This window comes from Colias philodice, chromosome 7, assembly GCF_061535455.1.
Source record: "Colias philodice isolate Cphi_HAF_F1 chromosome 7, ilColPhil1 Martin Lab GWU primary, whole genome shotgun sequence".
Classification (NCBI taxonomy): Eukaryota; Metazoa; Arthropoda; class Insecta; order Lepidoptera; family Pieridae; genus Colias; species Colias philodice.
In genome coordinates, this window is record NC_143092.1 from 10649484 (window position 1) to 10777748 (window position 128265).

The 128265-nt window shown below is 32.6% G+C and overlaps 3 protein-coding genes and 4 non-coding genes across 7 annotated transcripts; 5 read left to right on the forward strand and 2 right to left on the reverse strand.

Moving 5' to 3' along the window:
- Positions 1-4328: 4328 nt before the first annotated feature.
- Positions 4329-118694, forward strand: LOC149487337 (dopamine D2-like receptor). Its single transcript, XM_089697653.1, has 8 exons — positions 4329-4874; positions 110875-110984; positions 112928-113180; positions 113791-113975; positions 114305-114415; positions 115444-115656; positions 116192-116400; positions 117229-118694. Exons 1-8 carry the CDS (start codon positions 4416-4418, stop codon positions 117441-117443), a joined length of 1755 nt encoding a protein of 584 aa, XP_089553779.1. The 5' UTR covers positions 4329-4415; the 3' UTR covers positions 117444-118694.
- TRNAP-AGG (transfer RNA proline (anticodon AGG)) lies at positions 24920-24991 on the reverse strand. Its single transcript has one exon. It is a non-coding gene; the product is annotated as a tRNA-Pro (tRNA).
- Positions 29522-29593, forward strand: TRNAP-AGG (transfer RNA proline (anticodon AGG)). The gene has a single exon. It is a non-coding gene; the product is annotated as a tRNA-Pro (tRNA).
- TRNAP-AGG (transfer RNA proline (anticodon AGG)) lies at positions 31347-31418 on the reverse strand. Its single transcript has one exon. It is a non-coding gene; the product is annotated as a tRNA-Pro (tRNA).
- On the forward strand, positions 39240-39311 carry TRNAP-AGG (transfer RNA proline (anticodon AGG)). Its single transcript has one exon. It is a non-coding gene; the product is annotated as a tRNA-Pro (tRNA).
- Positions 40563-42033, forward strand: LOC149487342 (uncharacterized). Its single transcript, XM_089697671.1, has 2 exons — positions 40563-40990; positions 41952-42033. Exons 1-2 carry the CDS (start codon positions 40603-40605, stop codon positions 41993-41995), a joined length of 432 nt encoding a protein of 143 aa, XP_089553797.1. The 5' UTR covers positions 40563-40602; the 3' UTR covers positions 41996-42033.
- Positions 78365-100362, forward strand: fs(1)Ya (female sterile (1) Young arrest). The gene is made up of 6 exons (XM_089697651.1): positions 78365-78500; positions 93316-93991; positions 94298-94488; positions 96173-96356; positions 97909-98442; positions 100101-100362. Exons 1-6 carry the CDS (start codon positions 78477-78479, stop codon positions 100343-100345), a joined length of 1854 nt encoding a protein of 617 aa, XP_089553777.1. The 5' UTR covers positions 78365-78476; the 3' UTR covers positions 100346-100362.
- Positions 118695-128265: the final 9571 nt, after the last annotated feature.

Sequence of the window (128265 nt, forward strand, 5' to 3'; positions counted from 1 at the left end):
ACCCATGTTGTTATATTTAAAAAGATTGACCACCAATTTGATTTGATAGTAACCGATACATACTTCAAACATGAAAATGAACTTACCTTACCAATAATACCAATGTCCATTAACATCGTATCGTTACAATTTATGTAAAGTCTAAAAGCAGAGCTACACTATATTTCTTTTTCCTTACTTAGTCAAACTTTCAAAAAATCATCCTAATTTATCGTCCAACAAACTTTATCAATAAAACACCACCCGGAACAAAAAACGTCCAGGAGCCCAAACATAACTCATAAGTCAGGAATATTACCACAGTCATAGGCCATAACTTCTTAAAACCGAGAAAAGCACTGTCAGCGTCAAATCCATCAACATTCAATGGGGGGGGTATTACCATAATGTCATTTATCATTCCCAAACTCGAACCTTGATTTGCATAATGGCTACCATAGTTCAGATATCGATTGTATTCCGATTGACTTTTTATCGCATGCTCTGGATATTTCCTGGTTTTATAATAGCCACCTTTCATTATGAAGGAAAACGGAGGTTTGTGTGGTCGTTATATAAAATTTATTTGAGTCAGAAAACTCCGTGACTTCCTAACATTATAAATGATATTAAAGTTTTTGTGTGTATGCCTCAAATTATTAATTAATTAAAAGTAAAATCAAAAGGAAATTACTTGTAAGCTGTTAAATACAACTAATATTTTTCCGTACAACAATTTAAATTGAAAGAGTTGGGCTGTTGTCGCTTTTCAATTAAATCTGATTCCTTGATACCTTGACTTCCTCTGTTACAGTACAGTGAAGCAAATTAAAGTTGATTTAAAACGTCTCTTTTAATAACAATTATACAACGATTATCCTATGTTGAATCAATTCTAAAAATACACATTCAAATGAACAGAAATTTCCATATACTTCGTAATAAACAACATACTTAAGGCAGTAATTGTATCCTTCTAAACTTCCCAAACACAAAATCAAATGCAAAATCTAATTCCACGCAATGTTACATAAAACGTAACAAATGATTTCAAATTAACGTCAGTAATTATAGTAATACACTGGGGTAGATCCCTTTAAAAATAATAAAAAGTGCAAAAAAATCGCAGTCGGATGAAACCCATTAGAAAAGGAGGGGAATATGATGAAAATTAAAGGAAAAATAAATTACGGTCAATCCGAGTTCGGGAAGTGGGAGGGGGGAGCTTTTAAGAGAAAAAAATGGTTTCTCTCGATTTCCGACAAAACTACAAGTCCTACGGAAAAAAGTTCAATGGCAAAGTTGTAGGTAATAAAAAAATCTACAACTTTTGTATTGACAATTTTTTCACATAACCTCAAAATTTAGGTGAAAAATTCAAAAAACCAAGTTTTAGGTTTTTTATTTTTAACTACTTCAAAATTTATTTTTTTTCTACGACATTTGGTAGAAACTTGCTTTATTATGTCCCAAATACACTGTAATTTATTTGATTGAAAATATTTATTTTTTCGCCTTATTTTGAATTAATACCAAAAAAACAACCTAATTTTCAATCGAAAAGTCACCCGTCAAAATATCAGCTTTTTTCAAAAACTTTGGGAGCCTTTTATTCATCAAAATCTCTACTTTTATATGGTGTAAAAAAATAAACCTTACCATAGTAAATGTTCTCAGGAAATGCTTACAAACAGTGTCATAATTAGCTTTTACTAAATCAGGCACACTTCTCGAACTCTATATCTTCTCATGTATCGGCTTTTCGGTAATATTTCAAAAGATAAACAATTATCTGTTCTAAGTATAATATTTTACAGCATAATCAAAAGCAAAATGATGTCTATAAAAACATTTCAGGTAGTTTGAGAAGTGTGCCTGATTTAGTAAAAGCTCATTTTCACAGTGTTTGTATGCATTTTCTGAGAACATTTACTATGGTAATGTTTATTTTTTTTTACACCATATGAAAGTAGAGATTTCAATGAATAAAAGGCTCCCCAAGTTTTTGAAAAAAGCTGATATTTTGACGGGTGACTTTTCGATTGAAAATTAGGTTGTTTTTTTGGTATTAATTCAAAATAAGGCGAAAAAATAAATATTTTCAGTCAAATAAATTACAGTGTATTTAGGACATAATAAAGCAAGTTTCCACCAAATTTCGTAGAAAAAAAATAAATTTTGAAGTAGATAAAAATAAAAAACCAAAAACTTGGTTTTTTGAATTTTTCACCTAAATTTTGAGGTTATGTGAAAAAATTGTAAATACAAAAGTTGTAGATCTTTTTATTATCTACAACTTTGCCATTGAACTTTTTTCCGTAGGACTTGTAGTTTTGTCGGAAATCAAGAGAAACCATTTTTTTCTCTTAAAAGCTCCCCCCTCCCTTTTCCCGAACTCGGATTGACCGTAATTTATTTTTCCTTTAATTTTCATCATATTCCCCTCCTTTTCTAATGGGTTTCATCCGACTGCGATTTTTTTTTGTTTCAAAAATTATCTACTCTAGTCTATAAAGCCTTAAGAAGTTTAATTTGCACTAATTAAAAAGGCGTCAGCTCGTCAATTAAGTAAAAACTGCCAATTTCCAAGCGTGAACCATTAAGGTAATTAATTGCCAATTATAACATCATCCTGCCCGTGATCAAAGTCATGAGGCTTATGGCACTTTCCATCAATCACTTTAACGACAGATCCACAGTTCCTCGTTGCGTATAGCAAAATATTGTTACAATTTGAAAGCGAAATAATTGGTTAGCTAGACTTTGAAACTTCTACTCTTGAGTGTCACGTAGCTGTGTCGGTGTCCTGAATTCGATCCTTCGAGTCTTAGTAGATTAAACACGTAAAGACAATTTGATCAGTCACTTCACACTCTATTTTATTGCAAAGAGATACGGACTTTAACATTTTGAATCCACTATTCTAAGGAAATGTATATTTTTCAACAAATAATAGTAGTCTCTTGAAAAATTGCCATGTTCTAATCCTGCCCTAAAATTATATTTGTAACATAAACTCATACTATAAAAAAATTAACCAGATATCGCAATTATACGTCCAGAATCCATTCATCCATCCATCCAGATTACTTTCATATCACTTCTAGATTACAAAATACCCTGAAACTAAAACCAATTTTCCTCCAAAAGATTCGCCAACAAACCACAAAGTCTGACAAAACCAATTAAAATGATTTGAAGCCATCAATTTTATTTCAACAACCACCTGTCGAATCGACGACATTCATCTTGAAGACATTAATCATTCCTCATAATGTACGTCCATCTTCGACTTCGCAACGTCAATTTAAATGATTGATATTATAATGTAGGCAGATACGGGTGTATTATGGTTTTTTTGTAAGAAAATGAAAAATATATCTTCACATAACTATATAATTATATATACTTCTGTAGGTGTCCTGTGAAGGTTTATTTTTGTAAGTTCAATACAAATTCGGCCTGAAATAAGTTGGGTAAACGTAGATTTTTCTTTACCAACAAATTGAAACATCGACTTTAAAGTTTAATTTAATTAAAAATATACAGGAAATAAATATAGTTTCTAATAAAGTAGTATGTTTCTAAAACTATATTATTGTATGAATAAATAATAATTGAAGTTTTCCTAATCAAATACAATAATTATTATAGACATTTAGTAAGGTTTAATGATTCCAACGTAAGTAAATGTTATTTATACGAAATCACATTTACTGTAATAATATTAATTTCGGAATGTTTTGTGATATAAATGCAATAAAGATATCCCATTTTCTCGGAAAACACAATAATTCCTCTCATGAAGTATGTTTTCATTGTATTTCTATAATAGAATAACCGCACATTGTGGGTAAGAATATTTCTGCTGCCGAAATTATTACACAAAATGTTTTATTTTTGTAATTAAGATATATTATTGAAGATAGGAGAATAGTGAAAAATAATAAGAGCAAATGCAGTTAGCTGTTAATTATATTATGATAAATAATAATTGAATATAAACTTGCTTGACTATTTTTTTGTAGAAGTAGATCGAAAAGAGCGCCTCACACTTAGATGATTTTGTATCGACTCTACCACTAATTTTTATAAAAAGAGCACAATCTCTGTAGCCAATTTCACATGTTATAATACTAATTGTAACATTACTTCTATGAAAGTTTATATGACGAATTCTATGAAGGCTCTTCAATATCCGCTCATCTGTATTCGAATAATTTTAATAAAAAGAAAATATCCATAGTTACTGTGTAAGTTACGATTAATAAACATTGACCCTCATCTAACAGAACACAAAAATTGAATTATTACCAAATCTAGTTCGAGCTCACGGTTTCTTTTTTGTTACAGGCTCACCAAAAGACTGAAAAGCAATAAGAGTTATGGACACACGACGATACAATTACAAAGCAAACATAACATAATGTGAAGAGATGACCACTCCTCACTCGACGAGCCCGCACCTATACCCGTCTAAGCGACCGCCTGACACCGGAAAAATACCCAACCATGCCAACAAGACGAAAGATCCCAGCGAGCTTATGATGCTGGTAGACGATTTTAGCGACTATTTCTATGGCAATACGAGTCACGAATTCAGCGGGCACAATGAAACTCTAGAAGTCCTGAACGATGTGTATTCGAACTGCACTTTCAATGGGACATTTAATATCTCGTGTTTCGGGAAGGTGGATGTGGTCCCGCAGTACAATCTGTGGGCGTTGTTGCTATTGATTTTTCCGTTTTTTACACTGTTCGGTAATGTGCTAGTGATAATGAGTGTGGTGCGCGAACGAACACTACAAACTGTGACCAATTATTTTATAGTGAGTCTGGCGGTAGCTGACCTGTTAGTGGCGGTCGTGGTGATGCCGTTTGGAGTTTATTATTTGGTAAGTTATGCGTAAGATTTAGATTCAGGATTTTATGTATGCAGGACTGCAGTAAGGGCGAGAGTAGCTGTTAACTATTTCGTTAATATATATGAATAATGAAGTGTTACAGAAAAATTAGGATAGATAAAAAAAAATATAAGTCGTGAACTACATACATTGATCGTTAGCGACTTAACACTTGCCAACACTGTTAATGCTATGGTTACTTGCAGTCACTAAGGATTACAGGTATACAACTAAAAACATTTATTTGTTCAAGAGGTCAATGTTTTTTGAAGATTGCTTTTAAAATACCTCAAAAGCTACCTTTACCACAGATAAAAATACACTTTCCCAGAACAAACAAGCCGTGTTTCGTTTCATTACATCCCTTCGAAGGCGAAATTAGATCTAAGGGTCTTTCCTTTTGTCCATACGAACTCAAAGGTTCGAGAGTTTATCGTGAAGGGCTCTCGAAGCCCAACTTTTGCTCTTAACTCTTTAGTATTACCGCTAAAGATTGATTTATTAGCCATTTAAATGGGTAATTACCTGTTTAAACGGTCAAGTCTTTTTTCAAGGAAGATTCTTTGATCAGAAATACTTTTAAGCTAAATTGAAACAAAAAATACACTGTATTTAATCATTTTTTTTATTATAAATTTTATTACAGCACTCGCTCCACACGTGACTTCTCCTGCGTGGTGTCAAAATAAAAACTACATAATAGAATTATATTATCTGTAGTTATACGTTACCAGACGAGTGTCAATGTGTGGGTTTTCAAGCGTAGAGCACCCTCTAAGGCGCGGGACATATACAAGCGGCGCGGCGCGCATCGGGCGCACCGCGGGCGCACTGCCGGCGCGCTGTTGGCGTCCGAAAATGATATTTATATAGAGTGGTTAAATGCATTTTCTTCATGCATAATTTAGTAAAATTATGTTTTTTGTGCTAAAAGAGATTAACATTAATTTGAAAGTAACGATTTTGTTTTGATAATTCCTTGTAAGTAAATAGCGAGGATAACCCCACGATTGCAAATATATCTTTGTTGGAAATGTTGGAATTTACTTGGAAAATTTTATAGTACTTTTAAAGTAATTTTAAAGTAGTACTGGTGTAATGATGGAAGAAAAGAAGGTTAAAATAACACAAAATTTATATTGTACTAGCGGTCCGCCCCGGCTTCGCCCGTGGTACATATTTCGCAATAAAAGGTAGCCTATGTTCTTTCTCAGGGTCTAAAGATTATCTGTGCCAAATTTCCAGTACCTAGTTTATGCGTGAAAACCATACATACATACATACATACATACATACATACATACATACATACATACATACATACATACATACATACATACATACATACATACATACATACATACATACATACATACATACATACAAACCTTTCCTCTTTATAATATTAGTATAGATAAAATATGGTTTTCAAACACAGGTTTACATTTAAACCATATAAATCTTATCATTAAAATCTCAGTTCAAAAGTATTTACAGTACTGATCATTCCACTATATTATTACAATTACAAATAAATAAAAAACACAATCAAAATCAGGATTGTCTTTATTTCTGACATTGTAAATACATGGGAACTTTCATTATGCTCTTCTTCATTTTCACTTTCCCTACTGCCATCACCTGTGTAAATCATTTCATCGATTAATTCAATTCACCTTTAAAAACAAAACGAAGAAGGGTATGTAATAGCAGCTCTATATAATTCCACACAGAGAGAACACATTTTTGACTGACAGACTACCGTCTCCTACCACCCGATTTGTTTTTGATTGTGTATGACCGTGAATTGACCTCTATTTGGATGCGATGGGGGAAGCGCGCCTGCGGTACGCCCGCGGCGCAACCGTGGCGTGCCGCCTCGTCGCCTTTCCAAAATTCTTTCATACAAAATGTATAAGAAGGACGTGGTGCAAAACAGATTCAAGAGGTGCGCTTATGGCACGCCCGCGCCCGCGCCGCTTGTGTTTGACCCGCGCCTAAAGAAGCGTTCAATCTTTGGCTGTATCTTAGCTAACCATCATACCATCTGGGCAGATTGTGGTGAAGCGCTTCCATATTACTACATAGTATAAAACAAACTCACTTTATAAGTCCCTATGTTTTTTTTATCGTTAAAGCGGGCAAACGAGCAGGCGGGTCACCTGATGGAAAGTGATGCCCGCCGTCCATAAGCATTCGCGATGTTGTTTTACATCTATATTAGGTCACCGCGAATGTGTATGCTTATATCTATAAAACTACGCAACGGATTTTGATGCGGTTTTTCTGTGATTCAAGGGAAAACTTATAGTAAATAATGTATTAGGTTTTAGACAGTTATAGATAAAGCGGGCGAAGCTGCGTGCGGAAAGCTAGCTTACAATAAAACTAGCCCTTTTGCTTGGAAAAACGCTACATTTGCTTCACGCGCCGCGCTGTCTCACTGTAAGCGCTTAATGGCGTTGCATTCAGGACAATCTTATCGTAATATCTTTTAAACTGTCCGTCCAAATTACTTAGTGTTAAGACATAGTTCATCTTGATAAAATGATTAATAAACAAGTTTATTATTTTTTATGAGAATTGAATAAATGTTACCTATAATATTATGATGTGCATTATTAATGAGTATCCAATTTATTGGCTAGCTATTTTGGATTTCGTCGTAATAAATTTGAATAAAATAAAGATGCTAATTTAGAAAACTTTTTAACCATTACAGAAAATAATAATTTCCCCCCTTAATAAGCAAACTTTACTCTTCCTAACGAAATCGTAAGTATAGTAAGTATAATATCGAAAGTATCGAACAAATGTTTCGTCATGTAATACCAACACAAGAATACTAAAAGTAACTTTGCAATGTAAATGTGTTCAAATCGCTCAGAATATTAAAGCTATAAAGAATTCACAGAGCACTTTGAAATATGAAATATAGTGGGAACGTGACACGCTATAATTTACTTCATCACTATCATTCACGATTTAAAAGCGTTCAGAAATGTATGGCTTTCTAAAGGACATTTAGTTGGATTATCTTTGTAAATAAGGTTGGAGTGTCTGCTCCTTGTGTTTTATTTTAAGTTTTCATTTTCATTTATATGAAAATATAGACAGTTAATGTATGAATAACATCTTTGTACGCTTTCAGGCTGATTCAGTTCGGCTTGTTAGAAGAACAAGTCATGTCTAAATAAGTGCTATTTTCAAATGACTTAAAGTGACCAACAACTTAAGGACGTTTTATAACTTCCAATATAAATAGAACGCATCGAAATATGATTACTATGAAATATAACTTTCTCCTTGAAACTGTAATAAAGCTCCTTGTTCCTCTATATAATTAATTACTTATGTTAAAGAAAGCATTAACCACACATTTGTTAGATGGATATTATTTCTACTGTACTATAAATAGGAATCCATAAAGATGATGAAAAAATAATCGGTAAAGGTCAACCATTAATACTGGTTATTTTTATATCATGCATGACACGTGTACTCTACGATATTGTTTTTGACAGGATATGGTAGTTTAAGAGTTATATTACGTTTCAATCATGAATTTATGGGACTTATCTCTATTAATATTATAAACACTATGCTATAGATGTATTTTTTTAGGTGATTTAAGAATTGATAATTTTTAAAGAATAGAAATTAACGATCATCAGGCGGGATTCGAACCCGCGTCATTCGCTTTGCCGGGGCGATCTCATCTAAGCAATCGAATTTCTTCTACTCTTTCAGTTTTTTTTAAAGAATTCCTAATGAATTTCAGCATGAAGGTCTCGTGCAAGTGGGTGGGGCTGGACATAAACTATTCTCTGAAACGGAAATACCTAAAAGGGTTGAAATACAGTATAATTATAGTGAAATAACACCTATTCTTAGGTATTCCTTCAATTTGCGGCTGATATATACGATAGCGAAAGCGAGCGAAGTGGGCAGATAATATTATGTAGTTTCCAACACAATTGTCCTAGATTTAATTTCTGCACATCGTAAATTCGTTTAAAATTGAATTTCCTACGTACATTTCAAGTGAAACTTCGGTAGGCGCGTTAGAGTAAAATTTCAAGGTTGCGCCATGGCAATACCGTCTCCGAGTAAGGCGACCATTTTGGTATCTTTGAATCTTGCCAAAGAAGTTTCACTTCTGACACATGTGCTCGGCACACACGCTCTTTTTATGTTTTATGATCTTTGAAACCAAAATCACCTAATCAACCATCTAGGTACCACTTATAAATGACCGATCCATGCCTTAAACACAAGGATATATTAAGTTTGAATTTTACGACGCTAGAAGATGTTTATTCTCAAGAGATCTCCTATATTTTGGCGCGCGGCCAACTTTCCGATTTCTTTTGGCAGATGCTCACCAGGTAGACCCTTTCTGGGATCATTTGAGAGATCAATGGCCCTAGAAATTGGTTTTGATTTTTACGTGCTTGTCATTGTCTTTTAGGTATCTGTTTAATGTAGATTTCTATGGTATTCCGTTTTGGTTGTTTATTCATGTCTGTTTCTTTTAGGGAATATTTGTATCTTTTTTAACGCTATCGTTTGATTATTTGTGTTTCCAATTTAGGAAATTAAACAGGACTATTTGTATATCGATATAAAATATGTTCCTCTTTGTGCTCACTGATTAACACGATATAATATAAAAATACTAGCGGTCCGCCCTGGCTTCGCCCGTGGTACATATGAAAAATAGATGTTGGCCGATTCTCAGACTTACCCGATATGCACAGAAAATTTCATGAGAATCGGTCCACCCGTTTCGGAGGAGTATGCAGACTAACATTGTGACACGAGAATTTTATATATAAAAAATATTTGACTTCTACACACATAAAGTAGTTTATGAAATAATTTGAATTTTTCATATAATATGTATTATAAATGTTCATGAATAATATTATTTTCTTTAAATATTCTTTTGATATTACTATCATGACTCGCGTATCATTACACAATTTGACGAAGGCCGTTGTAATTTTGATGGATGGTGATGTGCTTTGCGTACAAGAAAGTCAAATTAAAATCAAAGTAAGGTGATTTTTCATTATTCATTGAAATGGAATATTCTGCAATTTCATACGTAGATACATATTCCACATATACCTATCAATTAAAGATCCTTTATTTATGATGTTTTTATTATAGTACTAGCGGTCCGCCCCGGCTTCGCCCGTGGTACATAATATTTACGTTTTCTCTACATAAGAACCATCCTCGTACTTCAAGGAATATAATAAAAAAAGAATTATCGAAATCGGTTCAGCCGTTCTCGAGTTATGCGCTTACCAACACATTTTGCGATTCATTTTTATATATAAGATCATATTTTCAAAGTCTTATGTAACATTCTCCCTTCTGGTCTTGATGTACACTACATATTGAAATCACTAAATATGTAATAACTAAAAATAATAGTATAATAAAAATAAACCAAGACTCGGTCGACCAAATGTGGCAGAAGTAATAAAATAAGTCAATATAATATGTACTTATAACTAACCTAGCCTAAACTCTGGTATGAAAAAAACAGACTGTATAAATATAACAGAGAACATGCTGTATAAACCAAATCGAATAACTTTGAACACTCAGCATTATTTCTAACAAACATCGATTGATTCAAAAAAATCGCCCACCAAAAAATTGGCAAAATTACCCATAAAAATCCGCTCCACTGCGAAAATAAGACATTAGCAATAAAATTGTTGGCTGTATACAATTTTTGTATTGACTTCCACGCGTGGAGGGTTTTACAACCAAAGGCAAGGAAGAATCATAAACTTTTAATAGACACATCAATTTCCAGACACCATAAAATATTTCTAATAAAAATATATTTGTCGAATCCTCGAGCCTTTGAAGTTTTTTCGCGCGGTTTGCACATTGAAAAATGAAAATGTTTATGTTCAACATTTACATACGCCTGTCGAGCGGTTTACCTATTCCTTGTATTTGCGTATTTTTCTTTTTATTATTTCTGAGAGTAACAAGACGTTATAATATAACCTTCCTCAATGCTCAAGTTTTTTAATTGATCAGAAGTTTTACACAAAATCAGTGTCGACTTATTTTTATTTGACTAGAATTTTTTATGAAAAATTAGTTGAATTTACGTGATCAACACATTTAAACTTACAAATTACCCTTCAGCATTATTAAATTAGTAGAAGTATACACATACAAACAATATTTTAAGATCGGTTTTCTATTTCACTACATAGTATAAAACAAAGTCGCTTTCTCTGTCTCTATGTCCTTATATATGCTTAAATCTTTAAAACTACGCAACGGATTTTGATGCGGGTTTTTTAATAGATAGAGTGATTCAAGAGGAAGGTTTTAGTATATAATTTATTTTGTTTTAGACAAAGCGGGCGAAGTCGCGGGCGGAAAGCTAGTATTATATAACTTATACACGTACACGTATAACCACGTACAAGCAAACAATCTAAACATGCGAACACCACACAATTTTCAGCCTTCATACAAAATTAAAATAATCCATACAAATAGCACGCATGTTATTTTGAATTGCAAAAATTTTATACGCGATTCGAGTTAATGGGCATATTTTGCCAGCTGTTTGGGAATATTAATTTATTGGGGTCGAACCTCGGTCTAAAATATGGCTTCCAGTGGTTTGTTTAATCGACGTTATTTTAAACCACATGCTAGGGTCGGGACTGAATCTATACATATAATAAAATCGTAGGAAAGTCAAAACTGTACATTGAATATTTTTTTAAAAGAATACATAATCCATGATCTATAATCGATATAGAAGCCAAAAATATAGTTTTTAGAATTTTTGTCTGTTTGTCTGTTTGTCTGTTTGTCTGTTTGTCTGTATGTTTGACCGAGCTAATCTCGAAAAGTACTGCATAGATTTACTTCAAATTTTGCATGAATATTCCTAAGAGGTCGGGTGAGGATAGTTTAAACATATTATCATGATATCACCTTCGGGGGAGGAGCTGTGAGCCTTTATTTTTCTTACATATTCCGTGTACTACGATAGCGTACAATCTAAAGACTCATGTTTAAATGTTGGTTTCGAGTAAGCCATGCTATTATCTAGCTTTACAAAATAAAAACTATGTCATTTACGTAATTTGGGCAGAGAAACAGTTAAATGAATCTTAGCAGTATAAAGACAAATTTGAAACAGCGCCATCTATGAAGTGTTAGAAAAATCAAACACACGTTAACTATTGGAAATTAATAATCATATGACGCATATATAAATGTTGTTTGACAATATCTAGATTGACACTATAAAAATTATGCCAATTGCCATTTAAGTAACTTGGGAAGAGAAACATAGTTTAAAGAATGTAAGTTGTATAATGTTAATTTTGTAACAGCGCCATCTATGAGATTTCGTAAAAATCAAATCAATTTAGATGTTAACACTACTGAATACACAATTGGAAATTAATATGTAATTTAAATATAATTATGTTATTTATTTAACTCTTTAGCCCATATCTTCCCTTCCCTATAAGGTATATTTCGTGTAAATAATAAATATACTACATTTTTTTAAAGTGAGGGTAGATGTTTATTATTTTAAGTAAAACTAGACACCATTATCTACAGTTAATCTAATATTGATTGCGTTCATTAGTTACAATTTTAGAAATCTTCGTATTTTATAAATTTACTAGCTTACCGCCCGCGGGTTCGTCCCCTTTGTTTAAAACCTAATAAATTATATACTAAAACCTTCCTCTTGAATCAGGCTATCTATTAAAAAAACCGCATCAAAATCCGTTGCGAAGTTTTAAAGATTTAAGCATACAAAGGGACATAGGGACAGAGAAAGCGACTTTTTTTATACTATGTAGTGATATTTATAAAGCAATTGAATGCCATAAAACCAAAAATATCAAATGCAATCTTCGTGTTTTGTGAAATTTCACCATCATGCGTTCCCACAAAAAGTAAGTTGTTACTTATCTTATAGGTATTTATTTTTTATAATGATAGCAATTCATGTTTTTTGTTGGTAGGTATTATATTACACTTTTAGAATGAAATAATAAAATGATGAATTCTTTTATTATTTTGAGGTGCATTGGGAACAGTAGTTTTTGATAAAATTTTATTTGTAAGTAGCTTTTTTTATAGATTTACAGTTAACTTTAGATTTTGTTATTTACAGATTCAATGCTCATAAAATTATATCGCCTTTGGAAGACGATTTCTGCTGATATTTTTACAACACCACTTGAAAATTGATGATTTGATGGTAAAGATAGTAGCAGCGAGGATTAAGTGGAAATTAGTAATCATCCGCTTCGTCAATTTTTGACTGAAGTTAATGTCCAACGTCCAATGGTTCAATCATTGGAAGTATCTCGGGAAATTTTGGAGGATATTTTTCAGGAAGGAGAGGAGGGGCAGCCAATCATATATCAAACGACTACGTTTTAGTACCGAAAAAAATGTTATTCCAAATGAAACGTTTATTTTGCACTCATAACTGTACAAGTAATGTTTTTATTTTGACTTTGCGGTTATCTGATTATAATATTTATCGTTATGGCTATCGAGGTACCGACCGTACTGGGATCAGAGTACATGATACAGTTCATCATCCAGGATTGCTAAGAGCATTTTAACACTGAAAAAGATGTTTTCTTTGAATCGTAGTTGCTTCATTTATTTATTTTTAATCATTTTAAATAATATGTTTTATATTTTATAAATATAATATCATTTTCATTATTTAAGTAGATAAAATAAATTATGTAACGGTTTTATAAGAAAACACAGTATATTTATTAGGCGACGGTGATTTCTTCCAAGCAAAAGATATTCATCAGCTCAATAAAATTGAATAGTATGTTGTTAGTTATTCTTTAGATTCACAATTGTAATGAGCATTTCCGCAAGCAAGTTGTATCGTAGTTTAGATATATCATAGTTTTGACATATTAAAGTTCCAACAAAACCCTCAAATTTTTGAGCAGGGTTGAGCAAGATAATTTGAAAAATGTGCCGTGTTAAGTATCATAGAAAAGTTTAGTTTGTTGGTAATTATTATTTCTTCTTCATTTACATGTTGTTAGTAAAAATAAACTTTGACTAACAGTCAAAGTATATTTTAACTAATACTACTTAATATCTATTATACCTACTTATGTTCAGTATTTATCTGTATTATTCATCATCATCAGCCCATATACGTTCCCACTGCTGGGACACGGGCCTCCTATGAGGGTACAGGCCATAATCCACCACGCTGGCCAAGTGCGTGTTGGCGGATGACACATGTCATCGAACTTTTTAATTCTTCGACATGTCGGTTTCCTCACGATGTTTTCCTTCACCGTTCGAGCAGTGGTGATGTTACAACATGCGCAGATAAATTGAAAAATCAATTTATTTCCTGCGCGCTCGCCTGGTCTCGAACCACGGACTTATCGATTCGAAGTCCGAGGTCTCACCACTGAGCCACCACTGCTTATCTGTATTATTATTGCTTGGTAATTAATATGTTTTCATGTCGTATACCTAATTATAAACATAAGTTTGATGTGTAATTAGCTGGATTTATTTTTACACACTCACAGACTTATATTTTATGTTAAAAGAGTGTTAATAGTGTAAATCATGATATTTTTTCACAATTAATAATAATCCTTTTTTCTTAATATGTTTTCATGTCGTATACCTAATTATAAACATAAGTTTGATGTGTAATTAGCTGGATTTATTTTTACACACTCACAGACTTATATTTTATGTTAAAAGAGTGTTAATAGTGTAAATCATGATATTTTTTCACAATTAATAATAATCCTTTTTTCTAATGGTGTTGGCATTAAATTAAACCGCGCTGTCGTTTCGTTCACAAAAAGAGATGTTATGAGGAGCATATTCGGTCCTCATATTATCATAAAAAATCTGTGCGAAAACAATAAACACGTGTGAGGCCCTCACGGCAGATCGGGGCAGTCTGACGCGAAGTGGGGACAGCGTTGTCACTGTATCGCTCTTGCCACGCTGTTCACCAGACTTATTCGATAGTTCAGTTTTGTGTTAAGACCGCTGTGACAACCAACCCGTGAGACAACCAAACCCGGTCTCCCCTACTATCCCGTGAGACCGAAACCTTCACTGAGAGGGTATGACGTCTCACAGCTGATCGCAAACGGCATATTGTACTATCCCGTGAGACCGAAACCCTCACTGAGAGGGAATTACGTCTCACTACTGATCACGACAGTCATATTTTATCTCGAGAATCTGAAACTTTACTCAATATGAAGACCGTTTGACAAATGATAGGGTGCATCATAATATTATTCGATCTCTTGAAGATGAACATGAGTATAAGCAATGACTAGAGTAGGGACGCGAATATTACAATTATATGAGACAAGAACGATTAATAAGTTTGTTTAATGAAAGATTAAGAATTGAAACTATTCGGTCTCTGGAAACGGACGAATAGCGAGAGGGCCGTCTTACTGCAGACAGATTTCGTCATAGTCTTAATGACTTGAGGTAAACAATCTACGAATTCGGTGGTGTGGTCTGACAAATATAAAAGTGGGTTTGCTTATAACCTCACAATTGATTACAGATCATCTTCTGTAAAGGCGTAGTATGTTCTTTTTGTAATGCTTTATAGTGTAGTAAGGAGTCGGCTTTCATTTGAAGATACACCGGAACCTTTGAAATCACTACTTTTAGAGGAACATACTGTGCAATGTAAACTGTTATTAGACAATATTCGCTCTTATAGTAGCGCGTTTCAAATGATCCTTTGGTGCTCAATAATTATCAGAAGGTCCGTTCATGCTTACTTTTAAGATACAAGGTCAAGTTTACCATTTGATAGGATCCCTTTTGCCTGTAGGCCAACCTAAGTTTGTTTAAATACCTATATTTTGTATTCGACTACAACGAATAGTGGAATACAAGAAATCAATATTTCTCAAATTTAAAACTGAACTCATTTCACAATTTTAGAACAGGTTAATTCGTATGTATGCAGTTTTAAATCGACATTAGAAGCTTTTCCTCAAGATGGTGATATCGGCACTCAGGAACTCCCTGGACGTGTTATAACGCCCAGGCCACAGTATTACAAATTTTTCTTAAAATAGAGCAACGAATGTATTTTCGCATAGCAACGGAGGGGAACTCGCGGGGGGTCAAGGGACGCGTCACGCGGGCCACTTACCACAAACATGCTTAGTTTGTGGTACCGAGCGCGAAAGAAAGTCATCGTGTTTTTAGTAAAGTTACTATGTTAACTAACGTAATTTAATACTTAAGTACATAATATTCTATAATGGTGTGCTCAAACTGTTAATCTACATTTAATTTAGATTATTATATTTTGATACTAAGTAATGTAGAATTTAAATCACATTCATTCATGTTTTCTTCAGATTTTAAGATTTTCTTATCAGAGTGTTCAATTTTAATGTAAGTAGTTAAATTTTATAAGAGACAATAATTAAGAACATTCAAAAATAAAGTGTCACGTATTTTTTTTAAACGACGAATGACGAAAAACGACCTAATCGTGGACGAAGTCGCGGGCAACAGCTAGTTTACTATAATTTCTTTGTTCCCTTTGTTTATCGGGAGTTTTGATTGCTTCATGTTTGGACACTGTGTCTGTGTTTTAGTAAGTTTTATAATTAGAATGTTCTAAGATGATTTGAAGCTTTATTAGTGAATGATGGTAATTGTGTCTTCGTCTTTGGCTTTTCCTGGTGCCATTATGAGTAGTTAACATTTGTATTTCTTGAATAGTGCTTTATGTTAGTAGTACTGATCCGATCATCAAAATTCTCTGAAAATTACCCTTCAAAAACATATGATATTGAATAATCACACGTTAGATGAAGTAGTTTCCAAAGGTTTCCACGTACAAAAGGTCTTACTATGACTATAAGTGCATTTCATGCATCATAGAAAGTAACACCTGAATGCCATTATTCAACATATCTACAGAAATTTAAATCTCTTGAATAAATTATCCTATATTTCATATCAGTTGCAGGTGATGAATTGAAAAATCATTCTTATAAAATTCACATTTATTCTTATAAGGGCCGATTTTTCTATCCTTGGTTAAAACTTATTCGTCGAATAATGTATAAAACTACCATTTTAAAAACGTATTCTAATTGCCCGTATTTGACAGTTAACGTGACATCTTAATATTATCGTGTAATAGCCAATAGGTACTTTATTGGACGGATAAGTTTTAACCAAGCATTGAAAAATCGGCCCTTATTCTTATAAAACTTCAGTCTATAGATTCCTTGACAAAACAGCTGAGCAATCAATACCTTGAGTGTTTTAAAAACTAATAAGTGCGAACTCTCCTGTTTTTATCAACAATTTTAATTGGATTTTATCCTTGCCTCTCAAGAAAACTTTATAAAATCATGTTTTTTTTAATTTAGGTACGTTTTGTGCTTTCATAATATTAGGTAAAACATAATATTAGGTACAGCTATCTATATGCTTATATTATAATATAAACTGTTCACCCTGACTTCATCCAGATTGAGTCTCTACAATACTCTGTAGGTATTAATTTTCAAAATTTATTTATTTGAGTTTTTGAGTTAAACCATGATTACTGCGAAAACAAAATTAAATCTTTAAAATACGCATTATTTAATGTTAACAAAATACGTATAAAAATCTATCACAATTTTATAACGTGTAAAATTTTGAATAATTTTGCGGCTCTACATTTTTAAAATCGACACTTAAATAATAAAAAAGTGTTAAATTTAATTTAAATCTATCACGTTGATAATGACTCTCGCCAATGGCGCATTTAAAATATATTAAAATATCTTAAAAGCAACGAAATTGTATGGCCCATTGAAATTTCAGAATAGTGGATATATCTAGGTTACGCTATAATATTGAATTTTAAAGAAAGTAAGATATATTCGTATTAACTCGGTCATCTTCTTCTGGATTGTGAAATAAAGGAAATTGAGATTTCCTCACATCTATATTATTGATAATTATAATTGTATGTTTTTAGGCGCCATACTTATGAAATACAGAAATTTTCTATATAGTAGTGATTCCTTCAAACAACATACATCAATATTTTAAAGTCTTAAAAACTATTGTTGGCCATACTGCTATGTGCGTATACCTACATTACCATAAGTAAATTAATATCTATGGTGAAAATAATCAGATATTTATTTAATTTAATTACAATAATTGTATGGTTCTTTATTTATGTGCGATGTAGTAAAATCTTAAGAAACTTGATCTTATTAACGTAAAAAAGGATATTAAGTACTTAACAGTGATGCTTATCCAACTTTACCAGCACTCACAAAACAAAAATATTTAAACCACAGCACAGTTCACATAAAATAAAAAATAAAATTTAAAGCAAACACACACTTGACCAGCTATATAATTCAGTCGGACACCGACCCTAATACGCTAACTCATTTTCTTTACACTCTTTTCATTAGGTAATTGTCGTAAAAGAAAAAAACACAATAAACTGTATTTCAAAAGACGCCTGTTCTTTTATTGTTTGCCCTTAGCATAACGGAGGCAATGGTCTCTTTCTAGCATGAAAATAGAGGTTTAAGTTTTGAAATAGGAGCGTGTTATATTGTTAAATATCTATACTAATATTATAAAGAGGAAAGGTTTGTAATTATGTATGTATGTATGTATGTATGGTTTTCACGCATAAACTACTGGACCGATTTTGATGAAATTTGGCACAGTCAATCTTTAGACCCTGAGAAAGAACATAGGCTACCTTTTATTGCGAAATATGTACCACGGGCGAAGCCGGGGTGGACCGCTAGTAATAAATAAACGAGTTAAGATACTTTTCTACTGTAAAGTGATTTTTTACAGGATTTAATAATAAATTATTAAATAATAATACTAGAGTTATTTTACATTTAAAATCTTTAATGATACGAAAATTGTCTCTAACACCAACTAAAATTCAACATTGATTTCTAAGATACTGAACGAAAGAACGTTCGCCTAAATCAATTTTGATAATACTGTACAACATGTATAGGCGCAAATGAAACTGATTTCTAGCGCGGCGGCTCATGCCGTGATGATGCGTCGCCACGCTATAATATGACGGTATATCTGCATAATATTAGTTAAAAAAATAAAAAAAAGACGGTTTGCACTCCGTGAGTGCCGGCAGAAGTGAAAACTTGATTATTAACGTTCAGCATGTTTGATATTTTGGAATGGTATCCGTCTTACGCATGGAATATAAGGGTTAAAAAAAAATCCGTCTTACGCTTTTTCGATCAGGCCACGTGTCCTGACGCGAGTTTAAGATTTTATACCCAACGCCGCTAAAGAAGTTTTCACTTCAAAAAAATGGATGTTTCAGATCTGCCAGGCGCGTAACGGCTAACATTTTTTTGATCTTAAATCTAAAACAATTACTTCTATTCAATTGGCGTTCATTCATAAACTGAACCGCCTACAGATTATCAGATTCAACCCTTGCCTTGTACCACGCACCAAAGCGTTGTCACTCCAGTCTCCAACTCTGCACCGAATGGAAATGGCCAGCACTTTATGGCTCCTGGCACGTCTTCACGTTACTCCTTTATTGTGCGAGTGGCCCAGTTTTGTTTTAAACAGTTAATTAAGTAATGTATCGTTTGATATTGTTTTAATATGTTTCTCTAGTGTGGAGATTAATATTACTATAGAAATATTTGTCATCATTATGTATAGAAATTATTCATTCAAGTAACAAATTTAGTACTCACATTTAATAAAAATAACAAAACACATAAATTATTTTGTAAATATAACGCATAATAACGCATAATGAAAGAATTTTAGTACCTACTTACCTTATAAGTGTATCAGATAAATAACAAATACACGTATTATTATTTCGTAATTATGGAATAATTTTCAGCCACCGGAATCGAACCCATATTTTAGCGAAATGGTTAATGCAAACATTATTCTATTTTTAATGGGATTGTAGGATACCGGTAGTTTTATTATTTATCTACTAGCTAAGTGCTAACTTCGTTTATCCGACTGTAAGATAAACTAAGAACCAATCAGTTTATGGTTTGCAATCACTTAGTGAAGCCTCTGGGCTCTATTGCACGCCTCATAAGCGAAGCGTTGAGGTGGGTACTACTGTCACTTCGCGCAAAACATCTGATTTTTCAAACTTAAAATGTCTTTATGTATCATACATTGCACTTGTAAGATAATACATACACACACATATTAAGAAAAAACACTATTTTTAACGTTCATGATATTTTTGATGTCATTTTTGTTATTTAAACTAGTTAAAAAACAGTTTAAAAAAGTTCTGTCTTGGACGTCCGTGTGTCTGTATGTGCGGATCCTTTTTCTTGTTAACACGATAGCGACCGAAATACTTTACTAATCGAGTCTTTTTTTTTCTCTTACGCTTGAGTATGCTCAGGAATAGAACCCTTTCATTTTTCAGGGTCTGATTCGATGTGGTTTAATTGTTATTAAATAAACAAAAATAATAATTAATAAATAATTATTAAAAAAAAATTATGAGGCGTGCACTTTTGGATTTTCCAAATTATTTAGAGTATACGTTACAATCCTACAAACCGAGTAAATTAAAAATTTAAATATTTGAAAAACCTTTAGTAGACAAAGTTATGGATATTATGGCTAACTAAAAATATAATCAAAATTAAGAATTCTCACCTTATCAGTTGACTATTTCCACAGAACTTTCAGAACCATTCTCACAGGCAGAATTTACTCTACAATATTAAAACATCCCTCGCTTTGTTGAACTTAGAAATATTAATTTCAATATAATATCAACGACCAATTATTATTGTAGTATTTATTTGAAATAGTCAATTATGTGAAAAAAGGCATAAGTACATTCTTATTCTTACAATATTGACGCGACAAATTCCTTAAAATCAGCTTTCTGAAATCTGCAATTTCCTCTTGTAAAAAAACTTCACGAAAATTTTTCATCAAATTAACATATCCAAAAAATAAAAATGCCGCATCTATGCATATCTAATTCGTTGTATTCCTTTTATATTTCAAGAGATGTGAAACGACTTAACAAATAGCCTTCTTCTTAGAGCGATAAGAAAAAGCTGTCTAAAGAGAAAAGAAATGCATTAAACTTATTAAAGCATTCGCAGGCAGGCTTCCTATCCGGAGGAAAATCGTTCCATTGAGTTGGGAAGGAACGGATGTGCTGGTATATTGTGGTATTTATTGGTTTTGTATTTGTATTCCTATTAGCACGAGTTGTGTGAATCTAAATAACTGACATTAAAATCGTTATTTATACGTTCTAGGATTGTACGCCCAAAATTGGATACATTCTAACAATTTTCAGTTGCATTTTGCTGCAAGAATCGTGATGAGACAAATTACTAGTTTGCTTTGGAGCACAAAACAATATAATGTGTTTACTATCGTCACAATCTTTTCATGAAAGACTTCAAAATTCATATGCGATATCGTCACTGTGTCTTAACATAGATATCTAATAATATACTTATAGATGATGTAAAATAATTACACGTTACTCATTTTTTGTACATGTATGGTACAATTACGTACCTACATAGTAAAATAATACTAATTGAAATGTAACATTAGTACACTACTATCCTAATAGGAGTGTCAATTTGTTTGGCATTTATGGATAAAGGCTAGATTTTCGTCTAATCGTAGATGATGGACGGTTCTCGTAATATTGAGATCGAATTACTGTTCTGTTACAAAAAACAACGCAAAATGTGGAATATTCGATTACGAACGAATGTTGTAAGAATTCTTTAGATGTTAAAATAATGCTTGTTATTATTTTAGATTATAAAAGTTTTATATAGGTAGGTAGTATACTAGCATATGCCCGTTGCTTCGCCTACATAAGTAAATTAATACCAACCTTATCACTTTCTATATCCAGATACAAAAACATAACATAAAAACACTCCGTACTGACGTGAAAGAATGACAAACAAACAAACTTTCACATTATAAGTACGGACATAATACAGAGTTTTTATCTCACTGCCCTGCTATAAAGTCTGAAGTACGGATAATCCCATTTGAAAGCAACTACAGGAGTTTCTTTACGCCTCTCAATATTTTCCGAACCAGTGATTCCTAATTGTCATATAAATAGGACGATTCAAAGAGAAGTCTAGTTGAATGAATAAATATTTGAGTTCTATTAAAAGTTATTTATTATTATAGGAATATTTTTTATTGATAGCTCTATTAAAACTTATATCTTGCTCAGGAATAATGAATCTTTCTAATGGTACTAGATCATATATTAGTATCTTCAAATTGGTTGAGATTATTTGAATATTCGTAATTAAATATGTACCTAATTCAATCTTTCCTGTTTGTAATATTACTAGTAGACTCGGCTCTACCGAGGTACAAGTATAAAATGAATAAAATGTATGCTAATGGAAAAATTTAAATATAGCTTAAGTCAGGAATAATGCAGCTTCTTGTTTGTGAAAACATTTATTTTTAGAAGTCGTTTCAGTAATTTTAAACTTTTGGTTCTGAATGTTTATAACATTCAAAATACATTTTTAGTAGATGTAGTATTATTTTATCTGTGCTATTACACATCATTATAGAGGTAGAACTCTTACAATCCATAGTATACATTCATAACCCATATTTACATACATTTTTCGCACATTACCGTTGCTATAGCAACCTATAGATTGGCCAATGTCCGGTCGGGCAACCGCGGTATGCTGCGGTCGAATGGTCTGGCGGTGACGTCACACGTAAACATTACCCGCCAAAACGACATGTTTCGTGGCTTTTGTAATGTCACGTTAGCACACGTTAGTCGGTACATGGCATTCGATTGTAAAATATGAATGTGAAACAGTGGAAATTTTGAAGTGAAAACTTCTTTAGCGGCGTTGAGCACTTTTTCTGTAATGGGTATAAAATCTTAAACTCGCGTCAGGACACGTGACCTGATCGAAAAAGCGTAAGACGGATACCATTCCGAAATATCAAACATGCTCAACGTTAATAATCAAGTTTTCACTTCTGCCGGCACTCCCGGAGTGCAACCCGTCTTTTTTAATTTTTGGAAATATTAGTCAATGGCCCAGAATCGTATCCAATTAATATATATCTAATCAAAATGAAAAAGCACATTTTCTTTTTATTTACTTACCTTATCTATAAAATGTATTCGTATATATTAGTCGTATTAGCTGTGTCGTGTGCCTAAGGGCCGATTTTTCAATGCTTGGATAAAACTTTTTCGTCGAATAATGTATAAAACTACCATTTTTAAAACGTATTCTAATTGCCCGTATTTGACAGTTTACGTGACATTTTAATATTATTATCGTGTAATACTTTATTGGACGGATAAGTTTTATCCAAGCATTGAAAAATCGGCCCTAAGTAGTGTCAACTTAACACTCAAGAACGAAAGAACGGATTTTAATAATTTTTGGTGTACCTATTGGATTTTTCTCCGCTTGGAATAAGTTAATAACTATCAGAAATCCTTTCCTAAAAAGGTGTACTTACCGAGCGCTAGTTACAAATATAAAACTAGTTACAAATATAAAATTGAAATAAAAACAAATACAATGCTTTGAAGCACTAAAATACAGTATAGAGCTAGTAGAGTCAGATAAAAATTAAAAGTATTGTATACATTGAGATAATATTACTACGTATGGAGGAAATACCACGAACAAAATCTGTGCGCCATTTTTTTGCTCTAACTAAGTTTTAAAAATTATTATCTAGTTATCCGTCATTTGCACTTTTCCGTATTATTTGTGCAATATCGTAAACACACGAAGGCATATTTGATGCGTTTCACAACAAATAAAAAATGAGCGTGCAGTTACGCCATATGGCATAGGTTGAGCGGAACATAAGTGATGTAGGCGGTGTCGTCTCCATATGTATATCTCAATGATTGTATAATATTTCAAAGATATTGAGGTCAACCTAACACAGTATAATTTATACCAGATAATCAAACTAAATCATAATATTAATTTGCATGAATGCAACTAATTAGAGATGGCTGATACAAGTGTGACCAATATTATTCAAATACATTACCCATAGCATGGAAAGATTACATATTAAGTAACTATAATTTGATATACCTATGTATATTATTAATATTGATGAGTTGGTGATTACGGCCTGTTTATTTTATAAGAGACTAGCTATCCGCCCGCGGCTTCGCCCGCTTTGTCCAAAATATAATAAATTATATACTAAAACCTCCCCTGAGAACCACTCTATCTATTAAAAAAAACCGCATCAAAATCCGTTTCGTAGTTTTAAACATTTAAGCATACATAGGGACATAGGGACAATGAAAGCGACTTTATTTTATACTATGTAGTAATGATGAAAGGTTTATTTATTAAGATTTATAAAAAAACTAATGCGATTTTTACCATCTTTTATTACCTACCTAGTTAGCATGCTTGACCGAAAAACATAGGCTAAATACAAATTTTATCCCGGTTCAACTCGGGTGAAGCCGGGACAAGCAATTAGTTTTCACACATCTAAAATAAATATATTATACACATATAAGTAATCTGTAAACACATTCACACTAAGTAACACTTAAATAGTATCAAATCTATTTCTACCACAATCCATGTGGTTAGCAAATATACAACATAATGCGAGCAAAGCCGCGGGATACAATATAAACACGATTAAACATTTATTGGTTTGCGGTAAACAAGTTTATATACATCTGGCAATCCTTCGTGGTGTTTGTTTATCCCATCAAAACATGGATCTTTTTCTTCTTTTAAAGGAAAAATCGCTGGGAATATGTCTACAGAAATAGAAATTCAATTAAAAATATTATAAAGAGGAAAGATTTGTCTGTAAGTATGTTTTACCGCGGATACCTCGCGGCACAGCTAGTTCAATTATAATATTAAACGGCTAAAAATAAAAAATCTTCTGGGCTCGTCCGGGATTTGAACCCGGGACCTCTCGCACCCTAAGCGAAAATCATACCCCTAGACCAACGAGCCGGTTGACAAATTCGTTAAAAAAGCACACAATTAGAATAATAACATTATAATATTATTAGAATTTTTCATACATAATACGTACTAGCAAGAACCCGCGGCATCACAAGTGCTAATCCAAATTATAATATAGGTATCTCTACTAGCGGTCCGCCCCGGCTTCGCTCGTGGTACATATGAAAAATAGATGTTGGCCGATTCTCAGACTTCCCCGATATGCACAGAAAATTTCATGAGAATCGGTCCACCAGTTTAGGAGGAGTATGCAGACTAACATTGTGACACGAGAATTTTATATATAAGATTCTCTGTTAAAATGTCAGAGATCCGTATAGGTGAAAGAGTAACAATCAATACATTATTTACCTACTTTATTCAAACACGTAAGTAATTTTACACTATTATAGAATAAGTGGCGTTCTACCTTTGCTAAAATTTATCAATATCAGTTCAGTAATTTTGTTGTGAAAGCATAGGCTCACATTCAGAGTTACAATGAGTAAAAACAAGTAAGTTATATAAATAGGTAAACATAAGTAATATAAATCTTCTTATATATAAAAATGAATCGCAAAATGTGTTGGTAAGTGCATAACTCGAGAACGGCTGAACCGATTTCGATAATATGGATGTATTCCTTGAAGTACGAGGATGGTTCTTATGTAGAGAAAACGTAAACATGTACCACGGGCGAAGCCGGGGCGGACCGCTAGTTTTATATAGAAATGAAATGAAAAGGTAAATTACGAATTACCTTGAATCCTTCACATATGGCAAAAGGCGTATAATTATGAATTCCCTTTTAAAGATAATTCCATATTCTCTTTGTTTCAAATATAAGTAAAGGTAACGACTAAAACTGTTGATTTAGAAATTAACGTCGCTAAGTACTATTATATTAATTATCTCTATTAATAATATTAAAGAATTAGTATTTTAAGAATTTTAAGGAATGTCTCTAGAGAATGAAGAAGTTTAGTAAATATGTATTAGTTTAGTACCGGTAGTGTCCTATTTATCTATAACTAGATCATCCAGTTAAGTTATTAGGTACCTTTTTGTATACTTATGTTTCTCACCGTTTAAACCTTACGAGGACTGTGAAAACAATTCAAAACCAAAGCTACATCGATCCAGCCGTTCTCGAGTTTTAGCGAGACAAATGAACAGCAACTGATTTATAATATTTAGATGTCGATTGTATACTATCTTACATAATGGTATTATGGAGACAACAATGTTACACACACACACGTAACAAAAAAATTGGTTGTCTGTAAACTCGGGTTACTGACGATAGTTGAACGTGACAACGTTCGATTGTGCTTCTTTGTCGCTGGTTCCGCGCTCTCGCTTGCACTTCAAGCCTCACATGGAACGCCTCAGAGCGAGGTAACGCCGCATGAGTCATGTTTTTTCGTGCGTGCAGCCGGCTCTATCGAATTATAAGACGTTGTCACGTCAATAAATAGATCTTAGCCACATCTTAGCTATGACTGTATGTACTTTAAAAATACAACAATCACTTCACCAATTTTATTACAATTTCAATGGGATATTGCGAAAGTAATATTATAAATAAACTTATACATAAAACAGCATCATTTATAATTATAATATTTAATAGAATAGTAACATAACATATGGATAAAATTCTTTGTTTCCAAAATTGATGAAAATTAATGAAATACAATATTACGATTCCAATTATAATACGTTTTCATATTGGAAGGTGTTAATCGAGATCAAATACAAATTGTATTTATTTATTTTAATTACGAGCTCATTAAATACCGTAATTCGTATTTATCATTTATTTCCTTTTAATATTTGTGCCAATTAATTCTTAATGAACAAAGTTTGGTGAAAATAAATACCTGGAATTCGAAATACGTGTGAAATAACAAAGAATACATTATTAATGATTGGAGAGACATACATAATGAAATAAAACTTTTGATATTTATAATTTAATATACATTATATTGGCATGCAAGGTTGTGTTATATAAGTTCTGTAGGATAGGTATAAAGATAAAAAGATCTTGGTCTTCAGCTACCTACATACCAAATTTCATTGTAATCGATTCAGTAGTATTTGCATGAAAGAGTAACAAACATCCATCCTCACAAACGCATTTATAATATTAGTAGGATTATCTACCGTTATTTCTCAAATGCTTTAGGCAAAACTAAGATTTACCTTCTGCTGCAATCTAGTAAAATCTCCTAATCGTTTTACAAGTTTAAGATGCCTTTACTGTCAAGTTGTCAGAAACTAACATGGTAAAGCAGATTACCGTTTTAACTTTGTGGTCAAACCTAGCTTTAGCTAAGAAGCTGCATTGCCTGAAGCTAGGCTTTATCCATTAAATGAAGGCAAATAGTAATCCTTGATGCAACTGTTCCCTTTTGAATCAAAAGTGTGGGTAATTTAATTTATACAGATAATGAACACGGTCAAGTGAAACGAAAATTCGTTTGGAGAGTGTAAATAATAAATCGGGATATAAATCCATGTCTCTATATTATAGTATGAAACAAAGTTGCTGTCGCTGTCTGTCCGACCGTGTATGCTACAATCTTTAAAAGAGCGCAATGTATTTTGATGCGGTTTTTCCAATATAGAAATATAGTAGCTATCGAGGAACATTAAAGTATACAATTTGTTAAATTTTAGTCCAAACGGGCGAAGCCGCGGCCGCGTGCGGAAAGCTAGTCTATATGAACGCGGAAGTTTCTAAGAATTTAAAAATATTTGATGCTCTTTCTCCTGAAAGCTACTGAACGGATTTTGATGATAGTTCTTAGTGATGTAGCTTACACATCTATCAGAATAACACACAAGCTATAGAAATACTAACTTTTTCGAGTTAGTTGCGGGTAAAACCGCGCGGCAAAGACAGTTCTTTATAATATTTGCACAGCAGTTGTAGTAATTCATTGTAATGTTAAATAATGAACTATATTAGTCATTAAAAGGTACAATTTAATGTAAACCTCGTTATGACGTGAATAAAATTCAAATATTTATTCATCAGTATTTAATTTGAATTCATAAAAGAGAACTCGGTGTTGTTGCACATTCGAGTACCTAAATAAGTTGAATTAAATTTCATTAATTTATACATACAATTATATTAATCATTACTTAAATATGATTCTTTCCAAACAATTAGACACATGCAGTTTGTTATGATATAGCAATTTGCATAAACTGATTCTTTTTCATTTTTCATTTTTATATATAAGTAGTAAACGATCAAATTTTCTTCTTATCTGACCGTATAAAGGCGATTTAACCGACTTTGATACTTATCGATACACAAATCTAGCGTCTATTATAACAGCAAATAAAATTTTGATAAAATACCTGTAATCATAATCTAATCACTCCCTATAATAAATCCTAATAAATACAAATCCAAATTCAGAACACTCTGTATAGTACATTCGCGAACAAAAGCCTAATATTATAAGGCGCAAAGGTCAAGCTCTCATAAAGGAAGCTCTTACTATAAATCGTTCCACACTTGATTACACCTCTGCACCTGACGTTTCGTACTTTCGCCTTTACCGGATTGTAATGATTTTCGAAATCATTTTTCACGCGACTGTACTATACAGCATGATTTTATTTTATTTTATGCGCAATAAATGTTGAAATTGTGCGATATGAAAATAATTTTTAACGCCACTTTTTATTGAAAATGAACGAGATGCAATAGAGTCTATAATTTTCAACTGCAGGTCAATTTTTGATAGTTTAACTCATAGACTCAAAATAAAAATATGTTATAAAAAATATTTTAATGGCCACTTCTTGTTGAAAATTAAGAAGTTCCAAGCTGAGTAACGTATTTACACTTAAAAATCATAATTTTGGATATTTAGGGCTGATTTTTCAATGCTTGGATAAAACTTATCCGTCCAATAAAGTATTACGCGATAATATTAAAATGTCACGTAAACTGTCAAATACGGGCAATTAGAATACGTTTTTATAAAATGGAAGTTTTATACATTACTAGCGGTCCGCCCCGGCTTCGCCCGTGGTACATATTTCGCAATAAAAAGTAGCTTATGTCCTTTCTCGGGTATCAAAATATCTCCATACCAAATTTCATGCAAATTGGTTCAGTAGTTTAGGCGTGATTGAGTAACAGACAGACAGACAGAGTTACTTTCGCATTTATAATATTAGTATGGATTCGACGAATAAGTTTTAACTTTTAACCAAGGATTGAAAAATCAGCCCTAAGTTAAAGAGTTTATTTATATATATAATAAATTATTTAATACATAATGTAGGTATTAAAGCAATGCCAAAAATGTAGAGTCGAACTATAACAGAATTAATTGTTATTAATTTTTGTAACAACAAAAATTACTAGTATGTGCGCTTAAATTAAATCCGTATCACATACGATTTAAGATAAATGTTTGTGTGTGTCAAGTGAAAGGTAGTTGTGATTTGTGACGTAGATATAACAATATTTTTAATTGATTCTTTTATTTCAATATGTCGTCAAGCGGCTCGTTGGTCTAGGGGTATGATTTTCGCTTAGGGTGCGAGAGGTCCCGGGTTCAAATCCCGGACGAGCCCGGATATCCTTTTTATTGTTAATAATAATATGTTCTTTTGATATATTAGTTCACAGCTAACGACAACGTAGATATATTTTCTATTTTTCAATTTGATTTTTGAAATATATTTATGGTCATCTCTTATCAAGTAAAGAGGGTATCTGTTTATCCGTTTATGAAAATAAATAAGATAAACCATGGATATTGGATAAACCCTTTAATGACGTTTATTTAATCATCTTACTGACCTTTCTTTTCAACAAAGAACCTTGCCTTGTTTATACAAAGTATAGAAAGAATTTCAAAATATCATCCGGGCTCGTCCGGGATTTGAACCCGGGACCTCTCGCACCCGCGAAAATCATACCCCTAGACCAACGAGCCGGTTGGTATAAAAAACAAATTTAACTATACCAAAGTTAACTATAACATACCTACTTTACTTTCACTTCTCGATAGTTCCAAAAGTAGGTTAGTATGTCTTTATATTGTTAACTATTGAATACATAATATATCACGGTTAAAAATATGTGTATGTTATGTTTCTATATGTACCTACCTACTAGTTGTACCTAAGCATATATTTATCTAAGTGCTTAGGTATTTTTAATTCGAAATATAAGATGGCTCTATTTTTAGAGCTCTACGTCTTCACACACACTCTATTGGGATTATTGTGCATAAAGCTGTTTAAATACTATAGTATTCATTCATATTAATTATTATATATTAGTTTCTATCTAAACCTGGCCTTGCATCTCTATTTTTCAGGCATATAATTACAACATGACAAACGATTTCCTTTTCCACCAAAAACTTTTGAAAGCTCACATCAGTAAGCTATTTAGTTTCTTTCCGATAAGTTGTGCTTAGAGAAAAATTTAGATTAACATTTTTTTTAATAAAAAAGAGCGTGTGTGCCGAGCACACGAGTCAGAAGTGGAACTTCTTTAGCAAGATTCATAAATACCAAACTCGTCGTCATCATCGTATATAACCAATAGCCTTCCTCGATAAATGGGCTATCTAACACCGAAAGAATTTTTCAAATCGGACCAGTAGTTCCTAAGATTAGCGCGCTTAAACAAACAAACTCTTCAGCTTTATAATATTAAGGAATAGATTAATGTGTATCGGTAACTTAATGTTCTTTCTTTCTAAAGAAATTTCACTTCAAAAACTTTACATCAACATTTTTTTAATATAATAAATCATACAGCCACCTGAAAACCACCTTTCTCCAATACAATATTTAGACATGCCATCAACCCTCACAAGCTAAATAGATTACAACTACTGTCCTTAAAGTTTAACATAAGAGCCGTTCCCGAGGCGTGTTCCCAAAATTGATTTTACCCGGGAACTTGGGCATTTTCAAATCTGCCGACCTCTTAACTCTGTAACTCAGGGTGACTCCTGTTTAGGGAACTGTCAAAAGTGCTTATGTGTGGCCTACGTGTGCTGTATATTGTATTAAATATGTGTGAAGTGAAATGATTGTATTTATTTGCGTGATCTAATAGTATTTGTAAAGGAATAACGATAAAAAGTATGACTTCGAATAATTTTTCAAGAAATTTGCTTTATGGATGTAGGCGTATGTGTATGCGTAGATTATTATTTATTATCAAAAGTTACTAATATAAATTACAAGTGTAGCAATAAAATTGAAAAACAACATAAAAACTGCGACAAAGAACATAAAACTAATTTATTCTACTTCATAATGTTAACAAGTTGTCCTGATATAAAAAATGATAAAAGGGATATCCGGGCTCGTCCGGGATTTGAACCCGGGACCTCTCGCACCCTAAGCGAAAATCATACCCCTAGACCAACGAGCCGGTTGACGAAAGTTTTAAAAAATCTCAAATAAATTTATCTGCTTCCACTACTATCGCTACATAATAATATTGAGACCTACAAAAAGTTACGAAACAATGGCATATAAGGTATGTAAATTTATATTATTATGAAAGTAACTTATATTGTACAGATTATTATGTGAGTTTGTTTGTACCAAGATAGCTCCAACACTACTGCACCAATTGTCCACCAAATATCCTAAAATAAACAATCACAGAAAATTTACATTGCTTCTGAGTGACTTACATTTTTAACTAGGTAACTATAATATTATTTTTTTAATTGGACCTTAACAATGAAAATTTATTTCTCACGTAATGAAAACACAATAAAGACTTCTTATTGATTTATGGTTATTGGTATAATATTTCATGAATAGGGTCTTGTTACCGTAAAATTAATTATGCACTCCCGAACGAATATTAAAAAGACGGTAGAGTGCGTTATTTTATCGAAATCGATATTTGAGAATATACACTTAATTTATAATTACAGAGATATTAATATAAATCATATTCTTTTAATTACCTATATTATATCTTTATAAGTAATGTAGTATTTTTTGGCATATCACAGTGTAGTATTTTATCGATATCGATTAATCGCTACACAGATGACACTCACTTTCTAAGTTTTGTCACAGATTATATACTATGATTTCTCAGTCATGTTATTAAATAACAATGCATTGTTACACCCCTTGTAGTGTGGTTATTAAAAGCACGTTGCTAACGAGATGTTAACTAGCTCATCAAACCGTCGCGGTTCGCCTGCGATTAGCGCGTTATCGTGTACACTGACACTCGCTAGTGATGTGCTGACTGCTGGGATGTCGATAGTTTGTGAATTTCTAAGCTATGTTATTGTGGAATTGAAGCGGTTAGTTGCAAATGCATTTGAATGGAATCTTGTAAAGATATTAAATTAAATCGTTGCTGCCTTTTAAATTTCTTTTTACCACTCATGAGGTATATTGACATGAATTATTTTCATTTAATCTTTAAAATTTCGTATTAATTGAAGTATTAAAAATAATGTTTATACCAAAATATATTATTCTATTCTCATATTATCAATTTGCATTATATTATATAGGAATGTTGATCATTGGAATAGGTGTAATAATATGAGATGTAGGCAATTGATTTATTTTAATATTTTGGGAATTTACTAATATGGACGATCAATTAATTTATAATTTGAAAATAATTAAGTATTGGAATAAATTAACTTGTTTAATAATGATTTGTTGGAAATGCTAGTTCCAAGAGGCTGCTCTATCAAAGTAGAATTCACAGAAATATATTCACAAACACATAATTTCGGGGACATCATATTGACTTATCCAGTTTCCACGTTATACGTAGGATTTAATTAGATGGCTTTGCGTATTAATGCGTAAAATGATAATTATTTTTATTGTAGGTATATTATTATTTTTTGTTGAAATAGATAACATAAGATTCGTACCTGTTCATCTGAAAGTATTTTTTTTAAACCAGTTGATTTAATTTTTTTATTTTATTCAGTTTAAATAAATTCAAACTCAAACTCAATGAGCAATAGTCACTCACAAACATTTAAGAATTTTCTTAGCTTATTTAACAATGTACGTAATTATATTTTATTCAATGAAATGAATATGGGAAAAATAAAACAAGAATGATTTAACCCGGCGTCATTGAGGTTGGGTCAAAATGACCCGGCTTGTTTATAATTTACAATATCTTTGTAATTACGTGCACGATTGTGCTGTTCTTTGTAGTAGCTGGAGCTAATAATGTACATTAAACGTTTTGGAAGTGAAATCCTTTCGACGTCGAGTGTACTGGGAGCTACACGCGTGTATTTTCGAAAAAGGTAAATATGACCCATCCTCACAATTGATGTAACAATTTCGCGCCATGGCTAAGTTATCGATTTTTACTGTTGTGTATGATTTCTTGGTGTCTGCAAACATTTTTTTTGCTTGTTTCTGTGAATTTAATGTTTTTGTTTGTCCAACAGGTACTTATTATAAAATAGGTACTATAAACGGATAGAATAGAAAATATCACGTATCATGGTGGGTTAGACTCTTGTCTGACTCAGACTTACCTTATTATGATGATGAAGTAGAAGAAGAGGATCATGTTAGAGTGCAGAGTGTGTTTCAAGCGGAGAAAAGCGAAAACCCGAATTCAATACCTTTTACAATAAAACTAAATATGGGGTTGACGTCGCTGATGAACTTTGCGCCTCATATGATGTGAGTCGTAACTCCAAAAGGTGACCCCTGACAATTTTTATGCCATGTTGGACACACATGAATTAATGCACTTATTACGTCGCATAAATAAAAACAAACCAAACGATAAGCGACGTAATTTTTTGAAAAACTTAGGTCTTGCTCTGGTCTTAGAACATTTTAAAATTCGCCAGGAATTGATCGATAGCAATGACAAATGGGCAAAAGAATCAGAGAATTTATTGGTGGATCATCAGAGGAGCCACCTGCAAAAGATGTTAAGTGTGTCTGGAAATAAAAATAGTAAAACAAAACATTTTTGTCAAGCTTGCCCTAAATTTATTTGTCCTGAACGCATCATGGCTTTCTGTATTGATTTCATTTACAACGAAGATTCTAATTAGCTTTGTTAAAGTTTTTTTCTAATATATTAGACTTAAGTTTATAAAAATGCTATTTGTAACCAAAATTACTGGTTATTAGCGTAGGAATGACTTGAAAACGTAAGAGGTCTATATTTTGTTCCTATTTTTATGAGTTTATGTCAAAGTTGATTAAAGTGAATAAAACGTTGGTTAATTATTATTTTTATTTTATATTATCAAAACCAGAATACCTATAACCTATAATAATAACACAGAATACTAATTTTCTTAAAAAGTTAAAAAATAACAACTATAAAATATATGGGTAATATTGACCCACCTCAACGTTCGCGTATCTGTTTTCTACCACAATGACGCCGGGTTAAAAGAAGAAATAAATTCAGCAACCATGACAAACATTCTGAAAAAGATGTGACAAAAAATGTTCAAATAAATGTTTAAGTTTATCGATAGTTCACGTCACAGCACTATGTTGTACGCAATCTAAAATAACGATCACCTATTAAGACGTGGGGAAAAAGGGCTCGTATCTAATGAGTGCTAGAGGCTTGAATACTAGGTTTTTTGTGTCGCTATTTCTCTTACCTTCTTACGGCACCATTTTCTTCAATTTATTTTCCTGTGGGTATTCTTCATAACACGTAATGAGAACATAATTTTAGGTTGCCGTTTTTGTTCGTTGTAAAGATGGAATGACTGTTATTTACTGCTTTTTAATGTTACAACATTCTAGTATTTTATTTTTGAGAGAGGTAGGTTTTTATAAGAATTTAGATCATAATTTCATTAATTATTATTAACTGCATTAGTAAAGCGGATGGGTAAATAAACATTTAATTTTATTATTAAATTATTAAATTTTAGGTTCTAGGTCATATTAGTTTTGATGGATCTACCAATAGAGCTTTAGATATAAGGACAGAGTTTTCTTAATTAAATTCTATTTCCATACTAAAATATAAAATATCTAATATACATATTATATACTAGAGGTCCGCCCCGGTTTCGCCCGTGGTACATATTTCGCAATAAAAGGTAGCTTTCTCGGGTATCAAAATATCTCCATACCAAATTTCATGCAAATTGGTTCAGTAGTTTAGGCGTGATTGAGTAACAGACAGACAGAGTTACTTTCGCATTTATAATATTAGTATGGATTATGTGTATACTGTGTAGGTTTGTTTATTTCATTATCACATTAATAGCGCTGTTTGGAACTAGTTAGCTTTGAAACGCCTGAAGCGAGGCCACCATAAGCCTGAGCTTTCGCTTGTCTCTGATAAGGATGAACTGATTTCAGTGTTTAAAGCCTTTTTAATAGAGTTTGTTCATTTATCACTGTGTTCCATCGTCTGTGTGTGTGTGTATGCATAAATAGATTAAAACTATGCAACGCATTTTGATGCGGTTATTTTTTGCAATAGATAGGAAGGTTCTCGAGAAAGGTTTTAGTATATAATTTACTAGGTTTTAATCAAAGCGGGCAAAGCCGTGGGCGAAAACCTATTTATGTAATGAATTGGCATGGCAACCCGTTATACAAAAAAGTATAACAACATAAAAAGGGTTTCAAAACAATGTCCAATAGTACACAAGTGTTGAAAGTTGGTCCGTGCGGGCAACACCAACTTTGTTTTGTTATTAGTTATATCCCATATAGATAGATAGTTTATATCGTAAGGGTGCTTTTCCACTAATGATGTGCGAGGATGTGTAGCGAGGAATGTGTTTGTAGAGAACCAATCATATCGCTTCATTTAGTTTGAAGATTAAAGCGTTAAGCGTTTGAAACGATACCTATACTATTGGTTATTTAAAAACACATTCCTCGCAATTGATAGAAAAGCACCCTTAATAGGCTGTTCCATTGCGCCCTTTATACAACTAAAAGGTCCAACTTTTCCATGACAAATGGAATCTACGATTGTATTGGCCCTTTTGACATTAATGTATTGGTCACGGTTTGATGATACTTACGTTATTTATTTGGTTGATTTAGTGAAAAGTTTGTGTAGTTTCATATGTTTATGGATTTTGTTATCCCGAAATACAACCAGGAGCGTATTAACTATTTCAATCTTTGTTTATTTTTTTATTTTCAAAAACTTGTAGTACATGAAACTGTGTTAGAATATCATTTTCCAAGTTTAAAATCCATGTCTGTTAAATTATTATTTTTAAAGCAGATTTCAGATTTAATAGCAAAAATAACATCCATGCATTTATAATTTACTTGAAGTACGTTTTCATCGCGTATTTTAGCTGACATGACTAAGGACAATCTAATAATGCTGAGCCATCACCTGAAATCTGCAGGATATTAACTCATCAAAGCTTACGTATGAGGTAAGATAACTTCAGCACATAAAGATATATGATAAAACTAGATTTCCGCCCGCGGCTTCGCCCGCGTTTGCAAAGGAAAACCCGCATAGTTCCCGTTTCCGGGATAAAACCTATCCTATGTGTTAATCCAAGTTACCCTCTATATGTGTGCTAAATTTCATTGTAATTGGTTCAGTAGTTTTTACGTGAAAGAGTAACAAACATCCATACATCCATACATCCATACGTCCTTACAAACTTTCGCCTTTATAATAGTATTAAGATTAAGATGATCCTTCAAGATCATTACAATGAGGAAATAGAATCAAGGAATGATAATGTACTAATATTATAAAGCTGAAGAGTTTGATTGTTTGAACGCGCTAATCTCAGGAACTACGGGTCCGATTTGATAAAATATTTCAGTGTTAGATAGCCCATTTTTTGTGGAAGGCTAATAGGCTATATATCATCACGTTAAGACCAACAGGAGCGAAGCCACGCGGGTAAAGCTATGGGGATACAGCTAGTTCAATATATTATGTATAAATTATATATGTAACCTATGATCAAAGTTCTTTGACAAGTAAGTAAATAATAATCTTACTCCCAAGTCCCGTAAACAATTCAATAAAATTCATGAGATAAGGAAAACAAATTCATAATTGTGCCTAACTGGGTCACACACGGGACAGTAAGTAAGGGTCAAAACAGACAAGTTTTTGTTCATTGAAATTAGGGCACGTACAGAATGGTCGAATTTCGGAGTTGAAGAGTTTCTATTTAACGTTGTCTATTTGGCTCTCGTTTTAGAATAGTGGGGAATCAGCATTGATTAAAGTGTTTTAAACTTAATGAAAAACAAATATAGACCATTTATTCACAAGTTGATTTAACAATTTTTATGTAGAGTTGGTAATTTTAAGTTTTCGTTTTTCCATCATATTATGTGTATAAATGGGATTCCGCTGTTTTTTTCCTTTTTCTTAATTTTAAATAGTCCTTATTTAGTTGGTCACTGCAAAGTCGACATAATATTTAGCTTGTGAGATATAAATTAGGGTAATATTTCCAAAATTTAAGCAAATGAAAAATACCTAAATGATTTCCATTTATATAGATAGGTTGCATATTGGAAATACATTTGTATCTACTATCTAGTAGCAGAAGTTATCTGAGAATAGCTGTTTAATACTATTTTATATGCAAATTTCCTTCGCCCATATTAACCCTTTCAGGATTTTCATTCGAAAAAGTTTCTAATATTTATCTTGGCGGTTTTATCTTGTTACATTAGTATACGATTTGTTATCCTTTCAACGATTTTCAGTAGAAAACAAACATACCTACATTTTGCTTACTTTTGTGTTTATAATAATACTAGCTGTGTCACGCGGTTTCACCAGTGTAAATGAGTTTTTACTTTTAAACCTAATGTTCCTAATACTAATTAAATATCAGAATAAAAAGTAAACTTAGTTAGTCCTTATTGTATCGGCTATCTGACAGTGAAAATCCCGTTAAAATCAGTCCAGCCGTTCCATAGAGTAGCCGATACAATTACAAACAGCTGTCTGTTTGTAATTGTATCGGCTACTCTATCTCTACAAAAATTGTAAAAATTACTATTGTACCGTGTATAGATCCGTATGCGTTTAGTAAAAAGCGGTATTTTAATATAACAAACAGACACCCCAATTTTATAATTGTTATAGATAATAATAATTAAATAATTATGGAGATTGGACGTGGTAAATTTCATTACGTGCTTGTTTAAATTTAAACGTAATAACGAATGACATAACATTGACAAATAACAAAACAAACATTGATAATTATCATTTATTTATGGACAATAATCGGGTCCAATCAACCTGTCATAAATTTATTGAATCCAATTTATTACTCGATAACCTTAATCCCCGCGTTTGTTAAATGATTAAAAGATGTCAATTATTCTAATCCTGTGTCCATTTTATTGGACTGGGAAAAGCAATTTTATTTATAGAAAGTTTTGGTTCTATTTAGATGTGACGTGAGTCGATATGGACCAGATGAATTTCACATAGTTTGTTTTACAGATTGCTTGATTTTTATAAGATTTTCGATGGTCGCCATACGCCTCGGTCGCCTTTTTACAGCTGATTCAATAGAGCTCACTCGCCAATTATTACAAGTATAAAAATTAATAGCTTAGTGTGCGAATTAAAATTATAGTGACAATTGGAGTATACATAGAGGTAGATTAGGAGTGAGTCTGAGACAGAAACAGGGATAGTAAAAAGAGTTAGAATTAGTTAGTCAATCGTATAGGAGCTACCAACGTTGACAAGAGAGCATTTTAGTATAGTTGGTTCTTTGATATACTGTTCCTCTTGCTATTTGTATATAGATGTAATTTCACTTATTTCGATGACATTTTAATGACTTTGAAATAAAAAATTGCGTATGGCACCTATTTAACAACTAAAAAACGTCTTGCAATGACAAAATTATGTCTGATGGATCTATCTAAAGGCAAAAGATTAAAAATTATGCGTTAATAAATGACTTTAAATTACGGATATTTTCCTGTGCGCACTTATAAACGCAACCACTACCGCCAGCCAGACAGCGCGGACTCTAACCGAAATAGCAAGATAAACGGTATATCAAAAACCCAACTATACTAAAATGACTTTTTTTAAAACGTTAATAGCTCCCGTACCACAAAGTCAATCTAGAGAAAGGAATCAATTGTACATGTAGAGAATTAAAGTGTATGTGTAAAATTCGACTATCGAATGTGTGTGTGAAAGTGAAAGGTAGTTATGACGTAGACATGTAGAGAGTTGTGCGTTATTTTAGTTACTATATCAACCGGCTCGTTGGTCTAGGGGTATGATTTTCGCTTAGGGTGCGAGAGGTCCCGGGTTCAAATCCCGGACGAGCCCGGATATATCTTTTTTTAAACAACACTATCGAAATTATTTTCGATATGATCAATAGGATATCTAAGATCATATATTACAAGTAACAACATTGGAAATCAAATGTTAAGTTTTTATTCAAATATTTCTAAAATTTAAGGTAAGTTAAACAATGAGCACAATTATAGTTATACATGACGGCGCGCCGATAATTACTGTACTAAATAATATGACGGCGCGCCGATAATTACTGTACTAAATAATAATTATCTAGCATAGTTGATTTCACGTAGTTAAATTGTTTGTTTTGATTGTCAATGTCAAAGTATTATGTTGTGTTGCCAGTAATGAAAATATTGTGAAGTAAGGTAGACACATGCCATGATAAAAATAAGAGCGGGTAGTCCCGAATAGGGTAGTGGGTTGGCACGATGGTGACAGCTGACATTCTACTGTCAGTTGTGCACAGAGGCGCACGCGTACTAACCTATTGGCTCTTAATCTGTTTCCATCTTGATTGTTACGCAAAATTGTGAAGTACTGTAAACTTTAATAAACTATCTGATTGTCGTTTGAGAAAATAGTGAGTTTATTTCGGTGTTCCCATCACTACTAAACCACCGCTATGTCTGATAACGGAGATCATACCGCCGAGCCTTCCGACGTTCCGTTATCAGAAGTGGGATTACTCCGTGCATCTCAGGAGCAGCATGCAGCCCACTCAGGTCAGATTGAACAACCTTCTTTAGAAAAAGAGTGCGACCGTTGGAAAACACTGATTGAATTGCAGCAACGAAGTTTGACAGATTTGATACGGGCAATTCAAGAACCTCGGCTATCTGTATCAAAAATAGCTTTACCCGAATTTAATCCCGACCTTCAGGGTAGCGATGCTCGTGCTTGGTGCGAAACAGTTGACCTATGCTTGCAAATAAAACCACTTTCCGGTGGAGACCTGATAATAACCATGAGTAAAGCACTCAAAGGAACTGCGGCATCATGGCTAGCACAGTCTAGTTATCCTGGAATAACATGGGCCCAATTAAAGGATCTATTTTTAGCTAGATTCGATTTCGTTGAAACTCCTGCAGCAAACTTATGGCGATTGTTTAATGGAAATCCAAAGGAAGGTGAATGCTTATCCTCTTATGCCTGCCGATTTATGAGTGCAATAATGGCAAGATGGAAGTCTTTATCAACGGAACAAATTGCCATTGCTGTTACACTAGCACACGCTGCAAAAATCGACCCAAGATTGCAGAGATTCGCTTTTACAACGGAAATAGACAACCGTATAAAATTACAACAAGAACTTATGGCATTTACGTTTAGAAAAAGAGGACCTCCAGCTCAAGAGCAGGCGACATCAGCTGTAGAAGCAAAGAAGCCGCGTCCCGAAAACTCTCGTAGGTGTTACAATTGCAACAAGTCCGGACACGTGGCTACTGAATGTCGATGGATTGGTAATCGTGATGACACTAAAGCACAAACCGAAACTTCAAGCAACTCTGTAACTCATGCTTCAAAGGAGGGCAGTGCACCGAAGAAGACCATCACTCCAACCTGCTTCAACTGCGGTGAACAGGGCCATATCGCAACGCGGTGCCCCGGCAAGGAGGCGAAATCCAACGAGACTCGAGTGGAACGTCGTGTGGATATCTGCGCCATCAAACCAGCTACTGATCATCTTTCGGACGAAACCGGTGAGAAGTTTTCATTTTGTTTCGATTCTGGTGTCGAATGTTCTTTGATAAGGCAGAGCTTATCAGAACGACTTTCTGGTAAAAGATCATATTATGTTGCAGTGACATTGCTGTGGCTAGGTAACGCTAGTATACATTGTAACACCCAAATTTTATCAACGGTCTCGATTCAAGCCTATACGGTAAAGTTGTTGTTTCATATAGTGCCGGATAGTAGTATTTCGCATGACATAATGGTAAGTAGAGATCTACTCGTGCTATGCCTGAGTGTTATGTTTCCTTGGAGTTTAGCGCTGGGCTAGAAGTCCCTGTCAACCAGGCCGAGTCAGAATGCGCCAGTGACGGCAATGGTGAGTTAATTAGTTATCTTTAGAGTTTATCACTATTTTGGTAGTACCAGTTAGCCTAAGTGGCGAATACAAGCCCGTGTGGCTTTTCATAATTATGCGATGCGTAGCCTGTGTGGCAGTTGCAAGCCTGTGTGGTATTTTAAAAGCCTGTGTGGCAAATAGGAGCCTGTGTGGCAGATAAGAGCCTGTGTGGCATTGTTAGAAGCCTGTGTGGCAGTTAGGAGCCTGTGTGGCAGTAAGGGGCCTGTGTGGCAGTTAGGAGCCTGTGTGGCAGTAAGGGGCCTGTGTGGCAGTTAGGAGCCTGTGTGGCAGTTAGGAGCCTGTGTGGCAGTAAGGGGCCTGTGTGGCAGTTAGGAGCCTGTGTGACAGTTAGGAGCCTGTGTGGCTGCTTGGAGCCTGTGTGGCAGTTTGTAGGCTGTGTGTGATAACTTATGACGATTTATAGTCTGTGTGACACTCAAAATATTGCGTAGTTTGTAATTAAGCTTATGTGACGTAATTGGACTTATATTGCGCTTTTGAACTGTGTGCCTAGTTTTGAGTGTGACCCACTTTGGTCAGGATGCCCAAGCGGTGCTTGATGTAAACCATTCTCGTTTGCCTGTTTACAGATGATGAAGATGAGCGAAATGACTCCACACACGAGGACGTGTGAATATGCAGGACGGCCGTGACGGCGCGCCGATAATTACTGTACTAAATAATATGACGGCGCGCCGATAATTACTGTACTAAATAATAATTATCTAGCATAGTTGATTTCACGTAGTTAAATTGTTTGTTTTGATTGTCAATGTCAAAGTATTATGTTGTGTTGCCAGTAATGAAAATATTGTGAAGTAAGGTAGACACATGCCATGATAAAAATAAGAGCGGGTAGTCCCGAATAGGGTAGTGGGTTGGCACGATGGTGACAGCTGACATTCTACTGTCAGTTGTGCACAGAGGCGCACGCGTACTAACCTATTGGCTCTTAATCTGTTTCCATCTTGATTGTTACGCAAAATTGTGAAGTACTGTAAACTTTAATAAACTATCTGATTGTCGTTTGAGAAAATAGTGAGTTTATTTCGGTGTTCCCATCACTACTAAACCACCGCTATGTCTGATAACGGAGATCATACCGCCGAGCCTTCCGACGTTCCGTTATACATATTTAGTTATGTAGGTAATATAAACAAAAAGTTACTTAATAAATCCATTCCAATCCAAAAGATTGTAAAGTACCTTCATAACCGCTTAAACATCAAACATAATATAAAATGTAAACCCATTCATAAGTCACCGAAAATTATTAGGCGGGTCCACACAGAGCGAGCATCCTCGCACGGAAAATGGCTCGACCGAGGAAAAATGCTACGCGAGGCTGCTCTCTGTTAGGATCCGCCTTTTTTAATATTCATAATACATTCCAAGCAACCAAAAACAAAAACAACCAGATTCCAAATCCAAAAATATCCCGGGAATTCCCAGCACATTCGTCTAATCGAATATTTCACTATTGCAATAGAACCAGGGGGAGAGAGTGCATCGCTTTAGTAAATAAAAACACACAGATCTCATCTTGTTTGTTTACTTTGCTAGTGTAAATGTATTTCGAATATATCGGAAGAAAGGGATTCGGGAGCGGAAAACGATAGAATAGTAATAAGTTCCACGGTATTGGAATCCAACGTTTGTAATGGAACTGTATTTTTGGTTGGGATTTTTGGATAATTTCACGACTCATATGTGGTTTAGGAAGTGAAGATGAACATAGAAATTTATTATTATGACATGTTTTGATACTGCACATAAATACATATACTTTTTGGTTGTAATTACGCAATATAAAAAGATACTAGAAAGGTCTTTCTGATTTAAGAAATGAAATAGGGCTCATTTTTTACGGATATTATGTATCTACCTTGACTATTGGCAAACAAAGCCTCAGTTCAGTATTCAATAGATAAGGCATAGCACAAGATATCATAATATAATACTTAAATATAAAGTTTATTAAATGTGACAACTAAGCGGCTGTATACATATAGGAGAATACATAGTGTATCCTTAGTCCTTACGTCATGTTCCCTTAAAAAAATATCGCTCTTCTGATCGTATTCCAGCCACGATATCCAATATCAGCAGATTATACAACTCTATAGAACTTTTTACAGAGCACAGATAACGCCATGCCTACAGAAGTGCAATATATTCTTAGTCTCTCTGTATATATTATATTCTACTAGCTTATCGCCCGTGGCTTTGTCTAAAACCTAATGTATATAATTTATACATTTATTTCCTCTTGAATCAGTCTATCTATCCGTTGCATAATTTTAAAGATTTAAGCATACATAAGGACACAGGGACAGAGAAAGCGACTTTGTTTTATACTATGTAGTGATATCTATCCATTTATAAATTCCATACATATTTCAAATCTCATTTTGTGTTAAATTATTGTCCTATATATATCCTGAAAATTCTATCTTTCTTTCAGCACATTTTGTCCACCGTCATATTTAAATTTCGACCACAAATCAAAAAAAATTAACAGCACCAGAATACGCTGTCAAAAGCACAAAATAAGCTTACATACATATTATATTAACAAAATTGTCACAAAAGGGTGCGAATATAATTAAGCCTAGCATTAATACTCCATATTTTATAGGTGGGTTAGATGCATAATGAATGAGGGATACATCTAATTGGACCATTAGTCATAAAGCGTGTCCTATCTCGACACACAAGACCTTACACTTGGCCACTTGCCAGATACGATACAAGGGAGGGAGGGATTCACACGTACATTGGTAGAGGCCCGACATTAGAAGTGGGGCCTCAGCAAAAAGATCAAGATATTTACTAACTATGTTCAGGAACTTCCCATGTTACTTAATTAAGTTGCTTATTTTAACTCTCTTGCCTCCAAAATATCTAAAGCCACAAAATTCATACAATAAAATTTATCTGCGGCGTGAAATAAAGACATACAAACACACTTTCGCATTTATAATATGAGTAAGGTACAAAATAAATAATAAGCTTGTAGATGCTCTTTCGACAGGTAATTGAAAACGACGATAATAACTTTTATTATATGGGATGAATAAAGTTTAGGTTACATGTGTTATTTTATCTCGAAATTTTATTTGAATCACTTGGATTGCTTTATTAATTATTTACTCAAGAATGTACAAATTTAGTACATGAATGTAATAGTTATTTCAACTATTAGTTTAAATTTACTTTGTAGCTGAATGTGATCTTAATTTAACTCATATATTAAGGAATTATACAGTGTGTCCGGACATGACATACCGATATTTGAAGGGGCTATTCTCCAGGTATTTTTATCGACAATTCAACCCCTCTACAGTCCCCTACCTCACCCCCCTCAAAACGGCAAACCTATCAATTCGGATAGTGAATTTATGAAAATTGTAATAACTTCGAAAGTGAGTGTCACAAAATACTAAATTTGGTTTTATTTGAACAATAACAAGTTATTCTAGGGACCACTAAACAAATTTAACCCATTGACCACCGTAAGCCCCGATCGGGGCGCGACACAATAGATTTTCTATTGTGTCTGTGATTCCGAGGACTGATGGATTAATTGATAAGAGTGATGAAACATACTTTAAAAAATTCGAAAACCATTTTGAGGGGGGTGAGGTAGGTGACTGTAGAGGGGTTGAATTGTCGATAAAAATACCTGGAGAATAGCCCCTTCAAATATCGGTATGTCATGTCCGGACACACTGTATAAACTTGAATATCATAATAGATATTTTATTTTTATTATTATTACGTATCGTACAATCTACGAATCAACTAGCAGATTTATAATATCTTCATACGTTTCAAGCAACAGATTTATCGATACTTTTTTTAATATTTGTTATCTGTCATAACAAGGGCATCGTTTAACATGTCTGGGCCTCAAATCCATATCTGTAGACTATTTTTCGCGTTCTTTCCGCTTGAGCCTGTATTTTTTAGCCATTTCGAGGAAAACCTCTGTCGCATTGTTGAATTTAAACGTTTTTTCGGTGTCTCCGGGCTGTTTTCTCGAATTCAAATCCAAATTGTTGGGCGTGGCAGATTTATGTCATTGTTATAGCGTGTGCTGAATAAAATAATCAGTTGGAATCCGTTTGGGAAACATTATCGGTATATGAACGTGATTGATGGATTATTTTTTTTTGTTTTGATCTATAGTTTATTATATTATAGAGAATGAGTGAATTGATATGCGTTACAAAAATAGAAATAAGACGTCTGGCACTCGGCTGACTCACTGAATGCCGCGGTAAAGCTAGCATGCCTTCAAGCCCGTCAGAGTGGGGAGCGTGAGGTTTTTTCGTTACGGAATTTCTCGATTCGGTCCCCACGCTCAAGGCCCGCGATAGAAGCTATGCAATAGCTTAATAAAATAAAGGCTTCCAAAACGGAAAAGCAACAAAAGGCTGCTTTAATAGCAATCAGTGATGTCTATCAGGGAAACACTTCTGTGATAATAAAGAAAATGATTATATTTTGTACTTGTTTATAAATGTTCATATAGCTGAAGCAAAATAATAATATTATATATTACCTAATAACACATATATTACATAAAACACCTATTGCTTAAAACCGCAGGTAACTTTTGGGTATGGGACAAAATAAACTATTATATAAGCCGCCCGCTTATCAGGGTGATTTATCAAGCACAAAAGTTAACAGTTAGGAACATAATTTAGGTAGGTGCTATTTATGAAAATGTTTGAAAACATGCATTATTCATACACTATATATATCTGTACATAATGCTGTGTACATCTATAATAGGGTCAAGCATTAGAATATTCTTACTTTGTATTTATTATTAAGGAATGTTGTATGCGCGATCTGTCGATGTACCTAAATAAATAAATAAATAAAATAAATATACTAATATTATAGAGAGGAAAGGTTTGTAATTATGTAATTCTGTATGGTCTTCACGCATAAACTACTGGACGGATTTCAAAAAATTCTTTCACCATTAGAAAGCTGCATCTTCACTGAGCAACATAGGCTAGGTTTTATCCCGGAAATCCCACGGGAACGGGAACTATCGGGTTTTTCTTTGAAAAAGCGGGCGAAGCCGCAGGCGGAAAGCTAGTATAAGATAAGAGGGACTATTTTTATATTATACTTTCAATATTTATTATGTAGTTTTCTATATAAATAATATACCGTTTTATTTCAAATTAATATATATTACCTATTTAGGTAATAATAAATAACATTTCGCATCTTAAAACTTTCAAAGCCTTTTACGAATTCTAGATCTGCTAAGAGTACTCCATTAGAATTTAAAATCGAATTTAGCTGTCTAGAATAAGACACAGTCTTATCTTTTAAGAAAATGTGGATAATGAAATAAAAAAAGCTTTTATTTATGTTTTCTTTTAGAATTTAGTGTTAAATTGATTATTAGAAGAATGATTAATATTAATAAATATATAGTAAAGTAAAATATATAGTAAAGTAGTAAATATATAATAAATATATATAAAAAAGATAACCAATGACAGAATATAATTATTAAAATCCAACACAATTAATGTCATTTAGAAATTGATTTCCAAAATCAGTTTCATATCAACCGACTTATTCATACAAGATAATAAATACAGTACCAAAATTAACCGATCACCATCCCTTCTTTTAAAGTGGACAATGCTCTTGCATAACTACGGCCTTCGGGGCCATACGTTGTCGGACTCCCACTGCCCACTGCCCAATGAAACTAAAGCAAAAGTGTGAGTCAAAGCTAGTTCATAAATATCACAGTTACATTATGATTATTTCCTATTCTATTTTTTGTCATTCAGAAGCACTACACAATCCGAAATTGAACCTAAATCACTATCACTACATAGTATAAAACAAAGTCGCTTTTTCTGTCCCTATATCCATATGTCCCTTTGTATGCTTAAATCTTTAAAACTACGCAACGGATTGATGCGGTTTCTTTTAATAGATAGAGTGACTCAAGAGGAAGGTTTAGTATATAATTTATTAGGTTTTAGAGAAAGCGGGCGAAGCTACGGGCGGTAAGCTAGTTCTCTAATAAATACTCGACTTCATACTCTTCAAACTCACACAAAATTATAAATGCAATACCAAAATTAACCGATCGCCAGCCCTGACCTAACCCGCAAAATTCTAACCGTTAATCCCGTAATACGTTCTAATTACCGTGATAATTAATAACCAGGTTTTGGCCACGGGCCATTATTAGCCTTAAATGATTAACTGTGATAACATTTCTTTGGTGTAAAGATAATATGGAATAAGTACTAATTAACGAAAAGGTATTTAATATTGTAACAGAAATATATAGAAAAAGGAAAATAAGTTTATCAATTATTACAAGATTTTTCCAACAGATATGTGTATAGTAGAGATACCTTTACCTATCTATATTAGTTAATTTTATTATTTACTAACTGTGCTCCGCGGTTTTACCCAGAGTGCTCCACTCCTGTTGGTCTTAGCGTGATGATATAATATAGCCCATAGCCTTCCTCGATAAATGGGCTATCTAACACGGAAATAATTTTTCAAATCGGACCAGTAGTTCCTGAGGCGATTTACATATTTTTGCTATAAGGATCACCTACACGACATAATATACAGGTAACATGGAGACAAAACTTTTGAAATTAAAATTATACAGTTATTTATTCAATATTAAAACATTTAAAAGCGGGTTTGGTGACTGTCATCCTCGAATCTGCAGAATAAATTGCTTTTTAAATCTGTTTTAAAATATAATTTAAGACAATTCAAGAGCAGATACTTTTCACTAAATACTAATATCACAATATTTGCAGAGGACTCTTTTAAACAGTAAACTTATTCGCTACAAGCAACGTTTCTTTTTACATCTTTTGTATACGAGTATCTTTTTTTTAATATACTCACGAGTAGGTTATATATTTCAACATTGTATTCGTAGTTTCTAATATTGATAATTAAAACGTCCTCCAATTAGACTATTTTATAAACAGTATAATTTTAACTTAACTAATCATAAACATATACAATCCTAAATACGTAGAATGCAATGCATAAAATAATCACATCGACCGCTAATCAGGGCGCATTCAAATTGAAACTTGGCTATCAAAAGCCAATTCCGACGCGTAATTGTTAAAGCCAGCTCAAACCAGCTTAATTATCCTGATGGAGTGAGGAATGGTGTTTCGGTAGATGGTATTCTGTACCTTGTTTTGGAAAAACTGTATACTTTTTGTATAAGGCTGTGTATACTGACTGTTTTAATCATTTATCTTAAACCAGTTTCCGCCCGCGGCTTTGCCCACGTGGTGCTTTGATAAAAGGTAGCCTATGTTCTTTCTCAGGGTCTAAAGATTGTCTGTGCCAAATTTCATCAAAATCGATTGAGAGGTTTAAGCGGGAAAGCGTAACAGACAGACAGACAGAGTTACTTTCGCATTCATAATATTAGTAGGGATTGAGACATACTTATAAATGTTATCAGTTCGTTACCAATACATTTAAATCCATGAATTACACTTTCAAGTTTTGTTTTATCAGAAAAATACGAAAAGAATACATATATTACACGTACCTTAATCTATTCCAACTTGTTTAGCGATTTTTAATTAAAAATTTAACTAAGAGACAAACACCAAAACATTTATAGCATTATTCATATGCAAATATGTACAATCTATCACTCGAAAATATCCGTTTTCTTTCGTAAAAACTCTTTATCGCATTAAGATCCCCTACCCCGAATTAATATTATGTCGTAAAATCTCTTTGACTCGCCGCCAAAGACAGTAATTTTCATCCAACCCATAGTTTCTAGTGTGGGTCTCATTGAATTACAAATTAGATGTACCTTGTATTATTTTTAGCCACCTGCGAACATGAAACGTCAAATTAACATAATATTTTAGGGCTGCCAATCAAATTTGGATTTAATTTATGTTTAAGAAGTTATTGGCCAACCCTTGAAGTTATATCCCAAAACAGTTAGTATCCCATCCTAAAACAGTTTCAGAATATTAGAGCCAATAAAATGATTCATTTGGACTGGATTATGAGGTGGCGTTTATGGTTTAGAGAGGCGTTATGATCCACCCTTTCTTTTTAGGATAATGAATATTTATGCAGGAGTGTATATTTTTGTAGCGCTTTGTATTTTTATAGAGCAAATGGCAAATTTGAAAGAAGAAAGAAGAAAGAAAGAAAGATCATTTATTTGACTCCACAATAATAATTAATAACAAACACAATTGACACTGAATACAATACTTAATTCAAATTAAAACAACACAACATGAAACAAAACAATATAAGTATAATAAATGAAAGAGTAAAATAAAATAAAATGAAGCCGAAAAGTGGAGCCAAGTCAGGTAGCCACTCAGCATAAGTTGCAATATAGTTGCAACGCTGATTTTCAGTGGCCCCTCTCTGAAGCGATTGGAGCGGCAGTACGTTCATAGATAGATATTATATATATTATATACATATATAAATATATTTACATATAATAAGCTTATTGAATAAAATACATAATTATAATAATTTAACTTAATATTAATGGATAAATGTTAAGGTTTAAATAAAAATAATAATACGTAATATAGTAATGGACAGATAGATAGTATACCTACATAATGTGTAAAACCTAATGACAGTGAATAACCATCACACAACTAAGGTTGGAACTCAAACTCCTGCAATAAGTGTTTTTTATATTTATGTTTGAAGGCGTTTAATGAGTTTGAGTTTATTATTGGTGGTGGGAGATTGTTCCAACACTTTGTTGCGGCATATTTAAAACTTCCTCTAAATGCAGCTGTGAAACTCCTTGGCATAGCCAATTTGCGAAATGACGAACGTGTAGCATAAGCGCTGCCCTCTCCCATCCATGCTAACTTGTCATAAAGATATTTTGGCGCTTTTGTCATAACCACTCCAAAAAGAAGTGACGCGAGGTGTAGCCTCCTACGGTTTTCCATTTTTAGACACCTAGCCTCCACTAGGTACGGTGTAATATGGGACCGGGGAGGAACGTCCCAACAAAAACGCGCACAAGCGTTCTGAACGCGCTGTATTGCGTTCTTACTACGGCGTAGTAACCTTGGCCCGTACATAACGTCGGCATAATTAAACTTAGAGAGTACCAAACTCTCACAGAGGCGGATTCGTACATCGACGTTCAGGTGTTGCCGAATGCGATACAGCAGCTTAAGGCGATAAAAACAAGTAGCTATGGTTGTATTAATGTACTTTTCGAATCGAAGATTTTCATCAAAAAGTATTCCCAAATTTCGAGCTTCGTTGACGCGCTCTATTGAAGTATTTTCGACGGTGACAATCGGATTCTCGCACTCAATCCTACGAACCATATTAGGAGTACCTAAAATCATATATTTTGTTTTATCCTTGTTTAGCACCAGTGAGTTCTCACGAGACCAAGCTGATATCCGATCTAGATCGCTGTTAAGTTTTGCGGTGGACGCTAGTGTGTGCGAAGGGTCGAAAGAGATATACAATTGTATGTCATCAGCATAGGCATGGTACTCACAGTGATGTATACAGTTAAAAATATCAGCACTGTATAGGATGAACAATAGCGGACCGAGTATTGACCCCTGCGGTACACCCCTCGTTACAGCTGTACATTCTGAAAAAGAAACAGACCCATCCTCTTTGTTCACTGCTACTGTTTGGCACCGTTTACCACTGAGATAACTGTTGAACCATGCTACTGACTGCGAGCTGAAACCATAGAATGATAGCTTAGACAATTTGATATTTTAAGTTTTGCTTTATAAATATAAATTTATAAAGAACAGAAAAAAAATCGACCACGAGGTGGGATCACGGGTGGCTAAGTTGTTCAGGAGTCCTTCCCGGTTTGAGTCCCTCAACGTGGTTGAATTTTTTCTGTTCTTTATAAATTTATAGAGCAAATGGTATTTATTTATTTAGTTGAAAAATGTATATTTTGTTTACGTTATTGCTGCATATTTTATGTCTGGATTAGACAGACATTCAAGCATTGGTTAGCTTTTGTGTGTGTGTATTGACAAAGCTAACCTATGCGAAAATTAAATAATTAGATACATTAATCAAAACATCTGCTATTATACCGGGTCCAGACTGGTGAAACGTAACATGCAATGTAACATGCAATGAAAGAATTCACCGTCCACATTGCTGCAATGTATCATGAAAGGTAACACACTTTGTAACAATTTCTCATAGTTTGGACGTCTTGCGCGCGCGAATTGTGCATTACACGCGCATGCTACGAGCATTACAAGCCGCGCGCGGAGCGATCCGAAATTTGTCGGTTTTTCGACGAACACAAAGGGGCGCGTTGTGTGCGCGGAGCAGCCAATGTGGACGGTCGTTTGAGAACGCAACGAACATGGAGGACGAGACTGCGTGGAATGAGCAAAAGAAAGGGTCTTCGGCGTGTTTTCATGAGTTGATGTATTATTAATAATGAAGTACTGATAATCGTCATAGCAAGAACGTGGTCTTCGGACTCCATGCTTCGTGTGATCTACCGGTTTGACGCGCACGAAAAAAACGTGTATCGAAGGGCCGTGTTCGCGGCAGAATGACGGAAACAGACGAACGCGGGATGTTCGTAGTGAATGCGCGTTATGAGCGCGCTATGCGTCCACACCAGCAACGAACATGCAATGAAAGGCAGAATGTTACATTGCATGTTACGTTTCACCAGTCTGGACCCGGCATTAGAAGTATCAATATTTATAAAATTGCATTTGTTTCAATTTTCACCACGTTTTAACCGTTCAAAAGTTTAATAAAAAGTTTAACGATATTATATCGTGTCGTGTGTTTGGATATAAATCGTTTTTAGACATCAGTTAGATTTACGAATGTTGGTCAAAACGTTTATTGCGGTTTGCTATTATTGCACTGGAAACATATAAATTCTGTGTTTCACAGAAAAGTACCTAAACTTGGTAAAATCTATATTTTTTATTATCTATACTAATATTATAAAGCTGAAGAGTTTGTTTGTTTGAATGCGCTTATCTCATGAACTACTGGTCCGATTTGAAAAATTATTTCGGTGTTCCATAGCCCATTTTTCGAGGAAGGCTATATATATCATCACGCTAAGACCAACAGAAGCGGAGCCACGTGGGTGAAACCGCGGAGCGCAACTAGTGTTTTAAAGGTAACTAAGATTTTTCTTTTATTGTTGCCGTTTTCAAATATCACTAGGTTCTACATTATAATACCAAAATAGCTACTATCCAAGAAAGTAACTCAACACCAACAAAATACCCTCATCAAATACCCTCATATATTCCAAAAAGCTTAGAACATATTCAAAAGTTTATGCAAAGCTTTCCATTTTTCATTTCATTATCTCTAACGAATTCAACGGTACAATTCTCGAAGAAGGCAAGAGTATTAAATATTCAAATGCAAGGAAACTGTGATATTGCAGCCCTTTGAAGGCTTTTATTTTGTCGAGATTGCAACGCGATATTGAGACTTACAATATTTGCGTATTTTGAAATAGGTAAAGGAATTTATCGGTAGGCAGATAGAAAGCTTGTGAAATGGTTGTTAATCATCTCAATAAATGGCGCGCGGTGTGTCCCTTCAGACACATAAAACTGAAAGAATAGAATAAATTCGATTGCTCTGGCGGGTCACGAGTGGCTGAGTTGGTCAGGCATCCGCCCCGGAATGGCGCGAAGGATGCGGGTTCGAGTCCCGCCTCGTGATCGAATTTTTTCTATTCTTTATAAATTTATAGCTTGTGAACTAGTTCAGAATATAATGTACTTATTTACCAAACTTGGATAGTAGGTAATAAATATGAAGGAAAATGAAGGATCCTCAGGAAAACAAGCTTCACTCGTGTAAAAAACATTTATTTTAATCTTGACTATGTCTACGTGCAAAATTTCATAGAGATTGGATTAGTTGTTTTTGTACGTAAGAATAGTTAGTCGGTTAGTTCAGTCTTTAATTTGTCTAAGTGCTAAATTTCACAGATTTACAATCAGTTGTTTTTGCGTGAAGTAAGAATTAATATTTATCCATCTTTAGAAATTTTCTCGTTTATAATACTTGCTGAAGCCTGTAGCTTCACTCACGTTAGTTTATAATCTGTCTGTGTGCCTAATTTTATAGAGAATCGATCTGTTGCTTAAAACAACGAAACATTAATCAATAAACGGCCGTAATATATCGTATAGATACTGAAAACCTGAAAATGAAAAACAAAATTATTTATTCATTCAGAATTCCCTTAAAATTTATTCCATTCCATTACATTAAAAAATAACCACAAGTCAGAAAATAAACCAGAATATTACGCACGAGAATAAAACGTAGGTACCTTCAAAAGTAACTCAACGGAGCGTGCAATAAATACCGGTATAAAGTATCTCAAAGAAATAAATTTGATCTTCAGGTAAAAATATAATATGAATAACATCGGAGCCGGTTGTAAATCATTCTCAGATAAAGTTATGTCGCATGTATGCCGCTAATACGAGCGTTTTAATGCTAAAATGTATGTACATCTAATGATTTATGAGACAGGGGTGATGCCACCTTGAAATTCGCGGAAACACAATAATAGAGCACTTTTTTAGGAAGTACTAGCTGTGCCCTGCGGTTTTACCCGCAGTGCTCCGCTTCTGTTGGTCTTAGCGTGATGATATATAGCCTATATCCTTCCTCGATAAATGGGCTACCTAACACCGAAAGAATTTTTCAAATCGGACCTTTAGTTCCTCAGATTAGCGCGTTCAAACAAACAAAAAAAGGTATCTTTTTGTCAATCTTTATCAATACGAAATTAAAAGTGTTTGCATGTAAGAGTGAGAAAATTGACCCATTCACAAACTTGAAAGGCCTGTTAAAATAAAAATTATGAATAAGCGCGTCCAATCCAATTATTCTAAAAAAATAGCAATGAAATGTAAGCTTTATAAAAAATGTAATTTGTATGAGTCTTATATTTTATATCGATACCAGCCTCAATATTGTCTCTATATGGTATTACTTCCGGCACACCTCTAAGATATTTATTTGCATTTTCACCATTTTCCCGTCGCGTTTCTGATCCATATTTTTTGCTAAGGTGCTTACAAATAATCTTCTTCAAGCTGTTTTATAACGTGTTTCCTTTTACCAAAATCCATAAAAATCTTATGATTCCAGAAGTGTGAAGGTATGTTTGTATTACATTATAGGTAATGCTAATATATATAAAATTTCATCTTTGATAATGATTCAAACTATTGATATTTTTTATAGATGGAGAAAGTGTGTGTAGTGTGTAGCGCAGCAAATCCTTAAACATTTTTTTTTATTGCTCTAAGTAACTCTTTATTACCGAAACATTGTTAGAACTCTTAAATCAGATGAAATACAAAAACGAGGAGCCAGTTATTTCACACTCTTTGACGTATATTTTCATACATTATCCGTCACTTTAACACACAAATGAGCTAAACAAAACACATCCAAAAGAAACCCTTCATAAATTTCCCAAATTTATTATTCTTACTTTACAAACAAGTCAAAAACATTGAAAAACATCCATAAACCGTAAAGTTTCAAAGATTACGTCGATACAGGTTCATATGCATAAAATAATAGCATCCATAAGTCACGGCTTGGAGAGATCCTATTTCCTCAACGGGACTCTACCTGCTCATCAATTCTTGCCTTTACATATTTTGTTTATTCTCAAACGCACTATGGATTTTATAAAAGGGTCATAAATCACTTGGGTTGGTTTTGATTTTGAGAAATGATAGTTTTACGAGGACATTCTATAGTTTTATTATTTATTAGTTTTCCGCGCGGCTTCGCCCGCTTTGTAGACAACAAATTATTACTACAACCTTCAAGAATCACTCTATCTATTAAAAAAAACGCACTAAACTAAAATAAACTTTAAAGAGAAAGACATAGATACAGACAGACAGCGACAGCGACTTTGTTATACTATGTAGTGATTAATTAATGTATCAAGATATTAATTACTCTGCAAATAGGAAATCAGCATAAACAACACCTATTTATATAAAACTAGCTTCCGCCCCCGACTTTGTGCGTGCATCCCCGTTTTCCCCCGTTCCCGCAAGAATTTCGGGAAATCCTTTCTTAGCGGATGCCTACGTCCTACCTGCATGCCAAATTTCAGCCCGATACGTCCAGTGGTTTGGGCTGTGCGTTGATAGATCACTATATCAGTCACCTTTGAGTTTTATATATTATATATTATATAGATATAGATATAGATAATTGTTTTCATACACACTTATAAAATTGGGTCAGTTATCTAGCTAGGAAGGTACCCAACACAAGATTTTTTAGAACTAAATCGCAATGTAGGTTGTTCAGGAATATTATATTATTTTCCGAATTCTCGATAACAATAATCTATTCACGCTATTTATTAGATCTTTGTTTTTCGTCGAAATATAAACAGATGAGTTGTTTATACGGACAAGAGGTTAAAACTGAGATGACCCCTTTTATGGATATGCTTCCATTAGGTAATCCTACTTTGTATTATAATGTTAGTTTGTGTTTGAGTAATACTTGCTAATATTTGATACTCAATCACGCAAAAGCAAATTAATTTGATAGAAGTTTTGCCACTTACCTATATTAATAGTACTAGCGACCCGCCCCGGCTTCGCACGGGTGCAATGCTGATACAAAATACACTACAGAAAAACTGTGAACGTTGTACACTTGTTGTCATCATCACTACATAGTATAAAACAAAGTCGATTTCCCTGTCCCTATGTCCTTATGTCCCTATGTCCCTTTGTACGCTTAAATCTTTGAAACTACGCAACGGATTTTGATGCGGTTTTTTTTAATAGATAGAGTGATTCAAGAGGAAGGTTTATATGTATAATAACATCCATTAAATAGTGGAGAAGTACTGTTATTTTTGAGGTTTCTAAAGTGATGTCGTAAAAAATTACATTTTTTCCGCTTACATTGCAAACGCAGGCTGAACCCTACGAGTTTTATCAAAATAATGTACTAAGTATTATATACATTGAAAAGGTCTATAGAAAAGTCCGCGATGGTATATGTCCATCTCTTATGGATTACCCACAATAACATTTTTTTGTCATTTACTTTTTACGAAAAATAATGGCTAATTTTCGATGCGATTTTAACCAATACAGCATTAATCCTTAACCAATTAAATACCTTGAATACATTGTTTATCGCATCGAAAATTAGCCATTATTTGTCGTAAAAAGTAAATGACAAAAAAAAGTTATTGTGGGTTATCCATAAGAGATAGACATATACCATCGCGGACTTTTCTGTAGACCTTTTCAATGTGTATAATACTTAGTAGATACATTATTTTGATAAAACTCGTAAGCGGAAAAAATGTAATTTTTTACGACATCACATTAGAAACCTCAAAAATAACAGTACTTCTCCACTATTTAATGGATGTTATTATACATATAAACCTTCCTCTTGAATCATTCTATCTATTAAAAAAAACCGCATCAAAATCCGTTGCGTAGTTTCAAAGATTTAAGCGTACAAAGGGACATAGGGACATAGGGACAGGGAAAGCGACTTTGTTTTATACTATGTAGTGATGGAAAGATATAGAGCATAAATTAATTTTACTAATTTATATTTAATAATTATAATATTAATTAATTAATCGTTTCACTACATAGTATAAAACAAAGTCGCTTTCCTTGTCCCTATGTATGCTTAAATCTTTAAAACTGCGCAACCGATTTTGCGGTTTTTTTAATAGATAAAGTGATTCAAGAGGAAGGTTTTAGTATATAATTTATAGGTGATAGACGAAGCGGGCGAAGACGCGGATGGAAAGCTAGTGTAATATAAAAGACGAATAATGGTTTCACCTGTAGGTGACTTTTATTCATTTAGAAATTTATTTTTAGAAACCTACATATCGTTAATAGCTTCCAAACCACAAAAACTGCCTGAAAACAGAAACTTCAACCAACCACTTCCATCCACTTAGCGCATTATTAGAAACAGTGGAACCAATTACAGCGCTGTCATTCAGTCATACACGTCACAGCGGGAATCACAGCATTTGTCGCAGCGAGGGAATATCGCAGCATTTCACAAATTTTCGGTTGACACGCCTCCCATTCGAGGTGTGTTTGTGACAATTTGGCAATATTGTACCCGCAGTTTTTGTAGCTCATATTTTTATTTAGCTGAAATAAGCAAAACGCGTTGTGACTTGTGAGTCTCGAATCTGAAACAAAATAAATGATAAATAAATAAAAAAATAAACATTAATTAATATCAATATCCAGTTGTAACTTTTTTACATAAATGATAAATTTATCGTCATTTTGAATTAAAAAAAAAAACATTTACCACTCTAGCAAAATATTACGCCAATAAATTTATTAAGTTAACAATTTATATACAAAACAGTACCTAGTTATAATCGACCATTATAATCCAATACATAATCACAAATAAAGAACACAACCTTACCCTCAACATAAGTTCAATTCTAACGACTACATTTCAACACCCCTTCAGGCTTCAACGCAAAGTCTATTTCAATAAAATTCAAAATACACGAATAAAATTTAAAAGCACATAAACATTGATATTGGTTTTATCATTCCCAGCGAGTGTTGTAAATTTACACCCCTGTTACAACCGCTATTAATGTTGAAGTTTCGTTGTCGATAAAAATGATGGACGAGGCAATTGCATTCAATTTTACGGTCAGATTTAAGATTTGTAGATCTGAAACGCTATAGGTACTGTTCCTCGATGGTCGTGCAGAAGTTACCTTGTATTTTTGTGAAATGTGTCCATGTTGTCCTACTTCCTATTCTACTATTATTATTAATGCGAAAGTTTGTGAGGATGGGTTTATGTGTATGTATGTTTGTTACTCTTTCACGCAAATACTACTGAACCAATTACAATGGAATTTAGCAAACATATAGAGGGTAACTTGGATTAACACATAGGATAGGATTTATCCCGGAAATCCCACGGGAACGGGAACTATACAGGTTTTTCTTTGAAAACGCGGGCGAAGCCGCGTGCGGAAAGCTAGAGCGAGCAGCCTCGCGAAGCAGCTCGGTCAGTTTAGACATGGCTCGTCGTTTTCTATTCTAGCTAAATGCTAGAGCAGTGGTTAATATCTAATCCTATCGGTTTTAGGGCTGATTTTTCAATCCTTGGTTAAAACTTATCCGTCCAATAAAGTATTACACGATAATATTAAAATGTCACGTAAACTTTCAAATACGGGCAATTAGAATTCGTTTTTAAAATGGTAGTTTTATACATTATTCGACGAATAAGTTAAAACTTATTCGTTTCAATCCTTGGTTAAAACCAAGGATTTGAAAAATCAGCCCTTAATCGATCAAAACTGCCCAACCTAACAATACACCAACCAATTGATACAAAACAAATTCCAAATCTTAAAACCTAATTGGTCGAATAAATGTTTAAGCCACAAATGTCTGAATCATGGCGTAATGGGTTTCGGAAAGGATGAAATTTAATTAAGCTAAACAAGATTGTTTGGTTATCTGCGAGGTCAGGGTTAATTTCACAATGGGAATACGAAATTCCTTGCACCATAGATACTGTGCCGAAATACCGCTGACTGGGTATATTAATATTGTTAAGTGCTGGTTACATGGTGCGAATTTTATTGACGAAAACAACAAATGTTTACTTATCGTCAAGCGTAATCATAAAAATCTATATTACTATACTAATATTATAAGGTGAAGAGTTTCTATGATTGCTTGAACGCGCTTATCTCAGAAACTACGATACGGGTCTGATTCGATAAATATACTCTCAGCGTTAGATAGTCAATTTATCGATGAAGTTTATATGCTATAGCATATATATATATATATATATGGGTGATTATACAAAAATGGGGTAACTCGATGTCATCAGCCAATTTAAACAAAGTCTTATTATATTTTATTCAAATAACAATCTATTTTAAAACAATGAAGCGTCCTTTATTTGGTCACTCAATTTCACTTCTTTATTTAAAATACAAATGAATAAAAAAAATAAATTAATACCTCAAATGTCAGTACTTTGGCATGTCACAACTCCGAAAACCAACAATCAAGTGACTATCGTTTAAACATTATCATCGATTTAAGAAAACTTACAAAAACACTACAATCTTTGATGTACATAGTATTATATACTACAAATTTCATAACGCAATGTTTTCCATTTTATTTAAAAAATAAAATTAAACTTTGTCATCGTTTTCACTAGTCAGTCCGTTGTGTGTTTTTTAAATTCGAAATTCTCGCTAAATATCACCAAGTCGAGGTCAAATCCCTGTCTAAGTATTAATGTTGGTAATGAAGTTACTTGTGCACCGCATATTTTGACGGCCGTCATAACTGTACCAGCGCTAGGGTTGTGTTTGTCCTCTAAAATCTTGCTGCGCCAGTCAACATTTCAGTCCTATGGTGAGTCGTTATTTTATTGTTAATCCGATTTTTATTTTCATTTATAAATGGTTAACTATGATTTGTAAAAATATAGTTTGTTGATATTAGAAATTAGGCAAAAAAACATAATTTGTGATTATAACCTCATATTAAGTCCCTTTTCATCAATCCGCTGGCATCAGTCCTTTGTCAGATATCATGCCAGAGGACTGACGTGACCCCATAGTACTGATGATTCTGTCGTTTTTGAGAACTTTTATCTTGATTGCTATTGGTATAAGCATTTCTATTTTATATTTCAGTTTAAAACATCATGCGCCACGCTAAAAGAACCTGAATTTGACTAGGGAAGAAACATTTAAGAAAGAGTAGCAAAGAAAAGAGCTATTGAAACAAACTACTAATAATTTTATTAAAAAAGATCTTATTTTATTTTAATTATTGATTTTGATGCTTTCAGGGCATAGCTTTTTATATTTATCAGATAAATACGTATACGTATATTACTGTGAAGTAAAATTACCTCAAAATAACATAAAAGTTAATGAATATACTTAATAACATTATAAAAATGTCAAGAGGCTCTATGAAAACTCAGATGAGACTTTCATTCGAGACTTTGGTTTTTAATTTTACTATAATTAGTACTTTTAAAATAAATATTGGTAGATTTTTAGGGTTCCGAACCTCAAAAGGAAAAAACAGAACCCTTATAGGATCACTTTGTTGTCCGTTTGTCTGTTAAGACGTTTTTTTTGGAACGCGTGGAGGTATCAATCTAAAATTTATATTGGATACTCAAGATTAAGAACCCTTGGGGCTGTAAAAAAATCAAACTTATAACGCAACGCAATCAAAAGATACCTACATCCGTTAATACTGCAAATTTCCGCAAAATTAAATATTCGCAAGGGAATAAAAAAACACACAGGATGCTTGCAGTGTATACAGTCTACTATAAACTGCTATATAGTTTACTTCTACTTGGTAAATAGCAACGTCTTTATAACACAGATAAGGAAAAATTGCTAAAAGTGTAAATTTTTAGTTACAAACATAACAAAAAATTGGTTTTTTAGGACTCCAACTCGCACTTGGCCGTTTTTTTGTTTCTATTGTTTGTGAATTACTTGAAATATCAAGTAAAACTAAGTCAAAGTAGAAAAAGTTAAGTAAGAGAGTAAGAATATTCACGTAGCGTTAAATGTCAGAAGGCTGTTTTGAAACTTGAGACATTGTTTTTTTCCCAGTATCACATATTATTAATTATCATTTTTAAACGTAACTAAGTGATTTTAATACTTAAAAGACATGTGCCATTATTAAAACTGAGAGATTTGTAGTAATTTTCATTCAATTTCTTTAAGAATATTACAAAATTGTGTTTTTTATCAGTACCATGTTAGCCTCGTCAGTCCCCTGGAGGCCAATTTCAGAAAATTTAAAATATCTCACAATCTACTTAAAAAACTGGCTGGCCCGATTTGGAACAATATATTCATTAGATTAGCTATCATATACACCCTAATTTGTAACAATCTGATATAAAAAATATAGTAAACAAAATATCCTCAAAAGTTACCCCATTTTTGTATAATCACCCATATATATATATTATCACGCTAATTCCAATGAGACCGGAATTATGCGGTAAACCCGCGGATACAGCTAGTATCATATTATTATAAATTCGAAATTGTGTGTTGAAATATACGTGATCATAGAGCCGACAAGAAATTGGTATACAAAATAAAATCTCAAAAAATCCAGATTTATTTTATAATAAACAGAAGATTACAATTTTATATTCATGAAAATATAAAATTGTTTCATAAATATAAAATTACAAGCAAATTCACACAAGATCTTAAAATGAAAAGAAGTTGGCAAGTGTTCTTTTATTTAATGGACTCGAGTAGTGTGAGAAGTGTTTAAAGTTTTCAAAATAACATATTATTGTAAAATATAACGGATACGGAAAATATAGTTAAATAATCAAACACCCTTAGTCTATAAAATTATTGCGGTGAATAGGTAGTAATTTGTATATTTAGGTTTATGTCTTAATATAAAGATTATCAAGTTACCTATATATTATTAGGTAAAGATTTATCGCCATGTAAGCCCAGCATTAAAATTATTCAAAATGACAACAAGAGACAATAATATTGTGAGAGCGCTTTATTAAATTTCGAGTTAATTTGATTTAACAACTGTAACTTTTAACAATAATTATAAACAATACAATGTCTGTCAATTAACAACTTTTAAAATTGAATTTTATAAGCCTGTTAATGTTCAAGTTCTTATTTAACTTAGTTTATGTATTCTTAACAGATGTAATACTATAAATTAAAATCTATAACTTCGAGTTTCATCATATTAATGGCAGAAGAATCTATTTAAATATTATTAAAATATTCATATTTATGTAAGTATCTAATCCATACTAATATTATAAATGCGAAAGTAACTCTGTCTGTCTGTTACTCAATCACGCCTAAACTACTGAACCAATTTTCATGAAATTTGGTATGGAGATATTTTGATACCCGAGAAAGGACATAGCCTACTTTTTATTCCGGGAAAATGACGCAATCCCGGAAATCCCACTCGAACGGGAACTATGCGGGTTTTTCTTTGACTGCACGGGCGAAGCCGCGGGCAGAATCCTAGTACATAATAATTATAATAACTATGTATATTTAAACCCGATAACAAGTAGTAGTGGTTGCGTTGTTCGCAATATGACATCAAAATTTTATTCAGCCGTATGACATCGCATCTGGATATAAGTAGCCTAATCTATCTATATACGGTACTAAACTAGCCGCTCCGCGCGGTTTCACCCCCGTGGCTCCTCTCCTGTTGGTCGTAGCGTGATGGTATATAGCCTATAGCCTTCCTCGATAAATGAGCTATCTAACACCGAAAGAATTTTTCAAATCGGACCAGTAGTTCCCGAGATTTGCGCGTTCAAACAAACAAACAAACAAACAAACTCTTCAGCTTTATAATATTAGTATAGATTCCATCTAAATACAATCAGTCATTTTTAGGTAAAAGAATTCCTCACAACACACACTCGCGTTTATTTTGCATTTCAAAGTGATAATGATAATTTAAATGCAATCTAAATTAATGTTAACATCACATTAATCTAGACCAAGTTTAACTAAACAGATAGTGGAGGTTGAATTGATCGCCTTAAGGGCGCGCATTCATTGTGAAACCGCGAAATACGTTTCAGTCGAGCTGGCCGTGTTAAATACATTGGTTTTTATTTAGCCAGGTAATTGTGTACTAGTAAATAATTGAGTAGTAATGATAATATTACTAAAATAATACTATTAGTTAAAGGATGTGAATAAAAAAATAAATATTTACTTTATGCATGTCATAAATGAAAAATATAATAATTAAGAGAAGTGAGGCTAAAAATGGAAAAATCAAAATATAGTTATTAATATTACACATCGCTTACCCAGATGGTTTTCCAGTAATTATCCCAATTTTCATAAAAATCAACTAGCTAGCCAGTTTAATTGCTCTCAAAATAATTTTTCCATTTTTATAATATTTTTATTGACGCTCTTGTTGGTCGTAGCAGTAGATAATGCCTTGGGTAAACGAAAAACTTTTTCTTTTCTTATTTACGAGTAGGTATCAAATCTGACTGACCGGTTGGCTTGGTTGGTAGTGACCCTGCCTTCCAAACCAGAGGTCGTGGGTTCGATTCCCACCCAGGGCAAATATTTGTGTGATGAACATAGATGTATGCTCTGTGTCTGGGTGTTGATTATCTTAATAAGTATTTATTTAATTAAGTATGTTTATCAGCCATCTGGTTACCATAACACAAGCGAAAGCTTACTATGGGATCAGATCGTGCCGTGTGTGAAAATTGTCCTGAAAAAAAATCTTATAATGTTTGCTATTATTACGTAATACAGATTTATATATTGCATTTATCTAAAAGTTTACCATAAAAATAACAAATAAAAACAAACTCTTTCAACATCATAATATCGTTTTTCCTAACCACTAACTTTAGCTGTAACACCAAAACAATCAACATAATATGTATGATGTTCTCTATATTTTGTGATATTTTTATGAAACTTGTAACAAGGTAGATGATATTCTTCCTGTTTTATACTATAACAAGGTCTTTCTTGGTGCAAATATTAATATTACGATATGTGGGGAATGTCGGAATTTCCCAAACTACTACTATATTATATGAATATATTTTCCTTAAATTCTTACGTGAAGGGGTGGAATACTGATACGATTTGATAAGCTAGATAATGTACATACGATCAAAGCAAATTATTGAGAATGTTATTAGGTAAGTATTTTTTTACTCAAAATAATGAAAAGTAACGTTTTTGTCAGAATGTAAAATAATGTTTGTTCATCTTTCATCCAAAAACGACTGATATTATGCGTAGACTTTTCAGTTTTTAACTACCACGTGAGTAAAGCCGCCGCGGCCGTCTAACATCAGCCAATAAATGCATTTTGTAAACTTAGAGGTGTTTTTCTGTCCAATAAAGTACAAATTACATAATTTAAAAAATTTAAAATTTCACCTTTATGTCAAAAGTCGGGCCATCAAATCCATATTTTAAATTACTTAATGCTTGTTTTACGTTACTCGATGATTTAACCAAGAATCTAAACATATTTATGCCATGTTAACCAACTCAAATTATTCTTTTTAATTTAAAATGATCCCTAATTATGTCACGTCTAACATAAGTTTACACATGAAAACACACCCTTAAACACACAAACAAGCCCTTCGTGAAATTAAACTACGGTTAGTAATTAACAAAACTGTGTTTAAACAGCGGACCTCTGGGCCGGGTTGAGTTAGATGTATTTAATTGTTTTGCTGTTTGTCTTTGTTTTTTATTGTTATAGAGGCATCTCTATTAATTACTCCGCTAAAAGTTAGAGGTATCATTAGGAACAACAATTAAATAGGTAGTGAATAAGATGAATGGAAATTTAATTACCCACTAACAGTCCGCCCCGGCTTCGCTCGTGGTACATGTTTACGTTGTCTTTCCATAAGAACCATCCTCGTACTTCAAGGAATATTATAAAAAAATTGGTTGTCTGTAAAGTCGGTTCACTGACGATAGTTGAACGTGACAACGTCCGATTGTGCTTCTTTGTCGCTCGTTCCGCGCTCTCGCTTGCACATGGAACGCCTCAGAGCGAGGTAACGCCGCATGAGTCATGTTTTTTCGTGCGTGCAGCCGGCTTATCGAATTATAAGACGTTGTCACGTCAAAAAAAGAATTAATGAAATCGGTGAAGCCGTTCTTGAGTTATGCGCTTAGCAACACAATTGGCGATTCATTTTTATCATATAAGTAGATAGATAAGCCACTTGGTAATAGTATAAATTAGTCAGTTTGTTTCAATCGCATTTTTACTTCTATATTACTTAAATAAATTTAAAGGAAAACAGAATAGACGTTGACTTAGTTTTAAAGATTCATTTAATTATTTACTATCTCTACTAAAATTACCTTTAAAACACTTTAACTCTAACATTAAAGGTGCATAAAATGTCTAATGGTATTATAATCGTTTACCCTCTATGAGTGGATGACGTCAGCATATTATCGCTAAGAGGTATCATTAGCCACACATACACATATCCTAGGTGAAATACTTGTAATTTAGTAAAATATTATTTTCTCTTTGGAGAGGAAAATGTAATAGCTAGCTTAAAAACTACTAAATGGATTTTTATTTTTAAACTGTTGGAACTTATAAGGTTGTAAAATATTACCTATTTTCCACTATAAAGGAAAATGTTTGTATGCAATAGTTATCTTAAATACTACCTACTTAACCGATTTTGATAATAAGACGGGCATAATAGATATAAGATTGAAGATCAGATATTATTACCTATACGATCGATTTTAATTCCTGCAAAAAGACACTAATTTCCAAGTAAGTATAAACATTCACGTAAAAACAAATAATATCTGGCATTCATTTTCTAAATTATCTACGTATATAATATTATACTAGCTGTGCCCGCGGTTTCACCCGCATTGCTCCGCTCCTGCTGGTTTTAGGATGATAATATATAGCCTATCCTCGATAAATGGGCTATCTAACACCGAATGATTTTTTCAAATCGGACCAATAGTTTCCGAGATTAGCGCGTTTAAACAAACATACAAACAAACTCTTTAGCTTTATAATATTAGTAGGTATAGATTAGTAAAGCAAAGGAAGAAGATCACGTGCTGAAAATTGAAATGTAATATATAATAATTTTATTATCTTTTACAATGATACGGAATGCTTAACATAATTTAACGAGCAGATAAAACGAACCCCAACGGACCTGTTTTTAGGAGTGAAATGGGTAAGGTTTATTAGTAAATTAATTATATTTATTAAGGGAACAATACACCGGCTATAATGAGAAGATATTAAACATAAATTCATTATTTTTTATTTGATTATTACATTACGCTCTTTGTAATAAAGCTTGTGAAAAAGTGTTTCTAACGCATTTGGTATTCGTTAAAATTTATTTACCTTATTAATTTTAATTTAACCCACGCTTATCTACGAATTTTTAACTATCACTACCTACTTTTCTAATGAACTTAAAGAAAATTATGAACTTAGTTTGATTAATTTCAAAAGCGTTTTTCCAAAGAGTATTTTTTGTATTAGTGCCTAATCACTGACCATAAACATAATATTATACCTTTTTGGGTTATAATCAACTAAACTTTGAGAAAATCTTTATAATCAAGACTAGCCGCTCCGCGCGGTTTCACCCCCGTGGCTCCTCTCCTGTTGGTCGTAGCGTGATGGTATATAGCCTATAGCCTTCCTCGATAAATGAGCTATCTAACACTGAAAGAATTTTTCAAATCGGACCAGTAGTTCCCGAGATTAGCGCATTCAAACAAACAAACAAACAAACTCTTCAGCTTTATAATATTAGTAATCAAGATAATACGTAAAAAAATAATGCCTCTTGTTATCGAAACACAAGGTAACAAAAGTATACCACAAAAATGTATTTTCTTCCGTTAATAACATCTACAAGACAGAAAATTCATTATGTACCCGCCGCCATGACAGATAATATAAATTAATGTATAATCTGTGGTGAGAGCATGACAAATAACTTCGAATAGCGAGCGACATTCCCATGGCTAAAATATCATCTATTTTTGCTAATCCACGCCTGTCATTGCAAGGTCAGAGATAAGTGTGAAATTCAGGCAGCTTTCGGGATAACTTTTTGACTATTCATGTTTTTGTAGTAATCTGTAATACTAATATTATACTACTACTATAACTACTGTTTAGATTTGAAAAATTCTTTAGGTTTTAGATAGCCCATTTATCGAGGAAGGCTATTTGCTATATATCATCACGCTGAGACCAACAAGACCAGAGAAATGCGGGTAAAACCGCGAAGCACAGCTACTTACATGTGTGTTTTTTATATTTTAGGTTGAAAATTAATTGCGAAGTGTTTTAAAAGAGAGCTTACTCGAATACAAATGTTTGTGATTGAAGCTATGGGCTAATCTTATTTCGTCAAATTCAGTTCAACTTTTATTTTGCTTGATAAAATATGAATTTATACATACAATAAAATCAAACAAAAAATAAATAATTATAAATTATGGGAGCATATTAACGATTCAAATAATTATAAATTTATACCAAACATTAATTTGAAATATGTTAATAATTATAAAGCAAGGTTTATTATTATCGGTCCATTTCATTCCCACTGCTGGGACACAGGCCTCTTATGAGAGATTATCCCGTAATCCACAATGGCCAAGTGTGGTTCGGTATATTGCTGCCACAATATGTAGTGAAACAATTTATTTCTAAGACATGGTGACTTAAATTCCTTCACTGTTTGCATCAAAAGTGGTGTACAGTATATTTGCTCAAATTTAAAAGGTTTTACCTTCGATTCTATAACTCGAGAAAAACGTTTTTAGTTATTAATTATTATAACATGAACAGAATATGAATAGTTGTCAAGTTTAAACATTGAAGATCATTTGAGAAATTGCTACGTTTTGCTGGCAACATCCTGAATATGTCGTCCTAAAATCGTCAAGGCGATAGATCGATCTACCGAAAAATATAATTTTTCGTCACTTTGCCATCTCGCGGGATAGATTGTAATTTAACGGTGTTTACAATTTTACAGTAACAAATATAAGACTTAACACGCATCGACTAACACTTACAAAATGTTAACACGTGTTGGCGACACGGGTGACAGCGTGACATGGGTTAGTCAGCCTGGATCTGGGATAAAGTACTGTGTTTCCCTTTGCTTTTTAATCACGGATCAAGTGTTTTATTGAGCTGAAATACTTACAGTTACTGTGGTTTATGATTTTGTACTCATAAACCTTAAATTTGTTTTTAAGAGATCGATATTGATTATTCCTGTCCATTACCAGTCGTTTTTCATTTGAAGTTCATAAATGTAAGATAAAAGATAAATACTTACCTGTAACAATTATAGGACACATTATATAGAACCTCCTATTTACAGGCATTAGAATATTATAATAAAACTAGCCGCTCCGCGCGGTTTCACCCCCGCGGCTCCTCTCCTGTTGGTCGTAGCGTGATGGTATATAGCCTATAGCCTTCCTCGATAAATGAGCTATCTAACACCGAAAGAATTTTTCAAATCGGACCAGTAGTTCCCGAGATTAGCGCGTTCAAACAAACAAACAAACAAACAAACAAACTCTTCAGCTTTATAATATGAGTATAGATGATAATTTCGTTCTTAATATAATAATATTATGTTCGTAGAACTAGCTATTGCAATATAATTGAGAAAAGTAACATGCCTTGTTTAAAAAGCACCCGAAAAATTAAACATCCTACCATAAATACTCTTGCTAACTAGTCCGTCTTTAAACTTCATAAATCTTCTTTATTATCCCAAGAATACAGGCTTAATAACAATCTAGGAGGAAAACTCATAACAATTTGTTCTAATAGCTAATACCCGAGTAATGGTTAGTATAAGTGTGGATCATTACTTCAGTTTTCTTTTGGGAGTCATTTAATTAGGAATCCTTTATAGCTGAGAATTGTGTAACACACTTATGTTATGAATTTTGGATGGTTATGTTTATTACAAAAAGGCGTTTTGGATGAAATTAAATTGTATCTGTAAAAATATGTATCTGAAATAATTGTGCTAAATTTAATCTTTGTCTGCTGTCTTTACGTGATGGCAAGTAAATATATTTTAAGGTTGTACAAACTTCCGGATTTAATTTAATAAAAAAAATCGGTTCAGTGCTTTGAAGGTAATATAAATAATAATAAAAAACAATATATCGTGTAAATTCTCTGAACTTATTTTATTGATAGCCTCGAAAGAGCAAAAACTTAGATGCTGCAAATAAAGCAAATCGTTTTATACGTGAAATAGAACTCAAAGGAAATATTAAATGTCAATTTGAGGCTATATGATGTTAAGTGACACATTCAGCGTAAAGCGCTGTGTTTTACATACTAGTTTAGATTTTTGACAGCATTTAAGCGATGTTCTAGCGCTGTTATGAAAACCTGTATCTTCTAACGGTGCATTTAGACCAAACGAACAAATTCTCATTCTCCAATATGTTAAATTCTTTGTTAACAGGCGTAGAGCATTCATCGTTGTTCTTAGTGCGTTCGAAAAGATTTACGTAGTATTTGGAAAAGATTCTATGCAATTTTCTAATACTGAACAACACTGAATACGAGTTTTCGTTTACACTAATATATCACGAAAGAATAACTTTGCTCTAGCTCTAGCTCTATGTTCGATTGATGTAAATGCACGGTGCATTTAAACAAATATTAGGAAGTTTAGTTAGCTTTCTTATTATTTCATATTATATTATGTGAAATAATTTTCATAAACTAAAAAAGGCATCAAAATAATTTATTTAAAAGTTTCAAGTAGAACATTAAAATCACTTCAATGAACAAACAAATTACTTACTTAATCGCATGTTATAACATAAAAAAAAATGTTCTAAGGCTGTTAAAAAATCCATGACTCAAACATTATCTAAAGTAGAATACATTCTAATATGTTTAAACGATTTTCCTTACAAACAAGAACGTGATCAAAGCGCTTCTTAAATAATTCCTGTTCAATGAATAAATGAGTTTGAACTTAGATAAACAAAGACTATTTAATATTTATTTATCTCCACAGTAAATTGAAGCCAAAACAACAGGTTTAAACATATTAATTGCTTGGAGAAAATAATAACTACTTTTTGAAAAATTTTCAAATATTTATTACTTACTGTCGGAATCCAAGCAGAGAGAAAACCAACAAACGAAAGCTTATAAATACATTCAGCTTTTCCTTAATAAGTGGTGTAACGAAAACTTCTCTCATAAATTTATACAAATTTATTTTATAGTTAGCCAAAATCTTCACAAAAAAATTGCCTTAATACGTCCCAAGACAAATTAACTACAGCGTTTTTCACTTAACAAGCCGCAGGTCTTTGGATAAGTTTCCGCAAGATACAAAACATCAGTGATTAGGCAGGTCCACACAGAGCGAGTAGCCTCGCGAAGCAATTTCTGCGCGAAGCTCGGTCAGTGTGGACGTGGCACGGCCAAGGAAAGTTCTTATATCGCCCTTTTCCTCGTTTCAACATCCACACTGTGACACTGGTACTTCAGAGCGAGCTGCCTCGCGAACCAAATGCTAGTCAGTGTGGACGTGCCTCGGCCGAGGAAAGCGCGTGTACCTACTCACTCTATGTTGACCTGCCTTTTAGATAAGTCTCCACAAGATGCAAATTGTCCGTATCGGCCAGAAGCGTCAGTAATTTAATAAGCCCAAAACTTATCTGAGGGTGATCTGCGGGTGGTAATGTGTTGCCAACTTCTGAACTTCCCAGATTAAAGACGTGAGATTCTTGCGTGTTTTCGTATAGTTTGGGGAAAGTGAAAGCCTGTGGCAAATAAGGTCGGCAAATTTTGGACTGATTTAATTTGTTTTGACATGAAACTAACTTAACTTGGTTCCTGCTCCGCCATAAATATATAGAACAAAATATTCGTATGAGTATGGAAAAATAATAATAGCGCTTTTTCATTCCCTTTCTTCTGGTTAATATGCTTCAAATGGTCTGAAAAACATTCTGCTAGCTAAATTTCTTCGTAAACGGGCGTAATTAAAATGGAAAACTCATGACAGACCATCAAAACGGTTTTAAACTATCATGCTTACTGGCTGCTATTTGAGATTCGTTTTAGTATTAGCTCTGAAATAAAATGTGATAATCTAAAGCATTACCACTACAATTACGTAAAATAAACGCCAGTTCATTCAGAGGAACATTTCAAAGCCCAACTTCATTTCTTCTGCATTATTACAACTATCTCGTTGGTTATTCATCGTTCACCTTCGCGTTGTGGAGTTTGTGCATAAGAACAAAGGGCTTATAATTAGGCTGTAAAATGTACTGAAACCCTCCTGCATAACTGTTCTTGAACAAATGAGTTGTTCAACGTCCTGGGGTTATTGAACTCTGTATTGTGTTTATATAATTTATATCATAGGTGTTCGCACTCTGCTGTGATTGTAATAATTTAATCATAGTTGTGATCTCAGCTTTGCCCGCGTGAAAATAAATAAGCACTGAGATTAAGAACTGTTCTGTTTCGATATTATATTTTGTTATTTGTTGTATGTGTTATTGTTCGTAAATAATGTTGCTATTAAATGAAAGGAGATTGCCCAAGTGACTATGGCACTTGGTATCGCAATCAAACTTATTGTGTCAAGATGAAATATAGCTCAATTTAAAGCTTGATGTTAGTACTTTTAGATATGATTAAAGTTTTTATGTAAATAAGCCGCAGTTCGCGACAATAAAAATAAAACAATAGTTTTATTCAACACTTCAAAAAACTACTTAATCGAGTTTAAACTAACGATGAACGTTAAGTTTTACATTTATTACATAGTAATAGTAATATTTTAATTTACAAGACAAATGTGAAAAGTAAATCGTAATTTAAACATTATTTCAAAATAACATCGAACAATGCGTCGAACACACAGGTCGAACACATTCATTTGACATTTCAAATAGAAACTATGACATAATATGACGTTTGCAAGAGAGATAGATATAGGTATGTGTCAAAACAAAACTTTTACTTTTATTTCTATGTATTCGGTATAATTACAACTTAATAGTGATAAATATGATCATTATAAATACAAATAGGAATTAACAATATCACGAACACGTGACACAACTAGTATTTTACCGATTCCATACGTAGTCATACATGTTTCAAAAGAAAAACTTTTACTATTATTTCAATTTATCCGGTTTAATTAAGACTTAATATTGATACATATGATCATTATAAATACAAATAGGAATTAACAATATAACGAATACGTGGCACAACTAAAATTTTACCGATACCACCCGTGGTCATTCTCCTTTGCAAATATAGCTAAGAATCATCACAATTTACATTGGTAAAAGTTCATCAAGATACATCACAATCGTTCTAATCTTTTAGGGGCTACAACAGAAAGACAATTCAAACTTATAAAATACCTACCTCTTACAGTTCAAAAAGGAAACACAATGAGGGCTATTTCTTAAAAGCGAGAGGTGTTATTCCCACATTTAAAGCGGTTTTTATCTTATGAGTGGTACAGAGTGGGCTAATTTACAGGAATACGGAGGTTTAAAACGTTTTTAAGACCCTTACGGGGCCTGCGGGTACGGGCCTGCACGTCAAGTCACTTAGACGACCCTTAATTAAAGTAAGGTAGGTTCTTGTAATGAGCGAAGGCGATTTTTTATATAATTTCAGGTTTTAAAACGATTGATCATTTTTTTTTTCATTAAATATAGATAAACATTACAACGTAAATAAAAATCTTTTTGGAACCTAGTATGGGCTGCTGATGTGATATGCTATGATTATAATAAAGGTAGAAACTTTAATCTTTGTGAGAATAATTAAATTGTAATATACACACTCATCCCGACTTAATTCACAGCGTGATGAAAAGTATCCTATAAGTCAATCCAGAATATGAAGTAGGTATGTGTACCAAATTTCATCCCAAACTATTCGTGCGTGACATAAATGCGAGTTTTGATATTGACAAAAAACAGGTGTATTTCTGAACGCAAAAGGCTCATTCATCCTACAGATGTGAAACCCCATACTTCATAAAAAGTCACGAAGCTGTTCTTCACACATTGTGCCTCAAGGTTCCTTCATTTACATAAAATCGCTATTCTTATGACTAAGGTAGCACCCGAACCCGACCTGAATTAGAGATTTTTGCGAAATGTTTAATATACTCTCCGCTTAAAATGTACACGAATTTGTGTAATTATTCCTGTATTTTCAGCATCGTATTGAAATAAAACAATTTGCGTATTAAATTGCGGATGTGAATTTATAAGAGACTTAAATTATACTCGCTAAATATCATGGAATGAAACCGGTTTTATGCAGATTATGTAAACAGTTGTTGTTAATTTTTGTGTTTTAATTTCGACATTTGTGTTAAGGCTCTTTCAACGTTAATAATTAAAAATAACAGCTGAAAGAACGGCTATTTATAATTTGAATGGAAGCAGAAGTGTTAAGTGTTTTTATTTGGTTTAATGCAGGGTAGGATATATTATTTTACGCCCCTTTCATGAAGGTTCTCACTTCGTGGAAATTTGTAGCAATTCGTATAATTTTAATACCCTGCCTGTTTTCGATCCTTTTCCTAGAAATATATGATGTAATAACCACAGTATTTTTATATAAAAGTGTCCTTAAATTTTATAATGTTATATAAAAAGAAATAAATAGCGTTACCTCTGCTTCAGGATAAATTCTAAATATGTTCGCCCAAAACCATCTAGAATACGCGAACAAATAACATTATTTTGCGAAAAATCAAATAAAAAAAGTTGTTTTTTGAAACTTAAATCGATATGATTGAAATTACACCATAGCTTCCCAGAAAACTATATGAAGAGAGTACTGCATAAAAAAAGAATACAGAGAAGTATATAAAAAATGTACAAATAGAAAAAAACACAGCTGAAATTAAAACTATTAAAACGAACAGTACTTAACTTCATTATCACAACGTTCTTTTCATAAAACCTCGTAGGTACTTGAGAGATCAAAATTCAAATCTCGATTACCGAAATCAAAGACTATGTACCATGAAAGGAAATTCTTTTGAGCTAAATGGAATTTCATGAAAGAATGCTCTATGGTCGGTCGCGCGTGGGCGTGGCGCCCGGGACAAGTGATTAAGGCTAGCGTACATATACCATGATATGCTTAATAATTACTATAATATGGTTAGGGCATGCGTATATATTGATTTGTATGCTATAATAATGATACTGATAATATAGTTAGGACTATCGTAGGTATATAATACATCCTGATATGCTAGCATAGTATTTACAGTTGCATGGATATTGCTTAGGGCTCACGTATAGGCAGCCTTGTATATTCTTAATAACTTTTTTATTGGACTAAGATTTAATTTAATGTTATTGTCTATATGAATATTATGGTGACGTAGGATTTAATTTCATTTCGTGTCTAAATAATATAAATCCCGTCATAATATCAAAAGTGAAGTCTGTATAAATACATCTTGTCTTCGCTACACAAGTGCGTTAACAAACATCTCTCAACAGCAATATACAACACACAAAGATGAGCTCTCACAAAAAACAAAACATAATGATCATAAAATTGACCGTCCAGATGACAACCCTTTTAACTCACTCATGCGGTAATGGGTAACAAACCCTTTTGTTCAATGAACAAAATGAATGCGTTAGGCATAGCATAGCTAGTGTGCGCTCACCCTTACACGCTAGCAATCAAACCTATTAATCTTGCTAAGATTTTGCGAGATTAATGAAATGTTTTTGCTTTATTGTAGGAAATAATGGACAATTTTGACTGCTCAAAAAATATTAGGTACATACCAATTTTTATTATTTTTTCGACTATTTAGCTATAAACGTATACAAATCATTAGTTTAATTATGTATTTTACCAAAAAATAAAAGCAAGTGGAACTTGTGAAGTGAAAGTTATTAATTTTTGTATGTACAAAACACACACAATAAGTACATTGACATAGGTAGGTAGGTTTTGTTGCAGGTATATCGATACAAAACATACCTAAGCTTATTCAGTGCAATTTAGCTTTTAAAGCATTCACAAACTACAGATAACATAATATGCTAGTAACTTTCAAAAACTATTAGTATTACTTTTAAACTTTTTGTACGCCTTTTATATATTTTTAAAACGAGTTTCTTCATTTATTCATATTATTTCCTCAACATCAATATTGGTAGAATTATAGCCACATACTTAAGTTACATACATACATACTTAAGTTCTGTTCAAGCGAGACAGTGACGAGGGTGTTCCTTATTCAGCAGATTTGCAACAAAACCGGTTGATCTGATCAATTATACTGCTAATTCTGTTTCAGTACATTTCTTTGGTTTAATCTGGTGTTATTTTTAACGAGTGTTATTGGAAATCTATTTATAATGTGATCATTGTATTTATGGTTTGTGTGTTTCTATATCTACAATCTTGAACGATTAATATATGACATATCCATGACATACCTATTGCAGAGTGTCCCATATTTCATGAAAATCGGTTCACCAGTTTTTGCGTGAAGGAGTAACAACATACAAACTTTCGCATTTATAATATTATTAAGATTTTCTTCATTCAGTACTCGTCGTAACTTTCAATTTTGGAACATTTTACTCTTGATTTTACGTGGATTTTACGTAAGTTTCATCAAAATTGTCATACATTATTCCATTCTTTTTGAAATTCGCGAATAAAAATCTGATGATATAATAAAGTTTCTGTTTATGTTTATGTTCATGTTCTTTTGACACATGTTCTTTTACATTAACTTTCAATAATTCTACAACCAATAGCCGTAAAAAAAGATATTGCACGCCTCATAAGCGAAGCGTTGAGGTGGGTACTACTGTCACTTCACGCAAAACATCTGATTTTTCAAACTTAAAATGTCTTTATGTATCATACATTGCACTTGTAAGATAATACATACACACACATATTAAGAAAAAACACTATTTTTAACGTTCATGATATTTTTGATGTCATTTTTGTTATTTAAACTAGTTAAAAAACAGTTTAAAAAAGTTCTGTCTTGGACGTCCGTGTGTCTGTATGTGCGGATCCTTTTTCTTGTTAACACGATAGCGACCGAAATACTTTACTAATCGAGTCTTTTTTTTTCTCTTACGCTTGAGTATGCTCAGGAATAGAACCCTTTCATTTTTCAGGGTCTGATTCGATGTGGTTTAATTGTTATTAAATAAACAAAAATAATAATTAATAAATATTTATTAAAAAAAAATTATGAGGCGTGCACTTTTGGATTTTCCAAATTTTTTTTATTATTTTGTAGGGAAAAGCGATAAATTAAAACTTACAACCCACAGGCAAACACACGTTCAATCAAACAATGCCCTAAACCGAACGTGGTTAACAAAAGTAAATAACTATCGGAAAGCGATTAACTCTGTAAATACTGTGTTTATATAATGAGCCCACAGGTTGCCATAGCAACAGGTTATCTGGTAACCACGTATTTGAGATTTATGCGAATAATATCCGCTTTTCTTACAAGTGTTCGGGTTTTGTTGGATTAAAAATCTGTTGATAAATTATGTTCGGGCTGTTTGTCCGGAAATTGTTTATTTACTGATAAGCTCTTTTTGTCCGATTTAATAACTGAAAAATATTTCAACGATATAAAATAAATAGGTAAGTATAGATTTTTGAAGTGAAACGTCTTTATCGGAGTTGGAAAAAAATTTAGTGTAACATTTTTTCGTTACGCGTGACATTTTTCCGTTACGCGCCATCTTTTTCTTATCCCTACCACGCGTGATTATTAAATGATTCGCGTACTTATTTCTGTAAAGTAAAATATTATTAGTAAAATATTATTTTTTGAACTTTCACTTCTTACGTGTGTACACACGCATACATTTTTTTTCAATAATTTGTACGTAGTTTATTACGAAAATAAAATAAAGAAATTGATGATCATGATCATATTATTATGTATTGACAATTAAAATTACAAACAATGTTTTTTCTTCTTTGCAGGTAAGATAATAAATTGCAGTTGAACCTCAGTTGCGTGTATATGTACCTAAGTAATGAACGATTTAATCAAGTTCAATAATATGAATAAAATACATTTAGTGAAATATTAAAATCTACTTAATTACTACCTGGAAAGTATAATTTTATTAAGTGTTATTTTTTTTAACAAAAACACAAATCGAACCATAATCCTTTACTAAATGGGTATTAATAGCAAATAACACAATCTTCTTACAATTTAATAAACCGCAAAAAAATCTGCGTTGACATGAAAAAACAACAACCTCAAATTACACTAAAACCCAAATTGTAATTAACAAAAAAGAAACCAAAACAAGCAAAACGTTCGTAGCAAAGTTGAAGCGGTTACAAAATGTCGGATATTACGGCAAAACTGTGGGCAAAACCAACAAATATGTAAGTTAAACTCATTTGAACGTTGCCAACTAAAATGGGGCTTTGACACTAACCTGTGTATTTATTTTTGAAGGTAACTTTTATATGAGTTCAGTTTTAACGCGTTTTATCAAAGTTATTAATTTATAGTAGTTTTGTTGTCTACACATTTGATAAAATGTAAGTAATAAGTATATTAATATAATGGGGGGTGATGATGAAGTAACAATGAAGCGAGTTCTCACTGAGCAATCAGCCTCAAAGTATTCAAGATCAAAGTATTATAACAGACAATATTATATTATAATACTAGCGGTCCGCCACGACTTCGCCCGTGGTACATATTTACGTTTTCTCTACATAAGAACCGTCCTCGTACCTACTTCAAGGAATATAATAAAAAAAGAATTATCGAAATCGGTCCACCCGTTCACGCGTGATGCCGTGACCACGCGAAACGGGTTTCATTTTTATGTATATAGATAATGCTACCTTTATTACAATCTGTGATAATCACAGAATAGTAAAAAAGTGATAATACTTTACACACGGTTTTTTTGCAGGCAACCATCATTTCCTTAGTAAGGTGTTTTTAAGTTTCCCCGTATTTTTTCAGCGAGTGAAAATATCAGATTTTTTTTTAATTTTAAACAAACACTAATATTCTCTACTTGTATAGTTACTAAAAAGTATTAAATATTTTAAGCGAAATCGTAATATTACTTGCACAAAAAAATAAAACAAACCACTTTTATGCTGAACCAAAAAAGCTAGTATCCGCGACACTCAAAGTGAATAAAAAATACACTCACTTTTTTTTCCGCGGGTAGTTTGACATCATTGCGAATATTGAAGTGAAAGAATGATAATTTTATATAAATTAACAGCGATTTTAATTAAATATTTAATGAAACAATTTGCGTGATTTGTGCTTTTTTGGAACATGATATGACAATGAAGGCATCAATAGAGGTAAGTGATTTATTTATATTCTAAGTAATAACATAAATATGACGTAGCCTGTTTAACTTGTTAAACAATTATTTGAACTTTTCTTTTTATTGCACCTTACCTTTAATAATATATATTATATATAACAAAGCACAAAACTTATGTACCTTTAATCATAATAGTATAATAGTATATTATATACTTAACGTAGAACTTAAAATTTGAGATATAGGCCCATTAAGAAGAGCTGGAACGTCAACACATTTACACATTGCACATGTTAGGCCGGGAGATACTGACACAAAATTTCGGGTCATTTGTAACAGGATGGCGGTTCTACAGAGGTCTTATTACGCAATGACTAAAAGAAAAATGATGGTCAGAACGCTGGTACCGGCGGACTAGTCGCGTGGGCGTTAGTCACACTCGTCGGATAAATAGCGAAAGTCCAACGATTTGTAACACAAAAATTTTAGAATTTACCGATAGCCCTTAAAAAAGATGTAGGCGGTAGTGTCATGCCATACTTTTACGATGTGACTTACAGTCCGCCATACCGACGTGAATGCGTTGATTAAAAAAAAACAATTCAACCATTTGTACCGGGCTAACTTTTGCACAGGTAACCATCGTCGTGCAGCCATTTACTAAAATCGCCATGCCATACTTTTCGGACGATTCCAAACCGCTTCCAAATTCCAATTCCGATTCCGATTCCAAACCGCACTACCGCCTACATCTTTTTTATGGGCTATCGGTAAATTCTAAAATTTTTGTGTTACAAATCGTTTGACTTTCGCTATTTATCCGACGAGTTCGACTAACGCCCACGCGACTAGTCCGCCGGTACCAGCGTTCTGACCATCATTTTTCTTTTAGTCATTGCGTAATAAGACCTCTGTAGAACCGCCATTCTGTTACAATTAAATGACCCGAAATTTTGTGTCAGTATCTCCCGGCCTATGTATGTGTCATATTTTGCAATTGTTTATAAATACAGGGTGATGTAATTGGTGTAGTACGAATATCTAAAAATCTATGAAGAATTTTGTGATACAGTAAATGGAAGAATTATAGACTATTTTACAGTATATTTTAATAAAATCATTTAATTTTTTGTTCATTTTCATTAGAAATGTCAATTTTTCTCACCAAGGTGGAAATTTGGATGATAAGGATCTTGTTATAAAAATATAAATTTTGACTAAAATCGGCATTTTTTTTTCAAAAATCAAATAATAAAATCAAATAATCAGAGTTATCACATTATTAAAAAAAATAAGCCAAACTATACACAATTTTTACTTGATGCAATCCTCAAAGATCATGGACATAGTGTATTGCGCCTTCCACCATACCATCCAGAACTCAAACCCAATAGAGTTACTATGGGGCATAATTAAAGGGAAAGTAGCATCACAAAATGTGAACTTTAACTTGAAAACTGTGGAAGAATTATTTAGAAAGGAAGCAAATGCTATTAGTCTGGATATGTTTAGTGACATTTGGAGAAAGACGCGAGAACATGAGGAAAAATATATTCAATTAGAACCAAAAGTAGATAATTACACTGACTCATTTATAATAACACTAGAGAGGCGATCGCTACTACACTCTCTTTACAACGAGCTAGAGTCAAAAGTCACGAGTCTCATTAGTCTGTGCCGGACTGTGCTCCCCGCTTGCCGCGTCAACACGTGTTATTGCTCTGTTCAAAATGCCTTCGTGTGTGCTAAGATATTGTTTTAACTTTTAACAGTTCCTATAATACAAACAAAGCCCGAGGAGTGACTTTTCACCAGTAAGTTTCCTTATTATGAGTAAGTCATGCATTTTACTAATATTGTTATCATTTTGCGAAAAATCACCACGCGTTCTGCGTTTCGCGCCATTTTTCATAGACTAACAGCACAGACGTGACACTATCGATGAGTCTGTTAAAAAAATGCAACTGGATTTTTTAACTATGAATAATGAATATACAATATATACTAGGAAAGATTACCGTGGTGTAGTACCTAAATATTTATACTTTTACCCGACTACGCAAAGTGAAACGGTAGGTTATATTAAGTAATATTTATTTATTTACCTATTTTTTTATTAAAAAAAGGTTTATCAACAGTTGTTCCAATAGGATTCAGATCAGCCATCAACATTGAATCATCGTATCCATTTAATTAGGGCTATTATAAACCAATACTCCAAAATTCGATTACATCATGAAGCAAAAACTGATAAAACTATTGATTACTACACAAAACGACAAAAGCTTACTAAATTGATATTATTTAAAGGAAATTAAAATACATAGTTTAATATATAATCCTCTTTTTATTAATTCCCTAGTATCAGTACCACCAGATAATACCGAGTAAACAGATTGCACAATGTGTCGCATCTGCGCGCATTGCTTAATCTTTGAACTTGAAGCCACGCCTCGCTCGTTCCACACGTACCCCACCACATCGGCCGCGCGTAATGTTTTTGTTTGGAATAACAACTCTAGTACGTAGTACATAATATTATCTCAATGAATTCAACATAGAACCAAGCCATTTGCTAACTTAAAGGCCGAGAAATTTCATTATGCAAACAAGAACCAAAGTCAGTTGATTCTGGTTACCTTGAAAACTAATGAAGCTTTTTGTGATAACATAGAACCAACCAATTTTGGTTCCATCTTGCATAATGAAAGTTGGCGAAATTGGGTTGGTTCCGCAACTGACATGTAAAAAACTGTACTTACAGTTATCAAAGCTCTACCAAATTTTTTGAGAAGGTAGAAAACGTTTTTTTAACACTATCTGTGTACTTAACTCAATTTCACAAAAGATGTGGGTTGGTCCCTTTTTGCATAAATACGTCCAAATATTATCATAAATCGAATCAGGTACGTAAATAATATGTAATTACAACGTAAACGTACTAATAAGATATGTAATAATAAGACCACATATCTATGCATTGTAGGTTAAAACTAAACTAAACTAATATTTTATTATTTATTGGTTTCTAATTTCTATCTTACAATTTGGTTGTCTTTACGTTTAATTAATTATCTATACATATAATAAATCTGTAGAAGGGTCAATTCTGTACATTGAAAATATTGAAAAAATAAATAGCAGGGGGTGTTTCTGGATCGATACCAAACCCAAATATTATGTGATTAAAAAAATTTTTGTCTGTCTGTCTGTCTGTCTGTATGTGAAGGCATCACGTGAAAACTAACGGTTGGATTTCGATGAAACTTGGTATAATTATACCTTACTAGCTGTCCCGGCGAACTTTGTACCGCCGCGCCCTGTCAATGAATGTTGTGTTACCTTTTAGCTGAACTAATTTAGGCTTTGATGAACGTAATACAATGATACAAAATAAATATTTATATGGATTGATATGTAATAGTATTTTAATTTATTACTTCAAAGTTCAAACACGTCTCAGAGAAAAATGATTGAATTTTAATAAGCTGTGCAGCATGGATTAACTCTTTTCATTCTTTAACTATTATCGACCACGCCATCGTTTCGTTTCACTTTAGTTGTGATAATAATTCTACCATTATCATTAGGCGATCGACGCTGATACAGTGGGTAACCATCGTTGCTTGTGATGGTCTTTGCCATCAATTTTCGTGGATACCTTTTGGTACACTCGCTGTCAACCATGCATGGTGTTTGTTGGTTGATGGTTTCACACGGTCCATGAATCATATTCGTGATAAAAACGTCATGTCGGTCTGGATCGGTTTTAGGATTAGCAATCCCCGCACACTCATATATTTTATTCTTCCGACTAACCAAATTAAAATGTGTGCATGCTGCAAGCCAGATTTTCGTCATTCGATTGAATACATCCATCATTGAATAATCCCAAAGATGTGTTCCTTTAATGTAACTCATCAGTGATCGGATTTTTTTCTTGAAAACACGTGTGGTGATGACGTGCCGATCACTTGATATTTGTCCGGGAAGCAACAGTTGAATAATTTCCATCCATTTCGGATTACATATAAATGTAATGAATAGATCTGGCCGACCATAATGACGAACATATTATTATGTCATTGCATCTTGCACATATTCACTTGGGCTACCTGTGTATGTCGCCGGTAAAATAATCAATAGACCAACATTTTCTGCATCTTCTTCTGTGCTAATTGCATGGCGTAAATGGATGCAATCTTCAAAACGCAATTTAACTTGTTTATAGCTACGCAATATTGTTGACGCAGTCGACGAAATCGCAACAAATAATTTTAATTTTTTACATTTTTATTGAATTTTTTTTTAATTTTAATTTTTTATAGCTGGCCCGGCGAACTTCGTACCGCCCAGTCAATGAATGTCGTGTTACCTTTGGGCTTGGAACTAATTTAGGCTTTGATGAATGGAATACAATGATACAAAATAAATAAAGATATATAACAGCATTTTATTTCGATGAATAACACATATAGACTGGGGTAGAAGCCTTTGAAAATAATGAAAAGATAAAAAAAATCGCAGTCGGATGAAACCCATTAGAAAAGGAGGGGAATATGATAAAAATGTAAGGAAAAATAAATTACGGTCAATCCGAGTTCGGGAAGCGGGAGGGGGGAGCTTTTAAGAGAAAAAAATGGTTTCTCTCGATTTCCGACAAAACTACAAGTCCTATAGAAAAAAGTTCAATGGCAAAGTTGTAGGTAATTAAAAGTTCTACAACTTTTGTATTCACAATTTTTTCACATAACCTAAAAATTTAGGTGAAAAATTCAAAAAACCAAGTTTTTGGTCTTTTATTTCTATCTACTTCAAAATTTATTTTTTTTCTACGAAATTTGGTGGAAACTTACATTATTATGTCCCAAATACACTGTAATTTATTTGATTGAAAATATTTATTTTTTCGCCTTATTTTGAATTAATACCAAAAAAACAACCTAATTTTCAATCGAAAAGTCACCCGTCAAAATATCAGCTTTTTTCAAAAACTTGGGGTGCCTTTTATTCATTGAAATCTCTACTTTCATATGGTGTAAAAAAAATAAACACCACCATAATAAATGTTCTCAGGAAATGCATACAAACAGTCTGAAAATTAGCTTTTACTAAATCAGGCTCACTTCTCGAACTACCTGAAATGTTTTTATCGACATCGTTTTGCTTTTGAATATGCTGTAAAATATTAAACTTAGAACAGATAATTATTTTTCTTTTGAAATATTACCGAAAAGCCGATACAAGAGAAGATATAGAGTTCAAGAAGTGTGCCTGATTTAGTAAAAGCTCATTATCACACTGTTTGTATGCATTTCCTGAGAACATTTACTATGGTGGTGTTTATTTTTTTTTACACCGTATGAAAGTAGAGATTTCAATGAATAAAGGGCACCCCAAGTTTTTGAAAAAAGCTGATATTTTGACGGGTGACTTTTCGATTGAAAATTAGGTTATTTTTTTGGTATTAATTCAAAATAAGGCGAAAAAATAAATATTTTCAATCAAATAAATTACAGTGTATTTGAGACATAATAATGTAAGTTTTCACCAAATTTCGTAGAAAAAAAATAAATTTTGAAGTAGATAGAAATAAAAGACCAAAAACTTGGTTTTTTGAATTTTTCACCTAAATTTTGAGGTTATGTGAAAAAATTGTGAATACAAAAGTTGTAGAACTTTTAATAACCTACAACTTTGCCATTGAACTTTTTTCTATAGGACTTGTAGTTTTGTCGGAAATCGAGAGAAACCATTTTTTTCTCTTAAAAGCTCCCCCCTCCCGCTTCCCGAACTCGGATTGACCGTAATTTATTTTTCCTTAAATTTTTATCATATTCCCCTCCTTTTCTAATGGGTTTCATCCGACTGCGATTTTTTTTTGTTTCAAAAATTATCTACTCTAGTCTAATAGGTATAGGAAAAAGAATAAAAAAAAAACAATAATTAGATACTTGATTACTTCATACATGTGCCAGAGAAAAATTATTGCAGCCTGGGATGCATTCGGATTAACTCTTTTCATTCTTTAACTGGTGTCGACCACGAAATCGTTTCCTTTCACTTTAGTTATGATAGTTCTACCACTATCATCTTGTTGCCTGTGGGCTGTAGTTTCTACAGTAAATTTTCGTGGATTCCTTTTGGAACACTCGCTGTCAACCATGCATGGTGATTGGCGGTTGATGGTGCCACACGGTCCATCAATCATATTCGTGATTACAACATAATGTCGGTCTGGATCGATTGAATACATCCATCATTGAATAATCCGAAAGATGTGTTGCTTTAATGTAACTCATTGCTTGAAAACACGTGTGGTAATGTCGAGCCGATCACTTGATAATTGTCCGGGACGCAGCAGTAGAATAATTTCCATCCATTTTGGATTTCATGTAAATGTAATGAATAGATCCAGGCCGACCATAATGACGAACATAATATGTCATTGCATCTTGCGCATATTCATGCGTATGACTTGGGCTACCTGTGTATGTCGCCGGTAAAATAGCACCTAAGCACCTAAATAGCCCAATATTTTCTGCATCTTCTTCTCTGTGCTAATTGCATCGCGTAAATGGATGTAATCTTCAAAACGCAATTTAGCTTGGTTCAATCGAATGAGCCAGGGCCTCCGTTTCAATTTTAACGTTATAATATTATTTCAACGCAATATTGTTGAAGCAGTCGACGAAATCGCGACAAATAGTTGTCAGAATTTTTACATTTTTAGAGATTTTTTTTTTAAATAATTAATCGAACTATCCTTCTTGGTTAGTTTCCTCACCGAAAATACCTTATCAATTTCTGAAAGCACGCGTAAACACAAATATTTGAGGAATTTTTATGTATCTGCTTTAATTGCACTTTTCAATAATTGATTTAAAAAAAAATACAGACAATAGTTTATTCACCCTTTTTACTTTTTAATTATTTTACACAAAATACATTTTTGAACGCATGAATGTCAAACAATATTTTGACCGTATTCAACCGTATTTGACAGGATTGACAACTAATGATTGACATGTACGAAAATCAAAATTATTTTTATATATAGTGGCCCGCCCCGGCTTCGGCCGTGGTACATATTTCGCAATAAAAGGTAGCTTATGTCCTTTCTCGGGTATCAAAATATCTCCATACCAAATTTCATGCAAATTGGTTCAGTAGTTTAGGCGTGATTGAGTAACAGACAGACAGACAGACAGAGTTACTTTCGCATTTATAATATTAGTATGGATTGCACATTTGTTCTTAGCAGTAACTCGAAAAGATTGTAAATAAAGGAATTCAGAGAAATTCCCAAATACCTACCAGATGTTTAGTTAAGATAGTTTAGAGAATAATTTGTATAATTATTGTCATTGTTAGATTTAAGTTTCTCTATTTTAATGCTTTATTGCATCTTTGTTCTTAACAGATGTTTAGTTAAGATAGTTTAAAAAGAAGTTTTAGAAAATAATTTGTATGCGTGGGAACGTAAGCATAGATTGCGGGGTGAGAAACCCGAAATACTCGAACAGTTGTATAATAATTTTGACTTTTGAGTGTTGTACATGTCGCTTTCGTTCGCTTTCCGAATTCCGTACCGTTCAGTTTCGTGGAAGCGTTCACCGTGTGTGTTTGTGAAATGATTTTGGACCACTGAAAACGGGCCACCCTGTATATTTGTTGAAACGGTAAGTTGTTTTCGTAGTTTTTGTTTTTTTGTCACTCGCTTTTATTAATTAATCTTAATAGGGATAAATCTTGATAAGTCCTTAAAACTAAGTTCAACATATTGGCTATGTTTTGTTTCCCACATTTTAAATATCTTAATCGTTTATCTTCTATCTTATCGTTAATAATACCAAATCTTTTTTATTTTTTACTTTTCCGTTTTTGAAGTCGGGTTGTTTTTAATGTCTTCAAAATACAATTCATTCATAAATACAAATTTTGGTTCATTAGTTCTATTCAAATTATTTTTGAGATTACATACACGGGTATCTTTGCGTACCTATTAAAAGTTTATAGGTACCTGGTTAATTTTGAAATATTCTTAATTATTTATTAAGGTTTAGTAGGTAGGTACCTATCTAATGGTTATAAATTTACTTTTTAAGTTTTACATACAATTTAACAGTTATAACTTTTCTATGTATAAATGAGTAGGTAATGACCCGCTATTTTTCCTAAAAATATAAAGTATTTCGGTAGGTATAAATTATAAAAATATAACTAGTGGTGTCCTTTCGAAAATGGCGGCATTCCGTTCGGAATCTACCTACTTGTGCAAATTATTTGCATCTTCCTTTCCCAAAAATATTATGTCGATATTTTATCACTTCACTACATAGTATAAAACAAAGTCGCTTTCCCTGTCCCTATGTCCCTATGTCCCTATGTCCCTATGTCCCTTTGTACGCTTAAATCTTTGAAACTACGCAACGGATTTTGATGCGGTTTTTTTTAATAGATAGAGTTTTTCAAGAGGAAGTTTATATGTATAATAACATCCATTAAATAGTGGAGAAGTACTGTTATTTTTGAGGTTTCTAATGTGATGTCGTAAAAAATTACATTTTTTCCGCTTACATTGCAAACGCAGGCTGAACCCTACGAGTTTTATCAAAATAATGTAGGTACTAAGTATTATACACATTGAAAAGGTCTACAGAAAAGTCCGCGATGGTATATGTCTATCTCTTATGGATAACCCACAATAACTTTTTTTTGTCATTTACTTTTTACGACAAATAATGGCTAATTTTCGATGCGATTTTAACCAATACAGCATTAATCCTTAACCAATTAAATACCTTCAATACATTGTTCATTTAATATAGATCTATATGGCCCTTTACACCGTATGATTTAACTGTAGTGTCCGACCGAAACTGGTTTCCAGGCCGAAACCGAAACCGAAACCGAATGTTCGGCCGTGGCTTCAGTTTCGGCCGAAACCGAAACCGAAACCGAAACTCACGTGGTCTAGTATGAAATTTCTAAAAATACTGAACTTTGGTGCATTTTATTTATTATTTTGACTTAATTAGGGCATGAGAGGAAAACACAGTATATTAAATTTGTTGTTATCATTTATTTAATATAAAATAAAAAAATAATATTTTTAAAATATTAATAATAACAAATTTAATTTTTATTATTTTTCCAAATTAAGTTCTCGGTAAAATCAGTCATCTAAATCAAATCAGTAATTGTTACTGTTACTTTAAATACTAAGTTTTGGTATTTTGAGATCTTTCTCTATATTAAAGAGTCTTTAATACTTTGGATTGGTATTTGTACTTAGAAGAATTATTATAAGTCTCTTTTAGGTACCTCTTATATAAAAATAATAATTATTAATTACAATTACACCCAGTTCCAATCTCAACATAGATAATCAAAAATTCTTTCCACCAGCGTGGGTCAACCAACGCTTTGACAGCGTCCGTCAAAGCGTTGCCGAGGAAAACGAAGTTAGGCGAGCGTGAACGTGTGTGAACTAAGTTCACTGAACTTGCGAAATAAGTTTCGGTTTCGGCAAAAGTTTCGGCCGATTTTGGCCGAAACCGAAACTGCGGCCGAAACTAGATTTTTGGCCGAAACTCGGCCGAAACCGAAACCGAAACCGAAAGTTCGGTCGGACACTAGATTTAAGTGAATATTTTCGAAGATATTACGGATTTAGAAATTGCGGGACGTAGCGTTTGCGGTGGTACCGGCCGGCCGCCCGTCTATCTATTTTATACCCGTGCGAAGCCGGAGCGGGTCGCTAGTTACCTATAATAAATCTATATCATCATAACGACACGAAATTAAAATAGTTTTAGAGCTTTCCTATATTTTGTGCTTTTAAAGTAAATTAGGTACCTAGGTACATAATATCTAGCTCTGACTAATAAAATGTGTGAGATAGGTAATATGCAGATAAGATACCTATACCTAGATGCTAAAACGAAATATAAACTGGGAACTTAGACTGGGAATAAATTCTGTTCATTGTTTTTCCATTATAAAAGCACTTTATTAATTTAAAGCACCTTCACCTTCCACCTATGGCTTTAGAGAAACACGATTCGCAAATATTACCATACATTTTTTACATATCTTCACTACATAGTATAAAACAAAGTCGCTTTCCCTGTCCCTATGTCCCTATTTCCCTATGTCCCTATGTCCCTTTGTACGCTTAAATCTTTGAAACTACGCAACGGATTTTGATGCGGTTTTTTTTAATAGATAGAGTGATTCAAGAGGAAGGTTTATATGTATAACTAGCTTCCGCCCGCGACTCCGTCCGCGGCCGCGCGGATGTCGGTCTTCGCGTGGATGGTTTATTTCTCTATTTTGAGTAACTCTGACAATAACATCTTATAAATATCTATTGGACTCCAATCCAATACGGCTAGGCCTATAATAATACCCAACGTGTGTTCGCTGTTCTACAGAACAACGTCTATGGATAAAACTGAAAAATTAAGATTATTTTTTTTCTTCGTATTTTTTCAGGATAAAAAGTATCCTATTTTACGCCCAGGATAATAAGGTATAATTATACCAAGTATCATCGAAATCGAACCGTTAGTTTTCACGTGATGTCTTCACATACAGACAGACAGACAGACAGACAGACAGACAAAAATTTTTTTAATCACATATTTGGGTTTGGTATCGATCCAGTAACACCAGGGGGTGTTATTTTTTCAATATTTTCAATGTACAGAATTGACCCTTCTACAGATTTATTATATGTAAGTATAGATAATATCCATTAAATAGTGGAGAAGTACTGTTATTTTTTAGGTTTCTAATGTGATGTCGTAAAAAATTAAATTTTGTTCCGCTTACATTGCAAACGCAGGCTAAACCCTACGAGTTTTATCAAAATAATGTACTAAGTATTATACACATTGAAAAGGTCTACAGAAAAGTCCGCGATGGTATATGTCTATCTCTTATGGATAACCCACAATAACTTTTTTTTGTCATTTACTTTTTACGACAAATAATAGCTAATTTTCGAAGCGATTTTAACCAATACAGCATTAATCCTTAACCAATTAAATACCTTGAATACATTGTTTATTCAATATAGATCTATATGGCCCTTTACACCGTATGATTTAAGTGAATATTTTCGAAGATACTTATTACAAACTAGCTTCCGCCCGCGACTCCGTCCGCGCGGATGTCGGTCTTCGCGTGGATGGTTTATTTCTCCATTTTGAGTAACTCTGACAATGACATCTTATAAATATCTATTGGACCCAAATACGGCTAGGCCTATAATAATACGCAACGTGTGTTCGCGGTTCTACAGAACAACGTCTATGGATAAAACTGAAAAATTAAGATTAATTTTTTTTTACGTATTTTTCCAGGATAAAAAGTATCCTATTTTACGCCCAGGATAATAAGGTATAATTATACCAAGTTTCATCGAAATCGAACCGTTAGTTTTTACGTGATGCCTGAACATACAGACAGACAGACAGACAGACAGACAGACAGACAGACAGACAAAAATTTTTTTAATCACATATTTGGGTTTGGTATCGATCCAGTAACACCCGCTATTTATTTTTTCAATATTTTCAATGTACAGAATTGACCCTTCTACAGATTTATTATATGTATAGATTTGATAATTGAATGATTATTAATACTTTTATCCAATTGATTATTATTAGAATAAATAATTAACTTCATCAATTGATTTACTTTTAAATTATAATTTTACAGGTAAATTATGAGAGCTTTCATAATTATATTTGCATATATTTATCTACAACGCACCCATTTTACAATTCAAGTCTAAAATGAAACTAGAGTCGCATTTATTTTTGAACATACTGTAAGTGAAATTGCATAAGTGTGAGTACAGCTGTGAACATGCCAGCTTTCCTTAATTGACCGATAGGAGCGTCCAAGCGAACTAAATTTTCGCCATTCTAACAGAGTATACAAGTATAGTTATTAATTATTATTACGTTATAATATAATTTATGAGTATAGATTATTACCTACATCGCAGTCGTTGACAAACATTGATCATAAACGTCTCGATTTCGATTCCTACTTAGTACTTGTTTTTCGCGAGTTCTTACAGGCGGAACCGCGCACAGCACATTAGGTTTAAATAAATAACTCGATGCATTACAGTAAGTAAATAAACGGAGCTCTTAATCGCGTACTGATCGCGACTATAAATTTGCTGAAATCCCGTAAACAATCCCCTTGTAATTAGTCCACTGTCACGCAATGCCTATCAAATTTTCGAGGATTTACTTCCTATGTTGCTAATTATTTTGCTGTTCAATTAACGCACTTACAGTGTATAATATCATTTGATAGTCAACATGTTCATAGCATGTTTATATTTATAGTTATAAATAAAAACAGATCACTTGTATAATATCGAAGGATATTTTTAACAAAGTAAATTTTGAAATATCTGCATATTTGTAACATCGTTAGTACGAAAGGAATGTACATATTTGAGATAGTGTTTAACATGATTTCAATACATAATAATATTATGACAAAATAACTGATTGTATCGCAAAGATATAAAGCCCTTATTAATCTATACTAATATTATAAAGCTGAAGAGTTTGTTTATTTGTTTGAACGCGCTAATCTCAGGAACTACTGGTCCGATTTTAAAAATTCTTTCAGTGTTAGATAGCTCATTTATCGAGGAAGGTTATAGGTTATATATCATCACCTTTAGACCAACGGGATCAGAGCAATGCGGATGAAACCACGGGGCACAGCTAGTTTAACGAATAAAATAAAAAGCTTAATATTTTAGATAGTTGATCCTTTTTGCAATCAATCAATGGTCACATAAAATAATGTCCATACACAGTTATACTATTGTACTTTTCTCGCTACGAATAATTTGTATTACAATGTATTAGAACAACAATTTAAGCAGTTGGTATGTAAATTAAACAATATCTTCTGGTATCTAGCTAAAACTATTAACACATAAGATCCCTTGGGCAACCTGGACGTATTCCACATAATTGGTTACAAATAGGTCAACGACTCACTTAGCCTATCTAGACAGTATTCAAGAATAGGTTTGGTCCCAACACTTAGTAAATTTTGATAGAAATGCATGTGGTATATTATGTCCATTAAATTCTAATTATCATAACCAGTTACCTTGATACACCTTACTACCTACATACACCTTACCTTGTATTACAGTCGTTTTGGAGTGAAAATATATAAAAAGATAGTGAAAATGCAACAAGCGCACAAACATGTATGTACGCATACATTTCAGACTTATAAAATACTAACTGTTGCCCGCAGCTTCACCTGCTTGGAAAATAGAAATTTAAATGGTTCAAACTTTCATTCCCTATTTTAGCTCCTTGAATCGATAAATCCTTTCTTTGCGGATGCCTACGTACCAACATCTGCCTGCATATTAAATTTCAGATTGATCTAAAGACTATTTGCATAAGTAAATATTTAAGTTTAAATGTTTAATTATTTTAAGAAGGTTGAATTCTATTATCTCTGCTATCTTCCATTAACTTGTAATTTACTAATTTGTAAGCACAAGGACTATCAGTAGCTTTCTTGCTATAAAATTAAATGAAATTCCATCATCATTTAGCTAAAATCAGTTCATTACAATAGATAAGTGTTACTTAATCACAAGACAAAGTAAAATTAACACGCTGTAAGTTTGGTGCAGTGTGCAGTGTCTCAAACTATTACGTGAGAGGACTCCCAGAAATTTTCGATTTGTTTTGCATTTTTAGTTACTCGCTCTCGATATTATTATAAAAAACATGTTACCTACAGGTATGTAATTAGATATGATAGGTAGGTAAGGTAATAATTTTTAGTTTCAAACCTGAATCAGTTTTTTGATATAGACGGTTATCAGACCTTTTTGTAAAGATCCACACAACTTAATGTCGCATTTGTCTTTAAACATTCATGAAGACGTGAAAAAATTGAGTACCCTTTGGCACAAAATCCCGGGATACCAGACTGTGTGCCAATTGGGTTATTGCTCTTGTAGATAGAACTTTAATGTGTACATTTTTGAATAAACCACACATGAATTATGTTTACTAAGAAAAAAATTATTAAACTAAGTTAAATTGAAAATCTGTTTTTTTTTTTAAGTTATTTTGGTGCTTCAAGACTCAGGATCGTCTATACTCGATTAACCCGTAGATAATAAATAGTATTGAAGAAATATAATTACAATTATTTGTTTATTTATTTCTACTCTGTTCTAAACAATATATCGTAATAAGGAAATGACGTCATTATCATTAACTGGAACAAATAAACATAATATATTTCTAATCATAATTGGAAACAATGATCACATAATATTATATTTTGAAGATATAAATTAACATAACGAATCGATTGGTTGTCGTAGTTTACTATTTATACAATTACACCGAAGTTATTTATAATTGTTATTTCAAACGCTTTTTTATAGTAATATAACTCATTGTTCCAGTTTATTTATAACTAATATTGTAACTTCATCCAATTTTATAATTATAGCTCAAATTCAATTCATCTTCAATTAAATTTTCTAAAATGAATACAGAAACACTTTAATTAAATTAGTTTTGCCAGTATTGCTTTTATTTTATTAAGTTATAAGAGTATATTGTTAGTGATATTGATATTTAATTATTCTATTTATTAAATTATAAAACGTAAAGATGTACTTGTATTAAGTATTAACACAACTAATCACTTCCCAATTAACCATAACAATATTTTTGTCTCAAATGCGTTAATAATTAGTAAATTAGTATTGAATTATACTACCTACTATTGTTCTAACAATATCATACTTGCAGGTTCGTTGTATTGTCTGTCATTTAGTATTCTGCTGCTCAGAGTGTCGTAGGAAACACGAACAGAACACCCATTCTCTCACCTACGAGTGTCCCATCTGCAGAGGCAGCAGCTACCTTTGCGAACCCAAATATCTCAACCAAGACTTCATTGACCACCTCACCACAGAGCACCTTCCTCTACGCTGCAAGAAGTGTAACAAAATATTCGCCAAAATGGAAGACCTGGTCGATATAGAAAAGTGCACAAGTATATCTGAACTGATCGAAACAGAAGTAAAGAAAGAAGTCAATGTGGAAGAAAGATTCGATTCTATATATGAAAAAATTTATAATGAAGGTGATAATTTTGAAGCTATACTATCTGTTAATAAATCTAGTAAAACTGCTATAATAACGCCTATTATTAGGAAGAAATATTTAGTAGATTATGAATCTAGTGATGATGCTGATTCAGATGAGAGTCCAAAGGTCAATGTGGTGACTCCTCATCCTAAAATGTATCCAAAAACACCACGGCATAAGAGACAGAGAGCAGCTACACCACATGCCAAGAAATTAATGGGTTTGATAAGGCAAAATGGTATTGAAGAGTATGAAGAAACGATGGAAGATATTATTTATGATCAATCACTAAATCCCAAAACGCCAACACCGTCTAGAAACGACAATCACGAACGTAAGTAGCATTCAGTCATTTTAAATTCTAACAACAAGAGATCATTAATTTATTTATATCATGTTTATTTTTGTTGCATCTGGAAAAAAGGTAATGAAATGAACATTTTAAACAATACATCATAGCCTGGTGTCTATAAAAATAGACGCATAGTTTAAGTGTAATTTTGACTAGAATTTAAGAACTTATTTTGAACTGTTGTCAAAAGAATTTGCATTATTTAACTTTTTGTCTTTGAGAATACATTTAAAAATAGCACTCATATTATTTATTAATAGCTGAACGTAGTAACTTGTTGAATTCCAGACGTCGAACAAGACATGACAACACCTACATCCCATCTCCCACATGTTCTGAAAGTGCCGCAAATCGTTAGTACCAGTACACCCACCAACCCCACCAACGGTGGTTGGACCATCTTCCCTAACCCTGGTAACGATTCGCCATTGTCAGAAATTGAAATTGGAGAGAGTCCAGCGCAAAGCACTAATAATGAGGTAGTGTATTTCATTTTTAGTGAGGTTATAAATTATAATGTAGGTACCTTCATAAGATTTTTTATTATCAGTAGCTGGAGATCTAAAGCCAACCGTTTCTTTATTCCGCGATTTAGGTACCATTTGAACATAACCGTAAATAATATTATTATAACGAGATTTTGTTTTCCGTAAATCCAATAATAGGTATTCGACACTTCTGACATAATTATTTAGCAGACTACTATCCATATACGTCTAAAACCTACTACATTCCACGTCATATACTTTGCCTATTCCTACCTCTTACCATGATGTTTTAAAGCAGTATTATTTCCACTTTGGAAAAATAACAGCGCTATAATATATGTCATCTAGTGCCATCACTTTCCCACACTGTCAATAATACTGCTTTGAAATCATGCTTATCCCCTGGACTTAATTTAGACTTCAATTTCTAGATTAAGGTAACGAACTAAATACTCAATGGAAATTCACTGATACATACATGGTCAATTAACAATCTAGTGTCGTCAAAAGCGCTTGGTTGGTCTTAGCACTTAATTATTAATACTAAACTATCGCATATAGTTCTATAACATTAAGAATTATTCAGTCGTTAGATTCGCTTCATGGGAACAATGCGTATAATTGCTCATCTCTGCTGTTTCAACTATATTATTTAGCGCTGTGTGTTGATAATCAAGATACGTTGTCCTCATTGAAACATTTAAAGCTAATTCTATGAAATTTTGGTCTGAATTGAACTCATAAATCGTTAATTATTTCAGTTAGATATCTTTGCTCACTTACGAATAGAAAAAGTTTATCAATAGTCGATTAATAAAATGCAAACGTAGATTATTTATAACAATTTTATAGCACATTTTTGATCTTAAATATTTGTTTTATTTAAACTGATAAACGTACAGCAGTGTTTTGAATTCAGTACAGTATACTTAAATTCAAATAAATATTGAAATACATCGTCTGATAAAACCGTACATTTATAAACGCAATTCAATTTTTCCACAAAGCAGTTATTTCACGGACCGATCCATTAGAACTGAATCTCATATTTTCATACCATTTGTGTGATTCAAATAATATATCTAGTAAACTGTAGACTGTAAGAATGGACTCATTTATGTCTGTCTCGATAGTGTAGATATATCCTTTCTTTTATTCAATGGTAAATAACCGTGAAATTGTATCTGATCGGGAACTTTAGGATCGAATTCTGAGCACGTCTCATATATTAGTGTTAAATGGGAATCTCGGAACTTTATGAGTTTTTTGTCCAGACGGAATAAAGGCACGGGTGTGGAATGAATAGTGGTTGATGCATTATTTAATGAGGTATTTGACTCGTGAATCGAAGTAGTATATTGTGAAAGGAATTGATTGTGTTTGACTTAGGAACTTTCACATAGTTTACTCGTCTAAATCATTGATTTATAATCATACGATTAATAATAATATAAAATACGTATAAACGTGTTTTTTTTTTTTCGAAAATTAGGGCAAACGAGTTTATATTTAATACTTTATATTTATAGATAATTATTGATATTAGGTATTTTTATTGTTGTTAAATATAATTTGTTTTTTTATGTAACAGTATATATTATAACTTTAATTAAATAGGAGATTTAACAACTGTTCCTAACCAACATAATGTACAACAAAACTTTATATATTTCAGCCATCGAAATCGGAACAAATCCCAAAACTAAAAGGTATCATAACTGGCAGCAGGCTTAAACTTGGCAGTCAGGACAGTTCGGAGAAGCAAGTCACTTTCCAGGATTCTGAACCGTCTGTTAAGAGCAAAAGGGTTAAATTTGCAAATGACACTATTTTCAGTCGAGAGAATCAAATACAAAGAGGTATGGTAAAGGTATTTTATTATTTACATGCTGACCAACAACTTTGTCGGCTTGCAAAAGAAATATTTTTAAATATTGATGCTTCGCTCATATTAGTCGTAACATGGTCCTATATAGGTCTATAGTATTTATCCATAAATGTACAAAGCAAAAATTTTCTTTCAATTCGAACTAGTAGTTCCTGAGATTAGCACGTTCCACCAAACAAACTCTTCAGCTTTTTAATATTAGTAAGTAGCGATAAGAAATATGCTTATCGATAATATGAAATTATATGTTAGTCGATAATATAGATGACGATAATAAGAATATTTCGAGAGCTCAAAGAAGAATATAAAGAGAAATCATGGTATTGAATCTTCAATTCAACAATGTTGATCTGTTCAAAGAAACCAGATAACCTATATGTCCGTCAATTAGAGAAATGCATGTTCAAACAGAGATAAACGGCCTCGAAGGTTCTCTGCTTTTATTTCTAAAAATATCTCTAAAAATACTGTCTATAAAAGTAAACGAATATAAGCTTAAGAAGTCTTCCAGTATTCTTAAACAAGTCTACATAACAAAATGTCTATTTTATCATCTCTCAAGCTTCATAAAAGTTTAAAACCCGTCGTATTATTTAATTAAACGTTAAGATGTAAGAACATTGTATATTATTGGCAGTAACTCCGAATTACACCTGTACCATTACCTACATTGTATCCTGAACTCATAAACAGAGGTAACATAAGTCAGCTGGTCTTGGCCATAGATTTGATTTAATCTAGATAACGCTTTGAGTAGAATAGGGGGACTTGGTACAATTTGAACAAGACATTACGATTCTTGTTAATTTTACTATAGTTGATATTTCCTGTAATTGTAGTCGAAGACCATGTATGGAAATGACTATTTGTAGGAAATTTTGGTTACTTGGTCAAGTTTATTTTTATTTTCGAGTTGTATTTGCAACCATGATATTTTCTCAAATTATTATAGAGGATACAAAATCATCGGTGATAAAAGTTCACGACAATAGTGACGTATTTTATAACATTTTTCCAGACTATTTTAAAATTTTCATGATTTATGTCTTGCTTTATCTAGATAATTCTAAATCTGTGTCCTTGATCATAAAACTCGAACATCATCGTTCATAAAGAAAGGGAATAAACTTTATAGCTCCGAAACAATGCTGGACCAGCAGAATTGCATCAATTACTTAGTAATAATGTAAATAAAGACGTCTTGTCATTGCTCAGTATCTTTCATCTGGGACATAGACGTATAATCGTGTTTTACTACCTATATCATATGCATTTTGTGGTTATGTTTAGTTTATATGTATACTATTATTATTTATTAATACCGGTATATGTAGTGCCCTTTAAATAAATCATTTTTAATAAATTATACAAACATCATACGTAAATAATTAGAAATTTAGAAATGCATAAATACATAGTACTAAATCATGTTCACGTAGTTAAGAGGAAATTTATTACGGTCTAAAGATATAAGCTTATAAGCTGCTAAAATTAATAAATTTTCACTATCCTTCACGTTTCAGTATACAGAAAGCCAAAACGAATGCTAACACCTGGACCACAGAGACCAAAATACACCAGCAACCCGCGCTTCCAGGCGCTCATTAACCGATTCGAGAATAGAGTAGCAACTGTCCCGCAAACGCCAGTCAATATCCCTGACAAAGGTCTAGCCACCCCCTCAGTGGAGCACAACGTTCTAGCCAGAGCTATAAGCTTCAAAGAAAGCCCCGGATTGGAAAACACGAGAGACACGAATGAATTATTCAGCACGTGCGTGGACACGAACGAACCAGTAAATAATGCAATAACAACGCTCACTACAAACATCGTCGGATCCCTGCAAACCTGCCTCACGTCGCTTCTCAAAACAAATGACGAAGAAACAGAGATACAATTCAAATTCGTGATCACCAAGAAAAAGGTCAGCGTGAAAAGGATGGCAGATAATGGAGACGAGGATCTCAGCGAGATAGACAGGGACGAAACTAGTGAAAAGGAAAATATTTGGTCGACTGTAACTAAGGCTGTGAAGAAGGTGTTTTGGGGCGAGAAAGGTAAACATTATTTACATGATATTGTAGTTCACATTTTCTCAGTTTAGTACACGCCTAATATTCCGAGTGAATATACAAAGTAAAGGGACCAATTGAATTTTGTAAACAAGATTCAGATTATCGCAAACAAGGGTATGTCTAGCATTCCCACTACAATAGACTTTATACTTTACCATGTTTGCCAAAAATCTTATGAGATAATTTTTTATCATCATTCATTTTAAGATTCATTTTTCTATTAGCTAATGCGATTAATATCTCAACTCCGGCTTTTAATAAAAATAGCTGATGCTTTCAATTCAATCAAATCAATCTAGAAATAAAGTAAACATTAAAAATCACTTATCCAATACTCTGAAATCTTCCAAAGTAGCCAATAATAATCCTCTCTTTTAAATTCGAATTTAATATAATAAGTAATCTGTAGCGAAGCACAATTATAAAACACAAGCGCTAAGCTTTTTCCTAAAGCTCGGAAAATGCAATATCAGCGCTTCGTTCAGGAATTTTGTATAACGAGTTTTCAAGAATCGTCTTTTTCATATGTATACTGTATAGATTAATAATTCCTTGATGGGATACATATTGGCTGATGTAATATGTTTTAATTTTATTCAAAAGCAAAACCCTTTTGCAATTTTTCAGTAAAGCTGCTAATTAAAAGTTATTTAAAATTATAGCTATATATTTAATTTAAACTTAAAGAAAATTTACATTTTACTATAATATTTCACAAATTCGCAATTATCCATAATACCATATCAGTAATAGATATGATAATAAATAATATGCTCTTTCGCTTTTGATAATGTTCTCACACCTCAATTTTCATTTACCTACATTCTTCCTCACGCACTTTCATTTAAATAGCAGTAAAGAATCTAAGCATCAGGCAAGAAATAATTCTAAGCTAGTAAATGTTTAAAGCTATAGCACAGCTTTATAAAGCTCACATAAAAGCATAATATGCTATAACGAGTTAAACACGTAGAACGTTAAAATAACAATAAACTGTTATAGATAAACATTACTTGGATCATGTTTATAGCATGTCAGCAATACGTTTAGCAAATATATTTTACTAGCTATTCCCCGCGGTTTCACCCGTATTGCTCCGCTCCTGTTGGTCTTAGCGTAATGATATATAGCCTTCCTCGATGAATGGGCTATCTAACAACGAAATAATTTTACAAATCGGACGAGTAGTTCCTGAGATTAGGGGCATTCAAACAAAGAAACAAACTCTTCAGCTTTATAATATTAGTATAGATTAACCAACTTAAAAAAATAAATGTTTATTCGACTATCAAACTTGCTGATCTGTTTATTAGTTAGTATATTTTTATCACTTTCACACATTTTTATATAAAATATTTATAATTGAATACCTAACCAAAAAATACGATTTAATGCCATGATTATCATTTTTGATATGGTATTAGAATAGTCGAGTTTTACATAATATCTAGATACTTATTTAAACATATTATTATAATTTATCACAAAAGAACGAACATTTGTTGTGTTTTCTTTTTCTTTTTAGAAGCTCATTAAAATTAAACTTCTCTTGTAGGATGTGGGCGATAATAATCAACTTTTACTTCTAAGTCTTAATTAGTTATGTTTAAATTTCTATGTTATTTTTTAAAATATTTCAGAATCGCCATACAGACCTCACTCCAACGATTCCACATCCTCATCAGCCTCCAAACGCAAGTACGACGACCTTTCCGACGCTGAAAGTCCCTTGAACCACAAGCGTCATAGATACGAAGGAAGGATCAGAGGCCGGCCCCCCCTACAGCGCACCAAAAAGTGGGGGGTAACCGGCCTAAAAACCGCACACTCCGCGGAAAACCAGTCTTTGGTGAAACAGTTAGAAGACGTCAATCAGAGTTTTTAATTTGGATTTTATGATAAATAAATAAATTATGTTAATTATTATTGTTGTTTTATATTATTTTGCTAATTTAATTATTGTGGTGTTTTAATGGTTGAATTCTGTTGGTTATTTCTTGTGTGGAATTCTTTATTGAGAGAAGTGTATATGTACGTGTCAAAATATAAATTATTATAATTCCTAGAATAATAACTTTAATAATATGTTGAATAAAATAATTAAAATAAAGTGTAGCGAATTTCCCTTTATAAATAACTACTACATAATTTTGAAATAAAAGTATGCTGTATCGAATGTAATTTTAATAGCTATTAACAATGCTCCATAACAAAACATTGATAATACCGTTCAGAGTAGGATTTATAAATTTAATATACGGAAACATAATAAACATGTTTTCCCATTCTCTTTAATGTTAAATTTATTTGTTTGGCGCAATTTTCACCTAAATATTATAGTATTTTTATTCAAATTCTATGTTTTATTTCAATCACTTCATTCATCATTTTAGCACATTAAAGAAGCCTCTACAATAGTAACTAAACATAACGTTCCTCATTGTATTTGTTAATCTAAATATTAGCAGTTTTGAAGTAATTAGGTCAAACTCAAAACTCATCATCTCGCAGGATTCGTGACCCCATTGAAGGAGAATGTTATAATATAACATATTATGTTATCTTGATTTAACCGTCCTGGTACATTGGTTAAGGCGTGACAACCTAGCAGTCGTGAGTTCAAGTAGGTAAGGTAAGTGTAAGGTAATAATATTTGTAATAAAAAAAGACGGGTTGCAATGGGGGAGTGCCGGCAGAAGTGAAAACTTGATTATTAACGTTGAGCATGTTTGATATTTTGGAATGGTATCCGTCTTACGCTTTTTCGATCAGGTCACGTGTCCTGACGCGAGTTTAAGATTTTATACCCATTACAGAAAAAGTGCTCAACGCCGCTAAAGAAGTTTTCACTTCAAAAATTGTATCTTTAGGGCAAGGTAAGTGGTAATAGTATCTTTGTAGAGGATTTTTTTTTGTAAGATTTTAATTAAAAAAATTGCATATGATATTCCGAATTTTAAGAAAAGTTAAAATACTAATAAATTATGGAACTTAACAAAAATAATGTTATATATTATATAATACTACATATACAGCTTAAAAAGACATCCAATTGCATCCAAATTCAGTGCTGCACCGAACGTTTTCACTTAAATATTTCAACTTTTAAAACCCACTCTGGCTTCTTCAAACAATGTTTGCGTCAAGTAAAATTGACCCTGATCAATTTGCATCCCAAATACGTTTTAGAGCAAGCGATTTTAAATTCTACAACCTACAACATACGACACTATTTGGAGTAAAGGAAAATCGCTTCAGTAACATGTATGTAAACATATTGAGATTAAGAAGTTCTTAAGTTAAATCGAATGCTGGGAACATCGTATGCAGAATTATGCAGTATATTTTACTTCAAATACAAATCTGGTTATTACTAAATTAATGTTTGGCGATAGTGCGAATTGATTACTTTTTAATAAATATATTTTACAAGTGAATTATATAAATAATCTGTGGCAATATAAATCTGTGATATTCTTCATGAAAGATTTGCCGTTGTACGTTCATGATTTTCGCCTGAATAAATCTGTATCGTAAATAAGTAATGTTATATTAGTACTGATAAACTAGTTAACTATAATTTGGTTTAACATTATTATTCAGGTAAAAAAGAAAAATATAGGAGATGAATAGAAACAGATAGTGTCAATTTAGCTTTCATTGTTATAATTTTGTCTGTACTTAGTATTTTCAACAAAATCCCGATTATAATAGGGGTTATCCAATATTTGTTCAGTACCTAACATTTTTTTTAAGCTATTGCATAGCTTCTATCGCGGGCCTTGAGCGCGGGGACCGAATCCAGAAATTGCGTAACGAAAAACCTCACGCTCCCCACTCCGACGAGCGCGGAGGTGTGGCTTGAAGGCATAGCATGCAATAGCTTTACCGCGGCAGTCCCCGAGAGCCAAACGCCTTTTTTTTTATTTTTCTAGTCATTGATTCTAGTTTCTAGCCTTTTAAGCATTTTAAATGCTTGTTTAGAACATCTCGGTTTTCCTTAGAGATAACAATAATTATGATATATATATTATTATGATATTTTACTAACTTATCAGTAACATATTATGTTATCTTTATAAACTAAACGTTTTTTGATAAACAATTCATATTTACATTAGAGACATATTATAATATACTCTAAATACAGTGGAATGAACGAACTTCATTGATTACATTTATATTTATAAATGTGGGTAGTCGGAAATGTTCAAACGAAACTATTAATTATCTTATCATTATCTCATTAATTATGTGTGGTTATTTATATTATTACGATTAATGGAGTGTTTGTGATGTTATATTTTATTTTGATGAAGTTAAGTGAAGTTTCTGTCATTTCTGTAAGTATTGATTGTGGATTTTAATGTTTTGTTCACCTCAAGGTATTTATTTATACAAACAATTATACTATACTAAAATTATTTATGAATTTCAGTGTGTTGATTCTGACAAACAAACAAATTCAACCTTTTCAATACATTACTATGCTTACTCTAAAGTAATCTATCAACAAATCGAGACTTTCAAAGCGTGGTTTAAATTGGTCCAAACTCTTTAGAACCTCAAATCACAATAACCAAAGTCTTTCCAAACGCTTTGTGAAGAAACGGGGATTATGTTTGATCTTCCTGATTGTAACACGTGTCCCCACATAAAATTTCCTAATGAATTATCCTGGAATTCAAACGGAAATCGACTATTGTCGTTTGTATTAAGGACCATTTTCGAGTGCCCGTCAAATTAATAGCTAGAACCGTGATATAGAATTGAAAGCAGAATTTACGCGATTCTTCGGTCATATGTGTTGCTTTTTATGCAAATGCATGAGTTCTTATATCCCTCATTTGTTTTAATTCTTTACTTCTGCTTGGGCAACTGTATTGCTTTATTTTTCACTAGCAATGCCCTGCGGTTTCACCCGCATAGATAGCGATATCGTTACAGTGAAAAGTCTACTATAGGTCGGACTATAGGTTTTATTTTTAATCACATGAAAATCACCTTTACCCCGTCCCGCACTACGGCCTTTTTTTTTTTGTTTTAGTGGGGAAATCTTTCATAGATACCCACGGCCTCCGGTGGAGGGGCCGTGGGTTATGTCGGATCCCTACCGACCAAAACCCCACTGTGTTCCGCCAAGACGCATATTGGTAGAATTCCTCCGTGACCCCTGCACTACGGCCTGCTCGAACAGTATACCTACTATTTTCTGTAGATTGACACTTAAAAATTCGTTATATCTTTTGAATGGAATATCCAATTCTTTTCATTTAAAAAGTATTTTGCTGGTATTGAAACAGTCTATATTAAAACATCATTTAATGGGATAAGGATTAATATATGTGTATGGACAACATGGTTTGATTACTGTCGGCACTTCTATTTACTTTGAAAACCTAAAAAAGTTGTTGTAGTAACATAACTACTGAAGATGGACATATGGTATCGCGGACTTTCTTGTAGATATTGATTCATTCTATAATACCGTAGAACATTTTTTTGTTCTATCTTCAATAGATTCCGCAGCGCACGCGATGACAGAAGTTTTATTGAGGATTTTTTTACACCTTCGGTTACATTATTGCATTTTTGGTAAGGATCTCTAATTTTTTTGAAAATGCAATATAGCCTATGTTGCTCAGTAAAGATGCAGCTTTCTAATGGTGAAAGAATTTTTGAAATCGGTCCAGTAGTTTATGCGTGAAAACCATACATACATACATACTTACATACATACTTACAAACTTTTCCTCTTTATAATATTAGTATAGATGACTCATGATGAAAAATAAACGTTGCCGCACCGCACGTCAAACACATGACGAGTAGATGACGCGACGTTGCCGATCTGCGTGACAAACGCACGATGAGCGGTTGTGGGTACGCGACGTTGCTTTTCCGTAAATAGTTTTGATATGAAGTATGAAAGCATTCGTCTTGAACGCCAATCCTAAGCGTGTGTATGATGTGCGTATTACGTGGACTATTATTAGGCAAAAGACTTTTAAAATCAGCCCATACTTCGAGTCATTAAAATGGCATCCACCATTTAAAACTATTAAACTTATCCGTGAATGTAATACGTGAAAAATACGTTCATAGTAAAAACTAAAAATTATCTGGCTTTGCATGCTTGCCGTGAACTTCCTTATTTTGAACTAAGAAACAAGTAAACTTCGGTAATTTTAAGCCAACGTGACAGTGGATCGTATAAAAGCTAAAGATGCACCTGTGGCCGCTGCAACGTAAAATATAACAAACGTAAAGCTATTAAAATAAAAGTTTGCAACCATTTAGACCAAGATATTATTAAACATATTTTGCAGGAAAAGGAAAATAAAATACTTACTTACTCAACGAAGTTTCATTAAAACATTCATGTAAACAGACTATAGAGCATAAAATCTTAAAAAGTATAAGAATTGAATATCTGAAAATAATATAATGTACAAAAAATACTTTATAATTGCAAAGCAAAAATCTTAAGAAAAACTAACACAGCATGCAAAAAATTTGAATGTCGCCATACATAAGTATCTCCAAATACATAATAATCATATAATGAAGTAGGAGACTAGGAGTGGAGGATCCACAATAATATTAACCGATTATAGGCAGTTCCCCTAACCACATTCTGTTCGTTCATTTCGTTTAATTAACGAATATCTTGATGATATGCAAGGAATGTATAAGCATGAACCAACAACAGAACAGAAGATAAGAAGCCAACGAATTTACATCTTGTAATTTACGGACAAAGTTTTATCAGATTAACAATCGTATTTTCTTCTAATTCTTCTTGGTAGAAGCATGAGAAAATTGCAATACTCTTAAAAATAACTTATAAACACCTGAAGAAGGTTCCATAAAAAGTTTCAAGTAAATCAACATCAACATCAATTCAGACTAACAGTTTCCTAGTACTCCCAAACGCACCACATATTTGTCGCATGACACCGTAATACTCCCCTAATGAATGTAGGTTACGATTGTATTTCTTATAAAAAGTTACTGCCTAGTCCCGAATGGAGCTGGGAGCATATTCTGAACACGCGCGATATCGCACGTGACGATATTATTTCAAATTCAAAGGGTAAAAAGCGGTGCTGTATTAAAAAGGATGGCTCTGGTAATAGAACCCACGCTCGTGCTATTCTTTATAGAAATTTCTGGCTCTACGTTTTTACAGTTACAACTTTATTACTGGAGCATATGATTCAATTTTCCTTGCGGATAATGCAATGGAAATGCAGCTAATAGGGAATTTTATTGTATTGGATGCCATCAAAAATATTAGTAGTTGTGGTAGGGGAATAATTTTTAATGTCCCCAGTGAGCTGCCCTGGCTTCTTTCCACTTCAATAAAACTGAATGGTCAAATCAGAGAGCGTCGATTAGCGATTAGCTACTTAATATCGTCCTAAATAAAAACTTTATAATATTCACATAAAGCTGCTTGTTTATCTGAACTTTTTTTGCCGGATTTGAATGTGATATTTAATAGAATCTTGACAGACAAGTAACCGATATTTTTCTGCTGAAGTATTCAAATAATGTGACCATGTTTCATCATAATCCGTCTTGTAGTTTCAACTTGAAATATTAACAAATACATACATCAGTCCCAAACTTTCCCATTTACAATATTAGTAGGATTACTTACCGCTAACAACAAACACATCTAAACTCTTATAAGAGACGATGTGAGTCGCGGAATTAATTTCCAACTATACGCAGACATTCAAGCTAAAAGCTAGTGTAATAAAGCACACTGAAACTTGCCGGATTTTACGCTAGTTCAAATAACTTTGACATGAGGTTTGAAACAAGACGAAGTAACTCTTACCCCGTCTTTGCTAAAAGCTTCCATCATATTGTTTTTCTGTTTGCATTTGGGTATTAAAGAAGATTATATAACAAGATAATTCTACTAAAATATTCATCCTTGAACACAAAATATCGTAACACCATATTTTCTTACTTTGATAAATTCTTATCCATAAAGAACTTGATTAGCTAGGCCATTTAAATATAACATAGCAAGAGCGATGTCTTGGCTGATGGCAATAAATTTATACGCTTTCAGCAGACTATTAAAATATTCGGGAAAAAAAGGTTCAACAACTTTCTCGGTCCTGGTCACAGCTTTAGATACAAAAGTAAAGAGAAACATGTGTTATTGTGGAACTGACGGGTACTGGTTTCGATTCCCGTTGAGGACAAAAAAATATATTGTCTTGTTCTGCCAGGACACATATGGTTGAACACCTACATCTGAAAACAATTTCAATCAGTGAAACAGATCTGTATTTTATCCATTATATTTTATCATCACAAAGAAAAATCATAATATAAAAAGACGTATATAAATACTCCATTCTCAATAGCACATTCACACAGCTTCTAAATCATAAAAATGAACAGAAGCCGGTGACAATTACCTTTATATGCAGACTGCTATAACGCTCAGTACAAAGGTGATACTATCCACTAAAGTTGAACAATTATTATAGTCAGTCAGCAAGTACGAAGCAATAAATCGGTCTGGACGGATGGATTTATATCTTTTCAGCTCCACTAGCCAATTTCCATTGCCTGGAAAGAACGTACAATTTCTGAATTTGCCTTCAAACTTTATCTACACGATCTTTGTTTAGTGGAGCATTCATTTTCTTTTACATTACCATTTTGTATGGCTTCACACTTGTTTTGGTGTTGTTCAATAAATATTTACGGAAGATAAGTTAGGACGGTATAATATATTACGTATAATATAGTTAGTATAGACAGCGTTTATTATGGATATTATGTACCTTACGTATAAAATTAATGGAATATAACTTGTAGGATAACTTTTCTTAGGAAATGGGAGGTGTTCTGAAAAATCAATCAAAATCACAACGACTAAAATCTGTTTTACTGATTGATTTTACTCCAGGGACGAGGTGATCACTGATCGATCTTTCAAATCGTGGCAGAATGAGACATTAATCGATTTCCATTGGGGATAAAAAAATATAGAAAATGGATACGTACGTTAAACTCTGAGCTCATCATAACAACTTTTAGCCATCACCTGGCGCACCAGATGCAAAATATGGTTGAGTAGATTTATAAATTTATATACTAATGAAAAATGAAGGATTTGAACTTTTTCTTGGCGGTGTCGTTGGACTTGTCTGAACGATGAGTGCGATAAAGATACTAACTACGTTAAATAACATTTTAAAAAATTGGTTGCCTGTAAAGTCTGTTTACTGACGATAGTCTGTTGAATCGTGACAACGTCCGATTGTGCTTCTTTGTCGCTCGTTCCGCGCTCTCGCTTGCACTTCAAGCCTTACATGGAACGCCTCAGAGCGAGGTAACGCCGCATGAGTCATGTTTTTTCGTGCATGCAGCCGGCTTTATCGAATTATAAGACGTTGTCACGCCAAAAGTAAAATATTAGATATTATTTTTGCTTTAATTGTAATTAACATTTTCCTACAAAAGTAGATTGTCTATGATACTTTGGTAGTTCCTGTACCAATTTTAACCTATAAAGAAGATAATACTGAACCATATATCGTCTTACACTGTAATGATAGAGGCCAAGCAGTCTGGCATTCGTAATACCTACTTTGAACAAATATTTAGAGCTTACTCGAAATTACGTATAGCTTTAGGTTCAAAGGGATAAATGCTTGGGACCATTAATAACTTGAGATTGTTCAAGACGGGATCAGGTCAAGATGTTTTCGTAGTATGGATATACTTTTATAGTCAGTTTCACAACTTCTGTTTAGATTATCTGATGGTTAGAGTGATAATTTGTGAAAATATACGCCAAAGAGTGGCTATCAGGTGCATTATCATTTATCAGTAGGTGATGAAAGCAACAATTGAGTATTAGAATTATAACTTCTATTTCAATTTTGATTTAAAATGCTTAATATTGTTTTAGTTTTAATATTATTTCTTTAAAAACATTGTAGGTATTTTAAATTGAAATGGACGTAGGTTAAAAATTAAAAACATCTGTAGGTAATCTTTATTTACCCTGTACATCTGTATTTTACATTTGCATATAATATCATTCTTGCTTTAAAAATAATAATGCTTCACTTGACAAGGCTTGGTAGGAAATGAAAACCATAAATTAATTTAAGTATGATGATGATGGTATATGAGCCATTATAATGAAAGATCTCCGGTCCCCTTGCAGGAGGCATGACTTGTTTCTTTTTTATAATGAACTAGCTTACCGCCCGCGGCTTCGCCCGCTTTATCTAAAACCTAATAAATTATATACTAAAAACTTCCTCTTGAATCACTCTATCTATTTAAAAAAACCGCATCAAAATCCATTTCGTAGTATTAAAGATTTAAGCATACAAAGGGACATAGGGACAGAGAAAGCGACTTTGTTTTATACTATGTAGTGATTTAAAAGTATACATACAGGTTGTTAGGAGCTTGGTAATTAAATTACAGTAATGACAAGATCTCATATTATAAATTCATGTTTTGTTGTTATTTCCGTTTCTTTTTGGTGACTGCTGATAGGTAATTGTTTAATCAAAAATATTTAAATTAATTGGATTTCCTCAATAAATAGTTTAACAATGAACAATCTCCGAATTTTAAATACTAAATCCTCTTAAAAAATGAATTATCTGACGAACGTCCTCAATCCGACATCCGGTGGCCATTGAGGCTTTTGTCTGATCTTTTGTATCCTTTTTATTAGTTTCTTCCTTTTCTTGTTAAACTGGCAATTATTATTATTATGTGCCAAGTGTCAAAAACTTATCTTACTGAAATCTTATATCCATTGTATAATAATTCAGGAATATTAAATAATTACTTCATTTTAAAATAATTAAATTTTCATTTTTCGACACTAACTTTTTAAGTAACCCACTCGACGGTTTATTAAATTTACTAAAATGAGTGACAACTGCCCTCCTTTCATAAAATTTAATCCTTAAACCGGGTTTTGTTATCGCAAAAATAAATTTGCTCTTAAATAAGATTTCATCCATATTTTACGATAAAAATTAACCAAAATGGTCCGCATCACTCCTTACTTACTTACTATCTATTTACAAATACATACAAATAATTATCACTATTCCACAATGTATAACAATTTTAACGTTTGGGCTTTTTATATAGCATTTATTATTCAAAGATGCGTTATCAATCATAACAATATTATTTTAAACTCAATGTATGACTTATATTTTATTTAGAAAACTTCGAAATATCTGACACATTCAAAGATGAAGAATTGTAGAATAAAAAACACTACACCAAAAAGCTCTCTCATGCCTTCTGTACCATCTACTATCTACCACATCGATCTAAAACTAATACCACACACTTTCTCAGCATCCCAGGCTTAACATATAAACCGCAAGCTTATCCATTTGCAACTCGCACCACATCGCACTGCAATTTCATTAACGCCACCCTCATTAAGGAGCGGAGCGTTTTAATGAACGGAATTGAAAGGAACTCGCTTGGGGATTTAAAACTTACTGTCTGCGAATAAGTCTGTTAAGTAGATATGGATTCATTTATTTCAGTTAGAACGATGTTGTGAGTAGTTTGCGATGTTTTTAGCTATTTCACATACGATTTACTTTGCGATATGTATGGGAGGATTCTGCTCAATCGATTCAGGTTATGCTTATGCTTGATTGTCAAGCATCATGATGATGACTATGCATGTGCCAAGCACACGTGTCAGAAATGAAACTTCTTTGGCAAGATTCATAGACACTAAAATCGTCGCCTTATGCCATGACGCGACCTTGAAATTTGAGAGTAGCGAGCCTAAAGAAGTTTCACTTCAAAAAGATATCTGAAGATTGTGGTCATTGATGGATTGTAACGATAACGACGTACAGCTATGCATAAATAAAAAAATGCAATGATTATTATAATTAAAACAAAAAAAAAACTATCTGAAGATAGCCATGATAGTATTTAAAGCTGAATTGTAACGTAACTGTTGCTAATCTTCATAAATTTAAATAAAAATTTTCAATGATCATTAACAGAGAAACATGTACTTAACTTTCACAAAATAAACACGTAACAAGGAAATGACTTCTGAAACAGATACAAAATATTCAAACTGATTAAAACTTCAAGCCCGCGTTACTTATCGCCATAAGCTAACCCTTACAAAGCAGATAACAATTTTAACTAAACGCTTTGCAAACTCGCGAAACCGACAGCTGATAGAGATAACACAAACTGTGTTGAATTTTCAGTATTTTTCAATACTGCATCGTTTTGAACATTTTAATCTCTATTCTGTGTACTTAAGGTTGTATTTCGATTACGGCTCATCGATTTTTCTGTGTGTTATCATTTTGTGCTTTATCACAATGTAATAGGGTTTGTTTTTGTTCACAGGTGCACGGCTCATGGGGTCTGCCAGCGTTTGTGTGTGACGTGTACATAGCGATGGATGTCACATCGTCAACGTCGAGTATATTCAATCTAGTGGCCATCTCAGTTGATAGGTACGCTTTGTTTTATTAATTTCTAATTTAAACGCACCGACTCGATGACAAGGACTTTTTTAAAGTGACATAAAATGTGGTAGAAACCTGTTTCCAGCTTAAGCTATTTTACACTTTTATTATTATAATGAGGTTTTGTCACTGAACAGATAAAAACTTTATGGATTTTATTCGTAGAAAACTATAAAGTTTCGTGATTAACAGAAATTTAAGGTGAAAATAATATCCACTTATTCGGATTCGACATTAAAAAAGTATTATAAAAATATTATAGCTTCGTTAAATTACTGCAATAAATTATGAATAAACCTCTTTAGATAGAATAAAGCGGGCTACTCACATACCTGCCGCAGGGGCAATATCGGTTGCACGGCACTCGGAGCAATTTATAAACTGATTTAAAAATTGCCCCTGCTTACAAATCAGAGGCAATTAAGGGAGAAATTCCAATATTGCCCCTGTGGTAGGTAAAGGAGTAGGTAGCCGGCTTTAGCCAGCTCCAATAATATCAGAATGCACGTACCTAATCTGTATTAAGACTAATTGGCAAGCCGTATTTGGCCAACGTAGTGGAATAAACTAAGACCTGAAGGGTAGGACCTCTCTGTAATAGATTCGCCTTGGAGTATCGGCAACTTGCATTTGATGGACTTATGTCTGTAGTGCTTGGGTATAGAATTTCAATTTCCTCGCATGTGAACTTAGAAATTGGTAGGGATAGGAGGTGATTTTTTTTATATTTTTTGATTTTTGGTTAATACCTGCCTAACTAAAGATAAAATTATTGGATGCATTAATTTAGTGCACGAAATTAGTGTGCAATTTAAATAATTCAGAATCTCAAGGTATTTATAATTACCTCACTACATGTCAAATTTAATTCAGAAATGTTTCCTAAATTCGAATAGTTAATTTTACACGAATCAAACGTAGATTAAATCAGTTGTTACAAAGGTATTAACGATGTAACAGTAACTAGCATACATACTTACATACATACAGAATTGATATCTATAGTTATTATACCTATACATACATTTCGGCTATTAACATACCCATTTCACACGTTCTCTCCATATTGATAACTAGTAATTTAATCACCAACCTTTGATGTATCTGAGTGCTTTATTAATTTAATTGTCATCTCCTTCCTTCTAAAAGACATTCAATTTGTAATATTATGTAGTTATATTGGATCGAATTTGTGCTCAAATTAGTGTATATTCTGTGTATAGTTAATACTAACGATTATAAGATTTAACAGATTTAAAAATCGTTTTATAAGGTATTTTTAAAATAATAAATTGGTTTTTTACTGTTCTTTATTTATCCTTTAAAATTTTATGATGTATAATGTAAAAGATTAATACATTTTTATCTTCATTCATAAATCCGTGTAAATAATTTTACATTCAATACCAACAAATCTATATGCATTTTCTTTTAAAACAATAGAAACATTTCGTATACAAGAGCTAGTTTGGCATGAAATTTGACTATTTCGATTCGCTATAAATCATGTTAGTAAATCGTTTAATGTCGATTTTTCGTTTACCCTACTCAATTTAACCAAAGAATACATGATTTATATATTTTACGAGCCATGACCTGGTTTCTATTGCTTTTTGTAGTATTACAACTGAACAACTTCTAAAAACTTTGGACATAAAAGATATAGTGAACTTACAGAATTCTAATAAATGTAAATAAATATAGGTAGGTATATTTAGACCATCTAATTATAACTGTATTCAACATTCTAGCTAATTTATAAGATTAATAAGCTGAAATGAAAGATTGGTTAGTCTATGCAATATTAAAAGTATAACGTAGCAAATGTAACTATTATATTATGCCGCCCAAGTCAACTAAGCAATACGTGTAATGTTTCTTCAATCTGAAAATTGCCCACTTGTATTTACAATTACAATTCTAATCCCCAGGTACATAGCAGTAACACAACCCATCAAGTACGCGAAACACAAGAACAACCGTCGCGTCTGGTTCACAATAGTCCTTGTGTGGATGATCTCCGCGGCCATCGGAGCCCCAATCGTGCTGGGCCTCAACGACACGCCCGACAGGAACTATGACGAGTGTCTGTTCAACAGCCAGAACTATGTGCTTTACTCCTCGCTCGGCTCCTTTTATATCCCCTGTATTATGATGATGTTCCTGTACTATAATATATTTAAGGTGAGTTTTTCATAAATGTTTATCACACTTCTCTGTGTTGCTACTTTTTAGTAAAAATAAGTTTTATAATAAATTAAACCCAATCCATAATTATTTGAATAAATGACGACAAGTACTGCATTATTTATTTATACTACTCCATAATGTCTCGAAAGTCGAGAAATTACAATTAATAATAGTTATGATCAAAATTATAATAGGTTCATAAATATCTAAGATATTAAAGTAACGAATACATTCTAAATTAAATGAATTAGAGCAAACACGCATCTAAAACACTAAATTCAGTTGTACACAGTGACCATAATAAATAAATAAATAAATAAATAAATATTTCGGGACAATTTTCACACACGGCACGATCTGATCCCATACTAAGCTTTCGCTTGTGTTATGGAAACCAGATGGCTGATAAACATACATATATAATTTTAAATAAATACTTATATAGATAATTAACACCCAGACACAGAGCAAACATCTATGTTCATCACACAAATATTTGCCCCGGGTGGGGATCGAACCCACGACCTCTGGCTTGGAAGGCAGGGCCACTACCAACCAAGCCAACCGGCCAGTCCCATAATATAAAACTTGTTCATATCCTCAGGCGTTAAGGAAACGTGCGAAGAAGCAGCGGGCAGCGAAGAAGCCACCCACAGCTGGTGAACACACCGGCACCACCACAGCCCTGGTGATAGAGAACGTGGCGGCCACCAGGCAGCTGGAAACCGCGATAGATGACAGACCAACCAACACTGGCTCTGGGAGCAATGAGGATGATCATGAAGATAGGTATGATAACGGACTTTTAACTTGATCCCGCGACTTCACTCGCGTGGTGTATTATCCAGACAATAATAATCTCTATGCCAATTTATTATGCTTTAAATTATTGCGTGAATGTGGCTGCATTAATATAATAGCAATGATAATACTCTAAGTTTTGTGTTCCCGTTTAAACACGCATATCCAAATTACACACGTTACACATATGTATATCTAAATTTCTGTGTATGAAATATACCACAATAAAAATATAATAAAAAATAAAACATCATCATCAAAAGATAAACATATATCAAATTAATTCTTAACTAGCAAAACTGACCATTCCATTGCAGTTTTGACAAGCGGTCGATAGATCTAGAAGCGGATGCTGAGCTGTGCCACGTGATCCCCAACGACAAGTCCACGGAGTTCATGCTGGCCACCGTCACTGAGGAAACTGCCAAGTTTGTAGATTATAATTTTATTCTTTATGGCAAAAATAGCCCTGTTGTGGCCAAGAACTAAAGTTTATAATAATTTTTATTGAGAAGAGATCACTTATTACAAAAAGGTGATCGAAAAATGAAAAATACTACTTACTCGACAACAGGCGAGCAATAATAAATTGGATAACACCCAAATTTTGCTCTTGAAATCTTTAACGTAAAGCAAGTGCTGGTAGCGATTATAATCCTAACAAAATATATTTTTTACCACATTCTTTTTATATCTTAGTTTAGGTAGTTTATAAGAAAAATATTGGACAGAAAATTCGGACAAATATTTCGGATTATAGGTCATTTTTGTCACATTGCTATAAAAGTACTTTTTCAAAGTAATAAACCGCAAGGTTTATAGCAAAGGATGCCCAGTTATATCTCGAGCTGCCAACCGAAAAAGTTTATCTATTTCTTTTATATCCATGAAACCAGTATAATTATTAAAGTTTCCACTTTCTTACAAAAGCACTAAAACAACACAGATTATAAACAGTTGCTTGTTTTGTCGCCAACCAAATTTTGATTAAGACCGAGAATTTTTCGGACTTGAAATAGTTTCATTTTGAGCAAGGAATTTCTTTAGTTTACTTTATATACTTTACTTGTACAAGGTTATTGGAGTTGGTATTTCAATAAAGATTTATTTTCACAAAAAGTCTAAAGGATTTTTATTGTGTTAGTATACTACGCAGCTCTCCCGCGTTGACCTCAATGAAAAAGTTTAACATTCCACTTGAAAACTGCCTAGCCTATTCTAATACAACATAATATTACATATTATATTATGTTGTATTAATCGTGCAGTCGTTCTAGCGTGAAAGTCTTGCAATCTTCTTGCAATATATAATATAATGTAAAATGTGTTATATAAAAATATCAGATAACATCCATGAATAGTTTAAATCAATTCGTCAAAATGAAATTTTAATACTTTTATACATACCTACTCATGATAACACTAACACATCTCTAATAACAACGTCTTTTACCAGGCCTTCAAGAAAAAAGCTAAAATTGCAAGCCCTTCAAGATCCAAATGGGAACAATGATTCAGGATATGTGCCTTCCAATCTAGAAGATACGATAAGAGAACACGTGTCACCACCACCATCACCAGCGGTCAGAGATGCTACAGTGATCAGGAACGTCGCAGCATGTGAGAGGTGGAAGAAGAAGAATGGTAAACGAGTTGAGTCGGACTCCAGGTAAATCTAATTCAAACTCAAAAAAAAATATTAGTCAAAGACTTTTACGGAATTGTAACGCGATTTGTTCATTCTATTATTCTGTATTCATCCCGAAAATAATAAAAAAAAACAATCAATCATTTATTCTTTTTGACAAGACGCTTTTAAATAGTTATAACATAGTCATTTACTACCAGTTCGGAAAGCGCAGTTCTATCACAGTTCTATCAATATAATTGCAAAAGTTAACTTTTTAACTTTATCACGCCTAAATCCATGGACGGATTGTAATGAAATTGTTTGAAATGTCTGTATTGTGCTGTAAAAATTGAGAATGGTACCTTTGTTAAACATATTATGAGATAAGATTGAATTATATTCGAATACTGCAAAATATAATTAAGTTTAAATATTTTGTAGTGGCTAAAAATAATTTATGAAGAAGAATTTTAAAGAATAAAATATTCATCTGATTTATAAAAAAGCTCTCACATTTGTTTCATTTCAATTTTTTTCTTGCAAATACCTGTTAATAATATACATTTCAATTTAGGAATGCCTCAATAGCTTTCCGCTCTGACGACGACCTCGGCTCCAGTCATTATGACATTCGAGACGGCACCAACAGTAAAAAGGAAAGAAAAGCGAGTTCCACGGCCCGTTTCACTATTTACAAGGCTAATAAGGCAAGCAAGAAGAAACGGGAAAAGTCGTCAGCCAAGAAAGAAAGGAAAGCCACCAAGACTCTGGCTATTGTCTTAGGTAAGGCTCAACATCTGATTTAAATTATTTGAAAACTTTCCACAAAGTATTGTCGAAGTTGATAAAAATATAAGTACTTATAGTTAAATGAATTAGAAACCACCGCGAAGTTCGACAAAAGGTCGGACACAAGATTCTTTGAGCGAAAAAGGTTAGCGAAGTTTAATTTGAATTTGTATGCTTTATGACCTTGGTCGTTTGTAAAAATGAAAAGTTCGATACTTAAATAAATAACCGATATTGCGGTGAAGTATTTGACAGATCTCAAATGTTATCCCAAACGGTGAATTGTAATATTTTCGTGGAATGTTTTTCTATGAATTTATATACGTTTCGAAACTCGCCTAAGTGGTTCACCTATTTCTAAAGGGAACTTGTTAAAACTTGTACCAAGTTCGGAAGTATTTGGAAGAAGGAAAATTACTTATATAAAATTTAAGAAGTTCACACCTTTTCGCAAATAATACTTGTTCCAAATTGTTGAACTTGTGATATCTTAGGATCTTGTAAAGTGAGCAATTTCTTAAGAAAATTAACAGTCAATTTAATGACCTCTGACTTTATTCTTCATAAATATAAATTAAAATTTTGCTCGACATTATTAATTTTGTTATAGAAAACTTTTCGAAATTCCACGGGTTTATGTATTAAACCTTTTCCCAATAAAATTATCGCTTTTATTTTACTTTGCGAAAACTGAAACTAGATCTGACTAATCGATATTAACGCTCCTGCGTTCACATTTCTTCACTTATTCAACATAGTTTTAATTGACAGAATTGTGACAGTTTAAAAAGCATCATAACTAAAATAAATCCGTTTTTACAGGTGTTTTCCTCTTCTGCTGGACGCCGTTCTTCACATGCAACGTGTTAGATGCCATCTGCGCCAAGTTTGGCCTGCAGTTCTCCCCTGGAGTCACCGTCTTCATCCTCAACACCTGGCTCGGCTACATCAACTCCTTCCTCAACCCCGTCATCTACACCATCTTCAACCCTGAATTCAGGAAAGCCTTCCGAAAAATCCTCAAATGCAGCACCTAGCGTTCGGACTATGTGGTCGTTTTTACACATTAGATCTCGTAATTTTACAAATGTACATACATCTACAACGAACGTTCTAGAGATCTTAACGGCCAGACTTTTGGTAGGAAATAGCATATCAAATTAGTACTTTGAATTCTAGTCAGTATAAATGCTTTAAACGTGTACTTATATCAGTATTAATATTATTATTAATAGCAATTGAAATGCCAAACCTGTAGATCTAAGATTTCGTTTGTTTAAGGTTGTGATATTTTTATTTCTTTAAAATTACTTATAAGAATTTAGTTGTTTGTTTCGTTGTTATTTACTTAAATAAATTATTTAGACTGAAGCTTTTAACTTCCACGAACGTAGATGTGACGTAGTTCAAGTGGATTTCAGCCTCAGTTATTTTAAAATTTAATCAGTTTCATACTGAATCCGTTAGAATTTGAATGTATCTAAAGATAAAATCTCTACTCGTTGTTAGCTTGGACATCCGTCCATGTTTATTTAGCTAACGTTACTCTGCTAGCTATTATTGTAATTTATAAAATAGTTATTATGATATGGAATATTATAAATTATACATATAACGATAAAAAGTCAATGCACGGCGTGATTTGAAAAATGTAAATATGTTAAACTATAATTTGATCATATCAGAGGTAATAATGTAAATAACTTCTTAAATAAAGCTTATGTTAGTTAGATCGATGTTTTTATAACGGTTAATGAATTTTAAATTACAATATGTATTAGAATCAGTATTAATATAGTCGATATGTATATTGTTAACTACGAAAGCATAGAACAGAACTCAACGTTGGGTCTTTTTTTTCATTGTAGTGAAGCCATGACCAACTAGATCATTATCTACCCAAAGAGTTGCATTTATTCTACTCTTTATATTATCAATACCTTTATTACCAACCAAATACGAATCGTTATCAAGAAAATTGTGTCTATTGTAAGCTACGTCTTCATCCTTGTAAATTATTTATTTCCCTTACCTCAAAGGCTGTGGAAAGACAAATCTAATGTGATATTATTTTAACATGCTCAATTAATGATTTAAATTTGCTCATGTTGTATTACGATGCTCATTATAATTTAACATTACATTGTTGATGTAATTACAACTCTCAAAGCTTCTTCGTACACTATTAACGATGTCGGTTTCTTTATCGAAGTTACATATTATATTAACATCAATTTTGATGCCAGATGTACTGCTATTTTGTACTACATTTAAGCCAGATTTTCTATTTCAACGTTCAAATTTAGTGTTTTGATAAGCTAAAATCATACTTTTAGTGTTTTGATAAGGTATGATTTTAGCTTAAATAGAATAATTTTTTGTACTTAAATTTTTGTTCATATCTTCCCTTTATACATATATATAATATATATATATATATATATATATATAATATAAAGATGAGATATAACATGATGGGATGAGATAGTACATGATGGGATGAGATATACATGAGAACGTACATCGGCTGATGATGAAATGAAAGTAATTATTACTACATTTATACACATAATATTAACTATATAGTTTGTTTAAACATAGTCGCATTTGTAGTACCCATTCATTTTGCAGTGAACTGACAAATTCAGAAACTAACTTTGTTATGACCGATCACGGCATAAATCAATGTTGTTCTAACTTCTATTTTCAATTCCTAAAACTATTCTAGTGTTTATCGTTCCTGCAATTGTATTAATTGGTTATTTTTTACGGTATCCCTATACTCAACTTCATACCAACAACTTATCGTATATTCTGTCAAATTATTCCGATATACATTATTCTTCTGTAGAATCAAGATTGGTATATTTTACCCTTCTTACAACCGCACCTTTTCAATTTTCTCCTCCACAATTTGAAAGGTATATATCTGGCCCAAGTCATACCATAATATGTACAATTTATTTGTCCCTATATATTTAATTTACATCTTACAATCTTGACAAGGGAAGGAGCTCTGTAAAGATAGATAACTAACTGATAAGGTTTCCAAACGATCTCAAGACTATATCAATGATGTAGCAATAAAATTTACTGAAAATACTGTATAATAAAGTTATTTATAAGTGGTTATTGACTTACATAATATATTATGTATTGGATACAATATTTTAACTCCGTGTCGTCTTATTATTAGAAGTCGTACAAATAGGGTATGAAATAAGAACTAACTCTACTTAATCAGAACTAGCGTCTACAAATCGATGTATATCCTTATTTATAAGTATTGTATTATATTATAAAAGCTCAATATTTAATTTATAAAATACTTCTGCAATAATATTTCAATAAATGTTATGTATAAAAGTATTAGTGCCAAATTGCTATGTTTAACTGTAAATAAATGTTAGAAACTTCGTAAATATTATGTTTTTATTGTGGTCATAATGGAGTATTGTTATACATATTTTCCCCAGAAATTATTAACTATTTGTATTTGTAATTTAAAAAATATTATTAATTACTTTTTGGGATATTGCTCTCTTTATACATGCAATTTCTTGTTTAAAATATGTTAAAAATTAAGAATATACGGTTAACTGGATATTATTTAACCTCTTGTGCTTTAAGCAGGCGATATTTTTAAACACGAAAAATCAATTTTTAATTATTATGAAAACTAATAATACTCCATAAACAATAATTGACTATGTACAGGTAGTGTTTGAACTTTCTATGCAAAATTGTGATGATTTCAAATATATAATATTCTGTTTTTACATATATATTGTTTTATTGATTCCATTAAAATTCTCTCCAGAATATTACTTACATTCTCTACAATCTACATATACATATAAATAATGCCTGTGACGATGTTTAGCGCCACTAAATACAGAAAACTATTTAACCAATTTATCAAGTCCCGATTGTCGCCAATCACCATACAATTAATTAAATCCTAAATAAATAAGGCTGTAGAATACATAATATTAAATAGAATCCGGTATCAGATAAACTTATTCCTGCTCTAAAAAATGTCACTTATAAAAAGTATATTTTAAAATATTCTACCAGATTCCTGGACCAATATAATGCTATTCAAATTGATAAAATTTGTCTTTAAAAATAATTTCATTATTTTCATGCTGTTTTCACATGACTGTATTTACCCTGTGTGTTATCTTACATCGAGAACAAAAACATCCAAATCTTCCACAACAATAATTTCACAAACAAAATTACACCCCCAAAAACGAAAACGGAGCGTATCCAAAAAGATATTTGAACAACTTTAACATAAGCTTTGAACAAAAGTACAATCGCGAACGAAATCCAACTAGCAACAAAGGGAACGCTCCTGAATTTAATATGACTTCTGTTTATGTCATACAAAGTTTCTACCTGACTGTACTCGAATGTTCATTCTGTATGCACGTACTAAGCCATAGGAATATGTATGGAAATTAAACTAAATTAAATATTTTAAGGAACAGGGAAAATAATAGATAATATTTTTTATTCGTTTGTTGATGACGTTGCTTCGTTTTGAATTTCATGTAGGTACTTACTTATATTTTAATCTTATCACGTTCGTGTGAGCAATAAACAACAATTAAGTATTCATAAATTATCCAATTTATGAATGGAATAGAACAGATATATTTTCATACAAATCACTGTCTTATTACTAAGAATGCCTCTTATCTTAAAGGACAGCTTATTTTACCAATTTTCCGAAGTAAGTATAACTAATTACTTTGAACATTAATTTTTAGTGATCACAAATCACACGCACTCAAATAATAATTACAAGTATAACGCTTCTTACATCAACGGCACTCACTCCTAAACACTACTATATTAGGCCATCCAACTGCTTGGTCATTCCCCTACATGAAATACAAAAATAAATAAATCATACTCCTTGCCATGAATAACCAAGCCAATAATTACTAATATACGCTATCCGCATCGCAGTTACATGTTATGGCCGAAGGACAATCAGAACTAGTAATCGCTATTAGAAACGATCAAACTAAATAATTGTATTGGTGTTCGAATATTAGATATATTTGTTAATGGGTTATGGACCGAGGTTGTTTGGTCTAGAATTAGTTTCCATAGCTATTATATTAAATATGTGGTATTTAAAGGAATGGATCCTTCCCTTTTGGATACATATATTTTTCAAAGAAATGGCTCGCTGACTCGCGTTGAGTACAGACGTGTTTACGTGAATGTTATAATTTAATAAAAAAGTGTCAAGCCATTTAAAATCTTAATCAAATAGAATATGGTGTAATTTCCGTCAACAAACTGTGAACAAAAATATAAGTGTAGTGAGCAAGACGGACTGCGTAAACTGCATCTTTCTTTGTCCTGCTGTCTCCGTGCGATACATCACCGCAGTAAAGCTTAGCGCATACCGCAAGAGCGAAGCGATAAATATTGTGTGCTATATTTTTTGCGTTATCTTATTACTAAGTTTGCTGAATTCTACGAAAATGAGTATTTTACGTTCACCAAAAAGTACATTGAGTATCGCGGGTAGCAGCTCTCAGCCAAATTTATCTTCTTTTAAAGAAGCAGAATATGAACAAAAAAATGTATCAATACGCAAGAGAAAAATGCCTGAAGATGAATTTGCATCGCAATTTAAAGATTTTAAAATGGAAATGCTTGATATTTTGAATAACTTTGGCAAATTGCAAACAGATAGTATTCAGTCAATTAAAAATGATATTTCATCAATTAAAGATCAACTTGCAGATATCAAAACGACAACAGACGGACTAGCTCTTGAAAACCAATACCTGAAAATCCAAATAGAGAATTTAACGAGTAATGTGGGTGATACCCAACAGAAAGTAACTAAATTGGAAAATGACGTTCGTCCTCTACAAAATTTTCAAGCGTCATCCATAAATACAGAAAGTTCAAATTTAATGGGTTCTTCGACTAACATTATAAATGAAGTACAAGACAGACTGGAACGCATTAAAAACATAATAATTGTTGGAATTACGGAATCAAAGATGGAAGATTTGCAGAAGAAGAGAGAGCTTGATAGATGCGAAGTGATGAAAATTATATCTCAAATAAATCCACAGTGTCCTGAACCAGTAAAAATCTTTCGCCTTGGAAAATTTGATGAAAATAAACTACGTCCTATAAAAGTCTGTTTTTCTTCACAAGAGATTGCAAAATCTATACTGATAAAAAAATCAATAATTAAAGATGGTAAAATTAAAATCTATTGGGACCAGACACCAATCCAGAAACAATATATGATAAATGTGCAAGAAGAACTGCGATTGCGTACAGAAAACGGAGAAAAAAATCTAACCATCAAATACATTAAAGGAATACCCACAATTTTAAAAAACTTTCCAAAAAACTAAATACGAATGAAAATCCAGCAAATTCCGAGGTTAAAAATAATAATATCAGATACAAACTCTGTCAAAATTACGACGACATTATAGTTCACACCAAATCCATAAAGTTTCTTTACGCCAATGTCAGAAGTATAGTAAAAATAGGTAAAATAGATGAATTAAGATGTATTGTCGAATCTTTCCAAGCTGTTGTTCATTTGATAGTGCTGACGGAGACATGGATTAAGGATGAAGACCAGGCGAAAAGATTACAATTACCCGGATATACGCACTACTATAATTACAGAACTAAACTGAGAGGAGGAGGAGTCTCTATTTATATCCATGATAGCCTAAAACATGAATTTCTTGAGGAACAGTTTGAAGATAGTAATCATTTTCTATGGGTACATCTGAACTCACTTTCCCTAGATATTGGAGTTATATACAAACAGCCAGCAGCAAATACTCAAAAATTTCTTGAAAATTTTAGTCAACACCTAACGAAAAGAAAACGTGTATTTGTATTTGGTGATTTTAACCTAAATTTACTGAGCAACGACCAATCAATAAAAGAATATAAACTAATATTAAAAGAAAATAATATGAAAATACTAAATAAAATTAGTATTGAATACTGTACGCGAGATATGTCATCTTCAAAGTCCATCCTGGATCATGTTCTTACTAATCTACACAATGACACCTTTCAGCTTTCTATTATTGAATCTTCACTTTCTGACCATAAACAAATATATTTGAATAGACACAAACGAGAGGCTTTAAAACGAGTTCAATACCAATCAATCAATTACACAAGCTTATATGAAACTATCAAAAACATATTTTCGAAAGAAGAATTCCTTGATTACAAGCAATTTGAAACGACTCTGACAGCCGCTATCAACAATAATAAAATAACAAGAACAAAATTTTTAAACCCACCAAGTAAAGACTGGATAAATAAAGATCTGATTGAGAGTATAAATCACAGAAACCAACTGTGGTACAACCTGAAACAAACTCCTGGTAACGAACGACTGAAAGAAGTTTTTGTTAAACAAAGAAATCTCGTATTCAGCAAAATTCAATCGGCGAAACGTCAATTCTATATTAAAAGTTTTAGCAATTGTCAGAGTGATCCTGCAAAAATGTGGCAGTTGATTTATAAATTGTGTAATAATAAGGCTAAAGATCCGGTGATTACGAAACTTACAACTAACTCTGGGCAAATAACTAACGTCAATGAAATTTGTGAATATTTTAACGATTATTTTTCCACCGTAGGCGTTCAACTAGCCAACGACATTCCTAAAGAATTTCATAGAAACATTAAAATAATACTTAAAAGCCCCTCAAATTCTGCAAATAACTTGTCTAAATTAGAACCAACAACTGAAAATGAAGTTTTAAAAATAATAAATAGTCTCCGTAAAAATACTGCTATAGGTGTGGATGGAATAAGCATTCGGGTAATAAAAAATATAAAAGATTTATTAGTGAATAACTTGGTGAAAATAATAAATAAATGCCTAAGAGAAGGTTATTTTCCGGACTCCCTCAAAGTAGCCTCAGTAATTCCCATTCATAAATCTGGCTCTAAACTAGATCCCAGTAATTACCGTCCAATATCAGTTCTACCAGCTTTGTCAAAAATATTTGAAAAAATTTTGCACTCCCGTTTAAACGGTTTTCTCACGTCTAATAAATTTTTCTTTAATAAACAATACGGATTCAGAGAAAAATCTAATACTATTGCAGCAACGGTGGATCTTATCACTAATGTCAGACTCAACATAGACCGTAGAAAGGTAGCTCTTGGAGTATTCGTCGATCTTAAGAAAGCTTTCGATACCGTAAGCCACGAAATTTTACTACTGAAATTAAGAAATGCGGGAATAACCGGAGTAGCTTATGACATATTTCGATCATACCTTAAAAATCGGTATCAAGTCGTAAAAATTAATGATCAATATAGCAAAAAAAGACCTATTAGCTGTGGCGTTCCTCAAGGCTCCCTTTTGGGCCCCCTATTTTTCCTTATCTATATTAATAACGTTCACGAAATAGGATTAACCGGAGATATTACTTTATATGCTGATGACACATGCTTGTTCTACTATGGTAATTCTATTGATATTGTAGTAAATCAAGCCCAAAAAGATCTTAACATATTAAACAGATGGTTTCAATCAAATTTACTTACGATAAACGCCTCCAAAACCAATTATATCATTTTTACCGCAAAAAATAAGAAAATAGGCTCCTATAATCCATTGTCCATAAACGGAGTAACGATAAAAAAAGTAAACGAAGAAAAATATCTCGGTCTCCTTCTCGATAAACAACTCACGTGGAAAGCCCACATAGAAAAAGTACGTAAAAAACTTACTTCGTTGATAGGCGTGCTACGACCTATTGCTCGTTGTCTACCACAAAAAGTGCGGTATTCAATTTATAATAGCCTAGTCAAGTCACATATTGACTATCTAATCGAGGTTTGGGGTTCAGGATCAGCAACAAATTTGAAAAAATTGCAAATAACACAAAATAAAATTATAAAAACTTTATTTCAATATAAATCTCGAACACCCACGTCACTCATATACAAAAAAACTCGGCTCATGAATCTGGCTCAAACTTATCAATTTAATATATGTCTGTTAATAAAAAAAATCTTGACTAAAAATGTTCATTCTCTAATTAACTTTTCCACCAATATACAACACACAAACCGTATGACTCGGCGCGCAAACAATATAGCCCTGCCCTGTACCAGGACAAGTTACGGGAAAAAGAGTATCTTATTCGAAGGAGTTCAATTGTATAATAAATTGCCTAAAAATATTAAAGAAGCCAAATCGATAACTAATTTCAAGAAATTGCTAAAGAAACATCTTTTAGACTAAATAATTATGATAAAAAAAACATATATAAATAAATATAAAAAATAAACATAAATAAAACCTATAAATTATACTTTTACTATTAAAATACATATTATATATTTAGTAAAAACAAAGTGTTAACAAAAATTAAACTAATTTTATATCTCATGAAAATAGCATATCTTTACCTAGAACACAAACCTTATATCTTTAGAATGTCGTTGGGGTAGTCTGAAATTATGTTTATAAAAATTACCGCCCATTTTTTTGTTATTATTGTTGGATGTATTCTATTTGTGTTAACAAACTACTTACTACGTACAACGTTAAGCGAGCAAAAATGTTTATAATTTATATTATTATTTCTCTGTAAGTGATTCAAATGTAATCTTTTTGAGAAATAAATGTCTTAAACCGTAAAGAAGGAAGTTAGCTAGCGCTGATTTAATTTTATATATGTATTATATTCTAAATAGATCCATCACAAAAATATATACTATATGCCAATTAGTTCGATCTAACTAAACAAATGCTGAGTTTACCTATAACCTACTAGAGTTATTTTATAGAACTTGGTTATATATGCATTTTATCAATATCTTTATAATATTTATTTATCCGAGTTCAAAGGTCACAAATTCTTTTTTTGCATATGATATCTCTCCAACCGTGAGTGCTACCAAAAAATGGACGAGTGAAAGTTTATAGATGGTGAAATTCTCTACAAAAAGTTCCAATATTTTTCTAAGCAAGCACTGAAAAAAAACGAAATTTTGTGAATATTTTAAGACGCATAATTTAAGCCAAAATGTTAATTTTTATTTTCAAAAACTAATAACAAGATATTATACTCTTATATTATGACGAATTTTACAGCACCTAAGTCTAAGTAAAATATTAGATCAAAGCCATTTACATTAAGAAACTTACGCACACATACATACACCTCATATTTGTGCAATCAGATATTAGGAACAAAATAAAGAATACGTTAAAATATTACAGCAAAATTAACAAAATAAATAACACTGCAACGCCAACAACACGGGAGTACTCAAGTAAATTAACATTTTAAATGGATAGGTACATGAAAATGAGAAACATCTCATTAACGACAATGGCAGGATTTTTTCACATATTTCTGGTAAAATTGTGTTTTTGCGCTAGATAATATTATATTTTTAATGTTATGAAGTCGGCTCTGCGCCAGATCTTTCTTCTTTTGTTTTAGTTGGTACTTATGATCGTAAAACATGCCAATTCTTCTTTATTTTTGGATATTCACTTATAATACCACAAGAGCTTCAAAATTATCGGGTATTTTCCGATAGGTTCGTTGCAAACAAATGAAGGAGTCAAGTTTTTAGTCAAGGTTAAAAAATCACGAGCGCGAAGCGCGAGTGATTTTTCCTGAAAAACTTGACGACTTTATTTGTTTGCAGGGAACCTTGAGGGAAATGCCAGATAATTTTGAAGCTCGTGTGGTATTCGGGAGATTATTTTTCCGTCCCAAATGTCGGCCAATAATTTCACAATTGAATTGAACCTGTCAGTTTGATGTCAACGACCAGAGAAAATTTTCAAAAAATTATCAGTAGCAATTCTATTGGTCGATATTTGGGTCGGAAAAATAATCATCTTAATTCTTACAAACAAACGTTTATCTGCCTTACTCTTATCACTTGGTGTGATAAATAGAAGTCCAACTCATGAGATTCTGGATCTACTAAATGTGCATACAAAATTTCATGAGAATCGGTCAAGCCGTTATGGAGGAAAACAACGCGACACGAGAATTTAAATATCCGATTATTATGTATTTCTAATCGTCATATCATTTCTGATTAAAAAGTTTAGTACAACCTTTGCATTATTGTCAGCGTATATTTTTCTTAAATATTACCCAAAGCTAAATCATAATAATTGTTTTAAAACAGTACAATAGTCCCTCCTGAACTGAAATTTATTTCATACGTATTCAAAGATAACACAAATTAATTATACAGTATCAACACATTGTACCTTTCAGTCATGCAAATTTTAACAGCATTGGGAATTATGTCACTATTACGAACTTAAATAGGAAATATCTTTGTTTAAACTGTTAAAAAAGTGTTCTTATTGGATTTCCAAAAAAAAGTAGAAGTTATCTCTCCTGTTATATTTTACGTATGTTTGTTGTTCGTCTCGTCTTTTTTGTTTCGCGTTGAAGTGAAAAATTATCTGGTAAACATGTAGTGTATTATTTGGTTTAAAATTACTAAATACTCTCCAAGTATACGAATTAAAACATACACGTTTACACGTGTACACATCGACTTTTCTTTTAAATAATCCTAGAAGAAATCGATGGTGCGGATCGTGAATTTTTTCTACTCTTAAATCTTTCGCATGTCCATTAATTACGTTAGATTCTTGTAAAATCTATACTAATATTACAAAGCTGAAGAGTTTGTTTGTTCGAACGCGCTAATCTCGGGAACTACTGGTCCAATTTGAAAAATTCCTTCGGTGTTAGATAACTAATTTATCGAGATAATAGATAGCCTAAAGCCTTCATAGGCTATCTATCATCTCGCTAAGACCAAAGG

Bases quoted from the DNA above. Each gene is read 5' to 3' on its own strand.
- LOC149487337 (XM_089697653.1), top strand. From the start codon at position 4,416: ATGACCACTCCTCACTCGACGAGCCCGCACCTATACCCGTCTAAGCGA. The intron at 115,657-116,191 runs GTAAATCTAATT...ATTTCAATTTAG, and splicing joins CGAGTTGAGTCGGACTCCAG to GAATGCCTCAATAGCTTTCC. The intron at 116,401-117,228 runs GTAAGGCTCAAC...CCGTTTTTACAG, and splicing joins GACTCTGGCTATTGTCTTAG to GTGTTTTCCTCTTCTGCTGG.
- LOC149487342 (XM_089697671.1), top strand. From the start codon at position 40,603: ATGGCATTTACGTTTAGAAAAAGAGGACCTCCAGCTCAAGAGCAGGCG. The intron at 40,991-41,951 runs GTGAGAAGTTTT...GCCTGTTTACAG, and splicing joins TCATCTTTCGGACGAAACCG to ATGATGAAGATGAGCGAAAT.